Source organism: Pezoporus occidentalis, unplaced genomic scaffold (assembly GCF_034315485.1).
Source record: "Pezoporus occidentalis ecotype Australia unplaced genomic scaffold, CSIRO_AGI_Poc_V1 ctg158, whole genome shotgun sequence".
Classification (NCBI taxonomy): domain Eukaryota; kingdom Metazoa; phylum Chordata; class Aves; order Psittaciformes; family Psittacidae; genus Pezoporus; species Pezoporus occidentalis.
Genome location: NW_026913404.1, coordinates 1682755 through 1804650, shown reverse-complemented (window position 1 = coordinate 1804650; position 121896 = coordinate 1682755). Strand labels below are relative to the sequence as shown.

The following is a 121896-nucleotide window of genomic DNA, read 5'->3' as shown; positions in this document are numbered from 1 at the left end:
CTGCCATAAAGCTGAGGAAGCTCCAGCCTGCTGACAGCCGGGATAGGGCCAGGGGTGTTTGACCAGGATGTCACCTCCCCAGTGCCTGCTGCCAGTCACCAGAGCATCACCTCCTTATGTCCAGCTCCCCATCATCCCATTTGTCACTGGTCTGAGGGCCCAGGTGGGTCAGACATGGCACTGGTGGCCTGTGTGCACTGGTGGGCTGGGTGGGTGCAGGGCTGCTGCTGGCCCTGCATGCCCCTTTCTTGCACATAGCTTTGCAGGCTTTGTCTCTCAGCTGCTATCTGACTGTGCTTTATTCCAACAGACCCCTTTTCCAGATCAAATTCCCCAAGTGCTGGGGGTGGATCCTTTTAATTCTCATTTGTCTCAAAGCTGTACATGGCTTACAAGCACGACAGAAATGTGCCTGGAGTGCAGGAAATGGCCTACTTAGCTGCAGGAGCAGAGCAGGCTTGTCCACCGTGCTGACTCCCAGGGCCCTGTCTTCCCAAGGGAGCAGGGCAGCTGCCTGCTTGCCTCACAGGCACATGCTTCTGGAGCTGCTCCTCAGAGACATTCAGACCCACCATAAAGCCCAAACAGCCTGTACAGGTAGAATGATGCTGGGGAGCAGAGTTTTGGAGGTACTTCCAAGCTCTGACACTGAACCACTGTGTGAGGATGCAGCAGGCCCCCTGTCCACATCTCCTCTTCACCCAGCTCTTTTGCTGTTTCTGTTTTGCTCTGTTGTATTTTTCTCTTTTGCTCTTAAGACTTTTGGTAGCTTAGAGAAGGAGAGAGACTGTGTAAGGACTATTACTGGCTGAGGAAGCAGAGCTTGCAAGGCCAGACTTCTGACAGCTTTTGTACTTACTGAGCACTTACAGCCTTGTCCAAAAGGGGACAGAGATCTCAGAGGTGTTGTATTCTCACAGACTGTGTGAGCTAGTGGCTGCGGAGAAGGAGGACTCGTACTGGGCTCTTACAGAGGGAAAGGCTGTGCACAGAAGTGGTTCACCCCACTAGCAGCACTCAGAGGTGGGCTGGCCAGCCAGCTGCACGTTGCTCTGCCTTAACAGTGCCTGGAGAACCCACAGGGACTGTCCTTGCTGTGTCTGTGATGTCTGGAATCAGAGGCACGTGCACATCCAACTTTTTGCCTTAGCAGGGCAGGTAGGAACATGAGGCCTCCTGGGCTGAGAAGAATCTTCCCCAAAGGAGCTGTGGACCAGTGGGTTCCAGGAAGACTGAGGACCTTTGTATTAACGTCAGCTTTCTTGCTTGATAGCTCACATAAAGGACCTGGCAGAGGATGAATTGTGCAAGGATCCATGGGGGCTGTGGAAGGAAGAACAAGAGGCAGGGTTGTGTGCCCACAGGAGGGCAGTGAGCTGGGGCTAGGCAAGGACAGCTGTAACAGGACTGCTGAAGCAGAGGATAAGAGAACATTAAGCTGTCCACCTTTTAATCTTACTCAATGGTACTGAGCTCTTCAGGGACCCAGCCTTCCCTCAGACTATTTCCATTTCTTTTACTGGATTTTTGTATTTGGTTCAAAGAACCACAGCAGCAACAGAAAATGGAGTCTCTCCATAATGCCTCTGAGGACTGGGGAAGATGCAGTCCCAAGCACCTGCCCCTGGATTTGTTTTACTTCCTGAGTTTTTTCAGCCACAGGAATGCTCCAACCCCTGCTCCACAAATACAAGCAGATTGCCTCTGAACGCATTCCACTAGAAACCACAGCTATGGTTCAGAAAAATTTGTTCTTGAGCACTGATCCTGCCTCCCACCACTCTCATTTATCTTACTGATGCTAATACCATACTTCAGACGTTATGTTTTAATGACAAACAAACATCAGTGCTCTTAAGAGGCTGGGTGTCCCCTGAGTGCCCATCTGCACAGATACCTGCAGCGGCATCCACCCATGCCTGGAAGCTTGGACCGTACTGGCTAGCAATCCTGGGATTCAATCTGGTGGATGCTCTCGGATGTCAGGGAGTCAAAAAAGGCAACAGAGCAGCTCTTCAGCCTGGGGAGAAAAGAAGGAAGGGGTTGGGGGAGAGCGGTAAGTTCTGTGAGACACTTCTTTCAGAGGTAGGTTTCTGTGCAAGCAGCAGGAAGGCAGCACAGTGAGGATGTTTACCAGGTGCAATTAATCCCAGCCCAGAGGCAGCTCCGAGTGTCCCGCAGCAGGGAAATGTCTGCTAGCCATGACCACTGTTAGGCTGTTCTCAAGATTCACATTTTCAAGGAACTGAAGAAAACCAACAACATGCAAAGTGCCAAGCAGGAAGTCTAACTACCTCCACATCTGCTCTGCCTCTCCTGCCCAAACCTCTCACTTATGTGGCTGCTCCACGGATGGGGAGACCAGCTCAGTGACAAGGGCTTCAGGACCAGTCTGTTACTTGACTGTGTTAATGAACACAGTTTTCCCCTAAAGCATTATGCATGCTGTGCTGACAGCCCTTGGGCCCTCTTCCTGCAGGCACTCTGCCTCTCCTCATAGGCTTTTAGGTCTCTTTTACGGGACTCCAGCCCTTCTGCCTGCTGCTGACAGGCTAAGGACCACGCCAATGGTGGCTGAGATGTGTTTTCCCTGTGTTGCTCTGGTGTAGTTGCAAGTTATGGCTGTTTCTGCAGGGAGGGAGATGCTAGAGCAGCCGTTGTGGCTGCTGGCTACAGCTCCAGGGCTCCAGGCAGAGCAGAGGGATTAGCACTGTCTGCCTCTGGAGCCTTGATTACACATCCCTGGGCTCATACTGAGGAATGGCTGTGCTGAGCCTGTGCTGTCTCCCTGCTTTGACATGCTAACAGTGGCAGGTCAGTGACCAGAGGTCACCCCAGCCTCATAATCTCATCCCAGCCATAGTGTGTGTGAGAAGAAACTTCAGCCATGGGACATCCCAGTCCATCCCAGTCCAATGGCTGAGCACAGCACTCCCTGACAGCTCTTATTGCTGGGAAGGTTCCAGTTTGGGTATGGACCACATGCAGCGAAATAAGGGACCACTTTATAGAGGTCCACTGGAAGATCAAGAGCCCCTAATGATCTCCCGAACAAAACATGGCTTTATCATTTACAGATATAAACTGGGCTGCATGTGTCCAAAAGAAGCCTGCATGGGGAGCAGGCATCTGCCCGTCCACTGCATGAGCATAAAGAACTTCTAAAGCATGGATTCACCGGCTCCTAAGGCACCTGTTTCAAATAGGGCAGGTGAAAAGTGCTGTAGAAACGCTGCTTCTCTTAGGGACTGCAGAAGAAGGCAGGCAACTAGCCCAGACACAGATATGAGCACTAAAATAGTCCACATTTGTAAAAAGGGTTTCTCATCCTATTGCCTAGTCCCAGATCACAGAGGGAGCAAGTACAAAATTCCTTTTCACTTCCATGGTTCAACACCACCAGTAAATACCGCAGGTCTGCTTAAACCATGTGGATTTGAAATCCATGTTCATTTAACCCTCCTGAACTTTGCCTGATATCATGGTGCTGCTCATTAGCTTTGACCTGGAAAGCCTGGCTGACATTTCATAAACTCATTAACAGGAGATCAGAGGATCAAACACTATTTCTAGGCACATCCTTTGAGGTACAATCATTCCCTGGTGAGCTTGCTCCTCAGATCTAGCTTTGTGATCATAGACTCATAGAGTAGTTTGGGTTGGAAGGGACCTTCCAAGGTCGTCTATCCAACCCCCATGCAATGAGCAGGGACATCTTCAACTCGATCAGGTTGCCCAGAACCACATCCAGCCTGGCCTTGAATGTCTCCAGGGATGGGGCATCCACCACCTCTCTGGACAATGTGTGCTAGGATTTTACAACACTCACTGTAAAGATATTTTCCCCACATCCAGCCTGAATCTTCCTCTTTTAGTTTAAAACCATCACCCCTCATCCTATTGCAAGAGACCCTGCTAAAAAGTCTTTTCCCGTCTTTCTTATAGGCCCCTTTTAAGTGAAAGGCTGCTATAAGGTCTCCCAGAGTCTTCTCCAAGCTGAACAACCCCAACACTCTCAGCTTTTCTTCATAGCAGAGGTGCTCCATTTCTAAACCTACCCTGAACTTTGGAGCAAAAGGACTATTTGAAAATAAACATTACTTGCTGCTGTGCATCTTATAACCCACAATGTGGAGTGTGGCGTCCACCGCTGTTCAGGGACTAGACTCATGGTCTAAACTCTGAGCTGCTGTGAGTAGCCACTGCTTCCACCAGCACCAGAGGGATCTGATTCAATGCCCCAGGCTGCCAGAAGCAGGGAGAAGGGCTGAGCATATTTGTTTTCCTCTTATCAATCACAGAAAGCACGATAAGCCTCTTTCTGATAGGCTGATTCCCCATAGCTGTGAAGCAGAAGGGATTTTATGTCAGCCAGAGATATGTTATGTCCTTTTCAAAGCAAATCAGAAAACAGCCTGGACTTGCTGCCCTGTCATATCACTTGGCAGCAGCCTGGCACTCTGGAAGTGGCAAGCACCATGGGATGACAGCCGTGCAGCTATCACAGACCTTCCCTGGCAGTGCCTGCAATCCCAGCTACACCCAGGGAGAACATTACCAAGCCTCAGGGAAAGCTGCTGCAAACAGCAGCTGTATGACTTTGAGGAAGTTTGGGGCAGTTTTGTCTGTGTTAAAAGCAGGAACACAGACTTCAAAGGGGGTTTGGTGTCTTTTAAGACTCAGTCCTTAGAGCACTGGTACTGAAGCAGCAGCTCTGATGTGTTACACGAGGTTACAAACACATCTCACTCTCCTGCTGCGTTTTTTTTGGGAAGCAAAAGGGATCCAGGGGGGAGGCCTGTCCCTTTGCTACTGTTCTCATCCTTCCCAGTTCTTTTACACCTGCTAGTCCTAATTCTTCAAGCACTGCCTCCTCCATCCAAATCTCTCATTTGTTTTGCACTAAACTTTGATGATAACAGCCAGAGTTTTAAGGATATTTATACAGTTTATTCCCATTAGCTGCCCACATGCCACTTAGCATTTCCCTTCTTGGGATGAACTACTGAAAAAATACTCAGATAGCATAGCCCTGGAATAGCTAATGGCCTAACTTCTCCTCTTCCATTTGGATATGGGCTGAGACAGAACTCCCGAACCACAGGACATGTGCCAGCTTGCCAAAAGGGCTGAATGAACATTTTGTGTCACTAATTATTGACATATATCACAGATATCTTACTAAGTGTTGATTTTTCATAAAAAGTAACTGACACCTGTGGAAAATATTGAATCTTTATCAAAATCTCCAAATATTTTGTTTCAAAATAGTGGCACCATTGTAATGTGAAGAGAGTGTGTTGTGGTTTAAGCCAAGACTCGTGGCTCTCATGAGGCACCACATCTGTCTTACACAAGTTAAAATTTTCTTCTAACATTCAACCAATTTTGACAGCTTTCATTCATCACAGGGACACAAAGGACACAAATCTGTACCATAAACTTCTCTACTTGCCTGATTCTCATTTTGAGGATAAAAGAGATGTTGCACAGTGTCTAGGACTGACTGCTTCTGCCAACTGACCCTGGGGGTAAAGGAAAACAAAAGCCAGTGTTACTTTGCCATCCAAACTGTCAGAAACTGCAGATGACCCAGCTCTGAGGAGGACTATGCTTTGTGCCAGCAGCTCTGGCTGTGTGCATCTGTTACTGAACTTCTTTACACAGCTAAATCCTGGGTTTTACAAAGCTTTGTATAAATGGATTTGGATTCTTAAAATACAAGCCTTCAACCAACAGTAATGACCTGTTGCATAATGGGGTCTCTGGGTCAATGGGAAATACATGTAAACGTAGATAGCTCTGTGCAAGCGTGGTCTTCTCAACAAAGATAATCTGTGTGTTTTTCCCAACCCCCAGGACTATCTAAGCTGCCTTCAGCAGCAGTGTCTGCTTCACTAGTCCTTTTGCTCTGGTCCACACACGAGCTGACCTGTAGCAATAGGACAAGGGGTGTTGGGTTTAAACTTAAACAGGGGAACTTCAAGTTAGATATAAAGAAGAAGTTCTTTACTGTGAGGGTGGTGAGGCACTGGCACAGGTTGCCCAAAGAACTGTTAAATGCTCCATCCCTAGCTGTGTTCAAGGCCAGGTTGGACAGAGCCTTGGGCAACATGCTCTAGTGTAAGGTGTCCCTGTCCATGGCAGGGGCTTGCAACTAGATCATCTTAAGATCCTTTCCAACCCAAACCAGGCTGTGGTTCTATGATTCTATAAGGCATATTCAAGAGAAATTAAGAGGCAAGAACAAATATCAAAATCGCCCTTTAAACTGACTCTGTGCACACTCAAGTCTTAGGCTTGAAAACTCTCCAGAGTGGTATTGGAAACCAGTCCCTGCTTCCTGCCCCCATATCCAGGTACTGTGCTTGGCAACTTTTCAGCAGATTTCAACAGCTCAAGTTTTTTACATCTCATGTATTCACCTATTTTCTTTACTTCTACACCTCCTTCCCCTCCAAAGCTCCCAGAGATGAGCTTCCTATAGGGACAACATCACTCCCTGCTAACAACAATTAGCACTTGGTAAGAATGTTTCATCAGAGAAAAAACCATCCAGCTAAGTTCCTTAACACTTGACTTCTGTTCTGATTGCACTCATTGTCTAAAACCAGAAGGGTGTAAGGCCGAGTCTATACTCTGGTTTTCTTCCGCTGGAGCTAAGTTTTGGGTGTGCTGGAGTCGAACACTGCTCATGGAGTTCAGTGCAATGTTAACAAGGTGAGCTCATAAGGACAGTGCACAACATAGTTAGGTCCTAAGAATCTCGTGGGCATCTGAAAGTACTTTTTAAAAGCTCAAGTAGCCAGCAGTAATCACTATTAAATCAGTATCACCTATTAAGGCAGCTAAATCTTGTTTGTCATGCATTAAAAGCAGAGCCTGCCTTTCTTCCAGGAGCTGCTTTGAATCTACTTGTAAATTCTTCCTTCTGCCACCCTGCAGCTTGGAAATCTGGCTGTAAAAACAAGTTATGACAGGGAAAATTCAAATGCTTTATACTGGAGATCCAGGCAGTTGGATGCTGACAGAACAAACAAGGTAGGTCTCACACGGTTTTCCTTGTCTGTAGATAGGATTGTATCACTTCATTCCTTGGATTCTGCCCCAGTCCCCATCTCTCTTCAGCTTCCTCTCACCTCTTCCAAACACTTCACTCTGCCCTCTGAGTTACCCTTGGCACCCTCCCAGATTCTCCCAGATTCCTGCTTCAGCTCCACTCTTGGCAGCCAGTCAAAATCACAGGCTGCTTTTGTGCCCCCACCTGCATCAGTGTTGTCCCTTTCTCTTTTCTTCCTGCTCTTTGGTGCAGAAATAATGCCTTCATAGATGTCCAGAGAACAGGCAGAGTGGGTGCTGCTGCTGCACAATAATCACTGCGCAGTTATAAGGATCTGTGTCTGTCTTCAAAGCAACTGTTCTGCACAGCACATCCTCCAGTAACTGAATGTCTCCTCGAGGTGCCACTGCTAGAGCTGGCTTAGGAAAGCTTTAATAGGCTCTGAATTATGAGCAGTTATACTAGCAAAGCTCACATTGTTCCTCTCAACACCTGATTCCTCCTTTTTATCACAGCCCATCTCTGACATCATATCCCAGGCTTCCATACAGATGGCAACGTTTCTCCCTGTGGCACAAAGCCTAAATAATGTGGCTCAGCTGTGAATCAACTCCCAGGGCTGTAAAATAATCTCTTAAACTGAGGTGCTTCAGCAATGCAGCTGAAATGCAGGCCAGAACCTGTGCAGGTACTGGAATCCTGGGCTGCGGCAGGAAGAGGGAAATAAATACAGTGATTTAGGTGGTACAAGAAAGGTCCCATGGCTCCTGCTGGTGGAGCTGTAAGTGTAATTAACCTCAGATGTTATTCTGAAATGAAGCTGTCTTAGCATGAAGCATCCTTAGGAGACACTGGTGGAGTCAGGCTGGGTTTTCACAGATATTTTGCAAAGCTGATTTTAAACAGTATGGTGCTTATGCTGCAATAAAGGTGTGAGTTTATTGTTGGCTACGGTGGATCTATCCAGGGATCTCTGCCTCGTCCCCATCCTTGGGCACACCTCACCATCCTCCCTTCCACAAGCATCATCAACCACAAAGGCAGTTATTATTTTGTACAGCTGGTTTGAAATGGCTGCAGGATCAGTACTTGTGGCACTGTGGGTAAGAGGCAGAGCAGATCCTGCCCCTTGGGAGTACCTCCTAACAGGCAGAATTTATGCGCATGTACTTTGCAGTTCAGCAAGGAAGTTTATCCTTCGGAGAGCCAGCCACCCTGGCACAGAGCAGGATGAGGGGTGAAAACACAGCTGAGACTGGCACTTGTTCCTCCCTGTGAACGGCAGTGAGAAGACATCACAAGGTTTGCTCTAGGGGTGCTGCCTTGATACTGGCAATCATAAAACATATCAAGTTAAGCCTGCAGAGAGGGAAGCACTGTGTTGGAGCTGATCTTGTTATGCAGCACCCATGACCCTGATGAACAAAAGCCTGGGAAAAACAAAGAGGTGAGGGATCTCTGTCAGCTCTGCTGACAGCCACTCTCACAAAACTACCTTCAGCAATGATCTCTGGGCTTCCCAACAGCTCCCTTTTTCCCCATAAACCAGGGAAGGAGTGGAGAAAACATACTAGAAAGATCTTGGATAACTTGCTCTATTCTTCTCCCTAGTGCTGTACTTGCAGGGTGAAAGGTTTGGGATGTGGCTCCCCAGGGTGTGATCTTAAATCAGTGGAAGCAAGGTCTAAATTTTGTCATTGGGTTCAAAACATTTCTGAGAAGTTACTGATGAAGTTTGTTCCAACTATTCTTCCAAGGAGTGGCCTTGTGACTGAGCACCATAACGTTTCAATAAACTACAAGAACTCCATGGTGTCTATCATCTTGGACCAGATTTGTGAACCAGCTTGGTTCATATTTGACCCCCTTCATTCTTGTAAACCCACGACATCCTTGAATTCCACATGCCTGTCCCACTGACAGTGTTATCTGGAAGTCCTCCAGATGAACAGAGGTACAGCCATGGTCATGACAATCTTATCAGTGTCACTGCTGAACTGCTCAGCACCAACAGTGTCAGGAAAAAAAGACTCTCTTGGCTTCCCCTGCCAGAGGAAAACATGTGCAAGAGCCACACACACATGGCATTGCCAAATACCAGCCCTGTGCAAGGAAACCTTCCCTCTGGGGAGCAGTGGGTTAATTGCCCTGCTAATCATTCCGTTTCACTAATCAGTCCCTGCAGAGGGGTTCTGTTTGTTTTACCAGGCTCATATATCCTCTACCCAGCATTTCTGGTGATTTATTTAAGAGGCTCGTTTTTGATTTTGCTCTCTGGCATATTTTAAGTTTGGTTTGGTTTGTGTGTTGTTTTTTTTTTTTTTTGATAGCAAACATAGAATCTGCTAAGCTATTTCTCCTAGGAATTTTATTGATTCAGAAGGTTATTCCCAGTGAGACCCCTTATTTCAGAGAATTCCCCGTATCCATGGAACCATGCCCCCAAGCCTCACAGACACCACTACTCAGTGTTTAAGGGCCTAGTGGCTACTCAGTGTTTACTGGACACATGGCTACTCAGTGTTTAAGGACACATGGCTTTGAAACTGAGAAACATGCTGACCCATTAACAACATAACTTAGGAAGGCTATGTTGCCTTTGAGAGGCACCTGACCTCATGGGAGTCTGAAATGGAAGTGAAGTATAGAGAAGAAAAGCAGCTGCTTTCCCCCAGATCACAGGCTCTCTGGCAGGGGGTGAGACAGTGCTGGTAAAGCAATATTGTCCTCACTTACCTGTTCAGCAGGGAGTCAAAGAAAATGACTGCATTGTCTCTCTGTGCTGCCAGCACCAGACACAAAACCATTCTTTAAAAGAGAACACTGCAAGAGAGGGAAGAACAATGTGTTGCTGTTGCTGTTCACTTAGGTGAGTCTGTAAGCCTCACTGATAAACTGCTGACAGCACAGATAACTGCTTATGTGCTGTGTGAGGGGAAGAAAGTCACAGAGCAACAGACTCTTTCAAACTGAAAGAGTATCATGTCTGAACTGTTAGCTACCCTGCTCCTGTGGCATAATATTATTCCTGTTCCCTTCTCTCAGAGTGAAAATAAGCAGGTTATTTAGGCATGTTATTGAGTTGCTAACTCTGCTGGAAACAGGAACATGGAGATATCAGACAATGCGGAGATACTGTAGCAGAAACAATTATTACTTGACAGAGCCCATCTCCCTTCTGGCAAGGGAAGGCAAACGCTGTAATGTTCACCTTCGGCTCAACAGTGCCAGACCGTTATGGAAACACTCCAAGTCTGCACAGATCAATTCATCTCTGCCAGGAGGAAGTGTTTCATGGCCAGGTGAGCAGTGCTGCTGCCATGGCTCTGTCTCCCACCTGCTGTTTCACTTTGTCCTTCCTAGATAGCTGTGCACCTTCCCATGTGCAGAGGGATGGCATCCTAGGGGAGCCCCAGGAGAAGGAAGAAGTGCTTACACTAATTGGATATCAGGTATAATTGCTGTTCTATACAGATGTACTTCAAAGGCATGCTGTCAGTTCAAAAAATCACGACCTGAAAACATCTTACCTGTTCTTGTTACAGAAAACACCAAAGACTCATAACTGAAAGGCTGTAAGCACCAACACTTGTGTTTTTTCTGAGGGACTGCTGTGTGTCTCTGACAGCGCTTTGTTGATTGCTACTTCCAGCATAAGTCGTTTCCCCCCTTGTTTACTCTATGCTGTTGACAACACTTTCTTGCATGTTCTACCTTAGTGCTTTGCCCTAGAAAGGTTCCTGAGATGGTGGGCTTCTCCCGCACAAGTGCAAAGAGACACTGATGTAAAGCAATCTATCTGCTTGCCCCAGTAGCATATCTCATGCTTAAGCCCCATGAACACTTGCTCAATCCTCATGCTGGACTGCAGCTTAAGCTGTCAGCACCAACTAAGTGGGAAGCAAAATGAAATCTGTGCCTAGAACTCCAGGGCACAGTCCAGAAAATGGAAGGGTTATTTAGCATTGTAGAAGAGGATTAATGGGGTGTGATCAGAGAAAGGGAAATACAAACTATATTACATGTAAAACTAAGACAGGATACAGTGGCAGAACATACATAATAGCAGCAACTGCACGCTGAAAGGTGAAGTCAGTAAAATGTTTAACATGGATGTGCCTTTCACATTAGGGCACACATAACAATGTCAAGGTTAGGTGTCAGCAAGGTAGTGGAGATACAGGAATACCAGGAACTAGCTAGCAAGGCATGCTGCCACATTCCCTGCCAGAGGTATTAGAGCTTGCATGCAGTGCTGTGCTAATACTGCTACTAAAGCAAGTTTCCTTCACGCTAGCTGGATCCCCTAGCACAGCATGGCATTAAACAGCTCCTGTTTTGTCTGAAAGAAGCAAAGCATGACTCCAGCTGTTCCATACCCGTGCTGCAGCACTGCATCCTGCCTTGCTTAGTGTCTTGGAGATGCAGTGAGCTTGTGGCATGTCCAGAACAGCGAGACGTACTCCAGTCACTGTGAAATCTGTGCCAATGAGCTCATCAAGCAGTTCCACATAAGGTGGGGTCTCTGAACCCCGAAGGCTCACCCCAGGCAATAGGAGGCAAGTGGTTTGGCAGAGGTTGTCAAGCAATGGCTGATCTGAAAGATCAAAGCACAACACATGCTTGTTTTATACCTATCCCAAACAACTAGCAGCCCTCTAAGTAATTCTTCCTCGCCACAGACCAGTAACTGGAAGATCTGAGGCCCTCAGGCATTGTTATATGGTTTGGGATGTTCACAGATGCAATTGCTCACCTTGAGCTGTCAAACTGCTGCATGCCTATGTGTATGTATCTGGAGATCACAAGACAGCAGTAGTGACCCCATTTCAGAAGTCAGACAAGGACAACTGCTGCTTTGCTACAGGAGATACTAGTCCATTTAATTCCTTCCAAGCAAAGAAATCTGTTAATCCAGCTGCTTTTTATAATCCAAAATGTAATTCTGAACCAGTGTACATAGGACTTAATGTATTTCATATTTTCCTCATGATAAATTTGCCTGTCCATTAGGCAGCAGCTTTGATAGTGATTCGCTCAAAAGGAGAGGCTTCTTTGTGTGCAAGAGCTACCTCTAGTGTTCAAGATGAGGCAACCAAGTGAAGGATGTGTCTGGCTCGCTGGAGGCACTTGCTATATTGCTCCTGACAGTTCAAGGATCACGTGTACTTGCTTTTCCAGGACAGTGACTATTTGAAATACATTTTCTGAGACACAAACACATCAAGGTTGAACACTGGTTTCCTTTCGACTCTGCTTAGACATCTTCAAAGCAAAATGATCCTCATGCAGCAGGAAATTAGGGGCGCAACATTTGAGATGTGCTCCCACCACTGGGCTGTTCAAAGCTTGCAGAATACCTGTGCTCTCTCCACAATAAACTATGGGTTTGTTTGATTTTGTTTTTTTTTTACTATTTTATCTTATTTTCTGCAATCTCTTCTAAAAATTAGGAAGTACAAACCTGGGCAGAAGCCCAGTCCTTTCTCATCGTGTAGTAAGTTGGTGGGGGACATACCCTGCAAAAGCAGCAATATGGGATGTTTTGGACTGGGAGCAGCTGCAAGTCTCCTCTCACTGCAGCTTTGTGCTCTGAACACAGCCTGAGCTGACATACCCCAGCAGAAACACAGTGGTGTGATTGCATCTCTGCAGCCACTCAGACAGCTACATGCAGAACAGCCTGGTCATCTCAACAAAGCTGCTGTTGGATACACAGTCACCAAGTTCTTCTTTCAGGACTCATACAACAGTTTTAGGAATGTCAATAACAAATCACAGAATATGAGCTTGGAAAGGACTTCAGGTATCATCTGGTCCAACCTTCCTAGACAAAGTATGACCTAGACTGGATATCCCAGCACCCTGCCAAGCCCAATCTTAACTGTGTCCAGTGTTGGGGAATCCACCACTTTCCTGAAGAGATTATTCCAATGGCTGGTTGTTCTCACTGGGAAAAATCCTTCTGGCAGAATCCCCTGGGATTAATTTCTGCCCAGCACCCCTTGTCTTTTCCATGTAACTCCTTACAGAAAGAGAGCTACAGTGAAAACAGAGACTTTGTAGCCACCCTTTAAATGCTGTGATAATGTGAGATAGGTCTCACACTCCCACTGCAGGGATCAGTTAATTCTTGAACCTTCATGCACTCAGGGTCTGCTGTATTAGTGGCTACAAAACCAAGGTCTTCCTTAGGTCTGCAACCTAAGAAAGAAGCTTGCCTGAGGATTGGTGATTTTTGCAATGATCATGAAGCATGCATGGAGCATAACCCAAAGCCGAGCTAAGACAGTGAAAAGAATTCATTGTTAATTATCTTGGCTAAAATCCTTCAGAGACACCCCCTATTTCCCCCAGGTGACCCTGTGCTTCTCAAGCAGCTCTGCTGGCATTAAGGCACAGGCCTTGGCTTACAGCACCCTCCTTGCACTTCTACATGTGCCGTCTCATGCACCTGCAGGTAAGGGTCAATGCCCAAAAGCCCTGTATCAGTAAGGGGTTAAGGTGGGATGTGATGATCAGTAGCTCTATAGCAGTTTTATCATACTCTGCCTGTCCACAACAATCTTGTGGTTTTACAGCTGGGCTTAACAACTGCAGCACTCAGGTGCAGCACAGGAACATTTGCTCAGCTCTCCACCCTCCTGCTTGTTAGCCACATCACAACTCAAGCTACAGGAATGAGAATGACCCAGTTCCAAACAAGTCTGCTCCCCAGTGACCACCACAGGGATGCTTTACCTAGTCACTGCTTGTTTATAAAGGCTCGGAATCAATCCACAATATCCCAACACGGAAGCATCCCCATGTGTTAGTTACCTATCCTGACATAAATGATGTTGCATGACAGCCTGTGGTGTACACATGCCTATCAAGAAAAATCAGCAGAAAAGGCTGAGAAACTGTAAGTGGCTGAGGGAAGTGAGAGGTTTGCTGAAGGTTCAACTTCAAATCAAAGTCAGAGCAGCGGTAAGTAGAAGTCATTTTAAGCTGGCAGCTGTTCATCAGCTAGTGGGAACAGAATGAGACCTCAGTCCAGTTCCTGAGAGTGCGCTGGCCACACTGCCAAAAGTACTAAAGCATAAATTGTATTTACCTACTCACAGAACAACACATCTCACTATCGCCCATCTCTACAGTGTGCTGGCCTCTCTTGTGGCAGGCTCTGAATGGAGATGCAAATCACTGTGGCCAAGTCAATGTTTAAGTGCAGTGTGAAAGTGCAGCAGAGAAATGTGCACTACTGCTTACATGGGATGTGTGACAGTGCTGGTTCTGCTGATGGTAAGGTCAGCACTTCTGAACAGGCTTGCATTTCAATCCATGAAAGCTCTGGCAGTGGAAGGGCCTGGCAGGTAAACAGTTAAATGGCTGGACTCCACTGGAGCTGTTCTTTGCATCTCAGAGCTGTCTTTTCTTCCTGAAAGGACATCAATACCAACTCTTGCTGCCACCAGATGGTTTGTCTTGCTATCCAATTAATCAATAGCAGTCTCAATCTATGACAAGAGTTACGCACTTTCTTACCAAGGCTGCATGGTTGCTCAGAGCCCAGTGAACTGAGCTGCCCTCCTGCTCCATGCTTTATGATCTTCCACTGCTTCTTGATTTCCAAACTGACTATGGGGTCATGTTTCAGGTTATAGATCTGCAGGAGGGAAGGGACGGAGAGAGAGGCAAGTCATGGGAACACCATTACCTGATCAGGAAGGATAACACTTCAGATATATTGATTGAGGCAAGCTGTGAAGCTTTCGTTGTGTACTTCTGTAATTGCAGCCCAGGAAACACCTGCTTGTCTAGAGACACAAGAACATTTTGCATGCATTGTATTTATCTTTATTGGGGCTCAATTCAGAACAGCATCTCGACATCCTTTTAAAGGTCCTGACAGACTCTTTCCAAGGTCTTTGCTCCCAGCTTTTCAAGGCCAGAAACTCAAGGACTGTGAGTGTCTGACATTTTTACCCAGTGTGCAGTGGCTCCCTTCCATCTCTGTATGAACTGGTATACCTCTGCATCCCAGCACAGTGCAGCAATGATGCCCTGGAACTGAGTTGCAGAGGGAGAGCATCCACATTAGTGAAGCATATTACAGATGTGGCTGGCTGCTTCCAGTTCCAGAGCTAATCTCCTTGGACTAACTCAGCTGGGTCACCTCTGTGCCATGTGGACAAAAGCAAGGGTCAAAAATTTCCAGCCCTTTGTTGGGCATAACCAAATAATTTCAAAGTCTGGTTTTGAGAAGAAAATGATCAGAGTGGAAATGACATACAGAACTAGTGGAACAGGAAAGACTTACTATTTTATTTTAGCCATTGGCAGACTGCAGTGGTTTGAATTAGAGACCAGCACCATGAGGGCTAGACGAGCAGAGTGGGCCACAGTGGTACTGGTAAGCTGCTTGGCACTGCCTGAAGGCAAGCTTAGGGGCTAGAGTGTGAGCCTTTATGCCTCTATCTATGGGCAGGGAAAGATGCAGGCAGCCAGCAGCTGTGCAAGCAGTGTATTTACAGCTTGAGATGTCTCACATAGACAGCTCCACCCTTTGCATTGCTGTGATCTGGTACCTCTGCACACAGGGCACAACAGACAACACCCTTGGCACACAAACAGGGCAGTGCTCACCCTGTGAGCATGTGGATGTGTGCCTATTCTGTGGTAGACATTCAGCAATCAGTGAGTTACATCATCACCTGTCCCTCTTCATCTCCATTCCTGGATACTACATGAGAAAAGCTGGTTAAAAAGCAGCCTCTGGGCCAGCTATGTCTTAGCAATCATTGATGATGTTGCTATCCCTCCCTGTGACCTGCTTCCACAGCGATGTTGACTCTGTCTGGAAACTTAGCTTCTAAAGTATGAGCCCTGAATTTACAGCACAGGTTACTGAACAAACATATCTGGAAAAGCACTTTTCCACTGAGGCTGTCTGGGTCAATACAAAGTGAGCACCTTGTGATAGGAACATCCACAGGAGAACAAGATCTCAGCAGCTGGTAAAACACATTAAAAAAAAAAGCATAATCTATAGCGTAATAGGAAAGAAAGACCAAAGCGATTGCTCTGGCACAGCAGGATACTTCTCAGGAAAGGGCAGAATTTTACCTCTTCCTCCTCTAATGTCTGACACTCGGTGTAGCACAGCCCTTCTGGGAAAAACAGCTTCATATCCCGGACAGCTATTTGATAGGATTCAGAGCCTGAGAGATAAATACGATGAGAAGATTCTCTCAGGCCATGAATTAAACATTCTCTAGACTCACACTCATCTTTTGGAGAGACTGATGATGTGCAACATACTGAAGTAATTGCTTTAAAGGCCAGCTGTTCTATACAGGAATAGCAAACATTTTAAACCATTATATTTAGAATAGTTTCATTGCCTTCTTGATATTGTGATTCTGTCCTATTATCGCTTGGCTGCTTCTTCATGTAAACAAGACTCCTATTTCCCAGCAGAGTAGTAAAGAGAATTGTGTTAAGGAGCCTGTGAACCTTTTTAATACCAGCTCCAATCCCCTATTTTTGTTCTCTTGCTTCTGAACCACATCAGGCTGGTCTTACTGAATGGGAAGGAGCTACTAGTTGGTAAAACAAATGTGCCTTGTAGCAATAATGCAAGTCCCAGATACGCTGGGGGCTCTGACTTACAACAGAAATCAGAATTAGTGTGAGACACTGCTGATGGAAATTGAGACTGGGACAGGTACACAGAGAAACAACATGAGGATCATGGAAAGAATGGAGAAACATTTGAAGAGTTAAAACTAAAAGACCTCGGCTTGTTTGACCCAACATGATACAAAGCTGAAGAAGGAACCTGATTTCCGATAAATACACCAGGGTAGAAAAGGTCAGAGAAGAAAAAAGAGCTACTGAAAATTGAAGTACAGGTCTTGGCACAAGAACAAATGGATACAAATTGGGTATGACTACATTCAAATTTGAAAATGTAAGAAGAATTTTAGCTATCAGAGCAGTGAAGTTCTGTTACAACCATGCCATTGGGGCGCATCCCTATGAAAGGGAATATATGATGGCATTGTCTGTGGAGGAATTAACTGAACCCGGTCAGGGGCTTGAGAGGTCCCTCCGGGCTCAGCATCAGGATACAGAATATCCCTATAAAGCAACATTGTTACAAAGCACTATTCAGAGTGCTTTGAGATTTGTGGGTGGAAAATGTTAGAGAAGGAAAAGTTATTTCTATATAACTGGAGATCAGATGGATTGTCAATTGCTGGTACAGATCCATACTCCTGGGATACAAATATACAAAACACAAATATCCTCTGAAATATTACCACCTTTGCAGGCCACCCATTCAAAGAATCATGCCTTACTGCTCTTACAGCACTCAGCCCTGTCTGAACTTCATAATTCCAGCTATTGAATTGCCACAGTCCTTAATGCAGTAGTTTACAATCCTAAGATTGCCTAAGTCATCAGCATGTAAGTTGTGCTGGATCTTTTATGTACCTCTGAGCCGAATCTTCCTTGTTTAAGTAACTGATGCCATTACAGAGGACACAAATGTTCCCAAAGCTTGCAACATTTTTACTCACTTTGCTTGAAGTATAAGATTGTATAAGATGCCTGTGTAAGAGATCTTCGGGTTCAAGGAAAAGCACTATACGATGACTTCGTAAAGACCAAGAAGAGATGCGAGGAGTGCAGGTTTACCTCTGCAGCTGAGCAGCAGAGTATTAAAACTGCATTACTTGGTTCAACAGTATCACTGGAATGTAGTCTTCATCTCCATTGATCTTCCCCAATTACTTTGGGAGGAAAAAAACAGCTGGAGTTTGCTCTACTTCAACAAGGTGACATTAACTAGAGATCTTCCTCAGTTGAAGCAAAACTGAGCAGGCTCAGTATTCCCTCCTAGGAGAGGAAGATGGTGTTGCGCAGCCCTCCCGAATGATTACTCACATGTGATTCGGCAATTCCTGCTTAACTTGTAGGTAAATGTTTCACCCCTATTGGAGAACAAGCTCTTGGAGATACAACGGGTTACAAACGCTCCTTCCCTTATGGACAAACACCTCCCTGGCACAGAGCTGGATCAGATCTTGAGTCAGTGAGTACATCAGTTACAGCTGCCTCCAGTCTCCTTGGATGTGTGCAATGATGGCTCTGTGAAAGAGTCACATTGCTGCCCTTAACACAAGCACAGGCTGCACTCAGAGGATGGGTGGTAGCCAGCTAAGCGCAGCTCTGTGCTCAGCCCAGCCTTTGGAGTGAGCAGGAATCTGAAAGCAATCAATCCTTAAGCAAACCTCTGAGGGCTTCTCTAACACAGTGAGCTCTTCCAGTGAAAGACAGGGTGAGACTTGGCTTCTCTTGCTAATATAAAGTAAACTTTAGCTGAGCTATGCTAGGGATGCTCTAACAGTAGCATGGGTATCCTAAGTTTGGGGTATATATTACTAATTATTAGCTGCGAGTGAAGAGTTCTCATTCTCAAGGCAACCTGCATGCACAAGCTATTAAATTTAAGAGCAAAAAAAAGCAGGGGCTGATAATGGAAAAATATTGGCTGAAGAGCCCTGACCATTCGTTTTGTGTAGGTAGATCCTGCTCTTCAGTCACTCCCATGAATGAGATCATGTAAGTGGTGTGAGATCTCTCTTGGTTTAGTCTTGTTCCTAAGGATTATGATCATACCTGAGGAAAAAAAAATGAAACAAACAGGGTTCTACCTCAAGGGGTTGACTGTCTCCCCCAGACTGTACATGGGGGCTACTTCATTCCCTATCAGTTTTCCTCAAAAGATCACCTGATGTGGACAAAAAAGAGTGTTTTGATAGCACAGAATACAACAGAGAGGCAAATAATCCAATCTTGACAAGAAAGTTCTTCTGGAACATGAAGGTACATACACAGTGTCTGCTAGCTCACAGTAGAGTGTGTCTATAGAAACTATTGCTTTTATTATTTTTCATCCCTTTAACCACACACAGCACAATCAGCACCACACTGAGGAAAAACACTGTTCATGGGCAGTGAACTAATGATGCTTAATTCCCTAGGAATGTTTGAACTCTACCCTTCCCAACTCGTGGCAGCAGCCCAGGCCTGCTCCAGCAATACCCTAGGCTGTCTCCAGTCCATTCTCTCCAGCAATACTTCCCATTTTCCCCTCCTTCACACCCACTCCCAGCTATCTCCCATCCCACCTCCCACTGCAGCATCCTAGCTCCCTCCCTGCTGGCAGATGAGCTGGTTCAGCATCCAGGTGCTGACTAACTGGCTTGTCTCTGCTGAGGTGGCAGCTGGCAAGAGCCTCTTTGAATGGAAAACAGCTGAGTTTACCTGCTTTCCTTAGGAAAAGCCATTTTTGATCACCTCTTTTTAGTCAATCATTAATGTTTGGACATGTTACAGGAAATTGTATCTTAGAGTTTTTTCGCCCTCTGTGGAATCTGGTGGCAGTTGGCCAGTGGGTTATGAAGTTACCAGGAGGGTAGCTTTGAAGCAGAGGGAAGACAGATGGGTTCTTGGGGATAATTACAAAATAACCAAGCTAAAAGTACAAAATGACCAAGTAGTGAAGAGATCAAAGGAAATTTGTTCTGGTGGAAGGCAGAGCTAGGGCTGTTCTGGGAAGAAACCTTTTAATATATCTTGTTGGGTTATATTTCACAGTTCGAGACATATTCAGCTCAGCCATTAAGACAACAGTGAAGGCTTTCTAGGGGTGATAATGGTTTCTACCACCTGCCAAAGCTAGACCCACATTGACAATGAGGAGGTGACAGTACATAACGTCTTTTTTCCAACGGCATGTTTGAGCCTTTGGACTTTTACAAAAACTTACCATAAAATCCATTTTGGCCTGTGCTGGTGTCATACTGAGACCTCCAGAGGGATGGATCTAGTGCTTGGGCTACTTTAGGGTCCTCTGCCCCAGTAAATCTATCAGCTTCTTCACAGCATTTGGCCTCTGAAGACACAGCACGGGAGCAGTGTCTGAAGTAAGGTAGGAACAGTGAGCTTCTAAAACAGCAGAATCCTGAAGAGAAATAACAGAGACAAAACAGGTTACAATGGACAGTGCTGGTGAGTGCTGGGTACATCCCAGCTTTCCTGACCTGCTTTCTCTCCTCTTCATAATATATGTGCTAGTGGTCTCTGCAGGCAGAGCTTCCAGAGTACATACCATAATCACTAAGCCAGCATTTGCTGTTACATTCACCAGGTAGTAGGAGATCTAGTTCCCACCCTAAGTCCTCACAGAGCTAAAGAAGTTAATGGCAGGATCTTAAGCCATAGCAGCTTGTGGTTCTAGTCCTCATGGTCCTAGATCAACCAACAGTAGCTTTTATACATACAAACAACTTCAGCAGTAATTTCCTAATGTTTTAGTAAGAAAGGAAACCAAATCCTATTCCTAGAAGACAGAAAGCCTTGTGCTGTGCTTGTTCTGCATATCTGTACATGCCAGGTACCAGAGGTGGAGTTCATTTTCAGGGGATAAGGATGAAATCAAATTGCTACTCTGCAGTTCACTCATCTACTAGTGACCCTTTGATTTATGCAATAACCCTTTTAACTTGACCTTCAACATGACATGAGGATAGGGTGGAAGCAGTGGACATTAGCAATATCAACTGGGTCATAAATGCTCTGGGATAAGGAACACATTTAATTCCTTAGCTGATATATAACAAAGGATTGCAAATACTAGAACTTTTATTCTTGAATTCACACAAGGAACATACACAAGTTAGGATCAGGACTACAGAACCAGTGAGCTTAAAACAAGGAAGCTCAGAGCAGCAGGGCACTAGATATGGACTGAGAGAAAACAGTTCCCCTCCTGGCTTTGCCACTGATGCATTGTGCTCTGTGACTTATTTCTCTACCTTTGCTTCTTTTCCAAGTGTGGTCGGTTCAGCCTGTCATCACTCCTGAGCAGAGATGTTCCTTTTGATGCTGTGCAGGTCACAACAACCTGGGATCTTTGTTTTAACTAAGGATAGGTAATGACGATAACTAGCAACCACTGCACCAGTGAGAACAGTCTGATTTGGAGGCTGGAGACGGACATAATGATTGAGAAGCACAGGGAAAGGCAGCAAATGACTGGGGCAGAGGGTTCCAAGAGGCAGCAGAGCACTCACAGCCTTGCTGACTGCTTTAATTAAGTAAACCCTTGGAAAGCCAGGCTTGTTGAAGACATCTCTGCTGAGCATGAGGTCAGGGTGCCCACAGCAGCTCCAGGCTGCCTCCTCCTGCCTCTTCATCTTGACAGAGTGGCAGGAGCACCAAGCTCTGCCTCCCCGTGCGCTACAGAGAGGCCCCACACCAGCACTACGTCCCCTGTGCAGCTTATGCACAGCAGCAGTTTCAGCTCCCTGCCTGAACCAGCCCATGGTTATTTTTTTTTTTTCAATTTTTGAGGAGAAGAAAACAAGGAGGGGGGGGGACAGGACGACCCATCATTTGATTCAGCTGAAACACATCGTTCAGCCCCCTAAGGGGTTTAATTCCTCTATTTCTTAATTTCTTAATCTTCTATTATCTAGGTAAAACATGTCCAAAAGTAAATCCTATAATTTCATTTAAAATATGGAGATAAACTACTTCAAGGACTCTTTTGCTTTTCTACGATATGAAACCATTCACTGTCTTTGACCCAAATCTCTCACTCACATTCCTCCTCAGCTGTATTTCCAAGAAGTAGGCTATGAATTGAAAAGCACAGGCTCAATCCAGATATTCTTTTCTGTATTTGAAAATGCAAAATGATCCATGAGAAAGCCCCCCTGGTTTTAAATGGGTTAGTTAGGTAAGTGGTTTGATATGTGTCCATCCTCACACCTCATGTAAACACAGGGCAGAGGAAACCCAGGGATGTCACCTACAGAACGGGACTGTGCAGGGAAGTTTTAGCACAGGCTCTCCTCTGGCAGGAGAGCCCCATTTAGATGAGGATGAAGAGTTTCAGCAGGTCATAGTATACTGCAACATGCTGACATTCATTCAGTTCTGTATAATACAAAATTAACCTTTTTTGCTTGAAATCTTTTGTTAGCTTGAAAGAATATGTATATAATACACTTTTCCAAGGGCCTTCTCTTTGGGAGATGAAAAACAGTGAGGATGACTTTATGTGAAGTTTAAAAAGGACTGAGTATAACATATCAACATTCATCCATGTAGAAACATCTGCAGAAGGAAATATTTAGAGATGCTTTCTGTTAAACAGACCAAAACAAATAAAGTTGTTTTGTTCCAGAGCTTTTAAACACTGTTTTTAGATCTACATAACAGAACCCTACTGTGTTTCCTGTCTTTCAGTTGTTCCCCAGCAAATATGCAGACTTTGTGTTAAAGATGATGCTCTGATTGCTACTGATGGTGTCAGTGAGTCAAGATGACTTCTCCCATTCTGAGAGATCTTCCCATCCTCTCTAGACTCTGCCAGCAAAATGCTGCTGTTATTTACATCCTGTCTCTCCACCATCTTCACCCGTGTCCCCACTGACACCTGAACAGCTGTGGTGAGATGTGCAGCTGACCCAAATTCAGTGAGTGATGTTGTTGCTGTACACAGAGGAAGTTCCAGCTGTGCACTGGCTCTGGAGGACTAACAGGATTAAAAAGCAGCAAAATCATCCTTTGGCCTCTACTGTCAGAATCACAAGATAGGACTGGAGGGAATCATCAAGCTACTGAGTCCAGCGACCTGCAGGCAATCATTTCAGGTGATTCCCAAAAAGATGATCAGATCCCACTGTAAAATCAAGCTTTCTGGCTGGCAGCCAAAACTGCACATTGGTGCTGGGCTGGAGCTGTTGAAAGTAGATCCAGCCTCCATGGGCAGAAATCCCTTCAGGAGTGGCTGCTTCCCACAGTTAGAACATGACCAGGTCCTGCTAACAGCTGAGGGGACAATGACAGCTCTATTTACTGACTCTTACTTTTGTAAATTATTCTTAAACTTCAGGTAAAAAGTATGATCATGGCTCCTGTTATTAGATACCTCAGCAAACAGCAGACCAGTCCATTATTTGTTGCATGCCAAAGGCCATATGCTACTTAGAAGCTGAATGTTAATACCTAAATTGCAAAAGCAATTGTGCATCTGAAATCATGTTGCTGAGGGTATTTGTCAATGTGCATACAAATAATCCATTAGAAAGAGAAGGAGATGCTAGGTAGTCTTTCTATGAGTGAATAAACCCCAAATCTGTGATAAAGTACTGTGTATACAAAACAAACTGGCACCCTGAGGAATACACAGGAGCTCTCTAGAGATTCTTGGAGATGGATTTTGGATCAGGCTCCAGGTGAGGAGGAGGTAAAAAGCCCTTCTAGAAGTGTCAGTCGCACTGGCTCCATGTTCTTCAACAAGACATGCTAAATTTCAGCTATTTGCCCCCATATTAACAACCTCATTTTAAAATCAGCCCTGTATCCCGTTGTCCCCTGAGAGACTGACAATGAATAGCACTCCAATTCAAATGCTTATATGAAATTCAGCTACAAGAAATATATCTGCCCCCACCAGCTGCCCTTGTAACACTTAGAAGCTGGATTTTGCAAATAGTCCAGGCCCTGAAGCATACTTTGGCTTTTTGCAAATCTATCTGTTTATCTTGGAAGCTCAGCCTCTTCCAACCCTCACAAGTGAAAGACTTTCAGATGTGTTCTAAAACTAAGAAGCCCCCATACAGCAGAAAGCATTTCCTACTGCCCATTCCCTCTGCCAAAGGCAGTTGATGATCTCTGCTGTCTCACTTTGAAAACCTGCCTTTCCACCCACCAACCCCCATGAACAAAACCCCAACAGTCTGTAATTTTTAAGCTCATTAGTCACCAGCTTTTCCAGGAAACTAAATCAATGCTCAGCAGCTGCTCCAGTGTGTTAGAGAGCTCCCAAAACAAGAGGAAATGTTGATGAAATCACCCCTCTGTAACTTTACCCAGCATACATCAGCATTACTTCCTGAGGTAGTCATTGGGATTTTTTTTAAGTGTCTTGTTTCAGATGTTCAACCAAGCATTTTTGTATTTAGCTGTATGGTTAAAAGCCATATTGGAAAGCACTCCTTCAGCAACTCCTCACAGAATCCCAAACTGGTTTGTGTTGGAAGGGACCTCAAAGCTCATCCAGTTCCAACCCCCTGCCATGGGCAGGGACACCTTCCACTAGACCAGGCTGCTCCAAGCCCCATCCAGCCTGGCCTTGAACACTGCCAGGGATGGGGCAGCCACAGCTTCTCTGGGCACCCTGTGCCAGCGCCTCAGCACCCTCACAGGGAAGAGCTTCTGCCTAAGAGCTCATCTCAATCTCCCCTCTGTCAGGTTAAAGCCATTCCCCATTGTCCTGTCCCTACAGGCCCTTGTCCAAAGCCCCTCTCCAGGTTTCTTGCAGGTCCTTTAGGCACTGGGAGCTGCTCTGAGGTCTCCCCTTAAGGAGCCTTCTCTTCTCCAGGCTGAACCAGCCCAGCTCTCTCAGCCTGGCTCCAGAGCAGAGCTGCTCCAGCCTTGCAGCATCTCTGTGGTCTCAGGACTCTCCCCAACAGCTCCACGTCCCTCTTGTGTTGTTGCCCCAGAGCTGGATCAGGACTGTAGGGGGGGGCCTCCTCAGAGGGCAGCAGAGGGGGAGAATCTCCTCCCTCAACCTGCTGCTCACACTCTGGGGATGCAGCCCAGCACATGGGGAGTTCTGGGCTCAAGTGCACAATGAAGCCGGGTCGTGGTGAGCAGCACCCTTCTCCTCAGGGCTGCTCCATCCAGTCTCCCCCAGCATGTGTTTGCGCTTGGGATTGCAGGACCTTGTACTTGGCCTGGTTGGACCTCAGGAGGTTCACACGGTCCCACCTATCCAGCCTGTCTTACAAGTGGCCTGTATCTATTTACAAATCAGATGCCTGTGCTCCATGGCTTTGCCATCATGCAGAAGGTGGTAGCTGCTCCTGATTGGTGGTTATCTTAGGGCACTCCCCTGGCATGCTCCTCTCTTCCTCTGGAAGACTACTAAGATTTTCTATGAGAGAGTACTGTAAACTTTCCCAACATAATCCCAGAGCAATATTGATTAGAAAGTCTTGTTTTCTGCCAAAGTTAATCAGTTAAGTGCCTTCATGAAAGCAATCACATAACAAGGAGATTAAAAAAAAAAATAAATCATCTAGCTCCTCAGGAGTGCCCAGATTTCAGTTTCCTGCCTTTTCTATCTTTACACTCATATCAAGGTATTGCATTTTGGGAAATAAATAATTTCTAAAGGTGTAGAAGAACAGAAACATGCACCAATGTTTAGCCCTAAGATTTAAGAACCTTCTTTATTGTCTATTAGACACTAGAAATGACAGTAACTCAATTTTCTCTCTTTGCAGGTCATTTTTACAGGCTATTCTACACACACTCCTGGAAGACAGATTCAGCTGCATGTATAAGATGTGTAATACATGCAATCTAAGGGAACGGGGCTTCAGAGGTACATATTCTCTGTCAGTGCAGCAGATGTTTCCCAACTCCCAGGCTTAAACACATGGAAGGAAAGCCCAGCCCAACTGCAGGGGAGTTGGCTGTTCCCTAGATGTGCCTTTACCTGAAATGACCTTATGAAAGGAAAAGAGGACACCTGTTTTACAGTTAGAGTCAGCATTGCAACTTGGCAACTCCACTGATTCCTGGGAGGTCTGTATTGCCCAGATCCTCCAAACTTTTGTTTTGTTAGAGAAACCAGGTCTGATGCTTTACGGCATGCAATAAAAGAAACAGTCAGCACATCAGCTTGCTTTGTGTCTGACACTGGTACAGAGCTGACTGTTCTATTTAGCTCACTTCAACAGCTCAGAAATCCCGGATGGGAGATTTGTGTTTGTTTCAGGAACGGATTATTCACTAGCTAACATATTTCCCCACTCCAAACCTAAGTGTAGACACAGATCAACCGGCTTCTTAACACACCTGTTTCACTTCAGAAGAAAGGAGTCCTAAGGCAACACCTGGTTCCAGGTTTATGTGTTTCATGCCAACCACAGTGAATTTTTCCAGGTCTAGTTCTCGGAGGATCCTTGCAAAACTGCAGCTCCAGGCACCGGGTTTGATCAGCAGCACTGTGCAAAGAATCTGGGCTCCTGTAACAAAGCACAGAGTGAAACCCAAAGCTGCTCCTAAAACCCGAGGTAAAACACATGGCAGAATTTACTAGCCTGGACAGACATCAGTAGAAGTGGCTTATCTAAAAGCTGGCATCAAGTTCACAAAAATTTGAATAAAACAAGGTCATAAACCCCCCAATCAATGCATATGGGGCTTTGTTTGATTTTTAGTTAAAAAAAAAATATCCAAACAACATATGCTTGTAGATTGTTTTTTCCCAGGATATCTGCTTTGAGTCCACGACTTTAACGTGGAAGGTCTGTAGGATAAGACTCAGTTCTTTATATTAATATGAAAGTTTTAAGAGGGATAAAATATTCTCTTTTACATTTTTCATGTCAACTGTAGTGATTATGTGATATAATCCTTAAGGCAGCTATTAAATTCTCATTCCTCACTGTTTTGCTTTCGCTATCTGTTAGAGTTATGTTTCAGAGAGGCACTAACAAGCATGACAGGTCTCAATTAATGTTATAAACCTATTACAAACAGAATTGTGCTTAGTAAAACTGAGATTTCAGCAAAACCCCTTTTGCTCCTGACAAAGCTGCCCCAGCAGAACTGCCAGCGAGGTGCAGCTCTGTGTGCTGGGAGAAACAGAACAAACCAGGCCAAGAGAGTTTTGCTGTCTGATGATATCAACTGCATTAAAAGGCAGAAAGCAGAGACATTTCATTTTTAAATGGCAGCATTTTCAATCTACTAGTTTTGCTAAAGTGCTTTGTAACTAGGAATATAGTTAAGATTCCCAATATCCTAATAAATCTTTGAACAACCTTTGAAGATTTATTGACAACAGTAGTGTCAGAACCAGCCAGTTAGGGTCCATTAACTGCTGGTGCCTAACTATGGCAACTAGCATGAAGCATGAGGTTACAGTACTGCAGGCTGCTCACACTCATCCATGGTTAGCTGTTTGTATACATAAAGTGTCATTTTATGCTTCCCGTATCCCCACTACTATTTATACAAATGTCAATGCAATGAAACATCAACACTACATATAATTTAATGCATACTGTTACTTCTAAATGGCATGGTACTGATTCATGACAGAAATATGGGATCAAAACTAAAAAATTATATTACTGCTCCCCCACTTGATATGGAAACTTAACCCTTATCATGCAGGGAGCCCTCTTAGAGATCTGCCATTTTATTCACATCATTCTTGAACAGAAAGGTTTAAATGCCATAGCAACAGCCTGCAAGTGCAGGAGTAAAGCAAGCTACTCAGAAGCATTCAGCTGCTTGCACACTGAACAGCAATCTCAGCTGTGTGCTGTTACATGAGTCCTCATTGTCCTCCAGATGTTTTACTTGCCATCTGCTATGTTTCTGGGCAAACATTCTTATTCCTGCGGTATGTGAAACATTACATACTGCATTTGTTGACTTCAGACACTTCAGGAGGGATTTGTTTTGTGTCACTTTGCCATCTTTGTTTGCCCGAAGACAAGTGTTGAAAACGGGGGGGAACACCTTGTCACCTGGAGTTGATTTTATCTCCTCGGTGATTATAAGTAACAACAGCAAGAGAAAATGCCTCTTTGGCAGCTCTCAGATGTGCCTGATTTTCATCTCCAGCCCTGGCTGCTTAGTGGCCTTTCCAGGTTTGCCAAAGTTGCCTGCTATTTTTTTATGTTTTCCTGCTTCATTATGTTTTTAGATCCTTTCCTCAAAGCCAGTGATTTTTTTCCCCCCAGAAATATTACATAGGTTTTGATTTCATAGTGTAACTGTGAAAAATACTATTTCATATGCTATCTATATGCAATAATCTACATCTGTGTGGGGCTTAAAATAAGTGCAGACTCAAGAGAAGCAAATACCAGATTTCCTGGCACGTTCAGAAAAGAGAGTGTATATCCCTGCCTGTACTCAAGCCTGAAGAAGAAGTTGGTATAATGTTTTTTACTTATTTTTGGCTGTTAGACAAGTTAGTTCCACAAAGTCCTTCCCAAACCACGTTTTCCCCTTTGCTTTTCTCTCACCTGTTTGCAAGCAGATGAACAGAGATTCTGTGTGGCATCTCTGCCTCTCTCCCACTAAATGAGAAAAGAAGAAAAAATTGAGTAAGTGCTGTGCATGTGTTGGGACAATAATTTGAGAATGTAGCCATCATCTCTACATAATGCCGCTATGACACATTCTAAAGCATTATAACTCATGGGTCACTCATGGCTTGCTTTCAGCTGTTGGGATGTACTGGGATGCCCGGGGCGATGTTCTTCCCACTTCTCCAGTAAGTCCAAGCCTTGCTGTAAAGGCCTGCAAGTACTAAATCCTGTTGATTCTGTTACCTTTTCTGTATTTCAGAGAGTGGCTAATGGTGTGATCCCAAGGTTTCTCAGTCAAGTTAGATGTTTCCAGTGTAAGTCCTAGAAGCTCAGGTGTTTTGTTTAATGTCCTCTCTTGTGCCCTTGGAAGCAAAGAAAGGCTCTGTCTTCTGATAACACACCTACTGAGCTCAGAACTGTGGTTCAGTCCTCTCCTCAGCTCTGCTGATAAAATGCCACTGACATTTCCCAGCAGCCAGGAATGCCGCTTTAGTAGTTCCTCATAAGAACAGAGCAGTACAAAAGGAGCCTGGTGAGGAAGATCTTACAACAAAAGCCTATATAAAAAATGTTTCCTTCAGTCTAATGTAAAACCTGCAGTGTCCTGGGGAGGTGAGGAAAATTTAAAGCACTTCAAGGCACATGTGACTCCAGAAGTTATCTAGGACTGGGGTACAAATGAGAAGCTTGCATCAGGCTGATAAAGGACTTCCTTTCCAGGGACTGACACACTTAAGCAGTGTGACATCCAAAGTAGATAAGAGAAAACTAAAATCTGTTTGTCAAAACAAAATTACCATTTCTTTGTATTTATTACTGTCTGAAATCCCTGTATTTCTGTTTCCCAGGGCAATGTATCTGGAAGGTATCTAGGCAAAGTGTTCTTTCCTTTTAATGAGACCTTTTTCCACATCTGTCATGTATTTTGCTAGAATAATAAGAGTACATAGAAGGAGCCAGCTCCAGGGTCCTTACCTCTAACTTTTTAGCTCACATCCTGACAGTAACAATCTTTTTTCTTTAGTATTGAAAAACTTGTAGGACCTGTGAATTCTGTGGTGACTTGGATGGCACTATAATTCAAAAGTTAGAGTCCCTTGTATGAGACTAAGGAAATGGCATTCTGCTCCCATTTCTGTCACTCACTTGTTAGGGAATGGTGGTCAACACATTTCACCTCTCTAGGTTTCAATTACCCCTCTGTAAAACATCCTGAAACTAGTATTTTTTGAGATCTGCATTTGAAAAGGGCTACTATAGAGAAGCCATTAGTTGCTCTTCTAACCTACATTCCACGCCAACCCTAGGTAGGCTACATCCAAGCACACAGAGAACTTCATGGAGGAAAGGTGATCTGGCAACACTACCACCTTCCCCCAGTACCAAGTGGACCCCTCTGTCCTTTGCTTCCTAATTGCCTGGGATTCTGATGTCTAACTAGAGGTTTACTAATCCCATTTTAATGACTCTGTCAGAGGACACAGGGTTATAGTTTTCTTAAATCTGTGAGTATAAAATTATTTGGGTATATCTAAGAGGCAACTGGTGCATAACTTCTGGTCTTACCTTCAGCCCTGGCCCTCTTGCCAGGTGGTGGCAGGTATTTCATAGCAGGGTGGTGTTCTGCATCTATAAAAGGAAGGAGATGTATTGTTATGGATTCATAGATGGGAACCTTCTCTGTCTGGGGGCATGAGGGGTGACAAAGGTGATTTTATTTAGCAGGGAAAATGGCAAACATTTGACCAGCTGCAAAATATTGCAGAGCTGTTATCCACACAAACACCTCACCATTCATCCCACAATAAAAACAGGAGGAAACTTGTAAAAGAGTGCAAGATGCTGGAGCCATGCTTCAGCTATGCTCCTTTGCCCTTGACAACGGCTTTGGTGGGAAAGGCTGGCACTGTGATTACAACCTTCCTCAATAAACTGATCTCACAGTTGTGCTTTCATCTTATCCTGTCTTTTGGTCTCAAGATATCTTTAATGAAGGGCAGCAATGCATCAATTCTTACAGTTTTATGCACTAATTTGGGATGTCTGGTGCCTTCTTTTCTGAAGGCCTCTTTTTCTTGTTCTCCTGTCTCACATAAACCACCCACATAATTCACTGTCTTTTCCCAGACGCCATCACATTTTCTTTTTTCTATTTAGGAAAGCAAATTTTTTACTCCGCACTACATAACCACTGTGTGTTTGACATGAGTATCTAAGTTTATTGAAAACAAAGGACCTTTCTTCCTCACAGAAAGGTAGGGGAGAGCTATAAATTACAAAGCATGAATGCACTTCTGGAACTGCGTCACTCCTGCTCAGTTCATATATGGTATTACCACAATCTTAATTTCTCTCTGTTTCTGAATAATCAAGAATTGTCAGGCTCAGAACTGTTTATCTTGAGGTGTGAGGAGTCAGGCAACCCCAAGAATGAAGGTGATACGCCAATATATTTCACATTGGAAGAAAACAGTGAGAGCTCATACTCTGCTGCTCCAAAGCACCCAATATCAGTAACACCATAGTCTGAGCATCAATTTAGCTTAGAGGCATGAGCCTACATTTCTTATTTTGTGAGGAAACTCTCAAGTTTACTAAGCTGAATGATCAATGCTAGCATATATCACTGAAGTCAGAGAGGCTTTTGACAGCGGTCTTCTTTCCTCATAGTAGAATGGTTTGGATTGGAAAGGACCTTAAGATCATCTAGTTCCAACCCCCTGTCATGGGCAGGGACACCTTCCACTAGACCAGGTTGCTCCAAGCCCTGTGCAACCTGGCCTTGAGCCCTGCCAGGGATGGGGCAACCACAGCTTCTCTGGGCAACCTGTACCAACTCCTCAGCACCATCACAGGGAAGAACTTCTGCCTAAGAGCTTATCTCAATCTCCCCTCTGTCATGAATGAACTGTTCATTCTTTTCTGTGATGAAAAGTAATTCTCAAGAAATCTGCTTTCTTTAGCTGTTGCAGAATGGTTGTACCTTTGGCTCCCCAAGTAAAGAACAAGACTGGGGTATTTGCCTCAGCAAGTTAGGCACAACAAATAGGTGGCCACATTTAATTGGGATAGATCTTGGCCTCTTGTTTCTAAGTTTCCCTTATATACAGAGACAAAACCTACAGTATTATTTACTGGTCCTGCCAACTACTGTAATATCAATTTAGTATTTATGGAATACCTCAAGATCTTTAGAGAGGGCACCAGGCCATGCCCACATGAAATTAATAGGCTAACTTGTAGATGACCTCAACTGGCTCCTGCTGATTTCATATCCCTCATCATTACTCAGCCAAGCACAGAATTTAACCCCAAGTTATTACACTTTTCTGTGCCTGAGAAAAACTCACAGCACAGGATTCCTTTGTTCAGGTTCAATAAATTCCTGAGCACCTTATACCTAAGGACATTATAAACAGCAGAACCATGTCTTACCAGTTACAAACTCTTGCCTCTGTGAAGAAGAGGATGGCTTGCCTGAATGTCACCTCTGGGGTCAGGGCCATTACTACCTGTAGAAGACTGCCACTTTTGCTCAGCTTCTCTCTCCATTGTGTTAATCTCTCCAATGCATCTGCAAGAACTCTGAAGGCGTTGATCTGCAGTAATGCACACACAAGGACTGGGTTTGACACTAGCGTGTCAAGGCTGCTTTGCCAGGAAGTATCTCCAACTTCAAAAGGGGTTACTTCTTTGGCCTGACACCAAGTGAGATGGGACAACCATTTGAGACCAAGGAGCTCAAATCCCAAACAGTGTTCTTCTACAAGTGAAGAGAAATCTGGTTAGCATCTGTTCAGTTGGTAACATGTGTTTCATAAAAGCTGTTTTTCTTTTGGAGACAAGTGTTCTAAATTCGCATGGATTTTTTTTTTACTAGACAAGTTCCAAAGCTTTGCCACCTGTTGCAAATATACTGTAATGCAGATACAGAAATGTACATGGAAAATCCACAAGATACAAATGCTAGGAATTACATTACAGTGAAATGAAAGATGGGCTATCTGGGAAATCAACAGGGAGCCATGGAGCATAAGTGTCATGATTTGATTAGAGAACACAACTAGCGGAGAAGAGTTGAAAGGGAGAAAACACTGATAACAATGTGGTTTGACACACTATAATCCATAATTATAGATCCTTTACTACCTCTCATGATGTTCCATTTTAAGCTATATTGATTATAGTAATAAGCTACAATTTAACACCAACTTGTCTCTAAAGTAGCTTAAATGTTGTTGTGCTTGTAAAGTAGTCTTACATCCCATGTAGCAAGATATTTAGGGGCTCAATCCATAAGTGCATGTTGCTGGAAGGTTCTGTCAGCTAGAATCTCCTTGCCCAGGAAGAAGGATCTGGTGAAGGAGCTCTCCAGCACTCTTCATAGCATCTGTTCCAACCACTGCCAGCATGACAGCTTGCTCCATTTCAAGATCAGAAGCATAGGTTCTATTGCAGAAAAAATCCAGAGCAATGTAATGGGGTATTGTCAACAGTCCGCAGTTCTCATTACCTCAGTGAAATCCAGCTTCTTCTTATCTTGCTTGCTTAAGCTTCTTCGGGCCTCTCATGGCCTTGCTGTATCTTTCAGGATTATTCAGAATTTATGTACCAATTATCCATTCTCCCGTGAGAACACTGCCTCCACATCTCCCCCTTTTTGTTTTATATATGTTTTGGGTGACCCTACTTGAGCAGGGGATTTGGCCTAGATCATATCTCCAACATATGCCAACTACAGGCTGCTGGGCCTGCCCCTTTTTTCTGCCGTATGGCTCTCTGATAACAGGGGAGGCCATCCTTCACATCAAGGCCTGGCATGGCATGTGTCCACGCTTGCTGGGTTGCAGCCAACAGCGGAGCTAAAGGTTCTTCTTGGTGGCAAACACAGAGGCCAACCCAGTCTTGCCCTTGACTGTGGTAGCAGGCATTTTGTCAGCCTCAGTCCTTGCACCTTGTTGTCAATGCAGAGTTTCACCTGCTTCATCCAGTAACAAGTCGCTACTACAGCAAGGCACACACAAATTTACATTAGCAGAGTAACTATTACAGGGTGCAGCAGCATGTTGAAGATGCTGATGGCAGCGAGGGACTAGCCAAAGATATTTCTTACCAGTGGAATTCTCCCACCCTCTTAATTTGTTCCATCACCTGCTTTATAACACTACCATTGTATTAGAATCTTTCCAGCTTTTGCCTTAGCATTTTCTAGCAGCTACTGCAAATTTCCATACTCTAACATCTCTTTTACAAGTGACAAATCTATACAATACAAGGTGTAGTTCCTCATTAGCAACTGGCTAGTAAATACAGGTGGTTTTATACACAAAATCACAGCCTCTAATAATAGCTACTTTACAAGCACACATATTCAGGATGTTACTTTTCAGTTGCCCCCAAGTGATGTTTTGCAATCATTCGTTTTTCTCTTCCTCTATCACATTCTGCTTGGGGTATTCACGGTCAGCTCCTGTAGCTGAGGCATCAGGTTTTTCCATTCGTCTGTCCAGCTCATGGCAAGGCTTCACAAACTTTGCAGGCAGTCGCCATGGACCTGTAGTCATTAGGACACAAATATACCCCCTCCCCCAGGTTATCAGTTCTTGAGAAGCAGACAGGTTAAACTGCACATTGTTAACAGTCACAGAGTTTGCTGCATCATTGCCTCTTTTTTTTTTTTTCTGCCACCCTGATGCTGCTTAGATTACGGCCCATAAAGCTTGTGGTTGCACTACCCCTCTCGCTTTTTCAGTTAGCAGTTCTTATTTCAACCGATCTATCTATTCCTCTATTCATCCAATATTCATCTTGGATTCACCCCCAGGTTACCTTAAACATAATAAGCAAGGCTCCTACCATGCACCCACTGTGTTGCAGGTGCTCTTTAGGCTTTGTCTGTGGTGTCTCTACAAACTGCCTCAATACCTCAATAGATTGAGAGGTTGGGTTTTGTTGTTTTTTGTTTGTTTGTTTTGTTGGTTTGTTGTTTTTTTTTTGTTTTTTTCTTTTGTTTTTTTTTCCCTTCACTCCTTGGCTCTGGCATCTATTCTGGCCATTCCGCTGGTGGAGCACCGGGAGCTGAATCGGAGGTCAGCTTTTCTTTTGTTGTTTTTTTTTTGTTTGTTTCTTTGTTGTTTTTTTTCTACAAAAGTCACTCAGCCTGCTTTGCACAGCTACAAACGCCAGCCTGCTCAGCAGCAGCTACAGCTGCCTGCCTGCCTGCTTCAGCAGCAGCCATAAATACCTGCTGGCAACCGGCAACCGCACTTTTGCATTAACCCTTTCTTGCCCGAAATGTTAAACTGCTACTGGTTAAAAACTTTTACATGAACCCAACACCAAAAAATACACAGAACACCGTCTGCCCTCAACACACACACACACGTGTGGGATCCCACAAGCACACTCCATACAAGTACAATATTTGAAGCACAAAATCCAGACAATCATTACTCCCACTACAGTTCCACGTACAGACCGTGGCACAAGGACCCTGTGGAGACTAACAGGAAACCAGCTCCGAGAAGCATCATTGGAGTGTGAGGTGGCAGGCTCAACCTTAGCGGGCATCCCTGCAGAGGCTCTGCCTCCCCCACAGCACATGAGGCTTGGGCTTTTATACTGACCAAAATGCACACTCATTCCAGCACAGGTGGCCAGCCTATGTTGGAAGAAGTGGCCAGCAATATCTATAAAGGTCTCCAAAGGTCGATAGAAACGTGGACATACTTATATTCACCAACTTCTAGTACATGAGTATCACAGAGAGACTTTATCAAATGAGTTGCATAAGGGATCCCAAGGCCAGGGTCCGTCACAGTATGCCCAATACCCCTGATAAGAGCATATGAGAGACCTTCCCACCACCAGAAAATCACACAATACGTCTGTATCCCGCGCTGATCTCACTTCCCTGGGGGAGGGGGGTGGTGGTGGTGGGTGTTTTTTTCTGTTGTGTTTTTGTTTTCTTTTTTTTTTTTTACTGTAAAAAAAGGTTGCTCGCTTCACTTTAAGAAAGGCTGAAAACGTCCATAAAAAGGATGTCCTGAGCTCAAATTTCAGTTAATTCAATCACTGACAAGGGGGGTGTCCTGGGGTGATGCTGACTCTTTCCAGGGTTTCACCCATCGAGCTGGCACCCACCGCAAACCGGAATCTGTAATTTACACACATAAAACCTCAGCCAGTTGGTTTTACTTTCACAGGACCTTTCCAAATGCCGGTTTCCAAATCCTTGTACTGGACCAGAATACCCAGAGTTTTAGTCATATAACCTGAACCTAATGCTTGACCATGTATTATAGCGGGGGGGGTCATCAAAGTCTCCTGTCAATTGCACAAAAAAATCATAACATATATAGCTTGAGTATAAGAGGATTTTAACCCATATGTGGTCACTGCTTGTCAGGCCTCCTTAATTATTTTGAGATCAAAAGCTTCCCACTCTTTACCCCCCTGCTGTGCAGTAAACACAGGATATGCAGAGAGGCCCATTGCAAAAAATTCACCTGTAATAATTGCATCTTTGATTAACCTGTGCCAATGGTGCGCAGGATTTGTGCCCCCCGATACCTCTCCCACCCCCTCCCCCTGTTTGCCTTCTTTAAGGAAGGGGTTTTGCGGAGGATAAGGTGGAGGCACCGATAGAGATGTGTCAATCCAAGTCTTGAGGGCTTCAAGCTTTTTCATCAATTGTTGCAGCTGAGTGTCTCCAAGGCCAGTGAGTAGTTGCTGATGAGCTGAGCAGACTGACCCGGGAGACGATGAGTCAGAGTCTGGAAGCAGAGGATATAAATCTGGCTCAGATTCAGGGGACTCGGAGTCGAACTCAGGGTCTCCGTTGTTCGCAGCTATGTCTTTCTTGTCAGGTGTCTCGTTCGGTACGTGGCCATCTGCGGACCTGGCTCTTGCTTTCATTGGCTCGGGGCGTTGATATTTCAGTGCCGTTCCAGGTACCACAGGAGGTGCAAAAGTCATGGCTGCAGCACTATGATGGGGGTTAGGGGAGACAGCCCCTTCTGGAGCTGTGGCGGCAAATACAGAAGCTACCGCCGCCCTTTCCAATTTCATCTCTTTCAAAGTCTCTAACACCAATCTCCAAAGTGTAGAGTGTTTCTGTGCACCTTTGGTCCCTTTACTAACCTCACGATTACGGGACCACTTTAACGGCCTCTGTAAGGCGGCACTATCATATTGCAGTCCTCTCTTAGAGAGAATGTGTTGGAGGAGCTTCACCACTGCCTGTTCCTCTTTGGATAGTGAGTGCCCCATCTCCTCCCCGGCCGCTCACCTGATCAGGGCGAGATTCCCAAAGTTTTGCAGACGTCTGACTTCTCAGTGCCGGGGCAGCCCTGAATTTCGGCCGGCTCTCTGTCCCCTCCTTTTCGTCGGACCTTCAAACTCATCTTTGTTGAGTTACCGACCGGAGGGTCCCTGTTCAGGCGCCACTTGTTGACGCGGGAGTCACGGACAAAGCAGAGACGATCAATGTGATCAAGCAATTGCCAAATTTATTACAAAGCCTTAACTCCTTATATACTATTTCTTACATGCACTTACAGTGATTTGGCATATTATAATTGGATACAAGTCTTGAAGACCCTTTGCAACTAGCATATAATTGGTTAAGCACAGGTGTGAGAACTTGATCTTGAAAGCTTGCCAACAGTCCACAGTTCTCATTAACTCAGTGAATTCCAGCTATCTTGCTTGCTTAAGCTTCTTCGGGCCTCTTGTCTAGAACTAGGAGGTTTAAGACTCTCCTACCCGTCTGAGTCATAGAGTTATAACAGAAAACACATTTACTTGCTTTTTTCAAGTCCTATCAGTTTCTCAGCTTTGAATGCATGAGTTACTGAAGTGAATTAAACTGCAGAAACTAAAATTCAGAACATCTAAGCGAAATGGAAAAGCGCTTTCCCTGCATCTCTGAAAGAACTACAGCTGACAACAGTTATCACTGCAGCAAATTCTAGTTTAACACCCTTAACCACCAGTTAATCACAGTTCAGTAGTTTGACTTCACTTGAGACTATGGCAATAAATACAAATTGATTGGTTATTAGGCTTTTAATTGTGGCTTAAGGCTTAACTGGTTGTTATCATGTCACATTTGAATAATTTATTTTTCCACATGCTTTTTAATTTACTTTACAAAGGTATTTCCGTTTAATTTTTCTATTGATTCTTCCATCATTACCCAGCAACAGAAGACATCTAATAACAGTTAGTATGACTGACAGACAGCAGAACACTAAATGAGTTATTATAGACAAGCATATTCCTAATGAACTCCTAATTCAGAAAAATCCCCTAATAAGGTTGTCAGACCTTGAAAACCCCAGAACAATGCACTTCCCATAGCTTTGACCTACCCAGTGCCTGCAGCAAGGTCTCCGTGTAAGGAGCCACATGAAACCACATGGAGGGGTTGGGCTGGGCAGTGGGAGCCTGGCTGCTCTGCACATGGCCTTGCTTTGCCAGTTCATCCATCAGTCCTATATATAGAACAGAACAAAATGTGAGGAATACAGAGTTCTGTGATGTTTCCGAGACGAAAACACTCTTCTTATTGATACAAAATTAAATCAGTATTTCACTGAGCTTATTTGCCAGATTTCAGTGACATTATCAGGTGTTTGGATTCATCTGATCACAGTTCCATTACAGAGATGTTAATGAGGGTCATGCTGAGCTTACTTAAGAGACATGAAATGCACCTTAATCATCCTCTCTCCCCCAGATCACATTCAGTTAAAGCAGGGCAACAGCTGTTGAAAACTGAGGCTTGGCCACAGCTTTCTCTGGAAATACCTCTGCTTTGTGACCAGCACCCCAGTCATTTCTATTACCTTCTACCTCCTGCTGTGAATCAAAACATGGAACAAATGCATCAAAGATGCTACACTGCTCTTGACTTATAAGAAGTCTCTCAAATAAGGTGGTGCCACGAGGAAGAAAAGTCACAAACCTGGAACCCAGTGCCCAAGTGCAGGCCCTCAAAGTGCAAGGCCAGTATCCTGCATCCCTCCCAGAACCATGGGGCCTGAGAGGCATTGCTAGGATGACACTAAGTGCTAGAAAACAGCAATCTCTCAGTTCCTGTTCTCCCTCTAAAAGGCCTGGCTATGCACAGGCAGTGCATTAAGGCACTGGCATACAGTTCACTTCTACAATTAGTTCAGCCTTCTGTAATAATATTTCAGACCACGGTTTTAAAGGCTTGTTATTTTTTAAATTACTTTGTATACATTTTATGTCTTTCTACCATACAAGCCTGTCAAAAATCTACTGTAGTGTAGCGTGAGGAATGGATTATTAGTGCTAGAGGCTGATCACAAACCTTGGATGTCAAACATAGCTCTGACCATGAATTTGAGCCTGTATCACTGGCAATCACGTATCTGCTTTTCAAAATTCAGGTGCCGTGAGTAACCAAACCACAGCAGCAGCATTACTTGCTGTTTACTCAAACTCAATGTGTGGCAAAAGGTAAAGCTTGGACAAAAATTTATGGTGTTTGATCCTCAAGACAGAGGTCCAATACCAAGGACACTTACCTTTGTTCTATTTCAGGAACGATTTGCAACGATTCAGCAAGGATTTGAATGTTTTCTTACTTTGACAATTGAAGAGCGGTCAAGACCTTGAAGGGGTAACTGCTCTTCAGGGGTACTGATTATAAATGCAAAACTTCTCAGTGTGGTATTTACCCTACTCAAATTCTAGTGCTATTCTACACTTCCCAGAGGCCAAACCAAAGTTTGTGTGGCAAGAATGTCAGCTTTCCATAAGAAATGGCTCTCTACAGTGAGGGACAATGTTTACCTTTCCAGAATATCTTTTGCTCCAGTGCCCACCTATATATTTCTAGCAGAAATTTCCCTGTGCAAAACATGTAAACACTGTAAACATCATCTGTGGCACTCTGAGAACAGCAGCAGAAACTGTACTATAATGAGCAACCTTCCTTGGGTCTATAGGCAGCAGGTGACACGGTGCTGTAATTAGTCTGCTTTCGGAACATTCTGTGATAGTCTTAGCAGAAAAAACAGAGGCCTTTTTGAACTGTCATTTTTACCCACACTTCTAAATGTTCTTTTCTCTTATGGATAGATTAAAGGCAGCAATTGAGCAGTGGCTGCATATCTCCATCATGTGCTATTTGAAGTGGCATTAATGGAGGGGCCAGCAACAGTAACCCTCTGCTCTCAGCAGTGGTGCCTGAAGAGGACATGCAGGAATGAACAATCCTGCTGCAGGCAAAGTGCCTGCTGCCAGAGCAAGAAGAAACAGGCAGGGCAGGGTTCTTTGTTCCCTACTGATCACCCCTGTTGCCTGTGATCTTCCCTGCTTGAGAACAATGACAGCTCATACTTCAGAGACTTTTCCTGAATCAGAGTCTCAGAACAGTGTCTGATTCAAGTAAGATGATTTGGGGCAGCATTTTTTTCTGGGTTTTGGCAGTCCTTACAGTTCAGTTCAGAGTTACTGCTGGATTGAGCAGGACACTGGATGAAAGAACTTCTAAGGTCTCTTCCAAAATGAATTACTTTGTGTTCAAGAAGACTCCAGTGCTAAAGATCAAAAACCTGGCATAGATCAATCTGCTCTGTTGGATATGTAGCAGTGACTGAGTTACACCTTGGTCTGGAGATATGTATGGCAAAACTACCGGGCCCTGCTACTCCCAATAAATATTCCCTGCAATGCAACAGCCATGGTTAGTCCGCTAATGTTTAGTTCACATGCACTGAAATGCAACCCTCCTTTTCCCAGGTTGTTGAGCAGTGGAGGTATTACCTTTCACCAGTGCAGGAATGTGATGACAAGCATTCTTCTTCCTCAGCAGGAAAACAAGACAGTGCATGTGTGGTTCAGCAGAGAACTCTCCTGTTACAGAACTGTCAGGAGAACTTGAAATCTTTCTAGGGCAAAATACAGCCACCTGCAATAATGAGGGCCACATTAAACTACTTTCATGTGTCATCTACTGAGGAGACAAAGAAAATTTAAACCTCAGGGAAGAGGCTTAACATAAAAATGTTCTGCCCTGCAATTGGGCTGGACTAAAACCACAACACCTATAACTCAGCTGATATGTGGTGCCATCCTGTCACTCATGCAAAAATGATCTTGAATCCCAAACAAAGGGATAATTTTTCAGAAACATTTAGCTTCAGACAGCACACTGAAGCAATAGTTTCTCTTGTTATTCTCTTAAATGGCCATTTAGGAGCATACTCACAGTGTTTAGCTATTTGTGCTGTAGTATTCTGTAGATAAGTCATGTTTATTCCACAAAATATTATGGGCACAGAAAGCATTATTCCTCAGGCTTGATCAACTAGAACAACTAGAGAAGAGAGTGGTTGTACTCCATTTAGTTTGCAAAATTATGCATCTCTTGATTGACATGGCAAATGACTCGAAGCATGGTAATTTAGAGTAAGGGGTCCACTCCTTGGTAAAAGAAAGCATCACAGGATTCCTGGGTGACTTATCATGTTAAGAAGTGCAGATCTGGACTTCTTGCATATGTCAAGCTTGATTGAAATCTTCTATCTATGATTATTGCTGTTTCCTTTGGCTGACTTGTCAAAATGCCAACTGCACTCTAACTCAAATCTATCATCAGGTTAGAGCTTCACAGAAAAAGAAGAAAAGTCATTATTTTTGACAATAAGAAAGCTCTTTTTGCAATCCATCTGGAATGCATTAAACCAGGAGACTTCATGCTGAAAGGCCACAAGCAGTCCCACAGGGACTGTGAAGCACACAATCAAACATGAATCTGTCAGACAAGGACTATTCTCCTGAATATACACCTTTGCAGATCTGAAATTGTTGTTTTGGTTTATGGGGCTACTGCATGTTCTTGCTTATTTTGAAGTCAGTGGTAAAATTCATGTCTGCCACTTGGAGTAGGCAAACATGGAGGAGGAGGAGGCCCAATTATGAATTTACACTTCTGTTCTCAGTGAGAGGCTGAGGCCTGGTGGGATTTCCCTACTAAAGAAAAATGACACAAATTACACAGCTGAGCTATGCGTTCATTCCAGTACCTGACTTTGTGTCATGCTCAGCACAGCAGCTTGCTCAGGTGAAAGCTGCAGCTGTCTGACTCCTCGCAGGACAAACCCCCGATGAGTACAGACTGAAATCGCATTACCATATGCACAAGGAGATATCACAGGTGACACCATCAAAATGACATCCCCTAGATCAAAAAGAGGGTAAGAAAAGCAGCATATTATTCTTACAGAAGCTATGGTATCACTGCAAGACAACTCTGACAGTGACTAGTTCCAACTTGATCCACATCCCAAATGGTGACACTGTATTTTCTAGTTTATTTGCTCTATCCAGCTCATAATGACTGCTGTCAGATGCCAACCTAGAATGGCAAAGCTTATGGCATCATCAATAATATCTTTATGAATCATCTACCCCAGACAGTCCATCTCATCAGGTCCATCTAGTTATCTAATAGCTACTCACCTACCTTTGGGGTATCTGTGCTCTCAGTTCACATCAGTCCCTGCCAGGCTGTTTGAGCTGTTACCTTTCTGTTTCCTCTTGTTCCTTCTTTAGTCTTGTCTTTAACCTTTCCCCAGAGCTTGCCTTGCAGCACAAGCTCCTGAATCTTTGGACCAGTTTGTGATCATAACCTCACCTCACTCTTTGGTTTGGTACCTCCTGTGGCTCCTGTCCTTGGTTATTATGATAATGGTATCAGCCTTTTCTCTCCTACCCAGTTCTCATCCACTAGGTCTGGCTGCTCATTCTCTCCTTGTATCCCTCATCCCAGTAAATAAGGTTGTAGAAGCAACTGGAGTTTACATCGGGTTAGAACCTTGGGTTTTTAGGCTCCTGTTTCCCAAGTTCAATCCCAAACTCACTGCCTTTGGTGACAACAAATGCTATGAGCCAACTTAGGGGAAAGAGCCTACAAGACCTCCTGAGCAGTGTCTAAGCCCCATTTAGGTACTCCAGGACAAGCTCAAGACTTTTCCTTGAAGCCTCTGATCTGAGGTCTTCACTTTGCTCTAATCTTATCACGAGTCTCTGCTTTTAACACCACCTTCATTACTACACTGCCCTAGTCCTACTATAGCTTTTTATTCTGCACACAATGTACATTCAGATCTCCATAGCCTGCCAAGAGTGAGCTCTGAAGAGAAATCCTCAGTATCACTTCTACATGGGTTTCTTCTACACTGTCCCATTATTCACTTTTAGCTCTGATCAAATGATATAATGAGGTTGGAGTATTTTAGTTTCTGTGTCCCAATTACACTTGTGATTTGGGGGCAGGACTATCAACAGTGAATGTTTCTTTTGGTTCTGGACTTTATATAGGAATATCTGCACCCCCAGGAATCTGACCTGGTAGTTCAAAGCCATTGCAACAGAGCAAGGGAAAGTTTACGTCTATTACCAAAGATGGGACAGGCAGGGTACTTTGCCTAAAATGTCTCTTTAGGGTTTTGGCTTTAATTCTGCTGGCTTTGAGCCAGACTGACATTGGTGCCACATTAATTATATGTGAACTGACAAAATTCAGAGTTGCAGGTGGTAAGATTTTATTTCCTCTGTAGTTGATAACACTTTAAAACCCAAGCATCTTTTACGTAATACACATATCGAAATCAGTTTTGAACAGCCTGGTCTAGTGGAAGGTGTTCCTGCCTGTGGCAGGGGGGTAGAACTGGATGAGCTTTAAGGTCCCTTCCAACCCAAACCAGTCTGGGATTCTGTGAACAAGAACACCTGCTAGGGTTAGTAAAGGTCTGATTACTTAGGAGGGGCAGATATACTTGGTGGGAGCTGCAGTGTATCTGTTCTGAATGTTCTGCAGGGATTTATCTTCCTGTCTCAAAGAGAAGCTGCTGGAAACCTGAGGGAAGGAGTCGGTGAGTTTCATTTCCTTTAAACACCCCAGGGTGTCTGCTCCCAGACCACATTTTCAGCTTCTCTTCCAAGAGTCACGATAAGAGTTATCTATCTGAGGAGCAAAGCTTAAAAGTGACTTCCTGAGCCCAAATACAGATGGAACGTGGTGTGGTGTAACTCAGCAGCCCACATCAAATGTGAATCATTAATGGCCATAAAAGGAAGGGGAGGCAGAGAATGTGACTCATTCCATCAGCAGCAACCAGCTGCCATCGATACCAATCCCAAATAGCACAAAGCCAATGGCTGTCTGCCAGGCTACTTGAGTTATACACCATCGTAAGAAAGAGACAAGGGGGATTTGGGCAGGGGCAAGTGATAGCCAGTTAATATCAGCCCTATGAAGTACTTTCCTTTGTGATTGTGTGGTCAGTCTTGCCCTAAATGAAGTCTTAACCATTTCATCCTCTCAACAACAACTCTTCAACCAGTAGAGGTAGGTGACCTCTAATCAGTTAAACATGCAGTTTAAGGGCACTGGTAGGTCTTTCACGTGACTGTTTCTTTGCAGATCAGGTCCCATGCAGACATTTCCCGTGGGGTGTTGTCTTGTTTCTTCTTTTTTTACCTTTCAGTGAAAGCTAAGCAGCCTACAGGACTCCAGCATCTCCTCCCACAAGGAGAATGACATGATCATGCTCCTCTGTCACTTCATTTTAAGCAGCAGGGTTTCACTAGAAATTCATTTTCGCCTCTAGAATTGGCCAGGTTACAGCACTGAGCAATCCAGTGGGGCAGAATGTCCTGACACAGGTGCACTGCAGTAAGGTAATATTGTCAGAGAACCGTAACACCTCACAATTCGTTCCCTAACACTGACCTTAGGTACTTGAGACAAGCATTGCTAGAGGTTGAGACAGCACCATGCCCTGGATATCAACCTGTTCTTCATCTGCTTCTGCCCTAGTTGACAAAGGGCTGTGTGAGTTAAAGAAAAGCAATAAATATTAAAAGCTGTTACACCAGGTTCTGACTCAAACCTACTTTCTGCAACAAACCCAGGGCCGCAGAAGCTTCTTTGGTAAAACTACTTTACTGGGAAAGCCATTTCAATCCTTTGACCATAACATGACCTGCCCCAAGGTCTCTCTGACTAAACATCTTTTTCTATTACTCCCCCCAAGGCTCTCTGTGTTCAGTTAAAGATAGCTAATGCAGAGTAGCCAGCTTGGCAAATAAATCTGGGAACTGAGCAATGTGTCAGGTCGCATCACCAGAACTTTTCCTACCCACGTACACATCATAGCTGCTGCTCACTTCTGGTTCTTTAGCCCAAGTTCAGCCAGTTTTAAAGGTTGCTGTTGGACAACACGAACAACCAAGTCTGGCAGAGATGAAACCTCCACAACACCCCTGCATACCCGCAAGCATAAATCACAGCACAGTGAACATAAGGTGTGGCTCTGAAAGCCAGGAGCTGACAACAACTCAGACTGCAGTGTGTGAAACTGTTTGGCTGGGTCTGGGAAGCACAGGCTGCTCAGGCAAAGCTGCCTGCCTCATCCTTTGACATCACTGAGCTGGCTGGAATACATCCTAGTTTTTCACTCCCAGGAGACCATGGCATTTGCAAATATAATCTGAAAACTGCAGTCTGAGTTGCAGTTTGTACCTTGTCCCCCAGTGGACCAAATCACCAGCATTAGGAGAAAGACAAGTGCATTATTTAGAATGTAATGGTGCTCTGGACTGGCTAAGTTATACGAGATGAGCAGAATTCATCATCTTTGTAAGACAAAAAAAGCACCCCTGGGGAAAATCAACAAATAAATGAAGAAAATGAAACTTTGCCAAATTTATTTTTCTCAAATCTTTAAAGTAAAAATGATGAGAGTTCATGGCCCAGCAGAACTGAACTCTGACACACAATCCCTCCATGAGCATCAAGTTAATTCTACATGGATGCACTTTGCATGGGCTGTGGATTTCCTCACCTCTAGCTTGTTGCCACATGGCACCCAGTATCAAGGATGAAAAGGGATCTTTAACACCCTGCAGCCCGTCCGCAGCACCAGGCACAGCTGGAGGAGGTTTAAAATCAGTCTGATCAGCTAGATATGGGACAGCAGGCACAAGAGCAGATGCTGCAAGGGTATTAATTACATGTGTAGCTACCAGGAAACAAGTAGTGGGGAGCAGCTGCAAGAGCCTCACATCTGACACCTTGACACACGTATTAGGTGCTGCAGAAGAGACTGTCCTGTAAGAGAGGGACGTCTGCACAGAGTAGTAACTGGTTTGGAGCTATAAAAGTAGGAAGACTGCTCCCACCCTGCACTCTTGTTCACTGAGACCTTTAACAGAATTATAGAATCATAGAATAGTTAGGGTTGGAAAGGACCTTAATATCATCTAGTTCCAACCCCTTGCCATGGGCAGGGACACCTCCCACTAATCCATGCCACCCATGCTGGCATGGGTAAAGGCTGGTAAAGACAGAGCATGACTAGCTGGGTGCCTGTCTGGCCTCCATGTCACACTTTGCCTATGGAAACCACCACGGTTCAAAACTATGCAGAGCCATCACCTTGCTCTGTCGCACTGCGAATCTGGACACAGGACACCAGCATGCAGTGCTGATGCAGCAGACCTCCCTCCAAACCAGAGGCAGAGCTCCCTTTGTGCGTAGCTGTCCAGGAGGGGCAGGTGGATGAGAAGATCCTCTGGGCTTCTGCAGTAGATGGCACTGATGGAGCTGCAGTCCGTCATGCTGGCCAGCTGTGGGGCCTGCAAGGTGCTGTATGCTTCAGGCCCTCTCACACTCAATGCCACCACTGGTGGAACCTTGTTTGTCTTTGAAGTACAAGAAGGCAGCTTTCCTGTGACAGACATACATGTTACTACAACATGGAACAACCCATCCCGAGGCTGTTCATTCCACTCAAGTGCTCTTTTCAGATTTGTCAGAACTGGACTTCAACCTACTAGTTACCTGTCCTGTGGGTGACATGCTGGATGTTTTTATACAGCAGTAAATCTGAGATTATTCAAGGTAGTCTGTTAAAGAAAGAAGAGCTGGTTGCCTCAGATTTGCTGTGGCAAGGAATGCGCAGGTTCTTTACTATGGAGCAGCTGATACCCTAGAAGTCAGCACTAACTTCTTGTACAGGCGGTTGTTCATTCCCATGAGGAATGCCAGGGAATTGAAGGGAAGAAAGAACAAGAACACAAGCTTCCAAAAAGAGATGTTTTCTGTGATGTTCATCAGATATGAGAAAACTGGGAAGGGGATCACAAACTGGAAATCCGCATACTTCTTTTCTAGATTATTTCCTTCTGCCTCCAATACAGATTTTGTACTATGATGTCAGACAACATATCCAGACAAATATTTGATTGGGCTCCTTTATTCCCCTGCCAGGACTTGTGCTGAGGCTTCCTTTATTTCCCGTAACAACTCTTCCTTATGTCTCAAGCAAGCCTTTCTCTATGTCTACAGTCAGCATAGTTGGGGCCCAGTAAGTAACCCCAGAAACAGGGGAAATTTGGCTCCTCTTCAGTTCTTACTGCAGATGTCAGAAAAAGATGCCAGGTGTGTCTTTTTTTTCCCTGAGGATTAAAACCATTTTCAATTACCTCATTTGTTGCATAAGAATCAGAAGCCAGAATATAAGTCTCCAGAGTAGGTAGATAACAGAGAAACTGGCTGTATATATTTAAAACAATAATTTTAAAGTTTTCAAGCTAAGGATACAGATGTAATCTACAAACTCACATAAGCAGTTCTCAGCTCAAATGAATTGTCTCTTCATACAAAATGTTCCTAAATAATGGTGTATGGTACAGAGCATTGAACCAGATCTGCTGCCTCTCATCTCCTAATGACTGTTGATTTTATGGTTTTCTTATTCATTTCTGGAGTCCTTAATTTCTCCAGCTATCAGTATGAATGTATTACGCAGCACCGAGCCAACCGCAGCTGTAAGATCATTTCTAAGGCAGTCTGCTCCTGTTCTTTTCAAACGAAAATAGGGAGTAGGGAGACAGGAGAGTTTTCCTCTGGTTAAGCTGGTCTTCACTCACCTTCTGCCTGAGGAAAAGGAAGCCCATTTCTCTCAGTCTGTCTATACCTTTCCCCAAGAGAAATACTTTTCCTGTCTTTGTGATGGTGTCACATACAAACCTGCCAGGAGAACTTCTTGGCGTAAAAGGAAGTACAAGCCATACTAGAACACAGGCAATTTCTATGCTTAGCAGCTAATGTAACATCTGTTGCTCTACAGTTATATTGCATTAGCAGCTAATAATATTCTGGACATGCTTTAAGAAAGACATCATTAACTCTGTTTTAGAAATGGAAAAACAATGAAGACCTGAGTGGTGCATAGCAGTATGTGAAAACACTGGAGTCTAATGTTAAAGACTCAGTGATTTGAGTTCAGAGACCAAGATAATTTCTGTTTACCTTTTCTTGCTGGTCTCCCATCTCAGACTGGCTTCCCTTCGCACATATGATATTTTGATGACGGTTTGTCAGCCAATGCAATTACAGGACAGCTAGATCAGTACTTTTGACATGCTTCTTAAGTCCCATGGACAACAGGATGGGGGAAATTGTGGGGAGGCTGGATTTTCTGCAGCTAGAACATTCAGGAAAGTCACTGGGAGCTAATATAGTATATTTAACTCACACAAGTAACCCTGGAGCACAAGGCACTGCAATCTGGGAAAGATCACTGCAAGTGAACACAACTGAAGTTGTCTGAGACACAAAAATATATCAAGACTTAAAAATTCAACTCCTGGATATTCAATACTGGGAACAGAAAGAAAGAATCAGCCCAGAATCTTCTATCATTTCTTTTGGGAAAGAGATGGGAACTGATAAAGCAACACTTGTAAATCTGATACCCTCTTCCCCGTATTCACAGCATCACATCACTCTTCATCTTCATACATTCACAGATCTTTGCCTCCACCTCAGTTTTCAGAAGGAAAACCAGACCTCACTTGAGCAGGAGAGCAGTACATCCTGCTGAGGATAGTGCAGGTGGAGTCCACAGGTATCCAGACCTGCACTGAGTACCAGCTGCAACATGCGATGGGTAACCAGGGGACTTTGGAAGAGCCTTTCAAACAGCAGCACCATGGCAACCTGAACAGCAAGAGCACATTGGAAAAGTGAATTAAATGCTTCCAAGCCCTCAACAACCATAGAGCTGTATCTTTTCTGCTCACCTTTAGTTCCCATGCTTTATTCACATTGTAAGAGCTACAAAGAGGCTTTCTTTTATGTTCACACGCTATTCAGCTTCAGATTGAATTACAGATAGTTATGATACTTATGATTGACTATTTCTGCTAATATGACTGTGCCTTTTGTCACATAAACCTACTAGTAAAAAACCTGCAAGTTCTCTGGGGCAGAGCCTGAAGCGCAGCCCTCCTGCTGTCAAACTTCACATAATACAGAAATATGGTTAAATAATAATAGACAAACTGGTTGTTTCTTTATACATACATAAAAATGTCAAAACCAACATTAAAAAATACAAAATTAAAAGGCAGACACATCACTGGTTCTGTACCACATTTACATTTTGAAATCTTCTTTACCAGATGAGTGCAATTCAGCCCATCCTGGTGTGTAGGAAAACATACACCAAAACAGACTGAATGTCTATACCCAAAAGGACGCAAATTATTATCACTTTTTCATCAGAAGAAATATTCTTTCAAGAAGCAAACTCCTTATGACTGGAAGTTGTGTGGTGCTATGGGTAATAAATTGTCCAGCTGTAGATCAGACAAGTGTGATTGTAATGGCCTCAAACATGTGCATGGTCCTCCTGGATAGAAGACAACTCAACGCTCTCCCCAGCAGCAAGCTTTATGGCTGCGGTGAATGCCAAATGAATTCATCACTATTGGACACTTTAAATGAAATGCTACTCCCCCATAAACATGTTATAAGGCCTATACAATCATGATAAATGAAGATATAAATTTACTCAAATCATAAAAAAAGTGGTCTAATTAGGAATAAAAGCTCTATTTCTTTATGTTTGTCTAGCTCAAGCTCTCCTGCTATTAACCCAATATTCAGCAGCCAGCAAGGAAGAATTTTTCTGTGGCTCCTCTGAGTCCCTGGGGCTCAGCTGCCTGGGCCCAGGGCCAGCTCTGCTAATGCAGCTCTCCAGCACTGCACAGCCTCAGCACCAGCCCGGCTGCCTCTGCTTTGGCGTCAGGTACTTGCCTTTGGCCTCTGCTGAGCTTTGCTGCAGGTATGCCTTTGCCCAGTCTCATAGGATCACATTGGTTTGGGTTAAAGTTCATCCACTTCCAACCCCCTGCCATGGGCAGGGACACCTTCCACCAGACCAGGTTGCTCCAAGCCCCATCCAACCTGGCCTTGAACACTGCCAGGGATGGGGCATCCACAGCTTCTCTGGGCACCCTGTGCCAGAGCCTCAGCACCCTCACAGGGAAGAACTTCTGCCTAAGAGCTCATCTCTGTCTTCCCTCTGTCAGGTTAAAGCCATTCCCCCTGTCCCTACAGGCCCTTGTCCAAAGCCCCTCTCCAGGTTTCTTGCAGCCCCTTTAGGCACTGGGAGCTGCTCTAAGGTCTCCCCTTAAGGAAGGAGCCTTCTCTTCTCCAGGCTGAACAAGTCCAGCTCTTTCAGCCTGGCTCCAGAGCAGAGCTGCTCCAGCCCTTGCAGCATCTCCATGGCCTCCTCTGGACTTGCTCCAACAGTTCCACATCCTTCTTATGTCACAGGTCACTAATTCTGGCTGTTACCCTAACCCACAGGCTTTCTGGTTTGAGCTTGTCACTGTGGACTCTTTGGCTGAGCCTGGTTACAGCTGCTGGGCCTGCTCTGCTTTCCTTGCTTAGATACTATGGGACTGCACCCTCTCTGCTCCCAGATAGCCTTCTCTTACAGAGCACCCTGCCCTTGCTGTGAGAGGCCTGTACAGACCCACTCCAGCACTCCTGAGGCACATCGAGGAACTGCAACAAAGACATAAGGCATTTTCCAACTGTGCATAAGGTATCCTCAGCTCCTATATGTGCACCTCAAGTACCTTCCAGGAGCAAGCCTGGTACATCTCAGCAGTGGCTCGGGCATGAACTGTTAAGTGTTGAGAGGAAGCTTTGTGTATCTGCATCTCCCTGAATCAACACTTAACAGGAAACTGAACTCTGTCAGATCAAACATGCTGTTTGGCATTGCACAAGAGCTAAGAAAGGTAAGTTACTACAGTTAACAAGTTATTGTGGTTGGAGGTCCAGTGCATTTTGGTATGTACTCCTAAATATAACCTAAGTTATCCTAACCTTCTCTTCCTCTGTGGTAAACCAAGTAGAACTGCATCCTACTTGTGCATAGAATACACACAGTTACTGTAGGTCAGGTGGTACCAGAAGCTTCAGAATTAGTTTTTTTGAACATTTCTGAGCACAAGGTTTAGATAAGTTGTATTATATACTGGCTTACAGTCAAGTGGGTTTAGGCTATCAAAATACTGTCTCCTGTTACTGATTTGCACCCTAGCTGGTAGCAATTTCTTCAGTCTCCTCATTTCACAGTTTAATCTTCTGTGGCTCAGAGCAATCAGCACATCAATACTGATGACACAAAATACTCATTTGATATATATAGGTCTGAGTGAGAAATACTTCAAGATCAGTATTTGTACCAAACCTCAAGATTAAAATATTCCAGGCCACTTAATCATCTCTCATCTTCCCACATAAGTCTTCCCATAAGTCAGAAAGGAGTGGTTTGGGGTTTTTCTTTTACCTTGGTGTCTGTATCTCTGCAAGCCTTGATGTTGCTGCTATTAGGGAAGTATTTGTCATCAGTTTCAACTGTCTGCCAGTAAAATCCTTTTGGTACTGCAAACACCTTCTCCACTGCTTGAAATGCACAAAGGACATCTCTTACCTGTATGCTGTCTTGATCTGTCAAAATAGGGCTAGGAGAAAAGATAGTATTTTATGACTAGAAAGGACATTAATGGATTAAGCTCATTAGTCCATCATTGTTAATCTATCATTTGCTTTCTTACAACCATACCATTAGCTCCAATTAAGTGATATACCAAAACCATGAATCTGGAACCATTTCTGGAGACCCTGAACATTCCCAGGGTCCAACCCAGTGACTCGCCAATGTGCAGAGCACCCACTGACATGAACAGGAGTCACATGCGAAAGGCACTGCAGGATCAGGCTGAGCAGACCTCAATTCTCCAAGATTGCATTGAGCATGCAGCAGAAAAGGGCTTTGTTAAAGGAATGCTCTAATTAGCTAATGAAATGGAAGGGAAAGAATTCGCCTGCAACCAAAATAGGACATTTCTCTTGTGCTCATGTCATCACAAGTGACACATACTGTAAGTCTTATTTTGCCACATACTCATGGATAGGCAAAAAGACTCCCGCATTTAGGTCACAGCTTTACGGAAGTGTAGTGTTTCCCAGTTTCAGCACCTTATTTTGTTTCTCATCCATTTTCTGCACAGCCAAGCAAGCAACTTGTACGAGTGCCAGTTTAAGGATGTGTCACTCATGAGAACTGGCCGTGACTGCATGCTCAGTAGGCATGGGCACAGTCCGGGAACAAACGTGGCTTTGGGAAGTCACATTCCTCAAGTTCTGGTATGGGAAGAAGTGATGTTCACATCTACACCAATATTGAACGTTCCAGAAGTACAGATGCATTTAGCTAGAGTTCACAGTGAGGAGGATTCATTTCAAGACTGAAACAAATTTAAAAAGTTTATTTTAGAGTCATAAGTTCAGGTGGTGCACCTCAGAGTAGCTTCACTATTTTAAAGACTCTACTTTGATTCCCAGCAGTCGCTAATCTGCCCTCATCTCATGGGGACAGACCTTCCTAAAAAGGAAAAAAAAAGAACTCCATTTCAACGTGGCCTCATCAGGACTTGTATTATGGATAGAAGCTGGACTAACTGCCTGATGAAGAGTCCATTCTGGATTACGAGGGTTCTAATGCTGTTCAATTGCATAATTATGCAAAATATTTCCTTCTTCCACTGCTCAGCAGATGATAGGCACTTCATAACATCCTACAAATGTTTAAAAACAACACCCAGAAAATGAAATTTATTTTAATAATATTAAACCCTCTCTGACATCTGCCTTTCTGCTCCAGTAACTTTTTGTGTTTCCTCCTTCTTCTATTTCCTGTGCTTCACCAGATGTTTGCCTAAAGGCAGAACAGGGGATCTTGCTTTTCACCCAGTTTCAGTCAACATGACTACACCAAACCAAGAGCTTTGACATCTCTCAGTGGATTTGTCCATTTTGTCCTGTGATTAATTCACCAGCCTCCACTGTGATATTACATTTGGAAAATATCATCAGAGGAAAAATAAGAAATCACTGATTTAAAGAATCAGATCTTCACTGTCTCCAATGTTTGTTGCCAGCTCCTGCATGCAACACTGGCAAATCACAGTGAGCACAGACAAGCCCTACAAAATAGGAATGCAGCGAGACCCCAGTGTCCTGTTGATTCAAGCTGCTTCTTCACTAAACCTCAAGTCTCTGAGCTTTTCAGAAGAAGGAAAAGGGAAGGGATATACATAGTCAAACAGACTCTAGCCTACATTTTCATGGAAACCTTCATTATAATGCTCCAGCTCCAACCAGGACACAGAGGATGCACACTGGGAAATCCAAGGTAAAAAGCTAACCTTCAGGAAGAACCATGGTACAGGCTGTGGATCAGTGGTGATCCCAGGTATGCTGCCACGTGGTCAGCCTCTCTTCCTGCTGGAGCAAGGATCTGGCCACTGCTAGGAATCAAAGTCTGTGATCTGTCAGACTCTATTTTCCAGCAGCCAACCTGGATGTGATTTCAAGAAGTAACAGGAAATGAAGCTTGGAAAGTCTTATTTCTCCTAGAAAATCCTTCTTGTCACAAGTAAGAAAGCAGCCATAGATGGCTGCAGTATGACAGCCTCTGCTTTGTCCACTCCAGCTAAAATGTGCCAGTGGAGAACTCCCCACACTGCCTTCCTACACAGTTCACAGGGAAAAGTAGAAGAAAGCAACTTTGCCCATTCATGTAGGAGGGAATTGCATCAAATCAGTTGCTATAAAATTTAGATGAGCCCTATTTAACATCTAATGCAGAGCAATCCTTCACAGGCAGCTGTGGGACCCCCCTTATGTTGAAATAATTTGGGTGATTTTGACACTATCTTTATGATACTTTGGTGCTACTTTTACTGTTTCACAATGAGAGCGCATAGGTGTGAGAATTGTATTGGTTTCACCTCAGGACTGATTTCTCTCTTATGACTCCGACATCAGCTGTAAAGCTTCTCTGCAAACATAGCAGTCCAAGAAGCCTCTCCCAGGCTGGCTGATACATCGTCTCTGAATGCTGATCTGTCTCTCAGAAACTCCCTCCTCATGCACTGCAGAGTGACTTACAGGCAGTCCAGCTTTTGATATCTACCTGAAAGGAAGACTCTGCAGACTTAGAGCACTAAATCTCATGTCTGATGGCAAAGGCACTGAACCAAGGAGGAAAGGTCCCCTATAGGCAGCCAGCGGTAGCCACAGGAGCTCTAGGGGTAACTTTGATTTATGCTGTGACAGGCTTTAAACCCAGAATCATTTAACCACGGCTATTTCCATTACTATCTCCCTCACCTCCACTGTCAGAAAGGAGGGCTTCTTGCAGTACCAACATCATCCTCTCCATCCACATTGCCATGACCAGAAAGAGCAAGAGGGGAGTGCATGTCCATAACCTCCCATTTGTAGTTACTCTTCTTTGTCAACTATCCTTTTTTGTACTTGTTTGGGAGACAAATCCTGATTTCTACTACCTTAAGACACAGGAAAAGACCAGTCTGTGCCATAGCCAGGATTGAATGTGCACCATGCTTTCAAAAAGAAACCTAGAGCTTTGTTTCAGATAATATTACCAAGATGAAGCCAGACAGTTATGGGAAGGAAACTCAAAGCAGAACAAAAATGTACTGTAACATACTGAGCAGAAACAAGAATAAGCACATTTTAGAGAAGACTGGAGCTGTCTGCAGCAAACCCATGAATATTTAACTGTTATACAGCAACACAACCCAATCCATGATCTCTTCTTCTTGCTTACAGTGTATTCTCTTCTCATTTCCAGCAACAAAGAAATTGCTTTTGCTGTCAGATGATCTAAGAGAGTCTTTTAAGCTGCAGTGAGTCTTCCAGATGGCTTCCCAGCCACAGCAGGGAAACAGGGACTGCAGGAAGGATTTCTGTGTACTCCACGACCTCATCTCCTCACATGAAAAGTACTTCCCAATGCTTGGGCATTATCACTATGGGACCAAACTCAAATCCCTTGGAGAAAGATGCTGCATCCTTCACTATCTCCAGGGACAGATTGTACATTCTGTGCCTGTATAACTTCTTCCTTTCAGCTCCACTGACCACATGAGTGGCAGCAGAGGAAGCACTACTGTCACTCTAGCAAAGGCCTTGATGCTAACACACAGGCAAGGCTCATGTCTGATGTGATTCACTGACATGTGCCTCTGAGTTAGGCAGCATTATTCTCAAACTCTCAGCTGCCTGCTGTCATGAATCCCAGTTCATTAGCATTGTATTCACAGAATCCCAGACTGGTTTGGGTTGGAAGGAACCTTAAAGCTCATGCAGTTCCAACCCGTGCTGGGGCAGGGACACCTTCCACTAGACCAAGTGCCCCGTCCATCCTTGCCTTGAACACTCCTCATGGAGATACAGCCACGCAACCATTCTGGGGCTGCAGTTATGGATTCATGTCTATAAAAGCATATAGATGAGGCCCCAGGACAAATGTCCCACCCGCAGACAAGTCATGTCCATGTGGAATCATCAGCCAGATGACGTGCTCTTGCTAAAGCTGTTGATACTACTTCATCAGGCTGCATGGCAGACTCAGGGTGCCAGACACATGAAACCTGCTGCTGAGCATCAACTCAGATAAAGACAAGACATAAACCAGGTTTGCTAAGCAAAGGGCAGGATGAACTTGTCCTTTTGACCTCTTGTTTTACAGTTTCAGCCTGGATTTCAAACCGTCAAGCCGCTGGATCTATGACTGGCACCTGCTCCTTGTGCTGGGTCTGCTTTGGGGAAGCAACTTTATCCCTCCCTAATGCCTATTTCACCTGCACAACAATCAGGTCTTTCAAGCTCTGCAGAAGCTTTGGAGGAGGAAAGCACAGCCCTAAGCCATACACTAAATCTAGGAGTGTACAGCATCATGTGGATCAGGTCTAACAGCTGGTCAAGATGTGCTGCACTCCAGGTAGCTCAGTCTGAGCTCTTCACCCACAGAACATTACATGACTCAGCTTAGGTACTGCTTAAAGCTGCCAGACTGCTGCTTCTCATGCAGCAGGAAAGGAAAAAGAAAGAACACACACAGCAATAACCCCAAATCAAAGCTGCATCATTGCTGACACCATGAGGCACTGAACCACAGAACACTACCAGCCATTACAAACTGTGACATGCAAAGGCAATGCCCGCACAGCCAAGGGCCTGAAGTGAGCTGAGTGAGAAGCTGTGGTGGTGGTAGTAAGCAGCAGTTCTCTGAGCAAGCCTCTCATTAGCACTAAAGGTGAAAGAAGTTATAGTAAAAGACAGTGAAAGATGCTAAAGCCACTCATCAGGGCTAAGGCCACGACACTTGTTAGTGAAATAACATCAGAGCATTCAAACTCTGAAGCTTGGTCTTCTTGCTGAGCCCATGGTAAAACACAGACTCACAGCTCAAAGATTCTCTGGAAATACCTCTCACTCCCACTTCAGAGACTATCCACAGAGTTAGGGCCACCATGCACCTGAATTAGTTGCCCAGAAGTGCACAAAGCAACATGTGATTCAATGAAGCTGCTTTTCCACAGCAGGGAAGAGTCTAATTGCACTAGGAGTGCATTGCTCCTCTGCTATGTGGTTATTTCAGTCTTTCGAAAAAGGTTTGCACCATTCAAAGCTTGTGTGTAGGTGTAGAGCTCTTCTGGTAATCTAGTTGCCATCAATTCTCTAGCAGGGAAATCCCAAAAGCTGGCAATACAACACGAAAGAACTGCTGTACTTTCTGTGAGTCCACTTCCATACATCAAATTTCCTGTCAGTTCAGTCTGTGCCATTTGGAAGTGTTGGCAGCTTTGAGTAACATCACTGGGGTAAATTTAGCTCCCTGGACCTAGTTCTGGAATTATCTATGCTTAGCCAAAACTTCATTAATGAATAAATACAATGGAGCTTTGCTCAAGCGAAAAGAGAGGACGGAACTTTGTGTAGACCTGCCTTTAATCAGTACCATTGCCTCAAAGGAGAAAACACACCCTTGTGCCGGAAGTCTGCAGGGAAACTAGCTAAAGGAGCAGCAAGAGGGACCTAAGCACCAAGAGGTGCAACAAAAACATTTTTCTGCAGCTAGAAGGAACACATCTCATTCCCCTGGACTTAAAGATGGAGGTTCCTCTTCTTCCTTTAAACCTCCCTGATGCAATCACCCATCCAATACTGCCATGCCCTCACTCTGTCCTGGCAGGCACCTGCATATGTTGGGAGATCAAGGAGATGCTATGGAAAGTGACCAAAAGGTGGTGAGCAACAGGGATTGCACCCTTTGGGCAAATGTCCCAGTGTCCAGAACTACTGAGAGAGAGCAGGAGTTCCAGGTTGAAATGGAACAAACACGCAGAGGAAAAGCAGCATCAACACTGCATACATACGTTGTCTGTATCCCTAAGGTTAATGCTTGCATTGTAAGGCTTAGCAGGAGAAAGTACTTCTATGCTAAAATGAAGAAATCCTCTTTTTGCTGACAAGGGACATTGCAGTTAATGACTTCCACAGGGATTATGTCACTCCTAACCTAACCTGGGGTTTTAACGAGTTACTCTTTGTATCAGCAGGTTAATAATCTGTACGCATAGCATTAATAAGAAAGCCTCAGAGAAAAAGTCAGAGAAAAGCAATCTGTTTGTAGTTCAGAACACATTGAAAACACAACAGATCAGCCGAGTGAAAACAAGACATTGACTCCTACACTAACAATGTGCTTAGAGGTTATTACAGTCATTGCTAACATAAAATTGCTCATAAAATCATACACAGAGCTAGTCAGTACACAAGCAGGCAGCAATTTTACTTGACGTTCCTCTTCCTCCACTTCTACCCATTTGTTCCATCAACATATCAGGATCTCTGTCTCAGACTGTAAGCTACCTGGAGCAGAACCAGGTATTCCCTGCATGCTTTTTCAACATGCAGTGCAGGATCTTTGGTCTACTTAGTTTTGTATATACCACCTCAAAATCAATATCTAAATATCTAAATATATCTAATAAATATCTAAAACGCAAGCAGGGATCACTGGCCTTGTACAAAATCTTCAAACCAATGAAGTTAGAGGAACACAATATTGAGTTTTCTTTGTGATGCTTTTTGGTTGTATTTTAATGACATTTGGGGGCATTCTCAGTTGGTACAGCTTTGTAAAGCTGCAGGGCAGAGAACAGGGTTTGCTGCTGCCTGCTGAGAGCCTGGCTCATTGAGCCTGGCTTGGAGAAATCAGCCTCTCTGTTTAATTGCAAGACACAGCTGTTAAAAAACCATGCTACATAGTGGCCCTGGTGTCATTCAGGCCTGGGAACCTGGGTGGCACACAGCATTTGAACTTGGGAAGGGAATGTGTTCTTTAAATTGACTTCAGTTTTTCTATGGCATCAAGGCAAAGATCCACCCCCAGAAAGTGCCTGCTATCTAACTGTTCAATTTCTAATGATTTATAATTCCCCTAATAAGGGATTTGCATAAAAGCCCTGACTGTTTTAAATGATGCCTTATTTTATGCCTTAAAAGCGTAGAGCAGATTTATCTTCTACGTCAGCCTGCTTTATAGCACTTGCTTCTACTTGAAAGCTACAGGGACTGCAAATCAACATTAAGCCTCCTTTTCCTCCATGGAAGTGGGATAAACCTTTAGGCAAATTGCTAAGTGCACTGCTAAGCCCCTAAGCTTTCATGGCATTGATACTCACAGACTAATAGCAATCCTCAAATCTGGTCGAAACTGCAGAAAAATTTTCATTGTGAATCAGAATTGGGGTCTTCACCATTCCCTGGAATTGTGTCTCAAGGTTTTTCTTGATTTAGAAATATTGGGAAAAGACCATGGTTGTCCAAAAGTTAGTGATGATATAAGAAAGAAATACGTAGAACATTCCCCCAGAAGCTAAGGAACTTCAGGTCATATGAAGTGCTTCTGTGAAAACCCTGTCTAAATATACACACTGAGGTAGGATTGGCTGTTAAAGGCCTAAGGCAAAGATGGATGCTCTCAAGAAATAAACTCCCCCCAATAAGTATAATGAAATCCTGTAACATTGTGTTTACTTGAACATTTGTTATGGAGCCCTTGCAAACCTGAGAGAAGCAAATAAGTGAATTATTGTTCTCCTTATAGACAGCACAAGGTGAATGTTCTTGCAGATGTATCTAGGTAGGCACATGATTCTAATACTTGATTTTAAGAGGTGCTATGTCTTTGTAATCTCATACACTTAAGTGGAAATCTAGGTTTAAAGCATTGTTTTCAAACTCTGCTTAAATCATCAGCTAAAGGAAATGAGAATACCTCTTAGCACTAGAAGAAGAACAACTTTTACTGGACCTATTGAGGGAAAAAAATAATTGCCAGAGGTCCAAGCATTTCCATACAGTACCTGAGGATCAGGATTAATACCAGTGACAGGACTGAGCAGGACAGAGGGAATTGCAGGAAGAGGACACAGCTGGTTTTAGAAGTAATCAGCCAGTTCTGCCCTCTACCAGGTAACACCTGGAAGCCACATACAGGCTAGAAATGAAGAAATCTTCTGGTAAAAAATGAATGTTTCTTGTAGATCATTTTTAGTCTGCAAAGAATCAATAGTTACAAAGCACTGATCACGGTCTCGGGAACTTTCTGTCCCATACCATGCACCTGTAGCAGCTTTCTCTGTCTGCAGACAGCTCTGCCTCACACTTCACACATCTGCACTTCAGATTCTGCAAAGCAAAGCCCTAGATTAGCTTCTCAAAGCATCATATCACATAACCCGAACTCTAGACCTGTTCCTTCACTCACAGAAAGCACGCTCTTTCCATGATCCTGGGTCCTATTTATCACCCCATAAGGTCTCTACTCCCAAGCCCAAGGGCAAAACTGAAGGTCCTGCCACTGTTGGGGCTCCTGGCCCAGCAGATGGAGCTGGAGAGCAGATGCTGTGTGCAACAGCCATCAACTGTGCGGAAGGGCTCACACCATAGAGAGGGGACATGCCTTCACATAGACCTGACTCAAAGAAAGCGTCTCTTAGTGAGTGCAAGGAGATCAGCAGCACTGCCCTTCCTCCAGAGCACTCGACGCACTCAGACTGCTCAGCTATAACGCTCCACCACAGACGGTGACTGTTGAGTTAATAGCAGTATTCACCTTGTTGCAAGATGCTGGTGTAAAATAGCTGGCTCACAATACTGGTCAGCCCACAAATATTACTCCAAAGCACATTACATACCACACCTAAAGAGGAAGGAAATGCCATAAACAGGACCATAAACCAGCCCAATACAATGAGACATTAATTTGTAAAGGGCTTCATAAGGATATAAATAAAAAGCCTTATTAATTTCAAGATTTTTTTTTTAAGATTAAGACTAATATAAATACTGTTACATTAACATTGCACTGCACTGTTATATTACAGTTTCCCATCACCAAACTTGCCCTCTGAGTCCCTTTTTCTTCCAGATCGGTTCTTAATTAGTAGGACTTTCACACAACAAAACTGGTGACCTCAATGAGACCCAATTAGAAACTGACAGAATCACAGCCATGCAAAGTATCTTTTCTGCAACAGGTATTATCACACCTAGAAAGTGGAGCTCAAGCCTGGAAAGGACTCGAAGCTCTCCATATCTAATGAAAGAGATTGTGAGAGATCACAGAAGGTGTCCCTGCCTGTGGCATGGGGTTGGAACTGGATGAGCTTTAAGGTCATTTCCAACCCAAACCCGTCTGGGATTCTATGATTCTGAGCCACCACAGAATCATTGTGTGATTGAATCATACAGACAAGAACCATGCTGCTCTGCAGGGTGCTGGTGTGCCTAATTGGGAATGCTAAGTAGATTCTTAGAAAGCATACTCTGTACAAATCTAATTCCCATCAGACAGGCTGTAACTGCAGCTTGTCTGTCAGCATGCAAGAGTTACAAGAGGGGACTGTACGAGCATTTGTTCTGACAGTAAGTCAAGAACCTAAACCATGCAAGGAGGTTTGAATTTGCTTCGCTTCTACTGGTTGTTTGGAGGACAGAAATAAAACAACCCAGACTAAACCACAAAAACCTGACAGAGATGGGAAGAAACATAGCAAAACCACTAGATACAGGGATAGATGCCTTCCTACTTGAATAAGTCTTATTGATCTGGTAGGAACAGGAGCTTTTGCCTTGAGAAACCATTATTATATTTGTATTCATAACTATTAGACCTTGGGAGAGAGAAATAAAATGTGACAAACAATAAAAGACACACAGATGACACTGAAGTGTCCAGTAAATAAAAAGTTGATGGCTTAGAGGTCTGGAATACAGCTCAGCTCCAGTTAATAACAACTTGGGGCGAGGGGGGACCCAAGCAAACTAAACCAAGAAAAATATCTTAGCAACAACCTGAAGTGCCATGACACCTGCAGCTGCCCTGGTCCTGTTCTTGGTGATGAACTGTACCCCAGCATTAGAGTGTGACTCTACAGCAGGCAACAAGCCAACATCAAATAACATCAAAGCCAAAAAGTAACAAATGCATTCAGCATGTTCAATCACAGTAGGGTCAGGAATTAACAGGGGACAAGCTGGGGAAAGGCAAACCTTGCCTTGTTGATACTGATAGGGCCTTAGGCTCTTAGACCAGCAATACAATGTCTGCTGCAAAAATCACAGTCATATAATAATGTGAAGAAAATCCATGACCAACTGTTACTCTGCTATTACAAGATATGAGTACAGATACACAAAGACAGACATTTCTATGTTAGCATCAAGCAGGCATGAATTGGACCTAATAGTTTGTGTAGTCTTATACATACCCACCTTTGGCACTGAATAATACACTCTGGACTCTACATATTGAGTACATTAAAATATCCATTTGTCATAACACTTCTGGTTAACATTTACACTACTTGGTATGGCTTCTTTTATAGAATCCAAAAAAAAGACTAACTAAGATTGTCCTACTTTCTTATAGCAAAGAGATACAACAATACCACCTGGAAACCGGGCCCTATTTTGAAGGTAAACCATGGTAAGTGATGCTCTTCACACCCCTAGGAGACAACTGAAACAAGAATCTGCCACAACAGAATTTTGTTACCAGATTCAATTGTTAAAAACCTCTATGATAACAGTACAACAAGAGCCTGAAGACTTAAGTGTGAAGAATAAAATCAATCACCAACAATTTTTCTCCAGCAATAGTTGAAACTGCCCAGGGAGGAATGGGGAGACAGGACTACTTGCTGTTGCTTCCCTGGTGTCTGCTGCAGCTGAATTTCTCAAAGACTTGTGTTAAGCTTAATCTCTGCTAGGGAAAGTAGCAGCTTTACAAATGCCTTAGGAAAGCAAAACTGTCAAAAGCAATTGCTACAGTAGAGCCTCTAATGAGAGGAAACCTCAGTTACACACAGTCCTAGTTTGAGGAACACTGACCGAATGCCTTGGATGTCCACTCCTGTACATACTAGCTGAACTCAAGCAGTATCAGGAACCGCAAATGAGGCACCAGAATAGCATTTGCAATTTATACATGGACTGGAAGCTCTGTACAGCTTGTTCCACCAACCTGTGATACAACACATCCCTGCTCCAAACAAATGTTCAGAGCATCCCGAGCCCACAGCTTCAAAAGTTCATTCATTAATTGCATAACACTGGGTATGTATTTTGAGCATAGTCAGTGCTCAATAATTTTGATATGGCCAACACCTCAGCTGAAACCACCAGAGAGCAACAAGGCACACGGACAGAAGGCAGGTCAGTCTCTCCTCCTCCATTTTCTTTGCTCCACACAGCAAACATCTTGAATTCGGTTACTTTACACAGAAATCAGAATTAAGCTCTTGTCTGAGGGTTTACTCCTGTTCTTCATCCTTAGTATCATTAGCCCTGCTGCTCCTGCTGCCAAGTCCTCAAACACTAATGGCAAGGTTGCTTACTGTTTTGGGGTTGGGATTTTTGGTAGTGTGTTAATCATGACATTTGTTGCCAGCATCAATCATTTCCTTGCAGGAGCACTGGAGCCACAGCTGTCATACTCCAGCCTTTATGATACATTATGGGCAATGTAATCTTTACTGCTCACAGGCAGGCAGCTGCAAGCAAAAGATGTTTGCTGCAGCCAAGTAGGGGAAGCATAAGGACGTTTTTAAACCATCTTTACACCTCTTCCTCCATTTAAACTTCACATGGTGTGTCCAGCAGGTACGACTCAGATATCTAGGCCCCCCTAAGACCACCTGCTATTGTGTCTTCTCAGCAAGAGGAAGTGTGGAGAACGAACACATCTATTGCCACACTCCTGCTAACATTATCAGGAGTGAAGCAAGCAAAAATAGGGTAGAAAAATCTACCAGCTCACTAAAGCCACAAGTGTTATTTTGAGCCACCTGAGAGAAACTCACCAGCCTCAACAGAGTGCAGGGCCAGCACCTCAGAGGTTATTCAGTCACAGTATAGTTATTCAAGCAAATGACCCACAGGAGATCTGGGGATCTGGGGTACACAAGGATAGCTGCTCTCCAAATGTAGCTGCATACATTTTCCAGCAAGTCAGCTATTCTGCATAGGTAGGATAGGCATTTATAGCAGGAAGCAGTAGCAATAATACCTAAAAAACTGTCTCCAAAAAAAAGACATTTGCTCTGTGAAATGACAGAACCAACAAACTAGAACCCAGGGCTGCTATTTCACAGCTCTGCTGTTTTCAGGATATGAGTTCATATCATCCCCTTCATTACAACTGTATGTGCTGGATTATCAGTTGTGTGCTACACCTCTCAGACTGGCATTCTATTACACAGCACAGACTGCAGTCTACCAGAGCTGAGGGAACAGAGTCTAAGGTCCTGCCTCTGGGCCGTGACTCCTGGGAGCCAAACAGCAAGACAATATTCCCTCTGGAACTTCACATAGTTAAAATAGAAGAGTTAAAAAGAAAACCTATAACACATGCCAAAGATATACCTCCTCTGAATCCAGTTAAATTTCTAAACTGTGGGGTTATAGCCTCCAAAAGTGCCTTACCAGCTAATGAGCAGTAGAGACAAAAAGCCCATACCACAGAGAGCTGGCTTCTCATCTGCGCTAAATCTAAATTCAGCATAACTGAGGACAGCTTGAGTTGGCAATCAGCTGGAAGCAATCATTCAGCTCCCACAGTACTGAGCTCTCCCCTCAGTCTAATTTAGAGCAGCACTCATGCTCTGTACTGGCTCACTGAAATTGGAACTTGAATTGGCCAAGCCAATAGCCAAGCCTGGGCCTTAGTGAAAACCTGTGGTCACTGGCTGCGGCTGCTGTGCATGACTAGCAAGTGTAAACACTGCTACTCACTTTTATCTTCTGGGTCTCAGTGCTGTTCTGGGCTGAAGACTCATCTGCTGCTGTTAGACAAGTATGTAGGGCCAACCCACCCTCTCCCCAGGCCTGCTGCAGCCCTACCACCTCAAACAGAGCCTTGAGTCCATCTTCCATTTTCACAGAAGGCACCTGTAAATCCATTTGAACATAATTTCATTTTTAGATGGCTGGATTTAGAAACTCAAAATAACCCTTTATCTTGCTCTGCTGCTTTTGAGTAGACCCCCATAATGTACAATAATACAAGGAGCACTCATGTTCAATTCATGGATTAACTGTGATTTAGCCGTAAGAAAATCAATAAAGTCCAAATTAAATAGGAATAACATGTAGGGTTTGATATATCATAGGATTTATTTTGTCAATGTGGACTTGCAAACTCTGGCTTCCACCAGTTTCGCTATGTGAAAGTCAGAATTTGCACTAGTTCTCTGTTCCAGCAAGAAATGGGAACAGTCCCTGTCAACGCTGCACTTCATGTTCTTGTCACAGTGGCAGCATGTGCTGCCTTTATTAATGGTAATGAGACTGAGCCAATCTCGGTTCAAAAATCAATGCTAAGTGGTTATACTATTCTGGGGAGCTGGTACAGGCTTCCTGAATAAGCCTTGGTCTTCCCTTTTAGTGAACACTAATAGCCAAAACCCTGTCTGTCCCTCTCCAGCAAATACACCTCTTAGACTGAGGTGTGTGTGGGAGGCAAACATTCCATTTTCCAATATAGACCCAAAACAATAAGGGTAAAAAGAAACTTCTGCCAACCCCAAAATGATCACAGGACATCTTTTATCATGAATATCACTTTCGTTCCAGAGATAGGGTTTGAGCAGGACAGACCACTGTTTGGCTCATAAGGCTGAAACATAATGAGCTTTACCATAGAGAATACATGAGAAAATTTATTACTGGGTAGAAGAGAGGCAGAAATGATACTTGAAAAAGTCTGGGAAGGCACTGTGGTACTGCAAAGCATCCTGAAACCTGGGGAGCAGGTGAAAGAGGGCAGAAGGCTATGGGAATGCCAGACTAAGGCAACTGGCAAAGCCATGAGAAAGGAGTAGCAGCCACCGTGTGAGGCAGAGATGGTATGTTTGAATTACAAGAATGCAATTCCTTCCTTGGGTTCTGGTGAATACAGAAACCACTATGTCTTGTTCTCATGGTCTATACCATCACTATGGTCATGATGGATTAACAGCTCTGCTATTTACTGTATATATAAACCAAAACTATTTACAGCGAGATAAATGCCTTCAGAAATATGTTCTCCCCATAGGGCCAGATTGGATACTCAAACTGCTGCATAGGTCAGCTGTACGACTCAAAATAGCACTACCAAGTCCTTGACTACTTTGAACACTGATTTCACACAGGAAATCCCACAGTAGTTCCACCACTGGGGAATGGTCCCATCGGGAGAGTCATGCTCTCTACTGATAGATATCAGCACATCTCCAATGAAATCAATACATATGCTGATTTACACAAGCCTGGAGGCCAGTGAATCAGTGGAGGGGCATGAATTGTGACCAGATGAGAATCTGGGATAAATATGCCACAAGCTTTCCACTTCTTTCAATTAAAGACTTTTTCATTGCTACCCAACAGCTCTTTGAGAACCTCTCTGAAAAAAAATCAGTGGAGTTTAGCCTGGTTTCTCCTGGGCACAAAGTCCATTACAACATTTGACCCTGTAGTCTTAGTAGAGTGACGCTGAGCCCTGGAAGATGAGATACCCTTGGAAAAAGCTGCTACAAGTCAGAGCTCAGGTTTAAATGGGAATAATACTAGGGAAGACAACTCACACTGCAGCTGGTCATGAGCTGACTAGTTCCTGAATGGAAGATTCAGACTCTGGTGCTGCTGAAGTGATGATTTTCATTAGCACTGAACTAACATAAAAGAATGTTAGCAATGTTTTGATGGAAGTGAGAGCATCCTTAACAATTAATACTGTTTAAGTGGAGTTTAAGTGATTTAAAAGCCTTGTCTGCTCAGGGTGAAACCTACCTGGAGTACACAGGTTGGGATTGGTATTCCAAGGTCTTTAACCAGGGAAAAAGAATGAGGCCAACGTGCAGGAGAAATACACATACCCTGCTCTTCCTAGGGGAAAAGACTAATATGGGGTGGATGGGAAGAGTGAGGAATAGGTGGTTCCTTTACAGGAGAAAAATATGTCATCCAAAAGACAATTAAGGGGAAACAGACCACCACTTTTTTACAGACCTCTTGACTGTCAGAAAGGATCTATTCTTAACCAGAACAAGTGGTAAGAAATAGGCACTTGTGTGCATCTGCTTCTTGTTCCAAGGACGAGGTATAGCACTTCCACACCCCTCTACTTCAGTAATCCCTTCTGACCACTGTGAGTCTGGCCCAGCAATGTTTTACTTTTTGTGCCCTGTTCTTTATGAACTACAGGCACAATCCAGCCCCCCTGACTTCAGCAAGACTCATTTACTGAATTTAAAGTGAGTTAGAACATAATTTCCCCTTTTCTCAGCCACTGTTTGGCAGCTGTTGGAAGAAGGAGATTTCAAGAATTATTATATATTCATCAGAATATATATGGGCAAAATACAGCCTTAATCGTGCAGAATCTTTTGTGTACTTCCACCACAGGTACTCACCAGAGGGAGCAGCCGTGTCACAAGAGCCTGGATGATGGCTGCTCTCAGCAGCACAGCAGGCCCCTGCTCCCTGTGCTGATCTGTAGCTACTTGGCCACAACTTGACAGCCAAAAGGTCAGAAGCAGCACCTCATTTTTCATAGTGTGGACTAGGCAATGTGTCAATAGCTGGCAAGTAAGAGGCTTCCTGTCAAAAAATATTATGAAAATGGAAGTCATTCGAATTACTGGAACTATATTCATCATCAGGAATGAATTACATTCATTGCCAACAGAGAGGGGCAATTAATACCTAGCAAGCATTTATCAAAGAGGAAGCACAAGCCATAAAATCTAGGTCATTATATCAGTGACACCTTTCTGAGCACTTCAGTTCTTCTTGAAGAGCTGTCACCCGGGACTTCATTTAGTCAAACACTGCTTGGTGAATGGAACAGCGCATGGTCACAGCTGGAAATAGCCTGGTCAGGTTTTATCTGTATACTTTAGGATTCATGGTTTTTTCTTTTTTCTTTTTTTTTTTTTTAAGATCACTGAAATGCCTTCAAAATAATCTGTGTCAAAACTTTCATTGTTTTCTGCTTTATTTAACAAACCTCATTTCAATAGACAATGGTACATTTAAGCTGACTCTTCTCCTTTCTTTAGTATTGATATGTAGTTATTTAGGATGCAAACTCTCCCTCCTTTTAGAGTCCTATTCTTTAAGAAACAACCCCAAGCTTGACCCATGGGGTTATTGTTTATGGGATATTTTTTGTTCTCCCAGTGATGCTGGAGCTGCAGCTGTAATTACTGGCTTGTTATGCCCATCTATAGTCAATGTGCTGCCCCTGACAGTTCTTTTATTCAGAACCTGGACCTTAAAATCACATTTTCCAGTATGTACAAGTGTATTGCTTCTCAACAGCTACGATCATAGAATCATATCATAGAATCACAGGCTGGTTTGGGTGGGAGGGGACCTTAAAGCTCATCCACTTCCAATCCCCTGCCATGGGCAGGGTCACCTTCCACTAGACCAGGTTGCTCCAAGCCCCATCCAACCTGGCCTTGAACACTGCCAGGGATGGGGCAGCCACAGCTTCTCTGGGCAACCTGTGCCAGCCCTCAGCACCCTCACAGGCTGAGGCTCTCCAGGTTGAACAAGCCCAGCTCTCTCAGCCTGTCTCCAGAGCAGAGCTGCTCCAGCCCTCGCAGCATCTCCATGGCCTCTGCTGGAGTGACTCCAACAGCTCCACATCCTTCTTAAGTTGATCCTTCAATAAATACCCTCAAGGCCCCACAGGCATCCTGAGTACATGTATTCTACAGGCATGGACACACACTCCTTTTGCAAACAGCTGTTCACGGGGTTGACTTTTCCAGGGTTACTTGTTAACAGCATCAGCTGAGGGCCACACTCTCCATTGCAGTCAGCTAAGTGCAACACAGCTGCAATCCCTGCAAATGTCAATTCAATCAACCAGACTAAACTGCTCATTAAAGTATTCAGAGCAAAATTCATCCAAAATAACCTACCATAGTGTGAGACTGGCAAGCACCCCATTTGGTGAGCCGAGCTGTGAAACACTAAAGGAGCACAAAGGGAGCAGAAGTGTGGTGAAGAGCAGCTAAGCATTTATGTTCTCAGTTGTTCCACATAGCCCTTAATGAGGATGTCTGCCCACACCTTTACACTGAATTAACCTTCATTTGATTTACCTGAATTTACTTTGGAAGCTAAATCCACTTAAAGCCACTTTAATTCTGAATTCAAACATCCACAAAGGTGTTTAATGACTAATCCACTTGACAGGTTCATGTAGGTTGTAGTTCTCTGCCTGTCCTCTAAGCAGGTCATTCCCGAAAATGGTTTGCAAAAGATACTCCTAAAAAGCCAAAAGCAGTTCTACAGTGTCATCCAGTGTTTTGGCGCAGAAACCCCTGCCACAGGCACAGCACTGCCTGCAAGGACCAAATAAAGCTGCAATTAGTAATAAAGGAAAAAGAGTTACACATATACTTGGCTGCTGCAATGTGTATTACTCATGTTACTGTAGTCCTGGGAGCTCACTGAATTCATCAAGGCTTTGAGCCTACCAGTGTAATTCCCTTAGGAAGAGGCCTTAAAAGAAACTTGGAGAATTTCAGGAAAAGATTACCTCCTTTGTATCCTGTACTGGTGGTAGGATTCTTTTTTCTTCTCTCAACAAGGCTGTGGGGATCAATGATAGGAGGGAACTCAAGAGCTAAAGATTAAACCAGTATCTACAGATGCTTCAGCAGGAAATTTCCAACTCATTTCAAGTTTGCTTGGCCCAGCAGCAGGGAAGGGCTCAACCAGCTTCTGACAAAGCCCAGCTAAGAATTTTGCTCATCAAGGTTCTTTCTGAGAATGAGTGAGATTTTAACTAATGTTGGTTCTTCCCTCTCCTCCGTCAGCCTCCTTACCCCAACAAGCACCTAGGCATAGAACTACTTAACTAATTTCAGAAATATTAAGGTTAATGGGCAAGAAAGAAGATAATTCTAGGTAAGACACATTCAGTGCTTTCCAAGTATGCCTTCCCACAGCATTGTCCAATCTACCCTAGTCTACCTATGAAGAGAGTTTGATTTGCTTACATGCTACACTGGCTTTTATTTGTGACAGCATTAAATTATGAAAAGACTAAAATTACTCAAATGTTGGGCTATTTTGGGTTGCTCTGGCTAGTGTGATATCAATCATACACAGGCTTGTGGCTGATTGTAATCAAGTGCCAACAATTACCACAGAGTAAATAAGATAAAATTTCCTCTTTCCAAACTGTTTGCTATTTTATTTTACAATTATACTTTACAGATTGCAGCTCTAGCCCTTCATCTCTGTTTTCCACCCCCAGTTCTGCCTGTCTTCCTCTGCTCTAATATAATACCAGTGTAAGCAGCAGTAACTGCATTAAGGAGCCAAGGAATAACCTCTGCTGAAATCCACACCAAAAAAAAAGAAATGAGGGGAAAAGAACTGCAAGACAATTTAAGGATACCCACAAATTCTATCCTTCAGCTACAGCAGGGTTTAAGTTACACACACAGAGGCACAGCCCCAAAGGAAGCTACTGTTCGTACATACCCCCCCCCCCCCCCCCCAGTGTTAAGGCATCTGTACAATCATTTAAAAAGTAGCATTTCACCTCCATATTATTATTTCTTTTGAAAAAACAGAGCTGCTTATGATCACAGCAAGCTGGTGTTTAGCAGTTACAAGTTTGTCAGCCAGGATTAACATCACCCTGTTTCCAATAAAATAGCTGAAGTGTATTAAGTGATGCTTTTGCTGGTGGTTTTAAGAGCCTCGTTGGCACTGCTTTCACCACACCTGTGTACTGGATCAAACAGCTCCTGTTCCTACGACTGGGAAACATCAAAACTGTTAGAGGCTGGAGGGGCCAGGTGACAACTTTTCTGCTGGTGTCCAGCAAAGTTTGAGTCTGATAACAAGTGAAAGCAGCTACCAATTGTTGCTTGGGTACCACGCTACATCACACATTTAGAAAGTTGATTTCACCACATGGACTCAAGAAAGCAGCAAGTATGTCCCAGCCAGAATCGGCTCACCCAGCCTGAGGGTTTCTCCCATTGGAAGGAGAGATCAGGGAGAAGACAATTTTACTTCATTTTTAAGATAGTCTCTCTTTCACAGGTTAAAACATAGATGTTTCCCTCTTAGCACCTTTCCCAGTACTAACTAAACTGATGCTAACACTGAAGCAAGGTATCTCATTCAATCAAAAGCCGTTCCCTTCTCTGTTGAACAGACTCTAAAACAGTGATAACTGTATCAAAACATCCACTACATGCAAAATGCAGACAAGTTCTACTAGCACAATCTCTGCTTCCTTTACTGGAGGAGGTGAGTGAGGGTGAAGGGGAGGAACAGGCAGAATCTAACTGTCATTGGCTAGAGACTTAATCAAAATAACTGTTTTCAGCCGTGTCTAAATTTATCCTTGTGTGTCATCTGCACCCTGGCTTGGATCACAGATTGAAGAGGCAATCCCTGATGAATGGCAAATTACTGACTGCAGGAACCTTTTGCCAACTGATGCATCTGCTGTAGGTTTGTAAATGTGATCTGATTTCTGAGCACTTCAGCAGCTCCAGCTAATTTCTCTAATGAAAACACTCCACTCTTCTGCAGAACTAGCAGTAGCATTGCATGTTTGTGCTTCCTTCTGGACACAGCTCCTGGTGCAAAATGCAAGCACGGTGTTTCTGTGGTTTTACATTTCTGTTCCACACAGTTGTGTTGCTAATGTAGGAGAGCAGATAGCGAGGACACATCTAACAATCCTGTCCATCTAAGGCAAAGCAGATAACACTCTTTCAGGGCTTCTAAAAATTCTTGCAGTAGATGAAGACATATTGGAAATGTCAAGTGTTTGTTCATTTTCATTCTGTGGGGAAGTAAAAACAATTACAATGCCATCTGTTAGATTATTTGAAATTCCACATTAAATTGTGGAATAAACCCTGAGACCATTCAAAGATCTGCTTTACCATTGCAAAGTGGGAGCAATGGATAAGAATGAAGAAAGTATCTGCATTTCCTTCCTGCAACTCGCAGAATGTAATTAGGAAGGTAATATTTAATAACAAAAAAGAGAATACTATCGATGTTAATGGTCTGAATGGTCTTTCTGTTAATGCATTTTTGTACCAGATTCGCTCTCTGTGAATGGCTGAGTATCAAATGTTCTGAGGTTATAGATCTGAAAACTATGAGGGTGGCAAGATGTTACTGAAATGTTCTGCTCTGAACTGAGTTTCAGATTGCTAAAATTCTGGATTTATGAGCCTCCAAAGCAGATAACTCTGCCAAAGTAAGACTGCAGGAATGTGAAGAGCTGCATAATGTGAGCATTATTGGCTCTGATGGCTGTAGTTCTCCAGTTCAGTTAGGACATTATATATCATGGGAATTTAGGTTAAAAAAAAAATAATAATAAAGAAGTTTTCTTTGCTGGAAGTTATCTTCTTACTCTGGACAGTTATTTTTAATCTTGGGCAGGAAGACTATAACCTTTCCTGATCCAGAAGAAATCACTTTTCCATCTCTGGCAGCATGAATGTGCTAAAGCCAGACAGTGTCTCTGCTGGAGTATAAAAAGGGCAAGTGTCAAAGAGAAAAGTCAGCTTGTCACCAGAAATTACTGGCTATATGAGTGTGGTCCAGGTGTGAGGCATAGAAAAGAACTGATCTCTGTTTTGCACAGGAACCAAGGGCAGAAAGTGTACTTCATATACTTTTGCAGGTCACTGCCAGCTGAGCAGGGCAACCCCAAGTGAATTTGAAAGAAGCTTTATGACCACAAGACTGGCAGAGCTAGTGATACCTAGGATCGGCTACATTTCTGGCTCAGGACATGTCATCATTCTTACAGAAATCCCTCTTTATCCCATCCATAGTCTCTCTCAACACTAATGAGAGACCACCAAGAGATGTGATGTAATGTGAAATAGTGTTCCATACCAATTCTGCATCAGCCTGCATTAAAGGAATTCTGAATCACTTTACTAGAATTAATGACTCATCTGTGCTGTCAGAGAGATGCATAACCCCTCATTCCATGAGAGTGGATAGGAGCAAAATAGTCGACGTCATCTATCTGGACTTGCGCAAAGCATTTGAAACTGTCCCACATGACATCCTTGTCTCTGGAGGGACGTAAATTTGATGTATGGCATGGGCTGGATGTGGCTGCCCACAAAGAGTTGTGGTCAATGGCTCAGTGCCCACTTGGAGACCAGTAATGAGTGGTGTCCCCCAGGGGTTAGAGTTGGGACCGATCCTGTTCAACATCTTTGTTGGTGACATGGACAGTGGGATTGAGCGCACCCTCAGCAAAATTGCTGATGACACCAAGCTGTGTGGTTCGGTTGATACACTGGAAGGAAAGGATGGGATTCAGAAGGACCTGAACATGCTTGAGAGGTGGCCAATGCCAACCTCATGAAGTTCAACCAAGCAAAGTGCAAGGTCCCACACCTGGGTAAGGGCAATCCCAGGCACAGCTACAGGTTGGGCAGAGAAGAGATTCAGAGCAGCCCTGTGAAGAAGGACTTGGGGGTGTTGGATGGGAAACTGAATATGAGCCAGCTTCAGTGTGCACTTGCAAGACCAAAAGCCCAACTGTATCCTGGGCTGCATCAAAAGGAGTGTGACCAGCAGGTTGAAGGAGGTGATCCCGCCCCTCTACTCTGCTCTCATGAGACCCCACTTGCAGCACTGTGTGCAGTTCTGGTGTCCTCAACACAGGAAGGTCATGGAGCTCTTGAAGCGAATCCAGAGGAGGCCACAAGGACATTCAGGGGACTGGCGCACCTCCCATATGAAGACAGGCTGAGAAAGCTGGGACAGTTCAGTCTGGAGAAGAAAAGGTTGCATGGAGACCTTATAGCAGACTTCCAGTATCTGAAGGGGGCCTACAAGGAAGCTGGAGAGGGACTCTTCATCACAGACTGTAATGACAGAACAAGGGAAATGGGTTCAAACTAAAACAGGGCAAGTTCAGGTTAGATATAAGGAAGTTCTTTACTGTGAGGGTGGTGAGGCACTGGAACAGGTTGCAGAAGGAAGTTCTGTAAATGTTCCATCCCTGGTAGTGTTCAAGGCCAGGTTGGACAGAGCCTTGGTCTAGGTGAGGGGTTGGAACTACATGATCTTAAGGTCCTTTCCAACCCAAACCGTTTTATGATTCTATGAGAGTCAAGGGTCTGGCCCATAGGATACGTTAGCAGAGAGACACTGTGGGATCACTCAGGATCACACAAGAAAAAGGTAGTTTTGGCCAAAAATTCAACATTCATTTATTCTATAGTGAAATATTTCCTCCTGAACCAGAAGAATCCCATCCCGTAGGGTGCGCTCCTTGTCCTATCCTGCTCACTTTTGCTTGTCCTGCCAGTACTCCCGCTCTGAGCACACAGCACTGTCCCTGCCACACTCTCTCTCTTGCACATTCTCATTTACCTTACCATGACATCCTGCTCTGTCCTGTCATGTTATTATTATCAGAAAGTTACACACAAGGAGCTCATGCTCTTTTTTGGACAGCATCTTTCTAGTCTACCTGGGTTCACTGGACTATAACTACGAATGAAACACAAAAATGTGTCAGCCAGCACTGACAGGCAAGAACAGCTGAAGTAACAATGACTTCCTTAATAGAACTGCTCTCAATTTACTTCATTAGGTCATACGATGTTTTAACGTCAAATACCAGCCCAACTTTCAGATGACTAAGGACCAACATAATTCTAATGTTCATTAGAACACAATGTTCATGCAGTTGTGAAGCATGCTAATAACCAAAAGTTCTTGAAAATGGGTATTTTCACTTAAATGTGTTCAGGAAAATAAGTGTAAATTGAGGCCATTTAGCACCATACATCTGAGTGCAGCTAAAAATGTCCAATGGCACAAGTAACTGGTACCAAGTAACTGGCACATACAGTTTCTTGTTTATTTTTTTAGAAGTGGAAAAATTTCCTGCCAAAGGCTCAAATCCTAAGGTGAAGAACTGCTCTGACAACTGCACTGGAATTTCAATCCAAGCAGCACTAAGTTCTCTTTGATTTTGTTTGCTTTCTGAGACATAATCATTAAAAATGAGAAGTGTCTTCTCAGTGATTGGTGTTTACACACAGGAACACTCAGAGAGGCTCTGAAGGGTTCCCAGCCTCATTGTGCTGGTGGGCTGACCCCATGTAACAAAAAGTTCTTCCTCTAATGAGTTTCTACTCCTGGTTAACAAGCAGCAGCTGAAATAAGTAAAAGAAGTTTAATTACTTACACATTTCATGCTAGCACAAGGCTGGGAATCAGGAACTTGTGCCTCAGTCCTGGCTCTGGGATGGAGTATTTCTCTGTGAGACTTTCAAGTGAGGATAATATTTCTTTATCCTTCTCCCTGTCTAGCTGGAATAATTATCAAAAGCCTGTAAAACACTCTGAAAAAGAGTGTAAGATTATCAAGAAACTTTCGACATTCATCTCTGTTCCCTTTCTTTACCTCTCTAAACCCCAACAGCAGCACCCGTATTTTCCACAGCATTGTTCTTCAAATGATTTCAAACTACCTCACAAATAAAATGTGCCACCATTTCCAGAGCCACAGCAGGGGAGGTCATGGTCACTTTCAAATGCTGCAATAGAGCATGGAATTGGTCCTCAGCCATCTGAAATCTCGCTGGTGTTTGGCACATGATTCTATCTGGCTTCAAATACTATTGAAATGGCTCTAGCTTGATACTCCAGGAGATTCACCAGGTACTTATCAACTTGGGTAAAGCCTTATTTTTTCTAGCCTTTCAACTATATGTCTTTTCATGTATTTCCCCTGACACTCTACAGAAATCCCCCAAGAAAATAAAATGGGGGCTGTGGAAGAGCAAACTATACTCAGCTGCTGCACCAGGAAGTTTTAACCAGAGCTCAAGTAATTTGTTTTTCAAACTATTGGCTTCCAGTTTAGAAATGGATTGTGTCCAAGTTGCCACACAGGCTCTGTGATCTTGCATCCAGCTGCAAAATACTAAGCAGATAACCCTCCAGATCTGTGAACTCTCCAAGGCAGTAAATATGGGGTTTAGTGATTCTGGGAGCTGCTAAGTTCTTACAACATCCATTGAAGCTTGCAGGAGCTCTGGGTGCTTGCCACAGAGCTGGATAGAGCTCTATGGTTTTAAAATACAAATAACTGCACTCCATAATCTCAGATAAAGCCTTGAATTCCATTCCCTGCCACTAAGAATAATGCCTCCATAATTATTATTTGCGTAATAACGTGCTTACAAGTTGTGACCAAGCTTATCCCCTTGTGTGTTAAGATTTGGAACTACAGTGCAACCTAAAGCAATGCTAACCAAGAAGGCATGAGAAAAACTCAGAATGCATCTGAAATTACATAGTTTCTTTAACAGCAGTGTAGCCGTGTCATACAAGCATGTACATCCTCTCAAAAAACAAAGGGTCAGCTTCAGTCTCCTTTCATCTACAGATAGCATCACTGCTCCCAGCCCTGAGGTAAGGCCAGGAGTTGTGAATTCTATTCTGAGTCCAAGAGAGAAATTCATAGCAGAAAGCATTTCTCTGTATAATTAAACGTGACTGGCATTTGTTCATACACACTGCAAACTTAAAGTAGCTATTCCTTCTGCCAACAAATGCTAGACCTTGCAAGAGCAAGACCTGAAGAGACAAAATGTACAGAAATGGTTTTCTGTCTTCCTGCCCACCTCATCTAAATGAGAAATAGAATTTAGACTGTAAGCGTTTACATTATTCTCTTCTCTTCAAGTTTACTCTGAACCACCCTGCTTATGTGAATGGAGGAGTATTTAGGACCTCTACTGGCAGCAAGTTCATGCATGTAATTCTGGAAGCTATATTCTTTTTACACATATTAACCTTTCCCTTAAGCAACAGCAACAAATGTTCCCATCTGTCAAGATCATGCATAAGGATATTTAAGAATAAGCCTAAACTCATTTTAATCAATTCCAAGATATGCCAAGGAATATAAAGGATTAAATATTTCACATTTCCTGGGGTCATTTCAAACTTCAACCAGAGAAACAGCACTGAAGCACTAATTTCTTGATAAAGACTTGACTGTTCAATTAATTCTGCAGCCAGAAAGTGCAACAGAGAGAGGTGGGAGGCCCTATGAAGCCATTAGAATGGATCTCCATGTGGAAGTTTAAATTGAAGTTTCTCTATGGCTTTTTAGTGCTCCTGTTGCATTCAGTATGGAAGCGGGTTTCCTGGTTCTGAGCAGTAGGTTTCTGCAGCAATTTGGCTGAGAAACCTACTGAAGCAGATAAGAGGTTATTAAAGCAGGGTTACTGTATATCATGTTTTAACTGTTCTGGTTGTGTGAGCAGAGCCATCAGTCTGTAAAGCTCCTGGCTTGATTTAATCTGTGCCCTAGCAGTGCCAAAGCACACCCTCTTCCCTAGTATCCCTTGCTCAGAGAACATGGAGAGCAAGAAAGCAGCCTCTGCGTGTCTAAAGGAAGTTGTTTACAACAGACATTTAAGGCCTAAATTCTCTGCCTATTAAGGCAAATCCTTAGGATAGACCTGTGCCCTCCTGAGCCTCAGCAGAGGCAGCAGCAGCCTCAGCTCCTCTGGCTCACTGACTGCAGCCAAGGAGACTGCAAAGCAGCTAAACTCAACCTGAGCACGAAGTACAGCGCCAGCAAATACCCCATTTACTTTTGCTGGCACTAAGTGGAAAGCTGAAGAGGAGGCCAGAAACTCAGGCTCTGGGCCAGCTACCAGTCGCCTGTGCTAGAATAACATTTTCTTGGGAACTTCCATCCTATTCCGAACCCTGTGTACTGGCCTGGTGGTACAAACAGGAATCTTGGCCCTCTGATTATGCATGCTAAATTTAACTACATCTCTAATTGCCTTCGTTTATTTTTAAGCCTTTCTTGAATTGAGGCAGCAAGTTCATTAAGTACAACAGATTTGAATCTTGTTTCAGGAACTCATTAAATCCCTCCCTGCAAAAACCAGGGGAGAGATTCAGGGGCCATCTGCAGGCTGGTTGGCACATTGCTGCCGGCCACAGCCCTGCAGACAGTCCGGGAGTGAAGCACAAGCCAAATTCAGCTCCGATGTCAGAAAAAGATTTAGGGTAGGAAATAGTTTGTAATGTTAATAGTTAATGTGCTTTTTTTTTTAAGCTATAGTAAAATAATAGCAAGGGCTCAATGCTGGGTTCAGTTACATCCACACAGGTGCAAATGTAGCAGTGGCTTTGGTTCAGTATGTATGAAAACATTTGGTCACAGGGTGATTTATACTCATAAGCCCAGTTTTAGAGTAATACAGATATAGAAAAACTCAGTTACTGTGCCACAAGATCATTATGACTGAAATAAGATTGTACAGTTTGTCTCCACTTCTCCAAAGATGTATAATCACCACTTTGTGGAAGATTAATTGGTATTTCTGTACAGAACTAGCTCAAACCTTATTTCTTTCATAACTGGTAGATCAGGTCTTTCTACATTCTCTCTATCAAGACATGAACTTCACTTTCGTACCATTTTTTCCTTTATGCATTCTCCACACAACATTAAAAATGAAGACTTTTTAAAAATTGCTTAGGACATCACCTAAGTGTATTCATGTGAGAAGTTCTGCAATGGAGTTTGTGAAATACCAAAGTCAATCAGTCCAGCTGGTAAACTGTTGGGTTAGGATCCTGGAGCCCTCAGTGCTCATGAGCAACACTTTGTGCTCAGGTAAGACACCAGAAAAAGGCAATTCCCAATGCTACCTTAAAGAGATCAAGACCCCTGTACAGAAGTAATGGAAATCATGGACACCTATTCTAGTAAGACAGGTAACAAATCAAAAGCTTTTCACTGACCACAGTGTGGATCAAGGCACCTACTATATATACAAAAAAATCCCAGACCATAAAGAACAAAACACACCCATATGGGAGCAGTAATTGTACTAAAATCTTTCTACAAGCTCGGAAATCTACCTCTACTTTCAGTTATACTGTGCTAATCCAGGGTAACTGCCACAGTGACTGAACATAAATGCTTTGGCACTACTCCTGGTGGCAAGGAATTTTGTCAGGGATTTTACTATAGGAGCAATATCAGATCTAAGGGAGAATAAAGCCCTAATAGGGGACAGAAGATTTTGACATAGTGTATTGGTAATGTTAGCTTTGTGGGAATGCAAGCAGAAAAACTTTCAGCTGAGAATTTTACCTTAGAGTAGTGAGCTGAGTCAATGGTATCTTAATCTAAAAACCCTACCAATTTTGGCAGAAAGGTTACAGAGTCTATGAGAAGAAAAAGTATCGTCATAACAGATTTGTTAAGCTAGAATAAGTCTGTTGCATGCCTGAATGTTTTTGTAAACCAGCTGTAAGGCTAAACTGCACTAAGATGATGATCATGGTAATATAATTACTAATACGAGGTAAGCCAAAGTGATTGTGTAGCCAAGAAAAATTAGATGCTTCAGTAAGAGTCAAAACATTCATCTGCCAAACAGTTTAGCTGTACAAGGTAGATAAAACAGTGTTTATAACGTACTGATAGCAAAGTGGCTCCAAACAGCTTTCAAACTCCTTATCTTGCTCTGCCATATCACAGTAGAGCAGTAACAGTAAAGAGAGAAGCAAGCTGAAGCCCTGCTGAAAATACCTATTTTGTCCCAGTAATAAAAAGGCTTGAAAAAGCTAAATACCAGTTGCTATCTGGTACATTAATTCCATAGTGGGAAGTGAAGTATCAGGGCTATGCTGGTGTTCAAGGCCAGTTCTGACACAAGATCAGGGGAATAAAGTCAAATGAGATCAGTAATGAGTGGTGTGAAGGCTCTGCTGAGCCCTTCTCCTTCACTTGGGAGCTGCATTTAAGCTGAGACACTTACCCTTGGTGTCACCTTGAGCTACATCACACCTGTACCTTTTCCAGGCCTCATGTCACTCAGGTGAACCATGCCCATAACTAACAGATCTGACCCTGAGGCTTGATCTCAGACCTGCTTTATCGCTACAGACTCCCTGGATGATCACCGAGGTGCTGGCCCACCCTGACCCTAGACTGTCACTGGACCAGTCCTGCCCCAGATAGACTTTCTGGCATCAATCTTAGAACCTGCCTCATTCCTACAGACTTCCCAATCGGATACTCTCAATGGACCTGCTCTGCTCTTGTTTGGGTACTGGGGGACTGTACACCTCACTGGTGAGGTGTCTGCCCCTGCCTGCCTTGCTGTCACCTGCAGCTCCTCCCTTGTCTTATTTTTACACAGTAACCTGTTTGTGCTGCTCCCTGACATAAAACTCAGATATTAGCCTGGGATATTAACTATTATCCAGATCCAATCTAATGGGAATGTAATACAGAAATCAACATTGGTAGTAAGTTACTCTGTCATAATACACATGATGAATGACAAATCAAGCCCATTTCATTTCATATCCTCCATTTAAGCATTTTACATGCTGTGCAGCATTCCTTCTCTGTCTCCCTTGTCAGTAATGCTTACTCTGTCCAAATACTGAAAAAAAGCCTGTGCATGTTACTCTAAATTATTAACTCAGCCTGACTTCACAGTATGGATCCCATCACCACTCGCTGGCTTACCTGAAATACCTCTGAAAGCTGGTTCTCAGGCTCCTAAATTACCTGCACTGGTTTGAAAGTGTTTTTCCCAAACCTGATTCTCATTTACATCAGTGCTTCCCAGAGTGAAGCTGAGCAGAGTTTGACTGAACTAGGTTAAGAAAAAGCCCACCAGCATTAAATCTGAATGTCACTGCTTTTAAATTTTAGACAAGAACTCTAATGCAATCCTAATGCAGCTTTTTACATTTTCTTTGTTTTTCTTTCCCAGCACCTCAGCCTCAGTAATTGCAGAGTTTCTAAACTTTCCCTCTGATTTTTATTCAGTTCAATTATTTATGTACATTATAAATGGTCAGAGGAATTCTGGAAACTATGACAAGTGTTCCAGATCTGAACATCTATCATTGCCAACACAAAGGACTTATAAAACAAATTTGAAAGTGTGCTACTCTGTCAAAGTGTGACTTGTTCTTTGAATATACATGTTTATATATAGATATCAGATATTTTCACTGAGATACAGCTGCCAAATTACAGCTTCTTTAGTTTTAAATGTCAAAACATTCAAGTTTTTCTGTGCTCCTCTGAGCAACAAAGAGAAAAAGTAAGAAAAGAAAAACCTGTTCTAACTCAAAGAAAAATGCTGCTGTCAAGATGTATTTCAAGTAATCTTACAAATGACTTGTATTTGATGATGCCAATACATTTTTCTTTCTTAATTTTAATAACGGATATTTCTGAAGTAAAACTAAGAGCAGTCGCTCATAGAACAAAGTTATTATGGGTTGTGCTGATATTGTTTCTACCAACAGTGCCTCTTAAGCTCAGGCTGGTTTCCCTCCAGCAGGCTGCCAGTTCAGGTACTGGGTAGCTGTTTCTACAAACATCAGGCACTGAGTAAGCCCTGGGCTGGTTAGTTTATGCCACTGTCCATGAGTAGCTGGCAGGAATATCATTACGTCTATTAATGGGCATCATTACACTGCAATTCAGTTACAGCAAGACTACAGTGTAGCTGTTCCCTGAGCCCTACTTGAGGGAAAACCCCATTACCAAGCCCTCATCTTCATTTCACTGGCTTCAGCACAGCAAGTGTGGGAAATGATCAAGATGCAGAACAACTCAACAATCACTTGGTGCACTGTCAGGAATGAGTTAGCAAGGCCCAAGTGTATTTCCAATGAGCAAGTTATGTGCCTGCATCCTAATAAGGGCTAACTAGAATTTATTTGGTGGTACCTCCCAGGACACTGAGACTGAAGCAAGTCTGAAGACTACATTCATGACCTTTACACCTTCAAAGCAGAACTCTGTGCAGTGCACTGGCCTTGCCAGAGCAAGCTGGCAGAGGGAGAGTCAGCTCCAGTTTTGTTAGTTCTTTGCTGCCCATCAGCAATTAATCCAGTGCTACAAAAATGAGCTTTCAATCTCCAGAAATACAGCAGTCAATTGCTTACAAAAAGTCCAGATGTGAATGGTCCATCTCCCAGTTTAGGGCTCTAAGGTCTTTCAACTTGTGTATTGACAGAAGAGCTTTGTTACTGTTATGGGTTCAAATAAATCTTTATGGTGGACTCATGAACAAACTCCAGAGGTTCTCATCTCCTCTTACCTTCTCAGCTGGCCTTGTGTTCAGTGAGATCAGTGCAAGGATGAATTAGAACTACATATACAAGTCTTCTCAAGAGGAAAAACAGCCCTGTCCTCTGAGCCATATCTTAGGCTCTGGGAAGAAAATCAGGATAATTTCATACTTCCTTAATCAGGACATCAGTCAAGAACAAAACCTATTATTAAACTCAGAACCCTCAAAACCTACCCACAAAACTGAAATACAAAGCTGCTAGGGGCAGACAAACAGACCCAGCTCTGCTTTAGAAGTATGACAAAAAAAAACAAACCAAACAAAACAACAAACTTCATTTTTTTCTAAAAGGTTATGATTAATCATGTTTGTGAAAGTCTGGTGCTTGTGAAGCAGATGACACTGAGCTCACTGACTTCAGCATGCCAGGACTCCTGGCATACACTGACATGTCAAATCTAGTGCGCAGCTATATGGGGAGCACTCCCCTTACAGGAAAGGTGAGAAAGATATTAGTGTCAGAGAAGAGCTGTAGGACTGCTCATGTCATCAGGTAATGGTTCTCCATAACAAAGAGTTTAAATAATGCAATGAAAATTACTTTTTGCTCCTAGAATCACACAGTTAGGAGACCATTCTGAAAGGGACAGTCCTACACCAAACCACAAAACAGGGGTATTCTCTGCCATGGGCTGCTTTCCAGTAACTGACTGCTGAGGCTGCAGTCTCTCCAGCTGCTCCTGGAATCTGTGTCTCCTACGTCTCTCTTTCATCTGTTCTTCCTTTTGGGATAGCTCTTTTTTACTTTCTTCTGCCCTGAAAAATATACAGATTCTGCTTTGCTTAAGCTTTTCACTTGGGAAAAAAAAAGGCACCCTTATTCATCTGTTTGCATGTACTTTTGCTTATATTTATACCACACATTTGAGGGTGAATCATGACATGAGAGGCTAAAACAGGTTTAGAAAGTGCTTATGTTGTTTGGCAGGGACATGGACACACACACAAGAGCTTGTCATTGCATAAAATCATCTCTCTAAATAAAAAAATCCTCAAAAAAAAAGCAAAGGAGCAGGCTTCAGACCTCTAGTAAGTGGTGACAGTCTATTTGGAGACCAGAACTCTGTTAAGCAGAGGCATGTTTGTGATGTTTCACATCTCATCCCTGAACATAATTCCCCATCTAACTCCACTTCCTTTCCTATCTGCTGCCATACAGTGACACATTCCTCCGACCCAAAGCCTTCCAGCTTTCTCTGTTTTGATGTCTGCAGAAAGATTTCATCTGCCATTTCCACAGCAAATATGAAGTTCAATTTCTCCTGAATTCTTCAAGCCCCAGGTGCCCCAACAATAAAACTGAAATTCATTAAAATCCTTGGAAGCTATTACAGAGCAACAATAAATAACCCAGATTTTGGCCCAGCCAGATCTGTGGCAGGCTAACAGGTAGACAACATGCAGTTTTATAGAATTGATGAAGCAGGAAGCTTTAATGTCAGGAATTCCATAGAGAAAAACTCTGCAACCAACCAGCTGCCATTTAAACCAAGCACAGTGTCTGATTGGCAGGGTAGGCAAGTGTTTAACACCAAAAAAAGCAACAGTCTCTAGAGCACACAGGTTCTCACGCTTTCCAGGGCTTATATGCAAAGTCAAAATGGTAAAACTTCATTCCCAAAATAGCAAAATATAACCTCTGAAAGTCAGCATAATGGAGCTCTCCCACATAGCTGGGCAGGTGCACAAGGCAACCACCCAATTTCAAGTGTCAAATTAGACCTTATGCAAAATACACCACATTAAACTAAGCCCAAGGAGGCAGAGGCCCAAAGAATGCTATTTCCTCAGTTGATACCATGCTTATTTCTCTTTCTTTAAATACAAAAGCAGTTTTCCAAGATATTCCTGTGGCATAACCCATTCCTTAGAGGTTTACTTTGTCCCTCTAAGCTCTTGTGCTTTTCTTAATGTTAGAATTGCTTTGTTTGGGAAAAAGTTACATGGGGAGACACAATACATATTCCAGTTTGTAAAAGGTTTTTTATGCTGGAAAACAGAATAAAATGTTTTCCATACCTCCAGCGAACACAACAAAAAAAAAAAGCTTAAATTGGAGATATGATCATTTAGACTTAAGGAAAAGCTTTACAATTGTAAGTAGAATTAAGCAGTGAAAGGTACTACCTGGGGGGGGGGGGGTTAAGGAATCCTCACCCCTGAGGATTTCAAGATCAAGTTAAGCAAAGATCTGTGAGGAAAGGACTAGATTTTACCTCACTCTATACTGGCACAGGGAGACAGACCCTTCCGTGCTTAGTAAATTTCAGTACCATTCTTCATGAAGGAGATCAATACTGTCTTACCCTCCTCTTAAACAGGATAAAACCTAAAGAAAATGGCTTCATTTCCAGTGTCAGAATTGCCATAGTGTGTCTGCTCCCAGGCCAATTCACTGATCCAGTAAGCCTTTAAGTAATAGCCACCAGGACTGGACATCTTTCTAGGTAACAAAACCAGATATCCTTTTGCTCCAACTTGCAGACTGGATAAGTAATGTTCTTTAATTTTAGACAATCAGATAAGTCATAGACAACAGCTGAGGACTTCTCTCATGTGATACCTTGGCAATTCTGGTGTAGTTAGAGGAGGCTCTGGAGAATTTCCTTAAGTTTGAACCTTCTCAGCTTCCATTTTGGTTTCTTTCTCTATCTCAGTTCCATTACCCCCATGGCTCGACAACAGGGTATTTGTCTTCTCTGGTTCCAATCTCATCCTGGGAATCACCTTACTTGTCTCTTGCCTCACTTCAGAATATGGGCTTTGATTTATTTCAGATGAACCTATCTCTTCCAGACTTTCTGGATCCTGTTTTATTCCTTCAAGTTTTTCAGCTGGGGTAGATGTTTCATGAGAAAGCTCTGAGGCTTCATTACGGGCTCTATGGAGTTGTTGGAGTAGCAGGCTTTTCGCTGAACAATTCCTCCTGCAACAAACATAAAAACTGGAGTGAACCAAGATAAAGCATTATATGAATAAATTCAAACTCGGAGGAACTTCTCTGAGTGACAGCTAAAATCAAAAGCTGGACATCTACACAAATAATAGCTGTTGTTAATAGGAGCATCATCATATAGGCAATAGAGAACACTGCAGTGACAGAAAATGACATCTTACAGGCAATTTAGTCACCAGTTCTGGATTGCAGGCACAACTCACATCTTCCAGAAAAGCCCTGAACAAATGTGATGTTGGTAGGGAAATTAGAATCTACAGATTTTTAACCCCTTTGGATACAAGTGTTGGGATTCAAATACATACATAAGAAAAGTTCTTCTAATAATTTTTAGGATTTTTGTGTGTTTGGCTTGATTTGATCTATGTCTTCTCCACGTTAATGAGACACCTAAATTGTCAGCAACCACAATATTGTGATAGTATTCTGTTGTGAAACGTCCTGTCATGACATAATGGGCAGATACGGTTATGTTTTCTGGCAGTTCTGCTCAGTGATGTCTCCCAAGTCATCTGCTCCAGGAAGACTGCTACCACTTTGTAGTTCATGTGGTGATTACGAGCAAATAATATCCCTTATTTTAGTGGCAGCTAAAAACACATGGACAGATTGAGTTGGATATTAATATTGTGGTTAGGTGGTATGAGCACAGAGCATCATACTGCTGTACTTAGCTGAACTAAACCTATGCATGTCAGAACAAAGAAAAAATAGAATATTCTTTCTCCTTAAGAATCCCACATCTCCTGCCATCATATCCAGAACCATCAAATCAATATTTCACACTGATGGCTGGACTACTAAGGAGTAGGCCTAAGCAGTGGTAATTTAGGAGAGAGCAGCCTTATGGCATTTGCTAGAGGTGGCCTTGACTACCCAACCACTCCAAATATAAAAGTGTATTTCTTCAGGTTAAGTGAGTGGAGATCAAACCAACTGACTCTCCTAATATGTAGGCGCATTGTAGAACAGCATATGTAGCCCTGTTTAATAAACCCATCCAGATAAGAGTGAAACTGTCACTGACCCCTCATGAATGAGATGAGAATCTTGCCCTGCTGAGCCTCTGAGACTTTTTTATTTAGAAAAAGAACTGAGTAACATTTGCCAGGCATTTCATTTGTGCATGTTCTTTAGCAACATTAAAACAAATCAAAACCCAATCTGCTAAGCTCTGCTCTCCTTCACTCCAGATTTACACTGATGAAGCTTCTGCACTTGCATCAGTGCCAGTGAGAGGTCCCCAAGCATCATCCTGTCCCTGCTTTATTCTGGCTTTGGATTAGATGTTCTAAATTATGTTGGTTAGGCTCCATTCCCCATCAAATAATGTATTCTTTCAAACCAATAAAAAATAAAAAGAGTAATTGGCTGGCACAACATTATAAGTGTTCTTGCCCTCTGTACTGCTGTGATGTGAACTTACTGTATTTAGGCTCTGGATTACATCTAGAAGCCTGATGCATGCAAGATGTAACCCAGAGCCTAAACGCAGTAAGGTGTTTAAAACATGACACAGCTGCTTTGCATCAAACAAGTGTTTAACAACCTATTGGTATAAATCAAGCCTGACTTTAGCAACAGAATAGGTTGGCTTCTGTGCCTACTGAAGAATTTACAGTTTGGGATTCCGTTCGCCACATTCTCTCCCCTTTCCCCTATTTGTTTCCTCCCAGTTAAGGAGACTTGAGATCATCTCTGCCCACAATGTGTTCAATACTCTCTTTAAATCAACATCCATTCTAGCTTATTTTATTATTTTAAATACAAAGGTTTGTCTGAGTCAGCTCCCTACAACATTTTCAGTTTGATTCGGAGTTATTTGAAAAAACAGTTCTCATGTCACTCTGGCAAGTCTGGAGAAAGCACCAGGGTTCCTCAGCCACCCTGGTCTGCTCTATTGTCTTTTGAGCTGCTCCCATGCAGCTATACAGGACCAAGGTGCAGCACTGCCTCAAGGATCAACAACTATTTTCTAGCTTCAGTATCTTTACTATGCAACAGAAAATGAGTGATATCCTAGGGTCAGACTGAAACACTGCTGTTGTTGGGCTTTTTTGCTGTGAAGACCAGAAACAGAGATGTTTTAGTACATGAGGTCTCTGTAAGCACTGTTAGGGCAATTATTTTAGTTTCAGAAGAAAAACTGAACATCATAGAATTTGCACTAAGGTCATGGTAAAGAATCTCACCTTCTCCTTTCTGCTTGGTCCTCAGTCGTCACAGTCTCTTCTTCTTCAGTGGAGCTGTCACTTGTGCTATGAAGCAAATTAGACCATATGAGTTAACTCTGCTCCAACTGGGAGTTGGCTTTTTGTCATTTCTAGGCTGCAGGTGTTAGAGAGTTCTTCACACTAGTACTCTTGCCAAAAAAATAAATTAAGCAACTACATCAAAACCTGTTAGTGTTTCTTAACTACCAGCTGTTTATTAACTACAAGGTTTTTTTCTGGGGACTGTTTTCTTCAACCCCTTGCTCCAGCAAATGTACACCTCGAGAAGGAAGCAAACAGCTGCCTCAGACACTGTTAGCTTTAGGGGGAAGAACATCTTTGCCAGCATCTATTGCAGACTGAGAAGGATTTGGCCTCTCAGCCCTCCCTAGACCGCCCTCTTACCCCACAAGAGACAGAAATCAGCACCTACCCTTGCTTGCCAGGAATGTAGCAAATGATGTCCATTTTGTACCCAAAACGTAACAACAGTGGCCCAATGCCTCCAGCACTGCTTTGCAGTCCCTGCCCACTCTTTTACGAATGGAAACTTTGTAAATGTGATGTCCCTGGATGTTTTGCACATTGTGGCTGTGCTGCCTGCAGCCCCACACGTTGACATGTTCCGACACGAGTTACTCTGTCTTAAGAAAATGCCTGTGCTCAGATGGGGCTATACTTTCCTACTAAGGTCACAGAGCTGTGGAAGGAGAGAACACTTTCAAAGCTATTTCACAAATACAAGCTGCAGAGAGGTTTCAGCTTCTCACTTTTTGTTACCTACTTCTCACTAACAGTAAAGCCAGACTTTACCTTTGTTCCTCATCAGGGAACGTTACTGACTTCTGCAGTTTAGCATCTCTCAGGTCGATGTACACGGTTGCAGGGTCTGGCAGGCTCTGTAAGCTCACCATATCCATCCTTGAAGAACTTCGTGGAGAGGCAACACCTCTAAGCACAGAAAACTCTGTTTCAGCATGTCCTCCACCTTAGCCAGACAAGAAGCCCTGCAGGGTGTGGATTATGATCAAAATGGATTGTGAAAGGAGCTTTGTGCTTGGCTACTGCACAGATTCAAACTCCTCTTCTGCCTACTCTCCACCACCTTTCAAAGCTGAGTGCAAAGATTCAGCCTCCCCTGAGGAACAGAGACTAGAAGTAGCATAGTGGCAGATACTTAGTTCTCAAAACCTGACAACATCAAATTGCTCTGAAGAACAAAGGCAGCAGTTATGGTACCAAAGCGCTTACACATTTAAAAAGCTTATGCCCATCAGTAAAACCAGGTCCCTTTTTTCCCCCCTCTGTCTCCTTTGCCAATTCTATTTCATCCTTCAGAGCATTTATGGTGCAAATCAGTCTTGTGGCTCTCCCTGCCCTGAAAATGAGGAAACTCTTCACCTTCCCCTTGACAGGTCTGTTTCACTACTGTTTCCTCTGTGCTACCACCATTGATGATGCTCCTTCCAAAGAATCTGGAAATCCGCTTTCTTCACACTGAACCCTCCAAGATGCGCTGACACCCTCTCCCCCCAAAAAAAAATAATCCTGTATACTTTAGCTAAATTGAGGTACCAGTAAGGGAAAGCAGTACCCTAGATGACAAAAAATGTGGCCATGATAATTTGCTTTGCCTTGTTTTCCTGCCTTTCCCACTTGTCCCAAGTGTCTGGTAAGGTCTAGACAAAGGTGGTGGTTGATGGAAAACACTAAGGTGGCAGGATAGTGTTTATCATCAAATGTACCTGTATGGCAGAGCCTAAGTTATTCCCTTTAACATCCCTGTGATGTATTCCAACTAGAATATCTGCTTTCTGCAGAAGCTACAGAGAAAATCCCCTGTAGAAAACCATGAGATTCCAGGTATCCCTACTGACAGTCAGGATTACCCAGTGTATATGACAGAAAAAGGACCTACTTATTTTCCTGATGTTCTTGAAAGGAGAGCTTGGCTGGTGGCCACCTGCAATACGGAGACACAGTCCTAGACTGCCTGGCACACAGCTCTTTTAGCTTTTCCATGAGCTGATTTTCAGATTTAGTCCTGAAGGTGCCTACAGAAGAGCAACAAAAAGAATCAACAGTTGTGTTTCTCTGCCACAGGATCACCCAATATCCTCTTTCCCCAATTTCACATTGAACCTTTCTCCACAGCCTGTCAGAAGGGGAAGGACAAAGGTACTATCATCACCTGCCTGACTCGCTTCAAACCTTCATCCATCTTTTCTGATTCAATCTTAGGCCATGGCAAGCCACAGAGCACGGCTTTCAAGCTACAAAAGCAAGATGAAATCATAGAATCCCAGACTAGTTTGGATTGGAATGGACCTTAAAGCTCATTCATTTCCAACCACCTTCCACTAGACCAGGCTGCTCCAAGCCCCATCCAACCTGGCCTTGAACACTGCCAGGGATGGGGCTTCTTGAGGGAAATGAATTAAAAATGTTTTACAAAGGCAATAAAAAAACTCACCATGATTTCAGCATTCAAAAGGATGCTGCAAAGAATTACTTAAACACAGTAACCTGAGTTTTATTTATTTTTTATACACTTTCAGCAAAGTTGGTATTAATTTAGCAGTGTTACCATGATCTGCTGAGGAGAAAGGAACTTCTGCATGAGTGTTATCTTTCTGCTGCTCCAGCTCCTCAAGAATCTTGTCTAGATCCCATTTTTCAATACTCTGAAAGTAGACAGCCAAGATGTGACGGAAAATTCCTTCCCAAAAGACTGCTACAAAATAAGTCTCACATTCTTTGTAGCAGCTCCATGAGATTCTCCTGGCACATATAAATACACAAATGGCATGGAAGCCCACCTTACTTACTCCAGTACTATGATACTGTTGAGAGATATTATCTTGCATAAATAAGTTTTAAATAGTTTGAGCCACAAGATGTGGACTTGCACTTAGCAATGCTTTCATCTGGACTAGAGTTAGTTTTCTTAGTAATTTTCCTAGAAGCTGGTGCAGCATTCCGTTTTGTCTTTAGTATGAGAAGAATATTGTTAATACAGTGATGTTTTAGTTGTGGATGAGCAATGCTTATCCTACATCTAGGAGTGTTTTAGTGCCCCATGCTCTGACAACAAGAGGCACACAAGAAACACAAATCAGAAGGAGGCTACAGCCATCAGCAGAAGCTGCAATTCAACAAGAACACTTAAAGGCCTGCCTGTGTGAAGAGAGAGAAGGAACTTAATAGGGTGTTACAAGTCCCCACACCAAAACTTACTACTAGACCAGCAGTTAAAAGTTTTGGGTGGTGCATGTGTGAATGCTCAGGCAGCAGCTTCTCCCCTAACAGCCACTGTCACTTGCCAGTAGATGAACTGGTGTGTCACTGTGGGCACAGTTGCTTCAGTGTGAGCCTCAGTGGTTGGCACAGGTTTAAACCACGACACACAGCTAACAGCAGGGCATTTGCTGTTTGCACACTGCCTGCCTCACAGCACTGCCAAGGCTCTGCACATCTAGCATAGCCAAGTGCAGTATGACTGCTACAAGAAACCAGTGAAGGACTAACCAGTGTTCATTCAAATATATGAAGGTGGAGTACTCTCTCCCTACTTAAAACTGAGAAGTCTAGAAGAATTTTCTATAATGGGCTGAACTGAAAGCCTCTTAAAAGGAGACACCTAAGTCCATTCTGAACATCCACCTGACCCATCTTGCCATAAGCTGGGACATAAGTCATGGTATGTCCTCTTCATGGCTCCATCTTCCACATGCATTCCCGTGGTGGAGTCTTCCCCACAGCAGGTACGCCCCTTCATCCCTCAGACCCACTAACAGTACCAGATCCCAACAGATTTTATTTCCCTCTGTCCACACCTCCAAGTACTCTTCCCTCAAGCTTTCACCATCTCCAAGAGGATGTTCCTAACTATACTGCTAGCTTGCTTTAAGCAGCTCCACAAGGAAGTGCTGTAATGAAAGGAATGCATTTGCTATGGCCCTTTCAACAGCTCATCTGTCGAGCTGCTTCATCTACCTCTGATAAGGGTTTTTCCTCTGAGAATCATCGACCCTTTTGATATAGGCTACACAAAACCACAGGAGATACTAAAGCACATTAAAAGATGGCTTGATACAAGACCAAACATACATGTTCTCAACCAGAATAATGGTGAGAACTTCTCAATGCTACCAACACGAGAAGGACCTTCTGCTTTTTATTCTTTGAGGTGAGGCCCACAGCCTTTACTTCCCTGTCCAACTTCAGCCAGGGCAAATTCCCACTCCTCTATGCCCAGGCAGCATTAGATGTAATCTTACAGCTGCTTATCCCACACTGAAGACAGGATCATCAATTTTGCTGCTATGACTCACATACAGTGGCTGTGGGTATGCTGACACTGCACCCTGCTTAGATATAAGAATCAGCCTGTGATGATAAAAGCTTACATGCATTTAAAGCACTGATTGCTTTCCCCTTTGAATATTAGCTGAAATTAAAGTTTTAACTGAAATATCACTAGAGCTTAGAAGTTCCCATGATTTTTTTAAAAGAAAGGTGGCTGTCAGTTATGACAATTGTGTCACCCCCAATGTGCATTTCACGTGACTACTCAGGGCTTTAGAAAAGCAGCAGCAGCCTCCCAGACAAGGGGTTTCGCCCTGTAAAAACCTGTCACCTGCCCCTGCCATTTAAGAGGGGATTCTCACTTTTTCCTGAGCAATAAATCTTCATACACACCTGAACCAGGGTTAGATCTGTTCTAATATTACACACTGCAGGTGATGAAAGGTAAAAGCCTGATCAGGATCACAAGCTGAAGTCTCACACCACACAAAGCTAATACTGGTTCAAGGATGTCACTGAGGTGTATTGGTCTGGAGGAGGGAAGGATGGCTGACAAGTGAGCTTACTGCAGCAAGAGTCATGTCACAGGGCAGTGCAGGTGCTGTTTTACCAAACAGCCTGACACATGCATTTGCTTTAATTAAGGTGCAGTTGTAATAAGCTTCTGTTTCAATAATACTGCTTAAGTACAAACCATTATTATCAAAAGCTCAAACCACCACCTCAGCTGCTGTATTAAGGCTTTCTTCTCCTAACCCTTACCAGGAGTAGCACTATTGTAAGGTACTATACAGGGACTAGAAGAAAAAGAAATGAAGATTTGCACGATTCCATTTCTAATATAGAAAGGGACTTAAGGGAAAAATATTTTTAAACAAACTGGTATGATTAAAATCAAGAAGAAACTGTATATTGGTTTTAAGAACTTGACATAAACTGAGGTTTATGTTAAACCTTGCTAAACTGGGAAGTAACAACCACCTCTCAAATCTAAATATACACATGAAGGATAAAGCCTTACCCTCCCTTTATCAAAGTGAGAATACACTGAGCCTGGCCTCAGTACTCACCCAAAAGCATCAGACCTCAGTTCATTGAAGTCAGTGATATCAAACAGATTCTGAAAGGACAACTACACCTCCTGAATTAATAGAGCAACTGACTTACATGAGATGAGATGGGAATTAAACCCTGAACCACATGGAAAAGATCCCCTCCCATAACGGTATAGTTAAATGATGCAACACAGTTTAAAACAGGCAAGAAGCTGCGTTCTTTGCCTATACCAGAACAGATCTAACACCAATTTGTGAGCATATATGAAAGGGGAAGGGAAATGTCTGTACTCTGATGCTATAGAAGGCTTTGAACAGAACTATCATGTTCATGTTCTGAGCTGATTAAGTCTTAACAACCTTAAAAATCAATAGAGGAAGTAGAGATGCATAACTAGTACTGAAGAGAACCACCTCACCATGCTAGGGCCACATACCAGTTAAGCACACACAAGTGGCCCTAAGCACCTGCTGTAGGTAGGTGAGATTTAGGGCTTCAGGAACAAGCCTAACTGCTTTATCTCCTCACCTCCAGCACCCCCCCCCCCCCAGTGTTACAAAGAAGGCAAAATGGTGAAAGGCCAGAAGGTTAACTGTTTGAATGCAAAGTCTGCTGAGATCAGAAGAGTTCCTGCCTCCCCAAGTCCAGAGGTTGTGGTTGACTGTCCTGATTATGACCATGAAACATGCAGCTGACCCTTGGGTTTTGCTCCCATTATGGGCTTCTAACAGCAGCTCTGCAAGAGCGTTTGGTAACTTGCATAGCACATGACCCAGCAAAACCCAAACTCAGGACAATGAAGAAAGCCATGAAAAACACCATGGTGTGTGCAGAATTGGGCATTTCAGTTCTTCATCTTAGTAGGTTTTTGCAAGTAATGCTCTGTGTCATTTACTCAACAAGTAGCACTCCCCAAAACATATTGTTTGTGCTACTTACCCGCAGTGATAGATGGGTTGATCCTTGAAGATGATCTGAGGAGTTTTCTTCCTTATCAGTTTTTAATAGGCTGCTGCTAACATTATGGGAGGAAGGCTTGAAATCTGTCTCCGAGTGGCCTTGTGATGGCTCCAGGATTATTTTGGAGAGTATTTTTGTCTCTATCAGTTTTCTTCTCTCTTTCCAGTTGCTCAAATCCTCCACAGACAATGCTTTATTAAGCCAAGAGGTCTGTATTTCCCTGGCCTGTGTCCTGTCCAGTTCTTCCCCTTCAAGGCAATCTGTGGAATCTGCAAGAGACTCTTCACCAACAGCTGCCTTTTGGTTTCGCATTTCTTCAGTATAGCTGGCAAGACTGGGAGTCTCATCTTTAATCACTTGTACATCATCTTTTGCAATGACTTGGGCACCATCTGTTTTTTTCTGAAACCCAAAGCTTTCTAGATCTCCACTACAGATCTCCCATGGATGGCTTTCTGTTCCCTGGGTTTGATACAGGTAGAGAAAATACACACAATTAGAAAGTCATATCTCCCTAAGCTTTAGAAGCTGATGATAAATAAAGCCACAATGTTAAGATAGCAGCTCCAACTCAGACACCATTTGGAAACAGCACACACCATGTCCATCATGGAAAACAGTTTAGACTGTTTACTTTCCAGAGACGAACTTCATGAAGTGCTAAAAATCCTTAAAATTGATTTTCCTTACATGTGTTCATCATATGACATTCTTTACAGTAGGTTAATTAGAAAAAAGCGGCACTGTGTTAGTGTTGCCATGACGGAAGGGTCAGGTCAGCTGGCTCATCTTCCAGCTTCCTATGCTGGCTCATCTTCAACACTGCAGAAGCAGTGTAATAATTTTATCTCAAAAACACTGTTCAAGGGTTAAACTTCATACCTCCCTACACTGTCTTAAATGATTCGCTGTTTTCTAGATAGATAAAATTGTTGCTGAAATTATTTCAGAGCCTGCAAAAGTTTAAATCATTGCACAATGTTAGTGTCAGTGCACAGGAAAAAAAGAAAACAGTAAAGAACAATAATAGGAACTGAGAAAAAGGGTCTAAAAAACTCAAGAACAGAGAAAATGGCATAAGGAGAAAAACTAGTCTCTAGGGGAAAAGGTACTAGGGACTGCTCTTCCATCACACACTTCAGTCAAACAGGTTAAATAACAGCATCTACCCGCACTGGTGACAACCAGAAGAGAGGGGGCTACAGTAATAGAGCCTAGACACAACAGTCAACAACCTGCATGTTTGAGTCATCCAAGGAAAACTCCATCAGCTCTTCTGACAGGTCAGGAATTAAGTTTGGCTGTTCCCGCTGGAAGATGAAAAGCTCCCCATCACTGTCACAGTCAGGCTGCAATCAAAACCAAAAAGAAACTAAATGAGAGTCTGTAACACTCACCTTAATATCTGTTTTGAGAGACAAATCCTATGTCGCCATCATGTGACTACAGTTCAGACACAAGAATTTTCTCTGATGTCACATCACCGACTGGAGAGACTCACAGCCTCACTCTAGATAGTTTTACAGTGACCTAACATTTGAGCAAGCTACAGTTATAAAAACGATGTAAAACATTGAATTGCCATGGGCACCGGTGACTAACATTCCTCTGAGCAAAGTAAGGACAGGAGTGTGCAAATTCTCTAACTTTGCACTGCCCTATACACCATCACAAAGCAACAAGAGCACTGCTGCTCCCCAAGGGAAGGGGAATCACATAACTGGAAAGCTAAAGCCCAGTCCTACAGTACCCAAGCAAAGTAAGCAGGACAAACCAGAAGTAGCAAGTAGGCCGAGTCAAGAATGTAAATATAAGACAGCATTGTGGTGATGAGACAGGTCAGAGATCGAGCCTGAAAGTCAATTCACAGTCTGGATCAAGGAAACCTGTAACCAGAAACCAGTACTCCTCCAACATAGCCCAAAGACTGAATGCCCAGAACTGAGTTTAACTAGAGCTGCTGACACATGGGTGGGAGCCCCAGATGAGGCTGGGCAGGGCAGGACCATGAAGCTTATTATTGCAATCTGGAGCCTGCCATTCACTATTCAGGATGTAAAGCAGTATCTCCTTGGTTGCACAGAGTTTAAATAGCTTTGAAAATTTCTTTTCTGAATATAGGACATGTATTTGAGATTAATCCTTATGCTTAGTCACTGAAAAAAGATTAAGCACCTCCTCAGAAGTCAGGACACCGATTTCCTGCTAGTTCCTTTGTGTGTATGTTTTCAGTAACTCACACTGTAGAGAATTCTCTCTGTCAGGTGTAATTAATTTTTCCTAACATGAAGCAAATTGCAACAGAATCTTTTCTCTTAATAAATTGCGTATCAGGGTAACAAATGTACTTCAGGACACTAAACATATTTGTCAGTGCTGGTTTTGAATGCAGCACACCAGATTGAGATTACAGATCTCAGATGCATAAAGGTATCTTCACACAAGTGGAAACCACATGGACAAAGGTGCAGCGCTGAAACTGCAGGCTCAGCAGGGAACTGGTCCACACTAAGCAGGATGGGCATTATACAACCAGATCTTCTGAATGCAAATTAAGGGTAGCATGTAAGCACCAAGCAGACTGCCTCAGATCCCTCAGCAGGGATTTCCAGATGTCATAGAACAGAGAATTTGGAGTCTGTTATAAAAAATTTCAACATGATTTATAGAATGGTATTGTTACCAAATTGTCACATAAGCTGCCTCTCTGTTTTAACTTTATTGTACACTTACACAGTCAGAATGCCTAAAACCAACTCCTGAGTACTGGGCTTTAACCTAATTATATAGACACATATAGAAATTGTTGTTTTAAATAACCAAACCAGAACGTGGGTAGAGAGAAACTGAGAAACATTGAGGCACTATAACTTGTCCCACATGTTAGAGACAGAGCTGGGTGCAGAAAACCGGTCAAGGAATCCGTATCACCACTTTATCCACTAGCTCACCCTGCTTCTGATGATTGACTTAGTCTGAAGTAATAAATACCACATGGAGGCATTTCTGGCTCCTTCACTGCTCACAAGACTCCCTTTCTATCAGTAAGGGCCACACTAAGAATATATATCCTTTCAGTGTTAAAAAAAAAATTAAAAATTTGAGTTTATGCATGCTTGAAAATTAACAAAATATTCTGGTTTAGATAAAAGGCCACTAATAATCAAACCTTGAGATGCATTATCACCTCAGAAAAATCAATGCCAGAGGCAGCATCTTGTGCCAGAGAAGCTTTTATTTCCACCAGACTGTCACTGTCCTGTGAACAGAGATCTTCAGCAGCCACGAGGCAGCCTGTCCCAGAGACTAAGACCCAGCAAGTACATGGTGAAGCATATTGCATAGTATCTATCAATCTTAGGCTTTATGTTAAATGATTCATGGCATTATGCTTCTTTGCAGGTAGAATTGAAGCACAAGAAGGCAACATGGCCTGTGGAGAATTACAGGCAGGGAAAAAAGCAGAATCCAGGATTGAAATATCTGCCAAATGCCTTTTCCAGTGGACCACAAAGTCTTCAGGAATATCACTTCCCTGTGATCCTCATACATACAAAAACATACCCACAGGGCTACTGTCCGGCAAGTACATTATTGGAACGAGTAACTTAATACACTCACGCATAAAACCTTATAATCTCATTTTAAATCAACAGTATACTTCTTTCATACTGTATTTTTAACCGAACACAGAAGAAATGTGGGTTCATTCTGCAAGGTGCCCACTGCCTCCTCTTCCCAGCCTGGGAATACTCATTGTCTGGAGAAAACAGTCCCCTTTTCCGGTTCCAAAGAACACGACGAGAGGAGATGGCATTTACACTTTGCCAATTAGAGATAATCCAGAAGGCTGTGGATTAATGCACAGTGTTCCAACAGTTAGAACAGGTAGCCCGCCGAGGATATCATACTAGCTACTGGAAAATGCCTGGCTGGGATGACCTTCTCTTGCTTGAGAGAGATTTTTCTAGAAGACAGTGAGAAAAAAGGCAGGTTTCAATGCTTACTGTGGAGTCATCAGAGTCCAGAGATGGGAGCTGATCTTTCACTGCAGCAAGTATAGCTCCCCATTGAAATGTTCTGCCACTCTGAAAAGGAGCTGCAGGAGGCTCAAACAGGTGTTCTGTATCCTCTCTTTGCCTTTCTGAGGCCATTGGAACAGCTTCCCTTCAGCCAAATGAAAGATGAGCCGAAATACACCTCACAAAAGAACACAAGAGGTAACATCAGAACAGAACAAGAACAAAGCATGTGCTTTCAGGGTCACTATAATTCTCAGCAGGGTTTTCACTATCAGCAGAGAACAATAAAACGCACTTTTGGAGTTGTGCCTTTCCTCCTGAGTTCAGAGAGCTGAGAGCTTTCTGCCCTGCTCACCATATACACCCATAATTGGGGCCACATCAGAGGCAGTTTAGCCCCTCATAAACCATTTTTGGGGTTTCTTAGCAACACTGACTTGTAACTGTTCTCAGAGAAGTACTGCTGCATGGAAAGGGAAGACATGCAGGGAAGGCAGAGCTGATACCTCTGCTCTCAGCTGGTGTTTATTCCTCATCCCTATTTCTCCCATGTTCCCCTCCTCACTGCTCAGATGATAGATAAAATGATTTATGTTTGGTTTTTTTTTTCACTGGATTTCTATAAAAATAGTTGAGAGTAGGCATGGTCTTGGGTTCTGACCTTTCAAAGTGTTTATAAAGCAAACTCTTTCCTCATGTGTTCCTTGATGTACATGAGGAGTCAAGAAAACACAGTAGGGACTACTGCTGTACTAACAAGTCAGATAACTAATCCTCATGGAAAACCTTTGCTTTTAACATTTTAAGCTACAGTTGCACAGTTTCCTGGGGATTCAAAAGTGAAAGCAAATAATTTGTTTGGCAAGAAAGGTTGAGAGGTTTGTATGTTATTCAGTACTGAAATAACTGTCCATGTGATTACACTGTCACTATTATTTGCATTGGCATGGACTGATAATGCTCCTCTAAAGTGACACTCATCTCATGCTTAGGGAAGCTTACAACTTGGAAAGCACATTTGCAAATACTTCATATGCCATATCCACATAATGGTGGCTTTGTCCATTCTAGAAAACACCTGACTGATTTGGGTAGAGTGGAGGGAAACCTCTCCAAGGCGGCACTACTGTGCTCTGACAGCAGGCAGAGGTTGCAAGGAACAAGAGGAGTCTTGTGTGGATAAAAACAGTCTTCTGCAGCTCCCTCTGCCAACTTGAGAGCTCAGTCTCCCAATGTTAAGGATGTTATACTGGATCTGATGTATCAGTCATCTAATCCAGCATCTTCTCTGGGAAAAAGCAGTACTTTATGTTTAAAATAAAGTGCAGACTTTCTAGCTGTAACACAACAAAAACTTTCTGGAGAGCTTGGGCCAATTGAGACATGGGTCCAGACAGTGGCCACAAAAATGGTCAGAGGGTCTGAGGAAAGGCTGGGGATGTTCAGTCTGGAGACATGCAGGTTCCAGGAAGACCTTATTGCAGCCTTTGAGTTCTTAGAAGGAGCCTATAAGAAAGATGGGAAGAGACTTTTTAGCAGGGCCTGTTGTGATAGGATAAGGTGTGGTGGTTTTAAACTAGAAGAGGGAGATTGAGGCTGGATGCAAGAAAGAAACTCTTCTCAATGACAGTGGTAAAATTCTGGCACAGGTTGCCCAGAGAGGTGGTGGATGCCCTGTCCTGGCAGACATTGAAGGCCAGGCTGGATGTGGTTCTGGGCAACGTGATCTAGTTGAAGATGTCCCTTCTCATTGAAAGGGGGGGGGGGGGGGAGGAGGGGGTTTGTTGAACTAAATTGGTTTTCAAGGTCCCTTCCAACCCAAAGTATTCTATGACCATGAAGTCCCGAGCTTCTCCATGTCACCAGAGGTGACATTTCCTGCGAATTCCGTTCAGGAGCCTCACTGTCAGGGTGTGACAGAAGGGAGACGCCAAGAAGATGCAGGAGGCGGGCAGGAAAGAAACCCTGGTTTCAGGGTTGTATTCACTGGCCCGCCGAGGGCCTGTGGATGAGCTAACGCCTGCCCTCGGCACCCACCTTACCGGCAGGTCCCGGGACCCGCAGTGCTTCGGTATCGCTTGCTGAAGGACCCCCCGACAACCGAGCATCAAAATGGCGGCACGGGCCGCGTCGCCACGGCAACACCGTCAGCGGCCGCCCGCGCTCCCGACCCGCCTTCCTGAAGCCGCTCCCGGCGGGCGCCAACGTGACTTAAGAGATGAATTTAACCCAGGAGGGGCCAGTCAGCAACAACACTGCTCAAAGACCTGTGAAACCACCGCGACCACCACTCCGCACTCCAGTACCTCAGCCACCGGTCTAGCTCCGCCAGCCCTCCCTCCCTCCCAGCGCCAAATCCCATTGGCTGTTCTTCGCCCCGCCTCCTCACAGAGGCTCCGCCTATTGGCCCTGAGTCTTAGGAGGTGGAGCTTCCCTTTCCCGCCGCAGAGGATGTTGGAATTAGTAGTCGGGAGGGCTCCCGGCATTCCTTGCGCGGGAAGGACGACGTCCGGTAGTGGAGTTCACCGGGGTGCAGGTGAGGGGTGGTGGGGTTTGACGTGGGTTGGACTCGGGGCTGGGCTCCAGGGGCCACAGGGAGGGTTGGGCGCAGCCGCCTATGGGGTTGTCCCCAGGCGGTCGGTGGATCGTTAGATGAGGTCTGCCGGCTCCGCGGTGGGGTAGGCCGGGGCACTCTACCGGCGCGGGGTCTGCCGCTGGGGTGCCCCGGCCTACCTCACCGCGAAGGTTAAGACCTAGCCTCTAGGAAGGCCCGGGCCGGGATAATGTGCTTGGAAGCTATTTAGTTGTGAGGCTTACCGTAACAGCCTTGCAGTTACTGGTTGTGACAGCTCCGACCTCCTCTTTGGACACATCGTTGTGTGGTCTCTCGTGGAACCCCACTCGCAGCACTGTATACAGATCAAGTATTGTCAACATAAGGACATGGAGCTGGTGGAGCAAGCCCCGAGGAGGCCACGGGGATTATCAGGGCTGGAGAAGCTCTCCTATAGAGACAGGCTGAGAAAATTGGGGGTGCTTAGCCTGGAAGAGAGAGCCTGTGTGGAGACCTCATAGAAGCCTTCTAGTATCTGAAGGGGGCCTGTAAGGATGCTGGGGAGGGACTCTTCATCAGGGCTTGTGGTGATAGGACAAGGGGGAATGGGTTTAAACTTAAACGGGGCAGTTCAGGTTAGATACAAGGAAGAAGCTCTTCCCTGTGAGGGTGCTGAGGCGCTGGCACAGGGTGCCCAGAGAAGCTGTGGCTGTCCCATCCCTGTCAGTGTTCAAGGCCAGGCTGGACGGGGCTTGGAGCAGCCTGGTCTAGTGGAAGGTGTCCTTGCCTGTGGTAGGGGGTTGGGACTGCATGAGCTTTAAGACCCCTTCCAACCCAAACTATTATATGTGGTTCTATGGAGCCTGCACAGCACCAAGCTCTGGGGGCTGTGGTGTCTGCCTTGTCTGGCATAGCCCTTGTCCTGGGAAATGTGCTCCCTAACATAGCCGTTAAAGTGTTTTTGTGCTTCTTGTCTTGTTGGGAGCATATGTGCTTTAACATGCTTGAGAGTGCTAGGTTTGTGGTACAGATCACAGAACCATTAGAGTTGGAAGGGACATCTGGATATCATCCAGTCCAACCCCCTGTCAAGGCAGGGCCACCCAGAGCTGGTTACACAAGAATATGTACAGATAGGTTTAAATGTCTCTAGAGAGGGAGACTCCACAACCCCTCTGGGCAGCCTGTTCCAGTGCTCTGCCACCCTCAGTAAAAAGAAGCTCTTTATTATGTTGAGGGGAAACTTGTGTTTTACTTTATGGTCATTTGTCCTTGTCCTGTCTCTGGCTACCACTGAAAAGAGTCTGGCACCATTCCCCTAGCACCAGCCTTAGAGATGTTGGTATATATTGATGAGGATGAAGAGCTTGGTGTCTTTTCAACAGGTCTGTGTAGGAGCTGTGGGTCCTGAGCTGGAGCTTGTGCTGCAGGAATACTTCCTGTCACACACTATTCTGTGAAACTGGATGCAGTTTCTACAGCTCTAGTGTGAGTGTGTGCTCATCTCTGGTCAGTAGCAGACAGCAGTAGTGCAAAGATGAGATATTCTGTCTCTGGGAGTACTTGTGACTGAGCTCGTAACAATTATTGGTACCTACACAAGGATGTAACAAAGCTTCTTATTTCTTCCTGCTAGGTTATTGCTGAATTTAGTGGAGATAGAACTAAGGCAGGAGCAGAAGAAAAGCATATTATCAGTCTGATGGCTCAGTTGGAAACTCCAGCAACCTCCACACTTGTACTGGTTTGGGTGTCTTCTGGGACAGAAGGACCCCTGTGGATTTTACCTGTCCTTGTGGCAGAGGATGGGAGAATGAATTTAGCCAGTACAGCTTAGTGGTGCCTGGTAGGTGGCGATTAACAGCAGTGTTGGATTTGTCATGTGCTGGGGACTTGGTGCCTCTGTTACTTCTGGAATTGCCTCCCATTTGTTTTAGTGTGGTTCTTCTGCCACACTTATTTTCTGTCACTTGTTCCATAGAGTTACCCTCCAAAAAGGTATTCTGAGGTGCTTTTTGCAGCAGTTTTCATACTAAGTTTTAATATTAATGGTATATTTCTCTTTATCTGGCTTTCTCATCTGCCCAGACAGCAAACACAATGTGGGACAGTGTGGTGTTTGCTGCCTGCTCTGAGGGTCAGGACTTATCCTGATAAATAGCTACATGTTGGTGTAGTAAATATGTTAGCAACAGCCTCTTGGGGCTGAGGAAGGTTTCTAACAGATGTTAACTGCTCTGCCCCAAAGCAAGAGAATAGTCTGTTTTCAGGAGGCCTTTGTCTAGCTTACTCTTAGCAGCCAAATCTCTTCTGGTAATCCATCACAGTACTACTCTTCTTAGTTTTACAAGGATTTTGGTGATCTTTAACGAAAAATCTTCTATGCTACAATTCATAGAATCATAGAATGGTTAGGGTTGGAAAGGACCTTTAGATCATCTAGTTCTAACCCCCCTGCCATGGGCAGGGACACCTCACTCTAAAACATCTCACCCAAGGCTTCGTCCAACCTGGTCTTGAACACTGACAGGGATGGAGCATTCACAGCCTCTCTTGGCAACTTATTCCAGTGCCTCACCACCCTAACAGGAAAAATTTCCTCCTTATATCCAATCTAAACTTCCCCTGTTTAAGTTTTAACCTGTTACCCCTTGTCCTGTCACTACAGTCCCTAATGAAGAGTCCCTCCCCAGCATCCTTATAGGCCCCCTTCAGATACTGGAAGGCTGCTATGAGGTCTCCACGCAGCCTTCTCTTCTCCAGGCTGAACAGCCCCAACTTTCTCAGCCTATCTTCATACAGGAGGTGCTCCAGTCCCCTGATCATCCTTGTGGCCCTTCTGTGGACTTGTTCCAACAGTTCCCATGTCCTTTATATGCTGAGGACACAAGAACTGTACACAATATTCCAGGTGAGGTCTCACAAGAGCAGAGTAGAGGGGCAGGATCACCTCCTTCGACCTGCTGGTCACACTCCTTTTGATATGGCTGGCTCCAGGATACGGTTGGCTTTCTGGGCTGCAAGCGCACAGTGAAGCCAGCCCATGTTCATTTTCTCATCGACCAGCACCCCTAAGTCCTTCTCCACAGGGCTGCTCTGAATCTCTTCTCTGCCCAACCTGTAGCTGTGCCTGGGATTGCTCCGACCCAGGTGTAGGACCTTGCACTTGTCATGGTTAAACTTCATGAGGTTGGCATCAGCCCACCTCACAAGTGTGTCAGGGTCCCTCTGGATGGCATTCCTTCCCTCCAGCGTATCAACCGAACCACACAGCTTGGTGTCATCGGCAAACTTGCCTGTTAGGCCTGTTATGTCCCATCATGTTCACTGTGGCCACAGGGAGCAGATTATTTGTCATCCTCTCTGCAGCAACCATTTATGTATTTGAAGGCTGTTATCACATGTCCCTTCCAGGCATCTTCTCTTTAGACCAGACAACCCTCGTTTCATCTCACCTAGGTTTTCATTTATGCCCTTAGGACTCTGAACACTTCTCTTGTTCTCCTCTAGATTCTGCTCAGCTCCCCTCTGTATTTTCTCAGGTGCTTACACAGCTGACATCATGCTCCAGTTCAGGCTGGGGTGAAATCCCAGAGTGAAGAGAAAGGCAAAGACATCAGCAGTTAGAGCACAGTGGAGGGGATAGGGATGAGCCTGACAGTCTGGATATTCTGGAGTTAAGCATAACTTTCCATGTGTCAGTGTTGCTCTCTTGACTGTGGATCAACTTGCCAAAGTTGTGTTGGTAACTAGTACCTGCGGTGGGGCTGATTCGGACAAAGGCCAAACACCTGTGGGCTTCATATATCTGATTAACAGGAGACCTGCAGAGCAAAGAGTGAACTTCACTTTCATCTACACTTCTACAAACTGTTCTGGATTTAACTTCCTTTAACTGTCAACATGCCTTTTTGCCTACCAGGAGCAGCTTTAATCTGTTGTAATGAGAAACACTCCTACTCCCCCCCTTATGATCCACTTAAATACATCTGTATTTTGATTGCAGGGTGTTCTTGTCTTTCATTTGGGTTCTGCCCTGCATATTCTTGCCTGAGGCTCTGGATTGCCAGTGTTATACAAATTGCTGCTGTTAGGTAAAAATAAGTGCATTTGCAGATATGTTAAAGGAATTGTTACCAGCGCATGCTGATTAGGTAGAATGGGTAATGCTTTTGTAGTCTTGACAAACTGAAGGAGTGGGGGGGAAAAAGCAAGGTGTGGGAGACAGATCCAGGTGGGGAGTGAAGAGGTAAGAATTAAAGGCACTTTTCTTATCTTGCGAGAAAAGAGGCTGGTGCTTGCAAGAGGGACTCCCAAGTGCTTAGAAAATGTAAGTACTGTTTCAAAATGTTACAGCTGGGGCAGTCTAAAGAGCAACTGCTGCTGAAAAGTGTTCCTGCTCTCTTTTATTCTTCACCAATGTCAAATTTGGCATTTGCATGACCCCAGAATGAAACAGGAATTAAACTGGCAAGAAATTCATCAAGAAAAAGAATACTTTCTGTTGGCTTAGCTACCCAGCATAATGGTATGGGACCAAACAAACACCAGAAGTGCTGTGTGGTGGGTGATGAGACCACAGGAAGTGGAAAATGCTTCCCATTGGGTTGACTTGGATGTGGTCTGAAGCTGTGGTTGAAGACCTCACATGACAGATGCAGCTCTGTCCAGCAGCACTTTATGAAGTGCCAAACAAGAACACTCCTGTGAGTGGTTAAAATGATTAATATGCAATTGGTCCCTCAGGCTAGGGATGGGAAATAAACCTTTCAGACAGTCATGCAACTCCACTAGCTTTGTAATTAGGTTACTGCCTGAGGGGTGGTGGACATGATCAGGTAATGAATGTGCAGGTCACTGCTGCTCAGAGTGTTCCAGCAATTGCCAAGATCCAGAGATGGGACTGGGCTGCTTCTGAAGTGCTGAAACAAGAACTGATAGCAACAATCTACTTAGGACCTGAGGACATCATGAAGTGTGCTCCTATTCAAGTGATATTAACTACTTCTGAGAGCAGTGGACAGTTGTCATTATTAATGACCATGTCTTAATTTAAGCAGGGCCATCTTGTAATATAAGACATATGGAAAAAGACCAGATATATCTGACACATGAATTAATGCTCTCTCTGTTATTAAACCAAGAATTCCATCCTTTTGTGTAACAGTGAGCATGCCATCAGCACTTAAATAGGTACATAGTCAGTCTTCTCTTGACTTTTTTTTTAAGGGTATCCAAAGCTGCCTTAGGCACATTTTGATTAGAAAGGGAAGAAATAAAGCCAGTGCTTCTGAAGGCTTAAAAAGAGATTTAAAAGATGTTTTTTTACCATTATTGGCTTTTATTTTTCCAGGGTATTCAAATCCCAGAGTCTGCTGCAAAAACTCCTCAGCAAGTCTTGTAGCTTCACGTTACGGAGGTGATCAAAGTAGAGGTAGGAGTTTGGAGCAATGCCCTACCTCTGAGATGACCTCAGCTTCCGAGGCCATGGCACTTTGGAGCTGCAGTGCTAAGGGGCAGTGCCATGTTCTGTAGAAAATGGAGATCAGCAGCTCAAAGTTCTGCTTTGCTTTGGTTACTCAGGGCAGGATGTCAGAGCTGAGTGATGAAGCTAGTGAGTCGGAGCTGCTGAGCCGCAGTCTTTCCATGTGGCATGGGGTTGGCCAAATGATCTGTTGGGAAGAACTGGATGTCCCCCTGGACTTGCACACAGCATCCTCTGTCGGCCAGTGTGAAGTGGTGCAGGAGTGTATTCAGCGGTAAGGAGGGGCTGAGGGGGGCACAGGTCTGTGGTTACTTGCTGCCAGTTATGGTTTTTCACTGGCTGCATGCAAGTTGGTCTAACATTGCAACAGGGGCATATCACTGGAGCTCCCAAAGGGTTCTTAGGCACAAAATTTCAAGGGGCAAATCTGCTGATAAAAATTATCTCTTTAGTGATTTGCTGGGAGTTGTGCTACAGCTGAGAGGGCTGATATTTTTTCCAGCCTTCTTTCAATACAATGATGGTAGCAAGAGACCCCAGAAGCCTACTGTGATTTACAGCTCTAGGACAGTCATTCACCTGATTTTTTTCTGTTATTTAGTGGAGATCTGGATCTGAATAAAAGGAATTGTGGTGGTTGGACTCCACTGATGTATGCCTCCTATATTGGCCATGACAACATTGTGCACCTGCTGCTGGAAGCAGGAGTGAATGTGAACATCCCAACACCAGAAGGGCAGACACCGCTTATGCTTGCCTCTAGCTGTGGAAATGAAAGTGTTGCTTACTTTCTTCTACAGGTGTGTATGCCATATTAAATAGCTAAAGCCACAGTAAACAGTTTAAATGCACAGGGTAGGATTCTCCACCAGTTGCAACCAAAATGTGCGATTTGTGTTCTTTTGCAAGTTCAGCTTCCTGACAAGGTTTAAACTCTCTTCTTGTCCCAGCACAGAGGGACAGTGTCTAAAAGACCTAGCAGAGTGGTGCAGTAAAGAACATTCTCTGTTCTCTTGAAGCAAGGTGCAGAGCTGGAGATGAAGGATATACATGGTTGGACTGCTTTATTTCACTGTACCAGCGCTGGACATCAGCAGATGGTCAAGTTCTTACTGGACAATGGGGCAAATGCCAACTGCAAGTAAGGAGGAATCTGTCATGTAATTTCTCAACAGATGTCAGGTATGACAGCAGCAGTTGGCCTATGGAACACACTTGGACATGGGCAGAGAAGACACTTATTTTTGTCTTTCCTCCTATACCTCAGGAAGCATGGCATACAAGGAGAGGTGACCTGCAAACAAGCAGTGAAGTCGTTACTGTTTATTCACCTAAGATAAAGAGAAATTAAATTTACTGCTTGTTTAATTATGGGCTAAACTGAAAGCAAGCAGGTGCAGTGCCTTCTGAATTCAAGTGCACTTTATAAGTCTTTCTACTGAGTTTTCTGTGTACTTGGAGCTCAGTTTGTTTTTCTGAAGTGTGCAGTCCATTTCCATGCCATGGGCGCTGCCTTACATTAATGTGTATTGGATTGCCTGAGGTCAGCAGGAGGCTCTTGCTTTGTTAGCTCTTGCAAAACTGATTTCACTACTGAAAGGTAGATCTGCAACTGGAACAGTAATCTATTGCTGTGCTGCCAAAAGAGTAACACTTAGTGAATCTCCCCTGGGAGTTTTGCTAAGGTAGACCAGTGTGCAGATGAGCAGTCAATACAAGGTAGCATTTGTGATCAGCTGAGGGTAGAGGCTGGAGACATGCTATTAGGATATGGCAAAGGCTGCAGCATATTTCAGCTTTGATTGTTGTAGTTCATGTGTTCATGTTTGGTGTTTCTCTAGGGAGCCAGTGTATGGATATACACCTCTGATGGAAGCAGCTGCTTCTGGCCATGAGATAATTGTTCAGTACCTTCTCAATCATGTAAGTTTCCAGGCTGTCCTCTGGAAAGCTGAAAGTCTGTGGTTCCAGCCCTCAGAGGAAGACACCAGACTTCTTAGTGTTATGTTTGATCCTTGATGACAGTCACCTCTCAAGTCCCAGGCTTACTGAACTGTTCTCAAAGTATTTTCTTTCTGAAGACTAGTACTCTGATCTTACGCTTGCCTTGTGTGAAAAGAAGTGATCCAGATTCAACTGAATAATGACTGATTTGGAAAACAGCTGAAGTAGTATTCTCCTTATGGTCTTTGTAGGCTTGCATGCTCAGGCTAGTGGGAATCTTCTGCCTCCAAAAGCTTATGAGCATGTGTGTCTCATTGTTAAACAACTTGGTTTTGATGTTCATTGATGTGATCCAGCTTACTTCCAGAAGGAGGCAGCAAGGCAAAACATTTTTCAGATAAAACAAGCTAGCTCCCTGCAGCAATGCTGGGTGTATACAGCAATACTGGTATCTGCAAAGGCAGCAAGGTATTAGTGAAGCATGAACTGCCTGTCAAAGATGAGCCTGTTTCTGACGGAAGAGCTAAGACAATCCTTTAGCTTCTTGCTTCTTTTGTATGTAGTGCTGTCTATGTTTTAAACATGTATTTTTTTTTTTTTTGTGCAGGGAGTGAAGACAGATGTAAGAGATAACACTGGAGCCACAGCACGAACACTGGCCATGAAGTATGGACATACAAAGATTGTGGGGTTGATAGATTTGCACGCAGCCCCAGTGCCCAAGGTCTTCTGTAGGGGTCCAGGTAAGAGAGATGTGCTTTAGCTTGCTCATTGTAAGATAGATCCTGAAATGAGGTGTTTGATGTTTTGAAAGCATGATGCTGTATGTAGTAATAGGTAGTCTATCCTGGAAATTCCAGCATTTCTGGGGATGGAAGAGGCATGGATCCAACAATTTTTTTGTCTGCTAGCCCTTTTCTGACCTAGATAAACTGTTTAACCCTTCCTCTTTAAAGTTTCTTTTATTTCCACTGCATTTATAGGACCAGTAGCAAATAAACTGGGTAAGTTATAACTGTATTGCTAACAATTTGTGTTTGAACTATAGGAAAATATGAAGAGCTGAGTTCCTCAGATGAATCGTGCTCTGCTCCCCAGAGACAGAGACCTGTTCGTCGGACCAAGGGTCCCAGCATCCATGATGGGCCCCAGGCTTTGGCTAAGATAACAGCAGTAGGAATTGGGGGAAAGAAGCAGTCTCACTATGGTAAGGATAGTTAGAAGCTGAAGTGAAAGTCCTTTGAGGTATCAAATGCTTTGCAGCTACTTCTGTGCCAGCAATTTTCTCTTTATTTGGGATTCATGTGTGGCTTATACAGGAACAAAGATAGCAAACACCATCTTAAAGGCTATCCAGTCTGTGGTTTCAAAAGAAAACCTCTTGAACTCTTTTATGTTGGGGCTGATTATTGATGGGTGGAATACTTAAATGGAACAAACACTGCTCTTACCTCAATTACTGTTCCCCTGACTCTTGAGAGCAGTTCAGCTTCCTTTTCTGAGGTAGGATTGGAAGTTTGAGAACCCTTCTGAAACTGATGACAGAGGAAGTGGTCACACAGGCCAAGAAATCATAGATGATGAAAGTGAACTCACTGCTCCTCGATCTGTCAGTTTTGTCTTCCCTGATGCTTGAAGTGCTGCTAAAAATGAGATTACAAACCCTTTGCAATAGGCCAAGAGAAATATGATCCCAATTCAGACAGCAGTCCGTGGATAGAGTGGTATGAGTTTTCTTGTGCATGTGTCATAGCAGTAGGTGTTTCTCAGGCTGATTACCTATAAAGTGTCTATAAATATATAAAGGGGGAGTGTCACAAGGATGGAGCCAGGCTCTACTCAGTGGCAAACAATGATAGGACAAGGGGTAATGGGTACAAACTGGAACACAAGAGGTTCCACTTAAACTTGAGAAGGAACTTCTTCTCAGTGAGGGTGACTGGAACAGGCTGCCCAGGGAGGTTGTGGAGTCTCCTTCCCTGGAGACATTCAAAACCCACCTGGACACATTCCTGTGTAACATTATCTAGGTGTTCCTGCTCTGGCAGGGGGATTGGACTAGATGATCTTTTGAGGTCCCTTCCAATCTCTAGCATACTGTGATACTGTGATACCTAGTTGTCTAGAATAACTTAAGAATGTGGACTTAAAAGTGTATTAAAAATTCAGTTCATTCTGTTAATACGGATAAATATTATCCTGTGGGAAGTGGCTGTATTGAAATGATAACTGTCAGCCTCTTAAATAAGTGGGATGCTAGGGGCTGGTTTCACAGGGCGTGCTTGGCTGGGGATGTGGTGTATCTGGCAGCTTGCTTTTTTAAGCAGATGTTTTTCCCTTTGACAATTTGGTATGAAGAGGAGAGGAAATGCTGAAAGCTGCTGCTTTAGGTGCATCTCTGCTATGAGGCTGTTTCCTCTGACTTATGTTCAATGCAGCCATCTAAATCTGGTACAGCAGATGTGTGTCTGTGGGAAGGAGGCTGGTGGACTCTGCTTTTTAGAATGAAAACTGCCAGCTGAGAAGACAGTATCTTCTTTTGATTAATTTAAAATCCCTGAGTGGTTGTTTTTCCTGCAGGAGCATCCCTGATAACTTGCATCCTAATCTTTGTTGTTCTTTCCTCTTGCACACAGAGCAGGTCCCTCCTCAGGGCTATGTCACCTTCAATGATGATGGCAGCTGTGAAGCAGAGAATATCCGGAACAGGGATGTTACCTCTCCAATTAATGAGCAGGATGTGGAGAGCAGCAGCAGCAGGGGTAAGTCACTTCCTGGAAATAGTTTGGCTTGCAGATGGATGTAAGACCAAGCCCTTGGTTTGCGTGTTCCTTTCCCAATAAGATATTGAGGGTTGGAGTATCTTTCCTGAGGAAAGGTTGAGACAGCTGTGTTGAGTTAGCCTACAGAAGAGAGGGCTCAGTGGGGATCTCATCAATTTGTACAAATAATCTGAAGACAGGGTGTAAAGGAGATGGAGCAAAGTTGTTTTCAGTGATGTCCACTGGCAGGACAAGAGGGAACAGGCACAAACCAAAAGACAGGAGTCTCCCTCTGAACATAAGGAAGTGTTTGTTTTTACTGTGAGGGTTACTGCACGCTGAATCAGGGTGTCAGAGAGGTGGTGGAGTCTCCATCTTTGCAGATGCTCCTGACATGGTACTGGGCAGCCTGCTGTAGGTGGCCCTGCTTGAGCAGGGGTTTGAAGAAAATGATCTCCAGAGGTGCCTTCCAACCTCATCATTCTCTGAAGCAGCACAAAGGAAGGATATAGACAGTTCCTGAATTAATAGAGGATAAATGTGGCTTTTTAGTGGATCTAGGCTCAAGGAAAGGCCTTTCCTGAGCTTTACTAATGGGAACATAGGCTGGGTAGTAATAACTCACTTTTCCCTCTGTTGTGGTTTAACCCATTAGGCAGCTAAACCTCACACAGCTTTTCACTCACTTTCCCCTGGTGGGATGGGGGAAAGAATTGGGGGAAAAAGGTAAAACCTGTGGGTTAAGATAAAGACAGTTTAATAGGATGGAAAACAAGTAAAAAAGGTAATAATGGTAAAAGAATATACAAAATAGGTGGTGCACAGTGCAGTTATTCACCGCCTGCTGATGGATGTCCAGCAGGCTCCACCCACTAGCCAACTTCCCCCAGTTTTAGTGTTCAGCCCAACACCATAGGCATGGGATGTCCCTTGGGCAGTTGGGGTCAGCCGTCCTGGCTGTGTTCCATCCCAGCTCCTCCTGCTCCCCCAGCCTCCTCACTGGTGGGGCAGCATGAGAAGCTGGAAAGTCCTTGATTTAGTGTAAGCCCTGCTCAGCAGCAGTTAAACCATCAGTGTGTTATCAACATTCTCATCCTAAATCCAAAACGCAGGACTGTACCAGCTACTAGAAAGAAAAATAATTCTGTCCCAGTTGAAATCAGGATACCACCTCATAGCCAAGAGCCTCACAGAGACGCACACTCAGGCTTCCTGTTCTCCATGGTAGTAAACAGACTTGGAGAAAGATTAATGTCTGGGATCAGACATGGGATATTTCTGTCTCAAAATTGTGTTGTGTCATGAGTATTGGATACAAAGCCTTGTTCAGGGCTTCTTCCTTTACACCTCCACCAGGTTTTGCTGGTAATTGTGTAGCAAAACCAGCGCTGAGCATAAGGGAGTTGAACCTGTTTTTTTTTTTTTTTTTCTTTTCCCATTCCTTTCCAGAGGATAATGTTTTCCTTGTCAACAACTTAGCAGCCATCAGGAGCAGCAGCAGCAGCAGTGAATGCCTGACCAAAGCCCTGGGAGTCAGCAGTGAAGGCTCATTGGAAAGCAATGAGGTGGGATTTTCAGTTTTCCTGTTTCTGCCTTCAGCCTGGCCAGTGCTGTCACCCTTCCACAGCCTGCTATGATTCTGCCTCTACAGGAGGCTGCAGTACCAGGCTGGGTGAGGAAGGGTGGTATTACAGGGGTAAGAGAGCCAGCTTCTATATTGGAAGATTATGGCTTGCCTTGTTTGATCTCCAGCTAGTAGTCGACTCTTGGAGTACATTCATTCTAGAGTAGGTTGTTGATGGCTAGACAGTAATTAAGTCCTCTCCAGCTTCTAAAGAGAACTTACCTCTTTGCAGATGTCTGGCTAGGTGGTGGTCAAGAAAGGAAGTGACTATACAGCTAGGGCAGTCCTTGAGCTTGATGAGACAGTAGGTAGTATAGTAAGATTTAGGGAAGTGCAGCAGTGTTGGAATTTCTGAAGTACAGAAGAAAAGGGAAGAAGTTGGAGATTACTCTGTGGTTCATGTCGCAGCTCACATGGTTCAAGACAATAGCTCTGGTGCTAATGTACAAAAGGGTGTTAGCTGAGCATCAGCAGAAGTCTCCTGTATCTTGAGGAGCTTCTCACAGGTAGAATCTTAGTGCATTGTATTAATTCAGGGAGGACTCAGTGTTGCTCTCTGTTTTGGCTTTCTCTGGCATGTTGCTTCCTAAGGTGGGATTGCAAGAGCCTGATAGCATTCCATGGTGCCAAGCTGCCCTCTTGGGAGTGACTTGACTCAGCCCTTCCTAATGAGGGCTTTGCTAGTCTTTGCTTGTGTTTGTGGATGGCTGTCTGGGTTTAGAGGCTGGGACCTGAAGGAGTCTGCATTTGTTAACTGTAGTGATCCTGACATCTTTGGATGATCATCCTCGACCCTTACAGTTTGTGGGTTTTTTCTTTCTTGCAGGACTCTGACCATGCAAACAGTCCCCCTAGTCGGAAACAAGCCAAGAGTTTTAAGATCAAGAACCGCTACAGCAACAGTGATAGCCAGTGGACCCACTGCCCAGGGAAAGCTGGGAGCTCTAGTCAGCACCTACTCCTTCCTGAGCCCCCTTCCTACACAGGGCCCCAGGTAACTGCACACAGAGAGCCATCTGCAGTGATGCAGTGTTAGTGTATCAAGCACAGGAAGTTTTGCCACGGTTGCCTAAGCCACTTTCTTGGATAAAAGGGAGGTTGTCACCAAAACACCTTTGACTCCAAACCTCTGCCCAAACTTAAATGCTTGTTAAATAGCAATTTCTTGTGCAAGAACTATTTGCTTAGGTGTTGCTGTTGCTTAGTGAGGTATTTCAGAACCTTTGTGCTTGTGGGTGTGCTACCAAACATAGCTGGCATGTGGGCTAAGGTAGATGTTGCTGTCTTCTCTGCATTTGTTACAAGAGGCAATGGCCGCAGCAAACAGGTCGGTCCTTTTGTGTTATGTGACTCTGGAGAAGGGCAGTTAACCAGGGGAAATCATGGTTGCTGCTAGAAAAGCACAGCAACGATATGAGGAAGCAGATCTTTGTGATTAAGAGGAATGGTTAGGTGTTTGTTGGTGAGGGTATAACTAAGTTTGTTTGGATGTGCTGCAGGACCTGGCAACATTCCTTGAACAGATCGGGTGCCTGAAGTATCTGCAAGTGTTTGAGGAGCAAGATGTTGACCTTCGGATCTTCCTGACACTCACAGAGAGTGACCTCAAAGAAATAGGCATCACGTGAGTGCCTGTAATGTAGTTCTCATCTTTCCCCTAACAAACCCTGCACACAACCTGGTCAGGAAGGTTTAGCTAGTGAATGATTTTTCTGTTCTGGCTGTCTCCCATGCAATTTTGAAATCCCCTAGCTCTTGGCTGTAATAGGCTCCTGGTTTTGGAGGAGCCAGGAGACTGCAGAGGTCTTCATGGCATCCATGGGCCTGGGAACTGCTGGCTCAGTGTTTGGTCCCTGACAGTTTGCCATTCTGTCCGCAGTCTGTTTGGCCCAAAAAGGAAGATGACTTCTGCCATTGCGCGGTGGCACAGCAATGCTCGGCCGCCCAGTGATGCCCTGGAGCTGGCCTATGCGGACCGGCTGGAGGCAGAGATGCAGGAGCTGGCCATTCAGCTGCACAAGGTAAGAAGTCTGCCATGAGCTGCTCAATGATTACCACACTGCAGTGATTGGGAGCATATCTTTCTTCTCGTGCCTGTTAGTAAACAGACTTCTGTTGATTAGGGGAAATTGGGCCTACTGAGTATCTTTGCTAATGGAGAGGAAGGGGGGAATTATAACTGTGAGGCTGGTCTTGGTGTGTGGGGGAAACTCTGTTTAAAAGGCTGAGAGCGTTTGAGTGGTTCAGCATGGAGAAGACTCTGGGGGGATCATACTGTGGCCCTTCAGTACTTAAAATGGGCTTATAAGAAAGATGGGGAGAGACTTTTTAGCAGGCTCTGTTGCGACAGGATGAGGGGTGAAGGCTTTAAACTAAAAGAGGGAGGTTCAGGCTGGATGTGAGAAATAAGTTTTTTACAATGAGGGTGGTAAAATCCTGGCACAAGTTGCCCAGAGAGGTGGTGGATGCCCCATCCCTGGAGACATTCAAGGCCAGGCTGGATGTGGTTCTGGGCAAGGTGATCTAGTTGATGTCCCTGCTCATTGCAGGGTGGGTGGACTAGATAAGCTTTCAAGGTGCCAGCCTAACCCTGCTCTGCTCTGCTGCAGAGGTGTGAAGAGGTGGAAGTGATGAAGGGCCAGGTGTGCCAGGAACAGGAGCTGCGTGCAGTGGCTGAGAGCTGTTTGATGGAGCGGGATGAGACCTGGAATGCCATCCAGTGCCAGCTCAGAGAGGCTCAGGCCATCACCAAGGATGCTGGAGTTCTGCTGAATCAAATCAAGTAAGTTATTCCCAGGAAATGGCGCTGAGGCTACTGGGAAATGGGATTTAAGCCATCATGGTGGCAGTCTTGCAGGTGATGCTCAGAGTAAGGCAGGAGAGCTCACCAGGTGTCTGAACCCATTTTGTATCCTGCCTGACTTACTCTAGTGGGAAACCCCAGGCACATGAGCAGATGCGAAGCCTTAATCAGGTGCATGAGCTATAAATGGCCCAACTTTCCAGGGATGGTGTGTGCTCTTGTTTCAACTAAAACCAAAAGCCCAAGTGTTTTGTTTGTGCTTACATGAGAAGATTTGCAATGCCTTACCCTGGCTAGTGAGGAACACTTTTCTTAAAACTCCGACAGCTAACAGAAGAGCCTGTCCTGCTCAGTCACACCACTGCGTTTAAGTTCTGTCTTCCCCCACCTCCTAATATACCTTTTGTTGCCTATGTGGTGCTTTTCTCCCTGTCCCACTTGGACCCGTGCCATGGTCCTGCTTGTCCATTGATAGAACAGAGATGTCCTTGAAGGCAGCAGTAATCCTACAGCTTGTAGACCTTAGCCCAACAGGGTGGCTCACTACCAAACCAAGGTGAACTGGGATTGGCTTCCAGGACAGCCGCCCAATATTCCAGGCTGTAAGGGGCAGAGCACTTGACTTTTCCCCCCAGTTGAGGAGCTGAGGCTGCCTGGTAGAAGGGCCTTGCCATGCTCTGGGGATACACTGTTTGAATTAGTGGCATGCTGATGATAGCCAGAGAAATTTGTATGCTTCTCTTGCTTTAACCTGATGCCTGTCCTGAGGTAGCTTCATTTGCCCATTAGAAAACTTGGATCAGGCTTGATTCTCATATAAATCAGGTGCAGCCCCTGGCTTGGGCTTTCTCCTGCTCATCCCGCCCCTTCCTTCTCTTCTCCCCCCGCAGCTCCTCTGTGGACAGGGGCAGAGATTGCTGTGGAGATGGGGCACAGTGGAGAGCGCCCTGAGCTTTGTCTGGGGCACGTCTTCCTCTTCCTGGGAAGGAACAAGGAGCAGTTTGTAACCCAGGGCGTTAGATGTGGTCTCTCGGCACCCCAAGCAGGTACTTGCAGGATGTAGGAGTGCACAGACTGGCATGTTGTTCCAGGAAGTGTCCTTGTGCACTCGTGATGGGCTTTTGTCTTGTTTGGCAGATGCTGTCAAGCAGAGCTGTCCTCCCGGCTAACCCAGGAGCAGGCAGTGGGCAGAGTGCTGGACACAGAGATGCAGCTGGGAACTGGTGAAAGCAGGCAGCCTGGTGAGCGCCTGGGTGAGGAAGACCTTATCAACTACAGCACTGGGTGCAGAGGGTGGGTGGGCAGGAGGAGACCCCAGAGCAAGCCATGTGCTAGAAAGATGAAGTTAGAAGTGATTTTGGAAGCAGATGAACAGCCAAACCTTTAAATTGAATGTAAAAATTCTTGCTTCGGGAAAGGATTTAAAGCGCTTGGGGCATTTGGATTTTAACTGCAGCAGAGTTTCTCAGCAGCTTTTGATTCTTAGCAAGTAGGAAGTCTGGGGCTCTGGCAGGTGTTTGTGGCTAAAAGTGCAAAGCTGTAGCACGGGCACCCAGTGGCAGCCCTGCTCCAGGGGCCTGTGGCTTCCCCTTCCTGCGTGGCAGTGTGTGGGCACCTTCGGTGTGTTGCTGTGCTATGGACTAGAGCAAGGTCTGAATCTGGAGCCATGGCTGGTTCCCTGACCTGATCTGGGGTCTGTGGAGAAACTGCTGCATGTGCTTGGGCCCACCAGCTGCTCATCATGAGGGGTTAGCAAATAATCCTGCTGCCCATTACATGCTTCTAGAGATGTGCTCCTGGCTGTGTGTGTTTTTAAAAGTGAGTCAAGTAGAGATTCTCTTGATTTCTGTCCACCACGATTAATCTCTTTGAGAGTCTGGTAATATATGATCCAGACAGTATAAAAAAGTTAAGTGGTAGAATTGTTAGGAACCCCCCTCAGTTTGTTACAGGCAGTTCTAGCTCTCCTCCCCTATGACTGACTCAGGACCCCTGACTGGAACCACTTTGGGTATGGGTGTTTCGCAGCATCCACACCAAACCCTTGTCTCCGCTCTTGTCACAGCATGCAGGTTGATTAAATGTGTGGTTCCTCTTTCTTGCAGTGCTGGAAGGATGGCCACCTTCCCTGAAGTCTCTGAGCTTGCCTGAGCTGTCAGCTGTCCTAGAGGAGTGTGTGGGAGAAATGGGTAAGGTCAGGGAGGAATATGGGCACATGAAGTGACTGTTGTGCTGAAAGGGGGGCATGGCTGGACAGGTTTTTCATGATTTGACAGTGGTAGTTTGGGGGGACTTAACAGTCCCCTCTCACTGAGGGAAGTCTCCAGGTTCTAAAGTTGGTGCTGGCATTTCCTTGCACTTGATCTCGCTGCAGATCTTGGGCTCTGCCTCATCCTCTACTGAGAAGAAAGGTATATGTGGCCCCTGCATCTCTCCTGCTCTGTGGTCAGAGCTGCTTGTGAAGTGTTTCCCAAAGCCTGTGCCATGTTCTCTGACGGAAACTTGTCCTAGCAACAGGCAGTCATAGAGTAAAGACGCTCCTGGTTTTGAAACACTGGAAGCTGCAAGGGAAAAGGGAGCCTGGAGGCAGAATAACAGTGGCTGAATGCAAACTGCAACCTGCCCTTTACTGCTTGCTGGCCCACTGCTAACACTGATTTTTATTTTTATTTTCCTTTTGTTTGGTCCTCAGGAAAAGCTCTGCAGACTGTGACTGAAAACCTCCAAAGGCTCCAACCGCCAGGGCAGAGTGGGCAAAGCTGGCTCAATCCATAATAAAGCAGGAGGGTGAGTGGGAGCTAAGGACAGCCAGAGGGCTGTGGCATTGAGGGGAGACATCATTCCTTGCAGCGAGTAACAGCCATCTGCTGAGTGTGCCCAGTGCTCACTCAAAGCCTGCACATTGAGGCTGCGCTTTAACTGATCCTTATGTGCCCTCTGATCGGTTTTCCCTTTGGAAAAGCCTTTACCCCCCCTTGTCTCTGTCCCACTGAAAATGTGTCTGTCCTCTTTTTGTGGCTGTAAGAATACTGACGTCGGGTGACTGTTCCACCCGGAAGCTGAGTGTGCCTGGGAGAGTGAGCGCAAGGACCGTGCTGGCAGCACTGCAGCTCTCCTGGGAGGGCCAAAGCAGCTGGTGGATGTGTGGAAGAAGGTCTCAGCTGCAAGAGAACATGCCTGGGAGGAGGAGCGTCAGCAGGAGACAACAACCCAGCAGCTCTTTGGACCTGACTGTTGTCTGCATTCCCAGGATCATGGTTGCTCATACCAAAAGGTTAAGTTATGAGGAGAAGCACTGAGTCCAGAAGTTTTATCTGCCTTAAGCTTCCTGCAGTCCTTATCATTCAGGACTGTGTAGTGGCAGAAAGCTGAGAGTTACCCACAGCAATCTAATTAACTATCCTTTTCTGCATCCCATCCTCCCCAGGGCCTCTGACACTTGCTGTGCCTCCTTTTATGCCATGTGGATTGGCACAGATAATGCATCATGGCACAGGCCCAGAAAGTGTATTTAAGGCAATAAGGAAGGCAGGTTTGTTGAAGGTGGGTGAAGTGAGTGGTCTGCAAACCTCAAGCAGCAGGGTGTAGCTGGAATATCTGTTCCACTGCCATCCCAGCTGTGTACTTCAAAACCTCTCTATCCAACCAGCTCACCCTGGTTCGGTTCAGATTCTGGCCCTCCTTGGGTTGTTTGTGATCATGTTATTCAGTCCCAAGGAACTCATTTTTGTGGTAAGTGCTTTATGGCAGAGATTCTGCCTGTCTGGTTTGTCAGTGCCAAGATCCCAACACTGACAGTGGTTTCAAGGCAGATGTTCCCCTGGAAGTACATGAGAGAGAACAGAGTTTGAGACTGCTCAGTCTCCTGCTCCTCTGGCAAGCAGCAGAGTGCCAGAGCAGGCAGGATGGGAACTAGGGGATAGATATATCCCACATGGGAGATGAGCAAAAGAAATCATCCCAGGTGCAGTGGTGGTGCAAAGCTTTGTTCCCCAACCACTGCTTGTGTTTGGTTTCCAGGCTTTAGTTTTTGGAAATAGCTCTGCCAAGGCATTCTTGTGCTGGTGTGGGTGATCTCCCAGGACAGGAAAATTTCACCCTGAAGAGCTAGTTTTGGTGAGGTAGAGCCAGTTCTGCTAAGGCAGCATCTTTGAAGGCTGCTCAGAGCATTGAGGCTGTACTGGGAAAGGTATCTTGGGCTTTATCCTCTGTTCCCCCTTGCTGGAGGAATGGTGGAGAGTGCCAAGGCACTTACTGCCCTCTCCCTGATCCTTGGTGCTGTGTCTGGCTGCACTAGCACGTGGTTGTCAGTGCTGTGTCCCTTAGTAGCCCAGATTTGAATTTAAGGCAAGATGTCTGTGTGGAAAGGGGAAAAATTTTCATGGAAGCAAAAGAAATTTCAACCCAAACCCCACAAATCCAAATGGATAGGCCTGGGAGCATCTGGAGAGTAGGGGAAGCCCTGGCTCAGCAATGCATTCAGAGCTGATTGGAAAAGAGGGTGGCTGGAAGGAGAAACTGCACAGACTTGGCTTTGAAAAGGGCAACATTAACATCTCTTTGGGCTGGCTTTGCTTGGTCATAGGGTGGAAGAAAAGGGGTTTGGGAGGGTTAAGGGAATACATCCAATAGATAGTAATGTTTGGGGGCCTGGGAAAAAGGGTGGGTGAGATGCAGCTGTGTATGTGTGAAGGAAAAGGAGAGCCCTACAAAAAGGTGCTGCAGGAGCTCAGCTGTAAAGGCTTAAAGGGGTGTTAGAATAGCCTAAGGGGATTTTATAGAACAGTGGCTCCTTGAGGAGAGGGAGTCCCTTCACTGGGGCACTTCACACAGCATGCAGAGCTGAAGTGAGGGCTGTGCAGGCAGTGGGGGTCCGGTGCTGTCCGAGTGAAATCCTGTTTGCTGACCTGGATGAAATAATAAAATATGAAAACCTGTTTCTGGTGTGTGAGGTTGTATAATTCATGAATAGCCTCCCTCATTTCTTTCAGGACAATTGGGAATGCATACTGTGCTTTCCAGCTTCCTTTCCCATGTGGTCATGTGCTGAGGGCTGTAGGGGCTGTCTTATCCAAGGCTTCCCAGCCCTGCCTGGCTCCTGCTGGATGTGATATGGGAATTTATGTGGTCAGGCAGCGCCAGGGCTGTAGAGGAAGAGCATGGGTGAGTGATACAGTGGATGCTCCCCTGAGGGCTAAGCTCTTCTCTTCCTGGCTGGGATCACTGCTTATGCCCTGCTGCGGTCCCAGTTGCATGACAAAAGTTTGTTTCTCTGCGCTAACTCAGAAGTAAGTTTAAGCCTTGTTGAGTGGTGTGCTGGTGTTTTCCTCTCACCTTAGGCCCAGCTCTGATTGAGACTTGTGAGCTGTTGGTGTGACTGTTCCCCCAACTTCTTGCTCACTAGAACCACATACTGAGGAGGACACCATTCAGCAGCTGTCACAGAGAGCTTTGACTAGGGCAACATTAACATCTCTTTCTGGTCAAAACTAAAGCTCTTGATGTATTTCAACATAAATGGGGTTTCTTAGCAGTGTTGTGTCCTACAGCCAGCCCCCACATGGGCTGGTGTGCCGCCGGAGCTTTCCCTCTTGTGCCAAGATTCAAAGTCCTCAGTGTTGAGAGCTGTTACCTGCTTCTTCTCAGCTATCTTGCACAGCATTTCAGCAAGCACCTGGAAGCACAGGGCAGTGGGGGAGGCTGGTTGGGTTGAGCCAGGCTCTCTGGGGACCTTTTTAATGCCCCCTCCCTGAGAGGGTGTGTGCTGAAGCACAAATCTGTGCCCTCAGATATATGGCTGCATTTGCGTCTGTGTTCCCCTCCCTCAGAGCTGACAGAAGCAACATGCTCTGCTTGCTGAAAAATAAACATTTATTTACATCTGAAAAGAGCGTTAATGTGTAAAATTGGCTCAGAGGGGTTACAAGGAGCCAGGAACACCCGTGCATGCCTCAGGCCCAGATGAGCTGGGCGCAGACTCTTTCCTTCCTGGGTTCAAGGCCACCTTCCTTGAGATGCTGCATCTGCAGAAGGCTCTGTCCCAGGCTGAGAGCAGAGGTGGCTGGAGATGTCGAGGCCCCTGTATCCATGCATTGAAGAGCAAGAGCTGCTTCCTCCCTCCCAGAGCAGACTTTTCCCAAGGTAAAGCATCATGCGGTACAACGACAGACTCAGCAGCATGAAGGGGCAAGAGCAAGAGGGTCGGGGGATAGCATCTGAGCTGCTCTGCTCCCATGGGAGCAGAGTGCCAGTGCCAGGAAAGGAGCTGTAAGCCAGGTGCATGCAGCACTATTCAAACAACACAGCCTCGATGTTTCACTTGCAAAGGCAGAGGTGTAGGTGCTCCTTGGTGCCCTGGGGTCACTCAGCAAGAGGCAGCAGTTGCAGCTTTGGCACCCTACTAGGAAGCAAACATCCCAAATGCCAGCTGTTGCACATCTGTACTTGGGGACACCAGCCTTTTGCCAGCAAAACTGTCCCTGAGCCAAGTGTGGCTCCTACCCGGGCTTCTTGGCTCTCCCTGCTGCAGAGTTGGTGCTGAACTTGGTGCTGGGTCCATCACACTCCCGTGTGATGTTCCCGTTACTGAGGGAGCAGCTGCACTGCCCTTCATGTGCAGAGTGAATGCATTCCAAGTGCTCAAGCACTGCAGGAAGCTACAGGAGTGCAGCTGCTGTGGCTCTGTTTGCTGCAAGGAGTCTTGGGGAATCTGCTGCAGGAGGAGCTCAGAGGAAGGACCCTCGAGGTGCAGATCTGTGCTGCTGGAGAGCTGATGCCATGATCTGTACCGGGTGTGAGCAGCGTGAGAAGGTGCAGCAGAAGCATCTCTCTACAGGGAACTGTGCAGGATAGCTCTGGGATGGATGTCTGGGAGCTCTTGGTGTGCTGAAGAAATGGTCTTTAGGGCAAGGAGAGCAGGAAGGTGGTGTCCTGGATGGGAACAGTGCTGGCACAGCCCCGAGTGCAGCAGGAGGTGCTGGTTCACCAGGCAAGGGGTGCGGATCTGTGTCAGCAGTGCCTGGCTGAGCAGCATCTCCCATTCCCCGCTGCTTGTTCTCTGCTGTTGGACAGGCTCCTCTCTAGCAGCCACAATCCCCTTCTAGAGGTGCCCAAGTTGGTGCAGATGGGAAGGGAGCTTCATGAACACCTCTGGTGGGTGCCAGTAGAGCTAGCTGATGGTAGGAAGGAGCAGCATCCCCCATGCAGCTCACCAAGCGAGGTGAGGCTCTTCTGAGGGAGCAGCCAAGGGCACCTGCCTCACTTTGGACCACAGAAGGGGAACAACCCCCCAGCAGCTCCAGTGCTCTCAGGTGGGGCACAGCAGAGATACTGGTCCCAGCATGGCCATCCAGAAGTGCTGCCCTCCCGCCGGGTCCCTGCACCCACCACATCCCTCTCCCTGGCTCTGCAGGGCCGGGTGCCACATCACTGGGCACAGCAGAGCACCGAGTGGTCGAGCTTCCAGAGCTGCCACTTCTTCTTCATCTCTGACTTTACCTGTCACAGACAGGAGTGAGCAGGGGCTTTGCCCTGGCTGTACCCTCCTGCAGCATGAGCAGCAAGGGCTGGGTTGGCAAAGCCTCTGGCCAAGGCAGGGCTGAGCCGTGCCCTGGGCAGGAGCTGCAGCAGGTACGTACCTCCTTGTTGGCAAAGCAGTAGAGCACAGCCACGAGGAAGCCCTGGAGGGTGAGCAGGGGAGGGGAGTGAGCCTCACTGGGGCTAAGATAGGTCTAGTTTCCCTAGACCACTTGTGGGCACTTCTGGGAGAAAGGTCTCCCTGCCACCACAGCCCCACAGAGCATGGGAGGCACCATCATGCACTCAATGACATGGCTGGAGGTCCCCATCCCTGAGGTTGGAGCACCATGGGGTGGGGATAACGTGCTGGAAGAGGGACCCCCCCAGCTCTTGCTGCATGGTGTAC

At 44.5% G+C, this 121896-nt stretch overlaps 3 protein-coding genes across 10 annotated transcripts in view; 1 reads left to right on the top strand and 2 right to left on the bottom strand.

Moving 5' to 3' along the window:
• Positions 1 to 341: 341 nt before the first annotated feature.
• On the bottom strand, positions 342 to 97252 carry DNAAF8 (dynein axonemal assembly factor 8). The gene is given in 35 exon segments (XM_062611966.1): positions 342 to 1995; positions 1997 to 2020; positions 5456 to 5525; positions 9797 to 9861; positions 9863 to 9883; positions 11440 to 11657; positions 14588 to 14708; positions 16169 to 16263; positions 19884 to 19970; positions 19973 to 20078; positions 25994 to 26163; positions 28183 to 28236; positions 29815 to 29877; positions 31691 to 32029; positions 32576 to 32761; positions 37623 to 37745; positions 40051 to 40195; positions 41313 to 41467; positions 44024 to 44121; positions 45662 to 45670; positions 45731 to 46022; positions 48154 to 48298; positions 50949 to 51061; positions 63838 to 63997; positions 66502 to 66649; positions 66651 to 66688; positions 81882 to 82041; positions 83849 to 84211; positions 86434 to 86499; positions 87268 to 87403; positions 88344 to 88508; positions 89042 to 89138; positions 92758 to 93240; positions 94014 to 94127; positions 96786 to 97252. Coding segments are annotated over 35 exon segments (4830 nt in total). The 5' UTR covers positions 96933 to 97252; the 3' UTR covers positions 342 to 1941.
• A 7479-nt stretch (positions 97253 to 104731) lies between these two features.
• ANKS3 (ankyrin repeat and sterile alpha motif domain containing 3) lies at positions 104732 to 118909 on the top strand. 5 transcript variants are annotated; one of them, XM_062611891.1, is made up of 17 exons: positions 104732 to 104788; positions 104938 to 105113; positions 105441 to 105639; positions 105859 to 105980; positions 106681 to 106762; positions 107391 to 107526; positions 107832 to 107990; positions 109420 to 109545; positions 110995 to 111110; positions 111996 to 112163; positions 112669 to 112793; positions 113049 to 113190; positions 113779 to 113951; positions 115110 to 115213; positions 116078 to 116161; positions 116665 to 116759; positions 116998 to 118909. In XM_062611891.1, the coding sequence occupies exons 2-16, from the start codon at positions 104944 to 104946 to the stop codon at positions 116745 to 116747; spliced, it is 1989 nt and encodes a 662-aa protein (XP_062467875.1). In that variant the 5' UTR covers positions 104732 to 104788; positions 104938 to 104943; the 3' UTR covers positions 116748 to 116759; positions 116998 to 118909. The 5 variants fall into 5 exon arrangements, 3 of the variants coding, with proteins under 3 accessions (XP_062467875.1, XP_062467874.1, XP_062467876.1); XM_062611890.1 differs by having other exon boundaries at positions 115110 to 115225; XR_009963474.1 differs by lacking the exons at positions 116665 to 116759; positions 116998 to 118909 and adding an exon at positions 114863 to 115018 and having other exon boundaries at positions 115110 to 115225; positions 116078 to 116097.
• Positions 118910 to 120161: 1252 nt separating this feature from the next.
• Positions 120162 to 121896, bottom strand: part of LOC134160160 (glucagon receptor-like) — a 5548-nt gene continuing 3813 nt past the window's right edge. For 2 of the 4 annotated variants that reach the window (XM_062611889.1, XM_062611888.1), the window contains 2 exons: positions 121610 to 121651; positions 120162 to 121469 (listed from right to left, as the gene is read on the bottom strand). In XM_062611889.1, the coding sequence (XP_062467873.1) occupies positions 121398 to 121469; positions 121610 to 121651 (114 nt within the window). In that variant the 3' untranslated portion in view covers positions 120162 to 121397. The remainder of the gene's footprint in view (positions 121470 to 121609; positions 121652 to 121896) is intronic. The other 2 variants (XR_009963473.1, XR_009963472.1) reach the window with 1 other exon arrangement.

What these genes read in the sequence shown, in the direction of transcription:
- ANKS3 (XM_062611890.1), top strand. Translation starts at nt 104,944, where the DNA reads ATGTCAGAGCTGAGTGATGAAGCTAGTGAGTCGGAGCTGCTGAGCCGC. An exon ending in GTGCAGGAGTGTATTCAGCG is followed by an intron (nt 105,114 to 105,440) that starts GTAAGGAGGGGC and finishes TCTGTTATTTAG; the next exon opens with TGGAGATCTGGATCTGAATA. An exon ending in GCTCATTGGAAAGCAATGAG is followed by an intron (nt 111,111 to 111,995) that starts GTGGGATTTTCA and finishes TCTTTCTTGCAG; the next exon opens with GACTCTGACCATGCAAACAG.